The sequence below is a fragment of the Dipodomys merriami genome, unplaced genomic scaffold (assembly GCF_024711535.1).
Source record: "Dipodomys merriami isolate MVZ:Mamm:240054 unplaced genomic scaffold, mDipMer1.0.p SCAF_20, whole genome shotgun sequence".
In the NCBI taxonomy this organism is placed as follows: domain Eukaryota; kingdom Metazoa; phylum Chordata; class Mammalia; order Rodentia; family Heteromyidae; genus Dipodomys; species Dipodomys merriami.
The window spans coordinates 15,858,714-16,002,892 of NW_027203382.1; the positions used below are offsets into that span (position 1 = coordinate 15,858,714).

Below are 144,179 nucleotides of genomic sequence, written 5' to 3' on the forward strand. Positions count from 1 at the left end.
AAGCCTACTTAATGTCACAGAAATACTTGTTAATTGATTCAGAAGCATGCTTGAATTTACATTAGAAAAGCAAAATCACTTGTTTAGTGTTGTACATAAATATCATCTGTATTCTAATCATGGATTTTAACACCAAAATGTTCATCTAAAATGTGGCTCTTTGCAATGATTAACACTTTCAAAAACATGCATTTTCATTAATCGAAAAACTTGCCAAACTGTTTTATTGGAGGGCATTTTAGAAGCTTGATTTTGAAGACTGTGTATGTGTGTATACATGATGAGACAGAATTAATTTTACGACTGTACTCATCACTAATACACGCATTTGTTTATTAGAGCAACATCAAGATGGTGCTGCTAAAAAGTGTCTTTTTCATGCCAGATGACTCACTTAAATATAAGAAAGTTACATGTTGATGAAAAACCAATTTGGAGGAATCATTTTACAGGGTTTTATATATGGACTTTCTTAATTAATACTACTTTTTCTGGAAACAGGAAAAGGAAAGCTTAAAAAAAAAAGCTATTATGGGGTTTGAACTCACACTCTACCACTTTGAGCCATAGCACCACTTCTGGTTTTCTGGTGGTTAATTGGAGAAAAGAGTCTCACAGATTTTCCTACCCCCAGCTGGCTTCAAACTGTGATCCTCAAATCTCAGCCTCCTGATTAGTTAGGATTATAGGCATGAGCTACAGGTGCCTGGCTAACAGGAAATCTTTATTGGGAAAATACAGACCAAGATACTCTAGTGAGCTAATAACAACAAGATGTCTCCTGGTTTGCATGTATCAGGAGCTTTCAAGGCTGCAAGGATCCTACCTGGTTTCTCTGAAATGACAGTCACATGTATTTTCTGGATCTAGGCATTTCATGGGTCTGTTATTATTAAATAAAAATCATTACTTACTGAATTTTATCACTGCATTGGCATAGGTATGGATATCTATCCATGCTATTTTTAAAAATCTTATTTAACCTAAATATTTATTTGTTTCTTTGGCTTTATAAGGCATAAACATGTTTATAGGGCAGAGCACCTGCCTATTTTGTATGGTATTGGGTTTAAACCTCAGACCCCTTCTAAATATATATTCATCCTTGAAAGTGAAGTTCAAGGCTGGAGGTACAGTTCAAGCGACAGAGCACTTGTCTAGCCTGTCCTAAGCCTTGAGTTCAATAGTCAATATTAGAAGAAGAAAACAATAAGACAAATTTAAAAAAATCTAGTTCAATTAGGTCATGACACTTCCAGGATGAGAATGATTGTTTTATAAAAGCAAAGATTGTGCACAACTATCCAGTAAGTACAAGAACCATCACCCACATGCAAGCAGTCCATTCTGTTGCCATCCCCACCCCCCCAAAACATATATAGTAAAAGCTAAGAAATATAGATTCGAAAGAAGTACAAAGCAGAAGGAAATGTTCCTAGGGAAATATCAAATGTTACCTTTGCATTGAGTAAATTGGTAGAACATGGTGTCTTGTTGAAAACTATACTGAACATTTGTTGCGTGATCAGATGCTGTATGCGGCACACGAAGCCACTGAAAGTTATTTGAATATGAGATGCTTTACAGAAATAAATATTCCTGTCCTAAAATAACAGCCACTTTGTTCATTTATCTGTTCAGTAAATATTCATTTATACCTACTACTTTCACTGATAAAGATGGGAGCCGGAACACATATAAAAGCCTAGGAATTGTGGACATCTACAGGCAGTTCTGGAAGGTTCTGTAAGATCTGAACATACTGGGAATGGCTATGGTGGGTGTGTTACTGAGAAAGCATTATCAGGTTTTGTGAGAAGTTGTTTAACTTACTAAAGAGTTTGATTTCTATTTTATCCTAAAGCTGATGAGGAGCCAATTAACGTATTTTCTGCCAGAATGGTGTGGTTAGATTTACAGTAGTAGTGTGGCACATTGGCCAGAAACCTTACGTCCAGCTTAGAAGTACTTGTAGAGCCTTTAATCAGTTCCTCACTAGAAAGACTGCAGGTAGGAGCCCTGGAAGAGGGTTTTAAAAGTTGCCAACTGACTCTGGTGTACTGGCAAGGACAAGATTAGAATGAAAGAAGACAACACTATTGTAAGTAGTTACACTCAAAGTACCAGAGAAAACTGAATAGAGGAGCAAGAAATTTTGGCCGACTGGGTTTAACATAAATTATCAAAACCATGAGCATAATAAAATCAGTGTCTCCAGGATCTAGCCACATGGCTCCCCCATGTGGATAAACTGTGATGTACCAAGGTAGTTGATTCTTTTTTGTTTGTTTTTATTTTTGTTTTCGCTTTTCCTTCTGGTCCTACTTACTGTTAGCATGAGGATACTAGTGGAAACAAGTTAAAAAGCCAAAGAAAAATATGTTGATAAGAGGGAAATGTGTTGATGCTTGAAAATAGAACTCAGATACTTTATGAAAACCTAATGCAGTATTTTACATGTAAAATTGCCTTGTAATTCTTCCTTGGTCACAGCATTTATGAAAGGTATTTCTTTGCGTTTATTAAGGCCAAAGTGTGTTAACTAGTTGAAATGTTTACACATAATTTTGGGTAGTGATACAACTTTCTTTGAAAGTTCTGAAATGCTCAAACACTTTTAACTGCTTCCTATGTCTATAAGATTCCTTGAAAGTAACTTCATAATCATATTATTCTTATGCTTGGAATATACTGAAATAATTCAGGTAGAAATTTAAGTTGATTAGAAGAAGAGAAAAAATAAATTGACTAATTTTTATGACTACTGAAGTTTCTCATCTTATTTAGCTACTCACATAATTCTCCAAAAGCTGAATATATGATTCTTAATGGCAAAATAAAGCATTTTCATAGTCTGTAAACTTTCATACATGATTGGCTATTGCAATTTATCAATATCTCTTCAAGCAAATTCTGAAAATGAGATTATTAAGCTAGGGAATTAACATTGCATCTCTAATTCTCTAGGCTCCAGACAATTTGCACAGCAAGCAGTTTTTCAGTTCATAATTAAGGTGTACTTTTCATTGAAAAGGCTTGTACCAAGTTTAAAATTCCCATCTCACAGCCTAGTTTTAAAACAAATCTTTGGATATTTTTACCTTAACACTGTTCTGGAAAGAACATGATCCTTACCACCACTGAAATCAAAATATATTCAAGAGAAAATCAGAGCTGAGAAAGTGTCACTGGATAATCGTATTAGCTCACTAAGTGTAATGATATCCTAGTGATTCAAACTGTCTCTTCTAGAGCTGGTGCTGGTGGTACCTATCTGTAAACCCAGCTATGCAGGACACTAAACCCTAGAAAATCAGTTTGAAGACAGCCTATGCAAAAACATCCAGGACACTTTGTTTCCAAATAACCAGGAAGAAGGCATGGCTCAAGTGATAAAATGCCAACTATGGGCAAGCAAGCTGAGCAAGTGAAAGGCCCTGAGTTCAAGCCCCCATACAAGCAAAAAGAATGTTAATGGCTTTTCTAGATGTGAGTTAGCAATTAACTTAATAAATACCTTGCCATATATAAGACACAATATGAACATAACAGATGACCAAAGCCAGGGTCCCTACTTGAAAGAAATTTAAATCTTAGGAAAGAGGTAAGACATAACACATGGCAACATAGAATATGTTGAAAGACCAAAATAAGTGATACAAAATAAAATAGCAGTAATCTGGAATGCTATTGAGTATACCTAAAAACAAAAGGATTTGTTAGAGCTAAAATAAATGAGTATAGGCAAAATCTCAAGCAATTTGGACCCAGGGTCTGTGAGAGAAATAAATGCTGAGAAACAGAGTGGTTGACATTCTTGCAGCACTGGCTTTATCCAGGAACATGTCTGAAGTGGGTCTCAACCTCTTGAATCAGAATCAACATTTTGTGAGATCTGCAAGCAACTTGACTGCAAATAAAAAACTGGAAAGCACCCTCTTAAAACAATTCTGACCTAAGAATTTTCTATAAAGTTTCAGATAGTAAATATCTAAAGTTTTTTTCAGGTCACCTTATCTATCTCAGCTACTTGGCTCTGCTGTGGTAGCATGAGAAGCTATAGATGAAACCATATGAACAAAACAAGCATGTTCCAATTAGACTTTACTTATTCGACTTTACTTTTTATTTCAGGTGTCAGTTTGCCTGGGTTAAAAGTGGTGTCTGGATAGATAATTTTTTTCTGGGTGTGTTGATATGAGTGTTTCTGGAAGAAGTTCACATGTAAGTCAGGCCTCTGAGTGAAGCAGGTTGCTCTCTCTGCTTTGAGTGACACACAGCCAACCTGTTGGAGACCTAAATTGAAAAATAAGACAATTCTTGTTATTTCTTACTCACTGCATTCTTTTCTTGTTCTCAGACTAGGACTACATTCATGGTTCACCTGGTTCACAAGCCTTCAGACTCACATTGGAATTCCATCACTGGTTTCCCGGGCCTCAGCTTGCTGATGGTAGGTCAGTTCATAGGACTTCTCAGCCTTTATAATATGTGACTCCTTCCTTACAGTAAATATACGCAAAAGAACAATGATAGCTTGTGGCAAGGAGTGGTAATAGTGATAAATATAAATATTTGCATTGGTCTCTGAATTCTGATCGGTTTTTGCCAGTGGAAAAGCGTCTTCATCCCCAGTAGTATCACTGTCCCTATCACAGTATGAAAGATGAAGTCTACACTGCCCAAGAACCTGCAGTGCTGACTCTGAGGCAGCCACTCTGCAAGGCAATGTTGATTCCTTTCAGGATCCATCCCCTTTCCCTCTCTCCTCTTTGCTTCTAGCCTATAATGAGACCTGTAATTACAAGTCAAGTTATAGCAGAGTTATGAGGAGGTGTACTACCCCTGTATTTTCTTCTTTGCACAGATAAAAATCTGGTGTTGGAGTGTAAGAATGAATGATCATGGTAGAATGATGATCCATTAGAATGCCTCATCTGGCAGAATGGTCCCTACAACATTGCTTCAGGTCCAGCAGCTCACTTCACAACAAAGAAATATGGCAATGAATTCCAAGGTCAGTTTGTTTGTAAGTCTCACTGTGTTCCTCACTATCTAGGAGTTGCTGAGGAGAATGAAAAGGCATTATCAGAACACAGTTATAGAATCAGTTAGTTACTTCAAGGGGCTCTGGAAGAGTTCTTTAGAAGGTTTCACACACTCTGAATCAGCATTTTTCTCAGGGATCTGTTTTGTTTTTTCCATAGCAAATATTTACTAGTCTTAAGATGAAAGGGAGAAAATGGGAATAATCCCATGTACTATTGCTCCTGATGATATCCTAGAAAAATCTATGCTTCCTTTTCCCATAAATTCATGCTCTATTGGCCTACAGGCCTCATTCCAAAGATAAGAGCACTACAACAATGATTCCAATAGAAGTTAAGAGTGTTGTCTAGCTCCTTGCCATTCTTCAGACCTCTGATTCAGCAGGCAAGGGAGTTACTGTGCCCACTATTCAATGATAATGACTACAAATGGGAAGCTGGAGTATTTGTTGCTCCACAATGAGGTAAGGAAGAGTATATCTGGAGTATAGGAGATTCTTTAGGGTCTTTTTTTGTTAGTACTACATTCCCCAAAATTAAGATTAATGAAAAAAAATACAAGCTAATCAAGGCAGAGCAGTGTCCCTGACCCTTTCAAATAAATGTTTAGGTCACTCCACTGGGTAAATAACAAGTCAAAGTGCTTGCTAAATGCAAAGTAAATACAGACTGGATCATGGAGAGAGGTAGTTAAAAACAGAAATTATAACCACACTACCAGTTTACAGTAACGAAAATTGTAATTGTTTTGAGTATTCCCTCTATATTGTTATATATATAGATAGATAGATATAGATAGATATAGATATAGATATTTAGATATTTATGTTTGTGGGAACATACATGTGCATCTATGTACTTATTATTAGACTATCTAATTTTATCATATTATTTAAGGTGTGCACGTAGTAGAAAAAGTGAGGATGCTTTATCATAAAGTACTATCATTTTCCCTATTACCAATCAATAAAAATCAGCTGGGATAGTGATGCTGCAAGCGTGGACCATGCTCCCAGCCTTGCCTGCGAAGTAATTACATATGCACATTCTTGAGCTTGTTCAAGAATTAGAAGCTTAGCAATCTAGGACTTTGTATCAAGTTCTCAAAGCTGATGAACATGACAATTGGAGAATCTTTGTTAGGTATTCCCTATCCTTAAAATAATATTCCTGGAGGTATTTCTCTACATCTACTGAAGTGGAATATCCGACTTTGAAATGCAGGCAGGTTTACCTGTGGTGAAGGCAAAGCCAGTAAGGACAACCAGGAGATAAGAGGGAAGAAAGGCTAATTAGGTGCATAAAGCAGAATATGGAAGCTTTTGGGGGGAAATTTCTGCACATTCACATAGAGAAGGGTGATCATCACAAGTAGAGGTGGGAATATTTCTGACCAAGCTGAGTTCAAGACCATATATCAAAACTCCAAAACAATGATAGCAAGAATGCTGCTGAGTAGAGAATTTAGCCTTCTAATGAGCAACATTTTCTGAGTCACCTGAACAGTGAGGCAGTGTGACTTGAGATTTTGACATTTGAGTTATTTCCCTTTGATATTCTCCAGATGGCCTTCAGGATTTAGCTGAAGCAAAACTCAACATCCTTGAAAGAGCCTTAAGAATTATTTACCAGAGTAGAAAGACCATCCCTACCTTCAGTACTGATAATTGCCTATACCAGGCATGGTGGCACAAGCCTGTAATTCCAGCACTGAGGCTAAGGTAGGAGGATCGTGAGATTGAGGATAGCCTGGGCTACTCAGCTTGGAGATCATGTCTTAAAACAAACAAACAAACAAACAAAAACAAATAAAACACACAAACAAAATATGTACCTGCTTAGTGGAATAATGTATAGGTCTTTGCCAATTTCTATAAGTTGCACATTTGCATAAACTTCTAAACCTAATGCAAATTTGTCAGAAAAAAATCTTAAAAAAATAAACAATAAATTCTGGTCCAGTTTTAGATTTTTACACACAAAATTAACAAGTATATATTTTATCTCATATTTCATATGTTAGATAATATGAATGGTATGGTATAGTATTATCTATTTCTAAGGGCCTGGAGATAAATTCACCTTATAAACTTGAATCTAATAGAGTTAAAGTACAGATGTTTGGGTTTCAATATAGATTGCATTTATTCTAAATTAACTTATTTTAGTGACAACTTACAAGTTATTTATTTACTAAACTTACTACTTATGTATTTATTGGCAGTAATAGGTGTTGTTAAAGATGACATTTGTTAAAGATGGTAAGACAAACTTCATTCTCCCATCTAGAGACTCTGTATATCGTTAATCCAGTAAACAAATACTGATGTAGACATGGACTTACAACAATGTACTATTTAAGATATTGTCAATCCTTCTTTGCATGGTAATTTAAAATAGTCCTAAAACAAAAGGACTGAAAGTTTTGGAGGTCACATTTAAAAGATGTTTTCTTTTTTAAATTTAATTTTATTGTCAAGGTGACATACAGAGGGGTTACAGTTACATATGCAAAATAATAAGTACATTTCTTGTTGAACTTGTTACCCCTTACCTCATTTTTCTCCCTCTTTCCCTCCCTCCCCAAGTTGTACAGATCATTTCAAACATATTGTCTTGTGTTATCACTGTTGAATTGGTTCCCCCTTTGTCCTTTGTCTCACAATTGTGTTGTTCCCCTTCCCTTCCCTAATTCAGATAAATTTATATACAATACTCAGGGTATCAAAAATCAAAAACAGTGACAACAGAGGATAAACTACGGTGGGGGGAACACAAAAGAAAAAAAGAAATAAAAAACAACAACAAAGAAAAATCTCTTGTGTCCATGTCTTGGAGTTCATTTCCCTTAGCATCATCTTATATGGTCCTATGTACAGCTTATCTGATAGGATTATCCTAGACTTACACTAATTATTACATGGGACCTATGTTTCTTTAGGTCTGGTTTCGTTTTCTAAATGCCACTTTTCCTTTATATCTTTTTTCCTTTTTATTAGTCTGTTTTGGAAAAATGAATGTTTGATGCAGGTAATTCCTTGTTTATCAGGTTGTACCTGCATAGCTGAGAATTCAAGTGAGAAAGAATTCCTGATTCTTTGTTAATTGAGTGTTAGCCAAAAGAAAGTGCAAAGATCGCAGTGGTTTTCAGTACTCATTGAAAGCTATATGTTAGATGTCATAAACCTATGTTGGTAGCTAAAGTGATACATTCTAAAGTAAGAAAGATATTATGTTTCTGTGAACATCAATGCAATTTATTTTCTCAACAATCTCTCTCTTTTTTTTTTGCTTTGTGACCCTGAAAACAGAAACCATTTGAATATGAGTTCATTTGATGGTTTGAATATGAGTTCATTTGATGGTTTTTTAACAGCAAAATGGTCCCAAGTTGCATATAAACATATATATATATTCATATATATGTATATATACATACGTATATATATTTATACACGTATGTATATATACATATATATGCATATATATATTAGTAATCATTCCCTTACCCCTTTATTATCTCATTTCTCCAGTTTGAACTAAGATTCATCTGAGTTTATTATCTTTATTTTCCCCAAAACATTAAGATAACTAGGGTAGAGCCAGGAAAAAAAAGAGTGTTTTCCTGAAGTCAGAGAGAGGGATTTCTAATTCTGTGTCTCATTGGAAACTAGAGTCTCATGTAGGCAACTCCAGAGCATTTAAAGGAAGCCAGCAGATGACCTGCTCGGTAAACTCTGATGTCTCTTTCAACTTTTGATGTGCAAGGAAGACTTGTATTCAAAATATTAAGAATTTGTCTATTAGTAACCCTAACAAAGTTTAACAGTTGAATCAGGAAGACATTGTATTTATTGTAAAAAATCACTGGGAATTTATCTTATGAAGATGCTACTTCTGGATGTTATGTAATGAAATAGTATTATCTCCATTGTTGAGTCATTAATTTTCCTATTCCTACTGCAGTCTCTGTTTTGTTTGTTTGAATCATCCCCATATGATAGCAATGAATGTTATTTAAAAGCAATGGTGAGCCAGGAATGGTACCACACACCTGAATCTCAGCACTTATAAAACTGAGACAGGAGAGTCATGAGGTCCAAGTTAACTAGGGCTACATAATAAGACTACCACCACTACCACCACAAATACACACACAGACATACATACGTGCACACACACAGACATACACACATGAAAAGAAAGAGAGGGGGAGAAGAAGGATAGAGTAAAAGTAATGGTTGTGGAGGGAAACTGATCACAAAACATGTTTCTACTCTTTGTAATTCAAAATTTCCATAGCAGAAGTCAAAGATGATGAAGAGAATCACTTGCTATTTGGTATTTGGAATTAGACATAGAAATAGGTAAAGACATCAAGTTCTAAGTCCTCAGTCTATCTTCGGATGCAAACATAGCAAAGAAACCAACTGTTGTTCATCCAGCTGAACAGGAAAATAACATTTAGTCCAAATGATCAATGTATACCCTACTAAGAAAGAATCACATGTGAACATTAATTTTGAGTCTTCAACAGCTTTATTTACAGTTAATTTAGATAAATCCAATCCCTAATGTATGTGTATATGTGTGTGTGTGTGTGTGTGTGTGTGTGTGTGTGTGTGTGTGTGTGTGTGTGTGTAATCTCAACATTACACTAGAGAAAAGTGGTGCCAGTTTTTTCCATCTTGTCTTCTAAAATAAATAATGGCACTCGGCAAGATTATTCATTGCTTTGTGGAAAGAAAAATCTTCCAGTTCTCTCAAATGGCCATTTTTATTTTCTTCTTCATGAAACTAATGATTTGTCATATTTCTTTAAGAAAAATAAAATAAAAAGAAGCAACATGAATGCATAACTCCTACAAGTCTGAGATTATGTGTACATATATGTACATGTTTGTTTATATATATATATATATATATATATATACATATATATGTATCTTCTCTTGCCCGCTTTAGTGTCTTTCATTTTTTTCTTTTCTATTATTCTTTTCACTCATCCAACTTCCTTTTTTAATAGTTGTACAGAGGAGTTATCATTCATCAAATAAGTTTTTGAATGCAAATGTATCTTGATCACCATCACTCCTTTCATAAAAGGATCTTTTATGTTCACATCCATTAGTCTCATAACCTTTGTGTTCTTCTTTAGCATCATTGGATTTTCTGTTTGCCTCTTTTTTCCCTCTTTTTCCTAGCCAGTTTCCTAGTCTAGATTACCAACACGGGTTCAACATGCACTGTACACTGTAAATAGTGTAAGTGTGAAGAATAAATAATCTGCACCCTCTATCCTTTGTGGTTGTATCAAACAAAATGAAAAGGATTTCCTGTTCTTAAGCTTCAAATGATATTTTTATAGAAAGCAAAGTTGAGTCATTCTTCCACTTATTTTAATCTGTGTATCTTTTCAAGATAAAACTCTGCTGATCTCCAGATCTTTTCCTTATTTTTTATTAATTCATTCCAGGGTGTTTTTTTTTTTGTGGTATTGGAGTGTTCTCTCAGGGCCACTAGTTTGGACTACACCACTTGAGCCATAATCAGCACTTTGGGAAATATTTTTGAGATAGGGTCTCCAGTTGTGGGTAATGGCTAATCTCAGACTATGATCCTCCTTATCTCCTTAGAATAGCTGGGATTACAGATGTGAACTACTACAACAGTTCTCATCATCTTTCTCTTGTTTTTATTAGCTATTAGAAAAAAAAAACTTGCAAAAGTAAGTAATGCCTAAATGCAACAAATATCAAAACCAGTAAAGGCTTTTGAAACCAATATACTTAAAAAAATTTATTGTGAATATACTGTACAGAGGGGTTACAATTACATGAGCAAGGTAATGGGTAAATTTCTTATAGTTGCCTCCTCCTTTGTTTCCCCTTCCCATTTCACCCTCTTCCCCCCCACCACCCCCCTCCACCTGCGCCAAAATTGTAAAATTCGTTTTTTCGACATTAGGTCTTGTACCTTTCATTGTTGCAATGGGTCCTCCTGTATCCCTATTTAAACAATTTGCTTTTTCCCTTCCCCTCCACAAATTATACCAACATCAAATACAGTGAAAACAGTGGTTATACTGTGGGGGAGGGACATACAAAGCAACAAAGAAATCATCTTATAAATATGTTAGAAACAATCTCAAGAAAGAAAAAAAAAACATTTGAGTCCTTATCTTGGGAGAACCAATATACTTTTTGCATCTTAATTTCAATTCTGAAAATCCAAGTTATAAAAAAAGAAATTGTGAGTCTCTTAGGCATTATGATAGTTCATCCAAACACTGTCTGGAGGCAATCATTAAGATGGGAATCTCAGTTTATGGTCCTGACTAAACATAATGCCCATTAACTGGCTTATGAAATCTGACCTCTTCTAAACTTCCGATTAAATTCCCTATTCAATATATTCTTAAAATCTCTGGAAACTGCTGTATACTTTTGATTCAGAGATAGACATTGGAAAAGAGGACTGGCAAACAGGTCAGGTTAGTCACACAACATTCAGGACCAATGAATACCAACTGCATCTTGTTTTCTTGGCCTCAATATTTCTCCTTAGACTAAGTAACTCACACTACTCTCAAGTATTTCAAATGTTTTTTCAAGTATCAGCTTCTCAGTAACATTCCTTGTTAAACACAGATGATTTTCCAAGCTCTTTCTCCAGTTCTGATTACCCCATATGAATTTATACAGGCCCATTCGCACCCTCCACTTAGTCCCTTCGGTGCATCCTTGTTTGGTCCTGCTCTTTCAATTTTGCCATGAAGGGGCAACTTGATAAACAAGGAATTATCTGTATCAAACATCTATTTCTCCAAAACAGACTAATAGAAAGGAAAAGAGATATAAAAGAAAAGTGGCATTTAGAAAACAAAGCCAGACCCAAAGGTCCTATGGTTTCCCTTATTTGTAATCATTAGTATAGGCCTATGATAATCTTATCACATGTGCAGAAAAACTCAAAAGCTATGTACATATGATCATATAAGATGATGCTAAGCGAAATGAACCCAAGATATGGTCAAAGAGGTCTTTTTTTTGTTGTTTGTAATGTACTATGTGATTTTTTTTTGTTTCCTTTGTATGCTCTCCCTCTATCCCGTTGTCACTGTACTTGATTTTGGTATATACGTGTATATACATTTATCTAATTTGTGGAGGAGAAGGGGAATAACAAAATGCTGAAACAAGGACACAGGATGACCCATTGCAACAAGGATACTCACAAGGCAAGTGGGGGGGGGGGGGAAGAAGGAGAGAAGGGATAGTGGGAGAATAGGAAGGGAAGGGGTAACAATGCTAGATAGAAAACGTACTCATTGCCTTCCTCATGTCACTATAACCACTCTGTACAGCATGTTTACAGTAAAATACAATTTTCAAAAAAGAATTTTGCTAAGAAGGAGAGGAACCAGATAGTGTGCCACTGCGGGTTGGCAAACCCTGCCCACACGAGACCACGCCCACTCGCCACAGACTCCGCCCATGCGTCTCTAGCCAGGGAACGCCCTCCGCGTAGACTCCGGAAATGCCTCTGCGGGGCTCCCACGTGATCGTGACGTCAGTGCGCCTGCGCCCGCCGTCCTGGGGTCTGTGGCGTTCGCTGGGTTCTGAGCTGATGCTGTGCTGCTGATGTTTGCCTGTACTTTCCGAGCCTGGCCTTGTCGTCCACGATGTACCACAACAGCAGCCAGAAGCGGCACTGGACCTTCGCCAGTGAGGAGCAGCTGGCACGACTGCGGGCGGACGCCAACCGCAAGTTCAAATGCAAAGCGGTAGCAAATGGGAAGGTGAGGTCCGCGGTGGCCAGCCCCGGCCCCACTGCCCCCGGCCCCTCTGCCCCCGGCCCCACCACCCTCGCCGCCCGGCTCCCAAATCCGAGCCTGTTCGTGGACACTCGGCCTCCCCAGGGCGGCCTCGCCTCAGCCTCGTCTCCTCCTCCTCGTCGTCCTCCACTGGCCTCCCAACCCAGCCTAGCCTCGCCTTCCTCCTCCTCCAACCTTCCTAGCGCAACCTCACCTTGGCCTCCTCTGGCCTCCTCAGCTTCATCCTCACTGCCACCCTCGCCAGCGCAGCCTCTCCTCCTACTTCCCTCTCTCTCCTCCTCCCTCCTTTTCTTCTTCTCTTTCTCCTGATTCCCCCTAATTCTCCTCCTCCTCTTGTTCCTCTTCCTCCTCTGTCTGTGGGTACCCAGGAGAACAGCACCATCCCCAGAGTAGGATGGCACACCGACGAAATGTTTCTGTAAAATGGCCAGGGATATTCAGGGCAGGGCAGGGCAGGGCAGGGCAGGGCAGGTGCTCTGGACTTTGCAAGCCAAGGTTGGGTTGGGCAAGTTTTACACCGTAGCTGATAGAGATGAGGGGAAAGACCAGAACTGAGTGGCTACGAGAGGGTGCGTAGACGCTCCTGGTCATTTGTGGCTCAAGCAGTACTGAGGCAGCAGTGGTTGGAGAAAGTAGCCCTGGATCTTGTAAGCAGAAGGGGTTGAAATTTATACTGATCCGTAGGGAATTTTGGAAGGAGTTAGAATAGGATGTTAGCCTTACTAGATGTCCATCCTAGAAAGAGCCCTCTGGCCTGTAATTTCCAAAGAGAAAATGATGAGTGGTGTATTTCTCTCTGTTGCAGATATAAACCAAATTTAAACTGGACAGTTTTACCATAAATTCATTGAATTTAATGTTCACATTTTCACACAAAAGGTTCTTCCAAATGATCCGGTGTTTCTTGAGCCCCATGAAGAAATGACACTCTGCAAATACTATGAAAAAAGGTTATTGGAATTTTGTTCAGTTTTTAAGCCAGCAATGCCACGGTCTGTTGTGGTAAGTTATGATTGTGATTAAGTATAAAGTCTATTATCTGGCTTGTGAAATCTGATCTCTTCTAAAATTCTGATTACATTTCCTATCCAGTTTACTCAAAAACCTTTAATTCATATGTTTTTAAAGTATGAATTATGATAGCTGACAAAGTACTTCAGGTACTTCATTTTATAGTCAAAGGAGCATGGAAGTTTCTTGTTCAGGTTGTGGCATCATGATACAGAAAAAGAAAAGTAGTTTTTCCCTCCATATTATCAACTAGTGAGCAGTAAAACTACTGCTTTTCAACTCTGGCACACTCCATACTGTTTGAAATGATGCATTGATTCATGCCCTGGCAGAAACTCATGTCATAAGATTGTTTTTTTTTTTTAAACCTTGAGTAGTGGATGCTGAATACTTTTATAATATAACACTGAATATAATTTTTATATTTTATATTTCATAATATAATTTTACAACACTGAATAATTTTCTTATGGTTTAAAAAATTGTTTTATGAGCTTGGCACTGGTGGCTCACCCCTGTTATCCTAGCTACTCAGGAGGCTGAGATCTGAGGATTGCAATTCAAAGCCAACCAGGTAGGAAAGTCCTTGAGACTCTTATCTCCAATTAACCATCAGAAAACTGGAAGTGGTGCTGTGGCTTAAGTGGTAGAACACTAGCCTTGAGCTGAAGAGCTGAGAGTTCAAGCCCAGAGTTCAAGTCCCATGACTGACTCAAAACAAAACAAAACAAAAAAACAACTAAAAGATAAAGAGAACAGCAGAAATGGAGAGTATAGAATATCTTTACCCTGCTGTTATCCTACAGTGATTTATTGTGGAGAGCAAATATAAAAGTCTGAAGTTTTAAAGTTAAAAAGAGTGAATAATTTATGCCCAATGGAGAATAACTTTTTAATTATACTTGAAAAAAATTGAAGTACATTGAAAGTATTGTCTAAATGTATTTTGGGTGGTTTTCTTCTTTCAATTTACTAGCCTATATCTGAGATAGCAAAGATTGACAAAAAATGTTAGATATACCTGATTAGTTTTTATGTTGAAATCTGGCTTTTGTACTTTGTGAAAGGAAATATAGAATGAAGTCAGTCATAGGTTTATGTGATCTTTTAATGAAGATACAATCTTCAATTGAACTTTGTGGAATTGATTTTTTATACAATGTATATATGGTGGAATAATGCTATTCTACATAAAATAACAAATTTTTGATATTTAAGGTAAAATGAAGTGTTCTCTCCTTTAAAAAAATATAAGAACATATTAGGTCTGAGTGGTGGAAGCTTCATTGTGACATTTCCATGCAGAAGTATATTTTTTCTGTCAGGAAATATATAGTATGATTATTTTCATCAAAGTCATAATATTTTTTGATACTACCCAAATGATGTAGTATCTGAAAATTCAGGCAGATATCTTGGTCAGGAAATAGCAAACAAAATCCAGCCATGTATCAGTTGACTCCAGCTATGACTTTTATTAGATAACTGATTTTGAATAAAGTCAGCCTCCTTGACACTCAGTTTCCTGTACTGTAAAGTACAGATAGCAATAGTGATACTTCACGGAGCTGTTGTAAGGATTAAAATATAATGATAGCTTTGTACTTGATGCAGAATTGGATGTGTTTACTTAATGGATGCATTTAGGAAATGACAGGTGTTGCTTCCAAAGTTCCTTTTTCTAACACTGATCTGGAGTGTATTGAGAAGGCATAGTATCCCAGCCATTATTCTATCAGTGTTTTTTCAAGATTGGTGTGGTAATCTGTGACTATTTGTATTTTTTCTGAGTTTTTTGTTTCTCAACATTTTTGTTACTTGGAACTGTAAATAAACAAACACATGTTTGTAAATTCAATTACCACAGAAAGAATTAGTTACAGTGGGCCTGGAACAGACAGGAGTCTTTTTATTGTGTTGTTTTTGCAGTACTTCATCATGGTTTATTTGATTAAAAGAAAATTAACAAGTGTTGGTATTTGTATAGATAACTACTCAAGGAAACCTTAGCATATATACATTCTTTTTCATTAAATTTGACATGTAATCTGCTTGAATAGATTTTTATATATGTTTGTTTTAACCTTAGGGTACAGCATGTATGTATTTCAAAAGATTTTATCTTAATAACTCAGTAATGGAATATCACCCTCGGATAATAATGTGAGTATAAATTTGTCTAGTTTATTGTATTCATTAAAGAAAATCTTTGTTAGCATTTGTCTGGGATATGTGTGCATGAAAAAGTGGATTGGTTTTCTAACTAAAGGCAAACATTCTGGTAAACATTCTGTTTACCTATGTAAAGTTAAGATTATCTCTTAGCTTTATAATATTACTAATGACATCTGAATTTCAGCTTGACTAAATTCAAAACCTTTTTCTCAAACCTGGCTATTTCCATAAAACTGCTTTTGGTAGTAACTTCTTTATTCTTCCAATTCTTCAAACTGAAAATTATTTGTGGTAATATTCTCCCTTGGATGAAATTTATATGTTCTATAGCTTCACATTGGTTTCACTAAAACAAAAGTTTTATTTTGTGTCTGTCCTCTGGTAAGTATCATGGTTTATCAGAGATCTTGCTGCCAATCACATTGTTTCTGTTTTTTGTTGTTGTTGTTATTTTTGTTGTTGTTGTTGTTTTAAATTCCCTTTCCTATCAAATGCGGGCTCTAGTCCTTACCTCAGCTTGCAAAAGCTGACTACTGTGTCTTTCTCACTAATTTCTCTCTCTGAACTTCATATCATGGCTAAGTCTCTTTTGTAAATATGTCCATAAATTCATAATTTCTATTCACACAACTTCAGAGATTTCCACTATGGCCTTCTGCAATATCTCCTTATCCTTCCTTCCCTGGTTTATGGTACATATATATGCACTGTTCTGTTTTTAATTCTTCCAGCTATCTTTCATGATATATTTTTTCCAGACTTTAGATTTAACTGTATGAAATTGACATTTGAGTCTGGTGGTTGAATGCTGTGGTAATATTAGATGGTTTAAATTAATTTTATATTTTGTTTTGTATCTGCTAGTGGGTAAAGGTTTGCAGATATTTTTATTTTTTATTTAATTTCCTGCACTATCATAGTCATTTGTGATGATTTTAGAATGTACTTCCAGCAACATTTAGATATTTATCAAAATACATGTATATCGCTCCACACTCCCTTTTTTTTTTTTCCTCTAGGCTTACTTGTGCATTTTTGGCTTGCAAAGTAGATGAATTCAATGTGTCTAGTCCTCAGTTTGTTGGAAACCTGCGGGAAAGTCCTTTGGGACAAGAGAAGGCACTGGAACAGATTTTGGAATATGAACTACTCCTTATACAGCAACTTAATTTTCATCTTATTGTCCACAATCCTTACAGACCCTTTGAAGGCTTCCTCATTGACATAAAGGTAAACTTATTGGTATGAAATGAGCTGTTGACTATTATACTCCTTTAGAATTGTTCTTTGAAGAATTATTTTCAACTCCACTTTATACTATGCAACTATTACCATATGTGCAGGCGATTATTGATAGAAATATCATGATGGCACATAAACATATGTATTTATAACTTGGATTAAACCAGGTTTTGGTTTGATATGGAAAAGGATAGGATAAGAAAGCGAAGACTGGAAATAGAAGAAAGTGAGAGTGTTGTTTTTTTCCAAAGAAACTGATACGTATTTTAATGCTGATTTAGGGAGTTAGTGGTAAGAGAAAGATTAAAGGAAGAATGAAAAATGTTTCTTTTTGCAATAAAGTAGAGGGGGTTTGCATGGGGAATTAGCTTTAGTGACAATAATAGTTCTTTTAACAGAAAAAAAAAAGTATGGATGAAGATACTGTTATACCCAATATTTGGTGGTGACAAGAAATAGTTCTTCTCTTGGTTAAGAGCAGAAATTGTATTCTGAGAATGACAGTTTCTGAGAATTATGGAAGACATTGAGTCAGGTAGATATTGTTACCATAGTTGCTGAAAAATGGGACAATTTTTTTGTGTGTGGGAAAATCATCATTAAATCTATGAACATAAATGTGTGATAACATTATCTGACATATAACTATATGATTTTCTCTGTCAGCACCCAGAGATCTGAGTAGAGTTGTAAAGGAAAATGTAGGATAGATTGAAATACTGTTGAAATTTAGGTAGAAATGTGTTGGCAGTGGATTGGAGTAGGAAATTCAGGTAATAAATAAGGGCTAGAAGATAGTGGTGAATGGATTTGTGACCAAGTAGATTTGTGACCAAGGTATCTGAGGAAGGAGAACAGCTAAGATTAGTGAGTATACTTGGTAAAAGGGACATTAGTGATAGTTTGGCCAATTTCCTTAGAGGTCAGACATTTGAACATATGACAAGGCCTGCCTTTTGTGACTGTATTATGGATAATTTGTTTCAGACAAGATTCTTACTGTTTCATGGCACTTGTTGGGTGGCTCAAATCTATAATGCTAACAGCACAGGAGGCTGACATCTGAGGATCTTGAAGTCAGCCTGGGTAGAAAAGTACAGGAAGTAAGACTCATACCTCCAATTAACCAACACAGAGCTGGAAATGGAAGTGTGACTCAAGTGGTAGAGCACTGGCCTTGAGTGGAAAAGCCAAGTGAGACTACAAGGCCCTGAGTTCAAGCACCAGTATTGGCAAACACATATAAAAATTACTGCTTCAGGTCTTGAGATAAACTCTGAAGAATTAAGATTTTGGATTCATCTTAAAGGATATGAGGAATTGTCAAGAAGTGAGGTCTTCTGTATTTCTTAGGCATAGTCTAAAAATAATTCTGTAAGTATCTTGGGAATTCTGTTAGGTCCAAGACTCATTTCCATTCAGTTCTATCCAAGACTATACCTTAAAAACAAATTTCATATGAAAATAAGATGATGCTGTGATTCCTGAATGTGGCCTTCAATTTGAATCACCTGTATTACCTGAAGTCATTTCCTAGGAGTACTTATTTCTTGAGCCTGCTTAAAACCTAGTAGAATCTCTAGGAGTGTCTCCTTCCCTTCTTGCTCTTCCTCTTCAGGTAGAAAAATATAAAGACAGGGATTAACATAACCAAAAATATCAGGTATTATCATGCTGGGAAATTTAGCTATGTTATCTCAAAGCATGTTTATTATTTTGGCTGTTTGTGTTCAAAAAGTTTGAAAGCTACTGAGTTAAATGATAGTATCACAGAAGACAGATTGTTGCATTTACAATTTAAGGACTGATTTTGGTACATTCTAATGGTATATCCCAAACACTTTTCTATAGAAAGAATACTTTTAGGGGTAAAGGAAAGGAATTACTTTTACGAAAGCATTTTGTATTAAGTGTTTTGATTAATGAAGTTGTTTTTTAACAGAATATTATTGAAATCTCAAAAATGGTTAATATTTGAAAATTTTCTTTCTAGACTCGCTATCCGATGTTGGAGAATCCAGAGATTTTGAGGAAAACAGCTGATGACTTTCTTAACAGAATTGCATTGACAGATGCTTACCTTTTATATACACCTTCCCAAATAGCCCTGACTGCCATTTTATCTAGTGCCTCCAGAGCAGGAATTACAATGGAAAGGTATTAATTTGAATTTTACCTGGGTTAAATTATGGCTGGGACAGTTGATGAGAGAAGAAAATAAAATCATCTTCTAAGGAAATCTTTAAAAATTAAGCAAACATGTTGAAGAGAATAAATTTATGACTCAAGTAGAAGTGAAACATGGTGTAAGTGGAAAGTATTCTGGAAAGACTGACATAGCTGTCAGTAGGAAGAAAGTCTGAAAGTTTATGAATTGAAAAGAAATGCGTATAGAATATGTCCGCTTTGTATTATCATTAATTCATTTGCTATACAGTAGGGAATTTAGTAAAGATTTGTGGAAAAATTAATGCTTTAGGGATGTCCAAATGAGTTGTAATTGGACTATAATCCTTAATATGTAAAATGCACACTGAGAAACAGGCTTTATTATAGCTTTACATAATTTAAATTCAGTTGGTTCTTTCTATTATTCACATTTTAAATGTTATTTAAATAACACTGTGTGCAATATTATTTAATTGGGGAGGTAAAATAATAGTAACATCCACATATTTGCGTTACTCAGTGGATTTGTTAGACTTTTTTACTGCCCATATATAATTTCTTTATAACCTTGAAATTTTTCTATGCTTGATTCCTAAAAATAGGTAAAGAAAAAGATACTTTCTAAACAACCTGTTTTATATGTTTATAATGTCCTACCTAAAATTTTTATTTCAAATTAATAAGATGGTAGCAAATAGGAAGAGATATTTCATTTTTATCCAAGTTAAAAGTGTTAATGTTTCCTTATAGGCATACATTAGTATTTCCGATTACAGGATGCTGCATCAGACATCAGTGGGCTAGTTCATATATCCCACATACCAGGCTAGTTTGCTAAAATACAAGCAATTATAAATTTCAGAGCACATTTTCATCTCAGATAATGGATTATAGACTTACATTTTATTTTATTTATGTTACAGTTCTGTTCTACAGATAAAACGTATCAGCTATGTAAATGCATACATATTCCTTTTTCTGAGGAAACACTTACTGAGTACCTTCCGTGTAATGCACTGTTTATGTATTGTGTATGCACTGTTCGTTACATTTATGAATATAAGAACAAGCAAAATCTAAATCTCTGCCCTGGATAGAAAGGATAGTTAGTCTTGTAAATTATAAGTGTGTGTGGAATTTACATAGAGGTCTTCTGTTCTGAAAGTAGAAAAAAGCCCCTTTACCCACAATTTAGATAACCCAAAGTTTCATGAGTGCTTGTAAGCATCTTATGACATGTAAGTATCCAGTGATAAGATTTAAGTTAGTGTGGAATGAAGTACCCTAAGGTCCACATGAAAGGTTATTTTACTGTAGAAGTTTAATTAATTATGACTCTAAATATACAAAATAAAAGCTATGGTACCTAGCCTCATTATAAATGAAGCATTTTAGCATGTCCACGGACTGTAGATATTTTGGATTCCCCCCAACCTCTTTTGGAAGTGCTTCCCAATTATGTAGAACTGATTTACACACAAATTTGGGAGATACCTGTAATTGTATTTACATTTATTGATGATCAGAAAGGAGCGACCTTCAACTGCAGATGTTATAGTCTAGACCATGCCCCAGATTATTATGCATAGGATGCTTTGTTACTTCTAGGTTCTCTTCTCTTTCTGGTTAAGGTAGAACCTTTTTGTTTTTTTTCCTGGTCCTGGGGCTTGAAGTCAGGGCCCATGCACTTCCTTGAGCTTTTTTCACTAAAGTTTAGTGCTATACGACTTTGAGCCATAGACACACACACTCCCTCTCTCTCTCCCACCCCCCCTCCTCACTCTCTCTCCCTTCTTTCCCCCTTCTCCTTCTCTCCTCCCCCCTCTCTTCCTCTCCCTCTTCTTCCTCTTCCTCTTCTTCTCCCCCTCTTCTTCTCCCTCTCATGCTCTGCCACTTTGAGACCCATGGTGTCTCTCTGTTTCTAGTGCTCTATCACTTTGAGCCATAGTGTCTTTCTCTTCCTCTTCTCCTTTCCCCTCCCCTCCCCCTCTCATTTTGTATTGGTCCTGCATCTTGAACTCAAGCCCTATGCTTTACACCTGTGCTCTTTTGCTCCTGGCCAGAGCTCTACCACTTGAGCCACCGCTCCAACTCCAGCTTTTTGTGGTTAATTGGAAATAGGCTCATGGATTTTCCTGCCTGGGTTGGCTTTGAGCCTCCATCCTCAGATTTCAGCCTCTTAAGTGCCAGGATTACAGGTGTGAGCCACTAGCACACAACTTTTGTATTTGTTTTTGAAAGACTTTTGCTTTGAGAATCTGTTCACTTGGGCCTTTTTTTATAACTATAGATTAAATTTGGTTATTTAAAACTTCAAATTATAGGAATTATATTTTCATACCAATGCTTCTTAGAAAATGGTAACTGGGCTTATATCACATGGAAAAATATAAACAATTTAGATACGATACAAATAAAATATAATTTATAAAGCATAGTTGGTATTCTTATTGGTTTTAGTGGTAGTCACTCCAACAAATTACAAGTGAACATGGATGTAAATAATTCATGATGTCACGTTTTCTCAGTGTACTCTGAGATGTCTGTATGCTAAGATGCTTTCCTTTCTTTAACCAGTTATTTATCAGAGAGCCTAATGCTGAGAGAAAACAGAATTTGCTTGTCACAGTTACTTGACACAATGAAAAGTAAGTAAATAGAAAATGTTGTAAAGTACTCTTACAGACCTGCTTTCTGAATAGGTATGTAGCTTGAGGTAACAGATTTTTCCTTAATTTACTTTTACTGAATTACTGTATTATGGAAGCATTGAAGATACGCTGATAGAGAACAGATCAAAGTATTCTTTACATGTATCAGGAGAGTGAAAGTAAGATTCAGAAAGGTTATAGTAGGTCAAAACAATTCTTTTAAAATGTACACACATTTGTGATAATCACTAAAGTATATCTACAGAACTGATTGAACATTTATGTCTGGAACTTATAATTTTTTTAAGTAAATCAGCTTAAATGATTAATGTACATCATTTGCTGGTACTGTTGTTAGTTGCTTCTCAACCAGGAATGATTTTTGGCTGACACAGCATGGATGATGATGGTGGCTTAAGCCATCAGGTTAGCTGGCATGTACAAGCCCTGAATTCAGTGCCTATCATCATTTAGGAAAAAAAAGTTGTATATGATTTCAGCATGGTCAATAAGGCATGCCCAAGTTTAAAAAAGTGCTGCTAAACAAACAGCCTACAGTGCACAGGATAGCCCTTATTAATAGACTGAAAAGTTGTTCGGCAAGAGTCATGTCCTAATTTCTGGAACCTAAAATGACAAAAAAATGGAACCTTAAATGTCAAAAAAGAAAAAGAGGAAGTAGCAGGTTTTTCAAGTAAAGAAGGGTCTTAAGATGATAGCCTGCAATAAAAAAAAAAGATGATAGCCTAGATTATTGAAATGAGAAATGAAACATCGCAAGGCCTGAGAAAAGTAGAAGGAAATTTGATATATTCAGAAAAAGCAGTGTTAGACAAGTGAGAAAGATGTTAATGTGCTGGCTATAAATTGGAGTGATGGTAGCCATAAGCCAAAGGATGCAGATGGCCACCAGAATTGGAATGAGTAAAGGGTGCATTCTTCACTCATACCTTCAGAAAAAATACAGCCCTCGCACTACCTTGATTTGGCCCAGTAAAATGAATTTCTTCTTCCTGGGTTCCAAAACTGACAAGTTACATTTTGATTGTCTTAAAGACTGAATAGATTGTTTAATTAATTGTCTGATTTCACCATCTTCATTTTTGTCCATGTAACACTGAATGGTTATGCCTACTGGGCTCCTATTTAGTCCCCTCCCCGCTCCCCCACTCTTTCACTCCTTCCTTCCTTCCTTCCTTCCTTCCTTCCTTCCTTCCTTCCTTCCTTCCTTCCTTCCTTCCTTCTTTCTTTCCCTTCCTTCCTTCTTTCCCTTCCTCCCTCCTCCTCCTCTCTTTTTTTTTTCTTTCTTCTTTGCAGTAATAGAGTTTGAACTCAGATACTCAACCCCTGAGCCACCCATCCAGTCCTTTCTCACACTGGTTATTTTAAGATAGTTTTACTTTTTGCCTGAGCATGTGCCTGGTCCATGATTATTCTGTTTTATACTTCTTACCATACCTGAGATTACAGGCATGAGCCACCACACCTTGCTTCTTCCATTGAGACATTTTGGCCAGATACCTTGGAACCCCAAATCTCCTAATCTCACATAGCATGGTAGATGCATGACTGCCCCACAGTTGTTAGTTGAAAATGTGTTTTAGTAACTTTTTTGTCTATGTGCTTCAACCATGGTACTTTGAGTGATCACACTGGGCTTTGACTACTCTTTCAAAGTCAGTTGTGCTTCCATTTTGTATGTTCTAAATTAAACTTGTAATTAAATAGTTAACAAACCTACAAGATAGATTTCAAATCTTTATGTGAGATAGTATGCGTTGGGGCACATACTTTTTATTTTTTAAATTATCTAAGTAGTTTTACAAATGAGTTGCTGTTTAACAAAGCAGTTTATGAATCAGTGCATGTTGATCAATGTTATTCCTTCCAATGTTCTCACCCTCCCTCCCAACTCACCCCTTCCCTCACTTAATTTTGACACATTGACTCTCCATTCTAGTTTTTCTTTCTGCATGGTCTTTTCTGAGAATGATGGATTTGATGTTTAAATAAATGTTGATTTACTTACAAATTTATAGGTACTTTCTTGTTACAACAAATGAGGGAAACCATGCAAACTGTTTCTTTGGGTCTGGCAATATCATTGCCAGTTGGTGCACTATCATTTTTTCTGATGGATGGGTAGAAGTTCACTGTGTATATATACCATAGTTTCATAATCCATTGGTCTGCTGAGGGGCATCTGTGTTAATTCCATATCTTGTCTCTGGTAAACAATGCTGCAGTGAAAATGGTTGTGCTGGTAGCTGGCTAGCTTTGTTTGTGGTCAATGGGATAATGTCCAGGAGTGGAATTACTGGGTCATAGGGATACATTGGGATACATTGGGACATGATAAAGTATACAGAACTCTAGATAGACACAGACCAAAGGGGAGTATATTCTTAGGAAAGGATCACAAAGATTCAATAGCTGTAGGCATATAATGATGATAGTTATTGAAATGAACTCCAAGAAATGATTCTATGTTATTTTGCTTCTTGTTTTCCTCCTTTGTTGTTTTTGATTTCTGTACCTTTTATATGTAAGTTTATCTGTTTTGGGGGAGGGTAAAGGAGAGCACAGAAATGGTAGATCAAAGGGCAAACAAATGCAGCAGTGATACTAACAGGTCACTCTTTTGAAAATGAACTTTTTCAGGGAGAGGAGTTGGGATGGAAAAACCTGGGAGAAAAAAGTGACACTGTTCAAAAAGAAATGTACTCATTACCTGACTTATGTAACTGTAACCTTTGTGTATAATACCTTTACAATAACAAAAAAGAAATTTTACTAAAAATACATGATGCCCTTATGTTGGATTGGAACCTCGTAGTATAACTATCTAAAGATAGTTTTAAAATGAATTTAAAGCAAAAAAAAAATAAATCACATATCGGTTTTCTAAATAAATAAACAACTGTAGATACTTACTTTTACCACTAGAGGGTTCACTTTCAAAGCTAATTGCGACTCAGACGATAGAATCTAGTAGGTAGAAAGATCCTTTAAGATAATCTATTTACTTAAAGTTTTAAGCATTGAAACTGTGCACATGACTGTCTAATAAGTCCTAAGATCTCTCATTATTATAATCTTGACATATTTGATTTGTTACCATTGAGTAACAAGATCAACTAGAGGATGTTCTACAATTTTACATTAGTAATAGGTTGTTTATTTTAACCTTAGTAAAAGAATATTTTTGTATGGGACATATATTTTGTGAGGCAGAGGATTACCCATTTGTCACGTTACATAGTTTCTTTTGTAAACAAGAACTGTATTCTTGACCCACCATCTGTAGTATAGAATATTTCAAATATGGTTGACAGTAAGAAAAAATGTCTACTAAATCATGCAGGGAATTTTTGAAAAGCAAAAGGTGTTTTAAAATTGAACAAAAAGTGAACATGATATTATTTGCAAATAAAAATGCTGATTACACAGAATGTCTTTATACATGTATATATGATACAGGATATATAGCTATACAGATTATATGGATATACCAACGTATAATTACTTTAAAAAGCATGGTGCTTCTTGGATTTTAGAATGTTGTGTATCTTGGTGAGAACAGATAATCTTGAGTGTTTCTGTTTCCTGTAGAGTTGGGAAATAATTTGGCTCTCTTCATATAAAAACAAGTCTTGTGGTACTCAAGGTAGAACTGTTTTTTCCTCTACATAGACATGAGAAATTTAGTAAAAAAGTATGAACCACCTAGATCTGAAGAAGTTGCTGTTCTGAAGCAGAAATTGGAACGATGTCATTCTTCTGAACTTGGGCTTAATGTAATTACGTAAGTCGATGTGAACATTTCAGAAGTTACCTCTCCCAGTCAACTAGTTCTTAAACTGTTTAACTGGTAAAAGTTTATTTTTCTGGCGAAAACACATACCATCAAAAGTTTAAAAATTAGGGTTTTAAAAATTAAATTTTTAGAAATTTCATTAAAAACAAAATGAAGTTTTGTTTTTCATCCTGCAGTTTTATACCTGCTGTCACTAGTTTATTCAATTTTCAGGTTTGCAAGTTGTCTTGTTGTTGTTGAGACGGGATCTAGGAAACTTTTCTGCCTAGGCTGACCTTGACCCTTGACCTGGATCTCAACCACCTGAATGCCTTAAAGGTGTGAGCCACCAGTGCCTGCTGTCCTATTTTTTCTCATCTACATTTTTTTTAACTTTTTTTTTTGGTCAGTCCTGGGGCTTGAACTCTGTCCTGAGTGCTGTACCTCAGCTCTTCAGCTCAAGGGGAGCAAGCTACTGCTTAAGCCACAGCGCCGCTTCCAGTTTTCTAGTGGTTTATTGGAGATAAGATTCTCATGAACTTTTCCTGCTCTGGCTGGCTTTGAACCGAAATCCTCAGATCTCAGCCTCCTGAGTAGCTAGGATTACATGTGTGAGCCACTGGCGCCACACTCGCCTACATTTTTATATATGTAAATTTTCTTTTGCTTTATACTTTTTCCTTAACTTCATTTAGTATTTATTCTTTTTGTTGTTGTTGTTGGTTGGGGGGCTTGAACTCAGGGCCTGGTCACTGTCCTTGAGCTATTTTGCTCAAGGCTAGCACTCTACCACAGTGATACTTCCAGTTTTCTGGAATTCAACTGGAGATAAGAGTCTCAGGGACTTTCCTAACTAGGCTGGCTTTGAACTGCAATCCTCAAATCTCAGCCTCCTGAGTAGGTAGGTTTACAGGCTTGAGTCACCAGTGTCTGGCTTATTTTATTATTTCTTGAGCTGTTAAAATCATTTATTTATGAATGGCAGGATATTTTTTCCTACTTTTTCTTCCAGTTGCTTTTCAATTTCACATCTTCAATTTGACATACTCCTGGCCACATATATTAAATCCATATGTATATATAATTTTGAATATCTATTTTGATTATTGGTGTATAATTATTACTATGTTTACATATGGGTTCTTTTTGAGAAAGGGACTTGTTATGTAGCCTAAGTGAGTCTCAAACTACATCTCCTGATTCAGCCTCTTTTGATCATTGAGCTTACAATTATGTGTCACTGTGCCTATCTGTAGTTTGCCTTTTTATTTGCTATAGTTTGAACTCAGGGCCTTATTCTTGCCAGATAGGTGTTCTACTGCTGAGCCACACTTTCAGCATTTTTGTGCTGCTTTTCATCATACATCCTACTTCGTTGTGTGCCTGGATTACAAACTGTTTAGACTTATCATCAGAGCTGCCTTGTCCAGATCTATCCACTGACCATGTCCCAGGGTGTTTCTTTTTTTACTAGCTTATATCCGCAATGCTCCCAGGCTGAGCCTTCCACATAGTTGCACAGGTACACACAAATGTATAAAGCTATCAGTTGAAAAGGGGCATTGCAAATTTTTCTGCCTAAGCTATCCTTGAATGGTAATTCTCTTACCAGCCTCCCAAAAAGATAGGGTTACCACTTACAAGGCACTGGTGCCCTTCTGTTTCTTTGCATTAGTATATCACTAGCATTGCACTGAAATCAAATTCATACTCATTTCCCTACAGCATTCTGAAGGCTGGGATTATAGTGAGCACTCACCTATCATGGAAGTTATCTTTCAGAGACCCCTGCAACAGTGAAAATTTTCAATGTAGCAGCATTTATTGTTGTCTGTCACTATATTGTGGCTCACTGCTACTTCATGGATTTTCACCTATTGCAGTGTGTCTGGAATGTAGCTCCCACAACAGGTAGGGGGTTACTATTTACATATTTTTTAAAACCCACTATACAATGAAGCCACAATATGCGAAAGTGGGATGTCTAGTCATGAAACAGTGATTGGCTTCCTATCATTTTTTCATAATTTTTAAATATAACCTCAGGTTTATATTAGACTTAACAGGTTCCAAGAAAAATTCTCTTGGGATTCTAATTAGTATTATACTGAATTTAAACTTAGATTTGGAGAGCATTGTTTTCATATCCATAATTCTTCAAATGTTTTCACTTATGTAAAGGCACTGTTCTTCAGTAGTTATGTATCTATTTATAGTTTACTAGTTTATCCCTACATATTTTATAGTATTTTGCTATTTCTAATGCCAAATTGCTTATTGATAGTTTTGTAAATTATAGGAAGAAGAGGAAAGGCTATGAAGAAGATGGTTATGTATCAAAGAAATCCAAACAGGAGGAGGTATGTTTACTCCAATGGTAATTTTTAAATCACTATTGCACTTTCTTACATAACAGAATTTTTTGTTTTAAAATGTAAGTATTTTAGGCAAGGTTAAGAGAGGAAAGTTGTTAGGATCTTTTTGGGCTTTTGACACAGGATTTCAGTATGTGTAGTCTAGGCTAACCCCAGTCTTTTGAATGCTGGAAATACAGGCATGCACCACCACACCCAAATGAAGTTTTTTTTAATCTTCATTTTTTACATACTTCATTGTTGTGTACATTATGCATTGATAAGGGAATTTTGCTTCCATCTACCCTGTATATACAAGTACTGTACTAGTAACTTGATGAAGACTTCTTCATGTTTATAAGAAGCAGCAGGATCCAACATACATGCTAAATTTTGCTGTTCTCCCAGCTATTCAGCCATTGCCCCTTTCCTTTAAATTGTACCTGGCATGTCAGAGATAAATCAGAGGCAGGTCACAATTGTAATCTTTATTATTCATGTTGGTAAGACTATGCTAGTATTGCAGTAAGACCAGTACAATAAACTTTGTGGGGTTATTTTTCTGCTATCAATGCCATTTTCCTAAAGGGAGGTAAAGCAATAATATGGCAATAGTTATGCTTCTCCTTATGATGTTTATGTTTCCTCCTTAGGAAGAATGGACTGATGACGATCTGGTAGATTCTCTCTAATGATCTGAGGTTGATGTCAGTGCAAACTAATCATCAGATGTAGGAAGCAAATCTGGGAGTGAACTTTATTGGTGTGAAGATATCAAATATTTATGTTTTTTTACTTGTTACTCAATGTGTTTCCTTTCATAGTGCCTTTATGTAAAATAAAATGCCTTCCAAATGACATCTAGTTTTGATAATTATGTCCAAGCATAACTAATTCCAAATTAGTCTTTCCTGAAATGCAGAATACAACTGTTACTTGGTAGTCATCAGGCTAACAAACTTTTTTTCCCTAAGTTATTAGAAAACATTTGAATTTAAAATAAAGTCTTGAGCAGTTGCCTAAATAAAAACCTAAATTGCTATAAATAGTCAGTTGTATATTCACCTTCATAATTAACCCATTAAATCACCTGTAAAAATAGGTGTTACTAGGAATTTTGCATCTTAAATGTGTACAAGGTACTTATTTCAAATTGAAAAATGCTGATACAAAATATAAAAACAAGGCTGGGAAGGTGGCTCAGTGGTAGAATGCTTGCCTCACATGCATGAGGCCCTGGGTTCAATTCCTCAGCACCACATAAGCAGAAAATGCCAGAAGTGGTGCTGTGTCTCAAGTGTAGAACGCTAACCTTGAGTTGAAGAGCTGAGGAGCTGTGCCCAGGCCCAGAGTTCAGGCCCCATGACTGACCAAAAACAACAATAATAATTATATATATATATATATATATATATATATATATATATATATATATATATATACAGAGAGAGAGAGAGAGAGAGAGAGAGAGAGAAATACACTGGCATCAAATTACTTAGGTATAAATTGGGACAGCTGTAGACTGGTAAGTTTTTAAATTATTTACCAATTCACCATGTAGAAAATAATACTGTACACTAATGCACAATAAATAACATTTAAGTTGTTTATAATAAACCCTTTATTCATTGTAAAAAAACAGTTGTGAATGTGTGTCTATCAGATGAATTGCTTTTCTGAAAAGTCAGCTCAAGGAAATGCTGAAAAATTCATTTGCTTTGGATCTAATTAAATCTTATGAATACACATGACTTAAAACTCCCTGTACCCAGGCTGTACTTTCCATGAGGGTAGGTAACATTCTTAATGTGTGATCATATTTCCTAAATCCATATTTATCTCTAATATTTTATATTTTAAATTAGTTTTTTGTTTTCATATTTTTTGGTTTCTTGCTCATACTGGGATTAAAAAATTACAAAATGGGGCTCTATGAAATCAAAGGAGAAGAAATCAGAGTTTATAATTACCCAGAAAAACCCATGCTAAATAGCATTATAGTAATTTACAGACAGAACTGCAAAAGACTCCATTTATTGTTTCCTTTTCAGATCGCTAAATTTGGCATCACCAAGGTTAATGTCTGAGAGACTTTATTTCAATATAGTTACTGCACGGGCCTACAAAGTAACAAGTTCCCCATTCCAATTGAAGAGACAACAGTCATTAACATTTAAAAAATGGGGTAAGATTCTCAGATTTGTGCTTTTAAATAAATGGCAGAAAAAGAAGTATTTAGGATGAGGAATAAGTATGGCTGTAATTTTAAGTGGTGGGAGCAACCTAAATTGCCTCACCTAGTTTGGACCTTTTTGTCCAATATTTTGGGTTCTGTGTCCACATCAACTAGTCCATTATCACTTCTTGTCAACCTTCATCCTATAAACCAACAAACAGTAGAGGATGCTACTGCTGTACATTAGAAAACAAGAGGAATGGCAGAAAGCACAGGAAAAGTCATAAGGCATCAATATAAAAGGGAAGGAAGGAACTGTAGTGACTGTTGGAACTGTACTTGTAGCTAAGACTAGCTGCCTCCACAGAAATATTTTGCAATTGGGGGCTGGGAAAGTTGGCTCAGTGGTAGAGCGCTTGCCTTGCATGAGGCCCTGGGTTCAATTCCTCAGCACCACATAAGCAAAAAGAAAAAAGCCGGAAGTGGCACGGTGGCTCAAGTGGTAGAACGCTAGCCTTGAGCTGAAGAGCTGAGGGACAACACCCAGGCCCAGAGTTCAGGCCCCACGACCGGACCCCCTCCCCCCAAAAAAGAAAAATATTTTGCAGTTGAAAACTATAATAAGTAGACATACTTTAAGCAGTTAAGGGTTGTGATTATTGCTTATTTGTAGAACACTTGCCTCACATGAAGGAGACCTGAGATTTCATCCTAACTAAATCCTGAACTACTTAATTTCCCCCATATTTTACATATCAGACAAATAGAATCAGATATTGTCTTGGAATCTTGGCCTTTGGAATATTTTTTTTTTTTTATTGATGGAACTGATTGTCCTCAGCTTCTTGGTTCCTATCTTACCTACTTTGGTTACTAGTGATAATTTACCTTAATTTTTTGTGTGTCCTACTTCCTATACCAAATTATGAAAGGAAATATTACAGAACATAAAAATGTTTATGCATATTTGTATATATGCATGTGTATATATACATATATAAAATGAATATATATACATATATAAAATGAATAAAAAATAAATAGACCATTAGCCAAAATACTGGTCTGAAATTTCATATTCTCCCTGGGCTTGCTCTGGGGCTAAAGTCTGAACTGTTCCTAAAGGAAGAACATAATGAAATTAAAATGGTTAGTGTATTTAGATGGAATTAATCAATTGTGCAAGATATCCCTTGGTTTTATTTTAACTTAACCCTGTGAATATTTCACAAAAATACACATACACACACAGAAGCAAATAAAACTATACAGTCAAACTAAATATCCAGCAGATAATATCAAGTAGTCAAATTCAAAGATGGGTAAGTTGTTGATGAAGTTGTATAATGAAAGGGATAGCACAAACACAAACTGATGGAGAATTAATTAACAAAAGCATTTTAGTTTGTGTTTTACATAAAAGAAATTGGCAATGTAGAAAGTGGCTGAAAAGGTAACATACAGTGATCAATACGAAGACCAATAATATTTATTGAATTCAAACTTATTTACTGTTGTAAACATTTAACAAAAAGCATTATGAGATCTAAATACAGTCTTTGACAATTCAACAAAATAACTGGTATGTTTAAAAATAAAGCTGATGAACAATAGATCCATTCTGAATATTTTAACAGTTCCAGAAAAAGTAGCACAGTATTTTTAAAAAAGTATACAGCAAAGATTGTTCCGATTAGAATGGCAAACTCTGGAAACTGTAAATACAAATAAAGTCATTGAACAGTCAAATGGTCATATTCTTAATCAAGAAGTTGTAGTAATAACAGTCCGCAATCCAGTTATACTCAGTTGTTAATAGAGAATGCTTTTCCTTGTCAGTTGATTTCATAGTTCTTTTTCCAAGAGACAGCAAAACTTTGGCAATTGGATGTACTGAAAATATATTCTCATAGTTCAAGACACAGTTGTAGCTTCTTTTTTTTTTCTTTTTTTTTTTTTGTGAAAGGTGGTCTGTACACCAAGGCTCAGAGTTTGGTAAAGATTCCAAGTGGAAAAAGTGCAAATATCCTGCACAGATAGCTTACAAAGTTGCTGGTCCATTATTCACCAGCAGAATCTTGGGTTTTGTTTGCATAGCTCACACATCACTGGAATGTGGAAAGGTGTGCTATTTTTTGGCAAGAGCAAAGGAAATATACTGATGTGAATTACCATGAAGGGCATGCTGAATCCATGCAGGACACCAGGATGAAAGCTGCTACCTGACATCATTTGTCTTTGTGTACTGGTTTTGTTTTTGTTGAAGCAGTTCTGTTATAGCCAGGAGCTTTTTCAGTACATGCTAAACAGAATAATAAATAAATGATAACTTAGTCAAAATGTCAGGATGGAAACCTGAATTTGAAAAAGCTGTGTCAAAGTAAAGGTATCTATTAAGATATCAACATTTTACTCAAAGCATAAAACTGTTTCTAGTAATCAGACCTATACTGAACATGTTTACCTACAGCCAAGGTGGAAAAACTTTGCACAGATATTCACTTATCATTATTTGTTGTCAGACTGAAGTATTCTGAAGACAAACAATAACCATTAAAAATAAAATGTAAACTAGGCACTAGCGGCTCATGCTATAATTCTACCTACTCAGGAGGCTGAGGTCTGAGTATCTCAGTTCAAACCCAGCCTGGGTACAGTGCCAGAAGTGGCACTGTGACTCTAGTGGTACAGCAATAAGCCTTGAGCACAAAGCAGCTTAGGCCCTGAGTAAAAAGCCCAGGCCCTGAGTAAAAAGCCCAGAAACAGCAAAAAATAAATTTAATATAGAATTCAACAAAACTGCTATCCACACTTGGCAGAAGGTGAGGAAGGACTTGATGATTCTAGAATCTTAGATTAGGAAAAATTCAGAATTGCTAAACTTAGTGCTTTAAGATCTTTTGCAAAGTCCCTGTCAGTCAAGTGATTAGCCAGTGCAGTAAGAACATTCACTGTATACCCAGAAACCTTGTATTAAGCTAGCCAAAAATGTGTCTTGATTAACAAAACTTCACCTGTGTGACTTTATGTCAGTTGTCTTTATCCACGCAAAGACAATTAAAATGCAAATAAGTTATCTCTATGTCTTAATACAAGATTAATTAGGCTCTTTTAATTTCTAGTCCCTCTAGAAATATATCCCAGTCTACTTTTAACTAAAGTCTTAATATTGATTAGAGTTTCTTGAACACTATGTTCTTTGAATTCCTATTTGATCCCAGTATTCTAAGGTCTAGCCTTGAAAACTAGTGTGGCACTTTTTTGTCATACTTTCTAAATCTCACATGTTTCACAATTTGAGAATCATTTTTGTCATCCATTGCCTGAGACAGCAACTGTCAGGGAAAAAAAATTACCTCACTATAGACTTATTTAGCTCATCTGCTTTTTTACTTACACTGTTAAAGAGTGTGTGTATACCACCATTTTCAAAAACCTACCTGCTGTACACCACGTTCATTACTAAGTGTTCGAAGTTCATCTGAATGAGCCACACAAATCTCATGCAGTGCTGCTAAATCACGTGACAAATCAGTTCTAGAATGTTCTGTAGTGTCCGGAAGTTCGGGTACATTCTTTAAAGGAATTATAAAACTCCATTTAGAAATCAATATACTGGTATTTTCTTCTGAATGATGCTAACTGGGTATAGTAGATATAAGTTTTAACATAACATTTCTGTTAAGAATGATATTAATTTCAAAATTTCCCCTTAAGATTAAAAAACTTCTTATTAGTGTAGAATATATACCTGTATTTACATGAAAGCTAAGTTCCATTTTCTTCCACAGGGTATCTGAATATTCTTTTCATCCTAAAACAATAGGTTACCTAACAGCTACATATCTGTAAGTAGTTTTTATGGAACTAAGAGTATACACTAAGTTATTAACTGCTAATCTAGATTAATATAATTTAAATTTAAAATTCAGACAGAATCTCACTTTACTACAGTCTAGAAAAACATCAGCATATAAGAAGTTGCACTATTGAAGTGTTAAAATATTTTCACTATATAAACTAAATTATATATTTAAAACCGACAGTATCTAAAAAGAATACAATTCATAGAATTTAACTTTACTGAGAAATATAGGGTCTTAGAAATTATAACTTTTAATTTTATATCATAGTTTTATTACTTACAAAAGCCAAATGAGGCACTGACAATCACACACTGAATGTAGTGGAACACCAAATCCATGCATCTTATTTATTTTGTATTTTTATTTTTTGTTGGTTGTAGGGCTTGAACTCTGGGCCTGGGCGCTATTCCTGAGCTCTTCAGCTCAAGGCAAGCACTCTACCACTTGAGCTACAGCGCCACCTCTGGTTTTCTGATAGTTAATTGGAGATAAGAATCTCAAAGGCTTTCCTGCCCTGCCCTGCCTCCCGAGTAGCTTGGATTACAGGTGTGAGCTACTGGCACCCGGCTCTATAACTGAAACTTCAGTTTTACTGAAAAACATTAATTTTACACATCCAAATATCTCAAAGTACTTCATGAATAACATGAATAATTTAAAACATCAAGACACATTATATTAAAAATGTTATGAAAAGCCACAAGAAAACTCATTCTCCAGTCTATTTATAGTAGCAGACTGTTAGTATCTGTGGGCATATTGGTCCAGGGACACTCCATTAAAGAAAAATAGTTTATGTTCAGGCAGCATATAATTAAGGGCTTCTCTGCTTCAACTAAAGGAGGTAAAATGTGCATTACAATATTTTTACTGCACTTCCTTAAAACTGTATAAAGACAAATAAGGCAGATTACTGTACTTAGTGAGTTTGGTTAGAACTACATTTTTCACCCTGTTCAAATCCTATTGTAACTATTCTAAAAGTAACAAAAATAGTGGAAAAGATTATTAATGACAATACAAACTACAAAAGGTACAATGGATACTATTTAGTGTATAAATAAATGCTTACACACAAGTAACAGTGAAATATTTTTGAAAAAGCAGAAATGTTTTTGTAACTTCTATATAGAAAAATCTAAAGGTTGTTGCTTAAATGGGTTCTGCTATAAAGTATGGTTCTTAAAAGAGTTAAAAATTACATACATACCCCAAGTTCATCTAAAAACATGATCATACGATGTTTATTACTTTTGATGAATGGATTGACACCTTCCATGTAAGGCTCCTTTAAAAAAAAAAAGCTTGCCATTTGTCTTAGAAACAATTGGCTGATCTATTAACAAAACTACATCCAGTTTTTATAAGTTTGCTATCTATCAGTAACATCACATTATGAGAGTTTAATCATAAGACAGTTTATTTTCCATCTGTAGAAGAAAAATCTGTGCCCAAATACAACTCATAGGATATAGTCTGAAGACACAAATTGCTTATTTATGCATTGAAAAGGATTATTGAAACAGAACTTATAAACCCAGCACTTTTTATAGGAAACTACAAAGAAGGCAAGAAGAACTACAATGAGAAAAAAACCGTAATTAGCTTCAGGATTCAGGTAAATTCAAATGTTAACCAGTATATGTAAACTGCTTAAAATCCTAAGCCACTTAAAAATACACTTATATAAAACATAAAAGGGTAATTTTTTAACACAAATTCTTAAAATCAGTTTTATAAAAATAACCTGAAGACCTCAGTAGGTAATCCAAAAGATGCAGACATGTAAGTCTAATAAAGTCTAATAAACAAGTAACATGGCTATCATACGGACAAAAAATTAAAAAAGATCTAATTTCTCACAAGCCTGTCAGGAGAAAAAAATACCTTATATTGCTAAATCCTAATAGTATTTAATTCAATTATGAATCCTCCAAAGGTTAGGAAATGGACAAGTATAAAAGGGAGTGTATATGGATACTCGTTATGGCAATAACAGTAATAAATTGAAATTCCTTTAAGTATCTAAGGACTGTATGATATTTACATAGTAGCATATTTATTATAAAGTTAAATGTTTCCAGGTTTACAAGAAACTAGTCAGATTTTAAGCAAGAAAAGTTTGTGAAAATATGATTCCAACCAGAATATTCGTTTATTTTACTTGTTTCACATTTCGGTAATGACTGCCTGCTTTAAAAACTCATTCGAATATGTATTTTTAGGTTTATAGTGAATTTTTATTGTGAAATAAATGATTACAATTTAAACCTGCTCAATGACCTTTATATTTAAAATACAAGAATCTGAACCAATCGCCCTTGAAGAATTACGTTGTATAATGAATAAAATGCTGTATTTTAGTTACACTGTTGAAAGTGTAAGTTTATGACATACCTTTGCTGAAAAATTAAAGTATATTTGATAGTTTTATAATGTGAATACTTCATTCACAAATTACACTTAAAGTATTAAAATAGGTTTTTACCTTAGCTCCAAATTCAACAAGATTTGCTAAATTCTGCACAGATTTAGCCACTAGTATCAGTGTTCTTGCAGCAATTGGAGATGGAGAATCTGTAAGAAAATTTAGGCACAACTAAAGATAACTCCAAAGATACTTCCAGGTGAAAAATATTATAAACTTAGATATTAATGTTTTTCTTTTTTTTTTTTGCCAGTCATGGGGCCTGAACTCTGGGCCTGGGCGCTGCCCCTCAGCTCAGCTTAAGACTAGTGCTTTACCACTTGAGCCACAGTTCCACTTCTGGCTTTTTCTGCTTATGTGGGGCTGAAGAATCGAACCCAGGGCCTCATGCATGCAAGGCAAGCACTCTACCTCTGAGCCACCTTCCCAGCCTCCTATTAATATTTTTCTATTCAGGCCTATTTGAATTGTAATGTTGTACGACCTGTCTAGTTCAAATGAACTTCAGTTTTTGGGTCCTGATGTATTTAAATTAGGACCCCTTTGGCTCCCCATTATTGCTAGGCAGGTACTCTATACTTTGTACATGCCCCAGCCCTATTTTGCCTTAACCTTTCTGATAGTGCTTTCTATTTGATGTAGCTGGGATTTTATGTACCACTGCACTCAGCCCAAAAGAACTTAAGGGAAAAGCTAGGGAGATGAAAGGGGTACTATAAAACTCAACAATTCCCAAATGGATGATAATATTTCAAAATGCCTCACAAAGTCTGATTTATATAGTACCACACAGACTTACTCCAAAAATCTTTCAGGGCAACTCACAAAGCTAATTTCAATCCATCTAGGTTAACAACTGTAATCTAAGGAATATCCTGCCTACATCATTATTTGCAGTCCACTAACTCACTTTAAAGATGTAGAAAACAAAAAGTCTGTGAGGTTCTACTATATTTTAAGGAGAAATTATAAAATATATTAAACTTTAAAAATATTTCAAAGCTCAGGAAAGATTTCCCTATTAAAACACAATGGAGCCAGGCTTTGGTGGCTCATGCCTGTAATCCTAGCTACTCAGGAGGTTGAGATCTGAGAATCGCGATTCAAAGCCAGCCCCAGTAGGAAAGTCTGTGAGACTCCTATCTCCAATAAACCACCAGAAAACCCGAAGTGGCGCTGCAGCTCAAGCTGTAGAGCACTTGCCTTGAGCTGAAGAGCACAGGGACAGCACCCAAGCCCAGAGTTCAAGCCCCACAACCAACCAAACAAAAACCATAGTGGAATGTAAATAAAGTATTCATGGCTATAAAAATGAACCCTAACATATTTACTTAACAGTAAATGCTGTACGGTTGACTTCAAACTTGGATCCTCCAAGTCTCAGCCTCTAAACGAAGCTGTACCTCCTCTGGGTACAGACAGTGGTGCTCAACTTAACTTATAATTGTTAATGTGATGGCTACAAAAGTAGTAATTTAAATTTTTTGAGGTGAAAGGGTCTTTCCTCCTCACTTTCCCGATTGCTTGGACTACATGTGTGCCTCCATGCTGTTTTAAAAAAAAAAAAAAAATTGGGGTGGGGGGGGTAGGGCCCACATTCTAACTATGTAGCCCAGTGTGCTAGCCTCATATTCTGGGATCCTCTTAACCTCCCAAATGCTGTGATTGGAGGCCAAAACTATGATGTCCAAATCAAGGTATTTTAACTCAACTTTTAGGTTTACTGGGTTAAAATAAAAATGATTTATGTTAGCACAACATTTAAAAATACTAGCTATCTTTTTTCTGCTCATAAATCTGAAAGTCATTTCACAATGAATTTATGGGCAATAAGCAAAACTGAATTAGGATTGCTGGAGTTTAAAATGGCCAATTAACATGATATAAATTGATGACAAAAGTCTTCAACCAGGGCTACTTTTTTTTTGTTTGTTTAAAGCCAACTTAATTATTTCTTGCATTTGAAGTGCTTTCCGATGACATTGTTGGCTTGAGAGACTGCCATAGTTCTTAAGGACTACATGGATACAACCAACCCCATCTCAGGGTTTTCTCTCTTGGTCAGTTTTGCCTACTTATTCCCTAATTTCTTGTCATGATCAACCTTAGTGAGGGTAGTCAGCAATAAGGGCCTCCATCAACTTGACATACACTGGCTTGTTACAGCTGGATCCAAGTGTTTGGAACAGGTCTAAGGTTTTGACCGCTTTGGGAATTCCCATGTGCTAGGGCCACTGTGAATGAGGGCAGCTTTGGCACCGCTTGTAAAACAGTATTCACATACATTACACCTTTAGCACTGATGCCTTCCTTTGCCATGGTAGTGGGTTCTAGATAAAACTGGCTATTGGTTGCACCACTTCCATACCTCAGTGGTGCCAGGGAGCTACTGTACAAGTATTCAGTTCTAACTTCTAGTAGTCTAGCTGAGACTAAGCACACTAAAACTCTTCTCAAATTGTAAAAGCCCAAGCTGCACATTAAGTCTTCAGAAAAGGTAGAAACTATGTAGAGATGTTAAGTACGGAGAATATATTGCTGCCTTGTTAAGTAGAAAAAAAAAGGGAGTCTTCTTGGAATTTGGTAATTGTTTAAAAATCAAATTTTAATAAGAAAACAGTATTCTTACCAAATAGTATGACACTGTTCTGATTTCTTTCATTTCAAAATGTATGAAAAGCTAATTACCTGAGATGATATTAAACATCCGTGGATTCAGGATGGCAGGGCAAATAAGCCGAAGAAAAACAAAACCACTGAATGGGAGGGAAAATTTTGAGAAAATTATTTTATATTTTACACTAAAATAATAAACAGATTGTTTTTGGGGGGGTCTGATTGTGGGGCCTGAACTCGGCCTGGGCGCTGTCCCTCAGCTCTTCAGCTCAAGGCTAGCGCTCTACCACTTGAGCCATAGCGCCACTTCCGGCTTTTTGCTTATGTGGTGCTGAGGAATCGAACCCAGGGCCTCATGCATGCAAGGCAAGCACTCTACCACTGGGCCACCTTCCCAGCCCCAATAAACAGATTTTTTAAACCTTGCAGAACCATTGCCTTTACTTTGAATTAACATAGGAAAAAAAATCTTTAAGATAACATTACACTTATATTTTAGTGTAATGCTTCACTATTTTAACAAAACAAGAAGATATTAAGCCAGACTTATGTTTTAACAACTATATCTTCTTGAATGTACTTTTCCAAATCTGGAATTTTAGATTAGCTTTGGAACGATGTTAAGTTTACTGTGTCACTGATGTTTATTCTAGGCTTCTAGAGGAAGCAGCATACTTAAGAACCCTTTGAATTTCTGAAATACTATAGGAATTAAACCTTTACTAGACACAGTTCTCTAAGGTTCCAAAACTCACATTCTCTCCCTTTTCTTTCTTCTAAAACTTATTTAAACAGTAAAGTCTGTTGTACAACCTGTTGGCTATACCTGTTTCAGTTTTGTTGCTAAGATTGAATGGGAACCTATGGCTACTATCACCAAATCCTTGATAAAAGAAAATGTATAATATGACAATGAAACTCTGGAAGCTTTCTGAATAAGAAAGTAACAGGAGTCTAATGTAAAAACTTGTTAAACCACAAAAAAATTACACCAAAACTGAGTATAAATCTAAGCCTATTAGAAATTCCCACTCTGCTCCTGTTCTTTTCTAAGAGTGGCAATACAGCTTCACAGCATTTGCCTTCAAACATATGTCAGCTTACTAATTTTGGCCTCAAGTTTTTACAGTTGTATCTTTTATCTAAACCATGACAATTCTTTAATAAATTTTAACTTGAAAATTTGAAAAAAAAATTGTATTCAAGTGAGGGGTGTATGAAACTGAAATCTGACTTGGTCACTACATTGTACTATGTAAGAATTCCAGGGTAGAAATCTACTTTGAACTTAGAGTAATTTAAAACTCAAGAAGGACACATAGCTGCTTAAGACATATTTAAAACCTTATTAAGACACACCATTATGTGGGAGATGATTTCCACCAAAAACATCCTGTAACATTAAACAGTCAGCACTGCAGGTTTTCCTGCTATATTTGCTAAGCAATTTTAGTTGTTTAAAACTTAAGTTTATTGAGCACTTTAATTTCCACAATACATATACATAAATGTGCTTGTAATTCTTTGTTTCCTCAAAATTACCTCTAAAGAAAAAAAAAATACACAAAAAAATGAGAGAGAACCCTTAGCTTTTATTTTTCCTACAGCTAACAGATATTTTGTTAATGCTAAGAATCAAACCAGTGCCCCATTCATGTTAGGAGAGTGCTCTATTATTGACTATGCTTCTGGGCTCTCAAGAAGTTTTTATCTGCAAAAAGCAGTCAATAAACAAAATTCAGATTGTTGTATATTTACTGTTCTTTTTCTGAGATGTCATGAAACTGGCGGTTACATAATGAATTGTATTAGGTAAAATGTTGTATTTTCTGAGTTGTTTGTACTTGTCACATTGTCTTTGTTCGGATGCACTAAGGAAAATTTTCCAACAATGATATAAAAGATACTAGGTTGATTTTAGGTTTGTTTCAGTTCTGCCTTAGATATATTCACTGTAACTTTAGACAATTTAGCATCGTCAAATCTGCTTCCACATAGGAAAAATAAGCTAGAACAAGGTATCAAATTCCATGACCTGCCAAAGCACCAGTTCTTTTTTCCTTTTTTAGATAGTATCTTATAGTGTAGCCCATGCTGTCCTTGAATTAGTGAACCCCTCTTGCTCAGCCTCCCAACTACTGGCTCAGCCTCCCAACTACTGAGATTACAGGTATGCATTACCACACCCAACTACACTTCTGATGACTCTTTAATGAGCAGAATGAAAATGGCACTGGTTGAAAATTAGCTGGAGATACTGATTTTGTTACAGACAAACTAAAATCTAAATGGTTCCATTATTTCTCTTTGTTCTCATCACTAAATCTCTTTTTTCTCACATATAACTTTATATAATACATACACAAATCAGTATGTGCTATATATAATTATGTAACAATTGAAGTACTGAACATTACCTAACAACTCTTGTTCTCATGGTGGTATTTGTAGGCCACTTGTGCTGAACAGATTTCTGTAAACACCCATAAATATATCTCAGTGTCCTGCCAAAAATAACATAACCATCTCAATACAGAAAGCAACTAAATACTAATCTCATGGCAGACAAAACTCAATTTATACTTAAGTATTACATTTTAATGTGATTAGCCTTCCACTCCCTACCAAAGTAACTGTACTATGTAAGAATTCCAAGGTAGAAATCTACTTTGAACTTTTAAAGTAATTTAAAACTCGAGGATACATAGCTACTTATTTAAAAGCTTACTAAGAACAAACCAGTTTCTAACACAACTGTTTGTAATCATTAATTTTAAATTATGCATTAACTAAAAGTATGAAGCAACTATATTCTTTTTTTTTTTAGGGGTGGAGATTGAACCTTGAACCTAGGGTCTCATATCTAGTAGTTGGATCCTGTATCACTGAGCCATACTTAAGACTCTAGTGTACATTTTAAAAAGAAAGTATAGATAGACTAAATGTAGAGAAATCTTTCACACTTTATTTGTTCCCTAAGCTTCTATTCATCATTCATCTTATATATAATTATTTTACATTTATAAATTTCTCTATAGAACTGTATGACTCCTCTATATCTTATGTAAACATTTCTATATATATGAGCCATCAGCCTGTAAAAACCTGGTTTATTTTAATGAATGTGGCTATTTCATTATTTTTGTTTGTTCTTTTTAATAAGAATCTTCTCCAAATTCAGAAATCTCACAATTCTGCATCAGCCACTCAAGTGCTGAGATTATAAGTATATACCACAATATCTAGAATTCACTCTACTTTTAGTATTTCCTTATATTTTTCACTTTTATTAAACATTCATAGTTTAAAAACAACTTTTTCAGGACAAAAGAAAGCTATCATATATTTTAGAAAAAATATTTCTTTTTAAAAATAAAGATTAGACAATTTCTTGCCAAATGAAAAGTTCACCACTTACGGTGGAAGTATTTCTGAAGCCATGAATATTTTCTCCACAAGCTCTGAAAGGATGTTCAATAAGTGTGCTAAGTTAGTGTTCACATCTTCATTTTTTTCTAACTTTGATGGACTTAACTAAGAGAAGGAACAAATCAATATAAATGCATCATGGTAATAATAATTTCAAATTATCATAAGCAAACATTGCCCTCTTCAAAGTTATTCTTCCTGTTATATATTGTCATGCTTCATAATAACTATGCCGTTTCCTATATTTCCAAACTAGATCACTCATTTCTTCCCTTTAAGTTACTAGTAAGAATTCACAACTTGGTGCAGGAATATTTGTCAGCTCTTGGCATTAAAACTAATCCCCTATCTTAATTGTGTACCAATCTAAAAATTTAAACTGAGTACCTTCCTTTGTAATTTTTTCTATCATTAATATGAGACTAGCCACCTGATATTTTGAATCAGATTCAAAATTTTAAGTTTATTATGAATTCATACTGAAGCCTTAATCATCTCAGAAAATGATTTTGACTTTCATTTATCTCCATCTTTCCACAAAACCTTCAACCTACATATTAGGATTTATAATTAAGCATTTCTAATACAACAATCCAAACTGTCTAAGTGCTGACATGTTGCCATATGAGAAAGTTGTTTTTTTTTTTTTTTTTTTTTTTTTTTTTTTTTTGTCGGTCGTGGGGCTTGAACTCTGGGCCTGGGCGCTGTCCCTCAGCTCTTCAGCTCAAGGCGAGCGCTCTACCACTTGAGCTACAGCGCCACTTCCGGTTTTCTGGTGGTTTATTGGAGATAGGAGTCTCACGGTCTCTCCTGCCCGGGCTGGCTTTGAACCGCGATCCTCAGATCTCAGCCTCCTGAGTAGCTAGGATTACAGGCGTGAGCCACCAGCGCCCGGCTCATATGAGAAAGTTTTACACCTGATCTCATATGAAGGGGCAGTCATAAGGCTACGTGTATTAAGACATTCATGAAAGAAGTGAGTTTCATGTTTGGATTTGGGTCCTGTGCCCAAAACACCTAATTATAGTAGGAAAGACCCGCAAATCTGAAGCACTTCCCTACCATTTTGGACAAGGACTATTCAATCTTTACAATAGTCTCCATAAAGTTTTTGGGACTATTTATTTTGCACAGTTTCCAAAAGTAGGCAGGCTATACTTGATAGTCCAGTAGGAAAAATGACAAAATACCACAAAGTTAGTGGTTTCTAATACCAAAGTCAAATACTTCGTATGTTTGCTGCTGGGAGTTCAACTCAGGGCTTCTTAAGTACTAGGTAATTGCTCTGTCACTGAGCTGTATCCCAGCCCTCAAGTATGTCCTTTTTTAAAAGGCTATTTTGTGTAACATTTTAATAACTATATTGCAGCTGGAATAACTGCTTTCAGAATTGATTTTAGAAATGTAATAATTTTTCTTAAAATATAATTTGCTGTATAACTTTCTCATTAAATATGCTATTTACTCAAACACTAAAAGGTAATATTCTTACCTCACAAGACTGTTTACTCTCCATTATCTTTAAGATGGAGTCTTTCAAAGCATGATGAACAAATTGTGTAGCAGTGGCTTTCATATACTGTTCCATCAAGGTGCTTGCGAGTGTTGTGGCTCGAAATAGGGTAGTGGCTTCATCTACACCAAGATTTACATCAAGATTATTTGTAGAGAACTGTATTGATATGATCAAATTAGTAATTTAACATTTTTATTTTTCCTCAATAGTTAGTTTATGTAGCAATCAAATAATGCCTATAACAACATACTGTGTTTCTATCAACTTATGTTACCAGTGTATGTATTAGATCAAACACCACTGTTCATGTAACAAAATATGAAGTCTTACAGTGGTTATGTTATGTGTCTAACATCAGTTAGCCAGTTAGTAAAAACGGAAGGAAAGACTACTTTTCAGACTACCTTTTTCATGCTTTTAAAAGTATGAGTTCATTTGCACATAAAAGAAAGCATTGTCTCATAATGAATTATTAGACAAAACGTATTAAACATTATGTTACGTAAACATTATATTAAGTTTTAGTAAAATTTTAATGAACTAAATATAATACAAGACAATACCACCATTTTACCTATTATTTAACAAATTTGGTATTTTTAGAGTTTTTATAATTTTAGACTTCGTCAGTTATTCAGGGAATTCACAAGCAAGAACTCTTACTGAACCAAAGTATGAGGATAAATTGGATTATTCTGACACAGTAAATTGTTAAAAATCTTGTATGTCCAATGACCTCAGAACTACTACAAAAGAAATGAAACACATCTAACCTCCAATTTTAATGTAATAAATTAGCAAAAATAAACGAGACTATGGAAAATAATCAAAACTATTTTTGTTAATCAAGCTATGGAGTATTGATCAGACACAGAAATCATTTTCTTATATCTTCTAATACTTCTCTGACAGGACTTATATTAGAAATATTAGTCTCTTTAACCCATTAAAGTTGACATCCCAATTGCAGTTTTTGTTGTTATCACAGGCTGGGGTTTTAAACTTAGGACTTTGTACTTGTTAGATAGGCATGCTACCAGTTGAGTCTCAGTTTCTGCTCCTTTTGCTTTCAGAAGTTTTTCAAATAGAATTTCTCTTTTTGCATGGGCCAGCCTCAGAACGCAATCCTTCTACCTATGCCTGTTACCTAGCTGGATTAACACCAACTGCAGCTGTTAATGAAGGAAAAATAAAACAAACTTACTTGCAATATGATTTAATTCTGTAATATAAAGGCAAAACCTATATGTTTGATACATAAAATCTTGTTAGCTCAGTTTTTAACATTACACATCCAAACTTTTACCTTCCATGCTTATTTCTCTGTCATTTAGTGTACATAACAACAATGATTCAAGCTTTTCATGAAGAAAAATCCTCAGTAAGATGCTAGCCAGTAGTGTTCGGTCTTGTCCACATACATGTGATAAGGCATATACTACATGAAGTTCCTTTTGCAGTATAAGCTAAAAATGACAATAGAAAAGACTGCTGAAAGCACATAGAACAACAGGAAAGGTCTTCTTTCATATGTTCTTATGTTAAAAGAGATCCATTGAATAAATTCATCAAAAATAGAATGAGTTTGTAGTCTACATATATCTGGTCTCTTAAGATCTTAAAACTAATAAAACAAAGTTTTTAATCTTGACCAGTGTGTCACTAGAATTATAAAATTAGTATGTTCAACTTAATGGATCTTTTGTTGAATGTTTCTGCTAATCATGTCATTAAAATCAGACTGGTAAATAACTTAATACCTCCTTAAATTCACTGTACTCTTCTTCTGGCATAATTTTTTCCATAGAATACCGTGCTCGAACACGCAGGGATCCTGGTTCAATACCTTTTAACGGTATGTGAGAGCTGAGCAGAAACCATTCATCTGTGGCATGCCCTTTCTGTAACCGGCTCAACTGGCATCGCATAAATACTTGGAAAGAAAAGCAGATGATTACTCTATAAAATCAAACATGCAGTTTTCTCCAGTGTTAAATTATCACTGACAACACCAACTCAATACTAAATTGCCTCCTTCATTTGCTAAAGGCTAGTATGTCTACGTGCTAAACCATGGTAGGCAGGGATATAAGGTATGATAATCAAGACATGTCTCTGAATTTTGTGAAATAAGTCTAGCCAAGAAATCAATTATAGTATAGTGTGCTGAGTACTGTGACAGCGAATAATGCTTTTGTGATAAAAAGGAAGATCTAATGCAACCTAGAAATGTTAAAACTCCCTCCCAAGGATATAAGCCTGAAGGTGATTTATAACAGGATAAGTAAAAAGGTAGAGAAAAAAAGAGTTGAAATAAAAGGTATGGTTTTCCTTATATGTCATTATTAATATTTTTATAATAAAAGTAATGCAGAACCTCTAAAAATGTTCAGCAATTATAAACATTTTATACAGACAAATTCAGACTTTGATCTATCTGCTAATTCTTATCTATTCCTTCCCTAAGTCTGCGTTTTAAGAAGGTATTAACCTAATTCATCCTGGTATGAATTGCTAAATCCTACTGTCATCTGTTCTCCCAACAGGCTGTGAAGAAATGCGCTGCTCAGAACAAGAAATGGGAACATTAACTATTAGAATGAATAATAAAATACAGTAAAGATTTTTTTTTTAGTAGTATTAGGGACTGATCTCAAGATTTCATGCATGTTAGTATATGAACTGCGCCCCAGCATTCAAGTGCTATACCAGTGAGCTACATCTCTAGCTCTAAAGTAATTTTTAAAATAGAATACCTATTTGCATATAATCTAATTACATATAATAAAGTAGACAAAAGCTAAAGTAAAAAGTAGGGAAGAGAAGGAGTACCACAAAAAACTACAACCATTTTTCTGGTTCTTAATTCATTAAGGAAGAAAATAGAGGTATGTATTTTAGTCTTAGGAACTCAGCCTTACAGTATGTACAATTTATCCAATTTGTTCTTTTCCTTTAATAAATAAGAAACACAATAAGAAGCTATCTTAATTTGTACTGTGCTTGAATTTGCCTTTAATTTTTCATTTTAAGATATTTCATTATGAATTCTAAGATATGTAAAACATGCTTTTTTTGTGTGTGGTTGTTGTTGTTTTACTGCACTAAAGGAACTGAACCCAGGGCCTTGCACTTGCTATGCTATAGTGTAGCCCAATCCTAGCTCTAAAATATGCTTTTTAACTTAAAAAAATTTCTGTATCAACTTACAGATATCTGGGTCTTTGCTTTTCTTTGTTTTATTACTAAGAGTGATTTCAAATCTGTTGATGTCAGGAGGAAGATCACTAAAGAGCAAAGAGAAAAAGAATTAACAAAATGTTCTGGCATCAAATTACATTATGTCCTACTGTCAATAAGCCCCGTATTTGTACTAAAAATGTAAGCTTGGTATATCCAAAACTATTCACAAAAAATTTTATTATTTGGCAGGCAAGAATGGCAATAACCAAATTACACACTTGTCACCAAAGTTAATATAAAGACATATATTACTTTCTTAATAAAGATAAATCAAGCTAGGTGCTGGTGGCTCACACCTGTAATCCTAGCTACTCAGGAGGCTGAGATCTAAGGATAGTGGTTCAAAGCCACCCTGGGCAGAAAAATCTGTGAGACTTTTTTTTCTTTCTTGCTTGCTATTGTTTTTAATGTATTTATAATGTACTATGTGATTTTTTTGTTTCTTTTTTTTATTGTGAAAATACCTTACAGAGGGGTTACAATTACATGGGCAAGGTAATGAGTACATTTCTTATCAAGCACTGTTGCCTCCTCCTTTGTTTCCCCTTCCCTTCCCTTCCCATCTCCCACCCCCACCATGAGAATCTTATCTCCAACAAACCACAAGAAAATCCAAAGTGGTACTGTGGTTCAAGTGGTACAGTGCTTGCCTTGAGCTGAAGAGCTCAGGGAAAGTTCCCAGGCCCAGAGTTCAAGCCCCACAACCAAAAAAAAACAACAACAACAAAAAAAAAAAAACAAAGATAAACGCAACAGAAAAAAAAGTGTTAATAGCGACCACACAGGATTCCTTATTCTGATAATTTAGACACACAAAAAAGTAAATATGACTACAAAAATGATTTAATATCATAAAATAAGACTTACTCAAATACAAACTCTTCTGACCATACTGGGTTTTGCCCTTCTCGTGCATGAGTTTTTGCTACTTGGACACTATTCAGGTAGATGTTACAATATGGATTAGTAAAATGTTTTACTGGGAGTTTGTGGGCTTCTTCAATATGCAAAACAAGGCTGCTGACCTAAAGAAAACACAAAAATTATTGCCCCAGTTTTACAGAATAACTGTTACTACCTGAATTAACAATATAGTATATTTATCTTAAACATTTTATTCCAGTGAAAGAATTCCACTGCCAAAAGGTGTTTCTTAAAATACTGATTTTATATTCTGACGTTAACCAAAAGTACACAAAATCCAAAGATGCTATACTACTTGACAGTTTTGGTACCAAAACTTATAACTTCAGGTCTTCTTTCTCTCCTTATGACCTACTATTTGTGTGACATTGGAAAAATTTGTCTCTTTGACCCTCATCTTTCTAATATATAATACTGCAGGTTGTTTTAAGAAATGTACTTCAGATATTAGCTGTAATTATATTATTAACAAATGTATCATTTTTAAGTTCCGTAAGACTTAACTGTCCCTTATTTGCAAAAATTAAGGCTGCCTTTCCATAGCATATAAGATTCCCAGTTAAGTGAAGATATATGACAGTTATGTATATAAACAATTCTTGGGAGAAGCACTAGATTTCAGGTTACAAGAAATATTTAATTGGTTATATAGTAATCATTTATCCAACTTCTATTAGAACAATACATAAAATTTGACAAACTTATTGGAAATACCTATAAATCATTTAAGAGTCACTTTGGTCAATAAATACATATTAAACTTGCCTCAAAAATTATAAGAATGTCACAATCTGCCTGATTCCTTCTAATAATCTTGAGATTACTTTAAATGGAAGGAGAAAAAAGTAGAAAATATAAAATTGCCCTAATATTCCAAGGAAATAAAGAGAAAGCCTAACTTACCTTTTTGAACACACAAAAGGATAGGTAGTTTTTAGCGTTTTAAATGAAGCTAAAGATCATGCAGTGGGTTTAAAAACAACTAGTAGAGAATTAAAAACTCAAAGCTTTATTGGGATGATTAGCATTAAATCAGAGAACCTTTTCAATAAATACTTTTAGTTTTATCTTTCAAGATAACTTTTTAAAGGGAAAATGATTTGGTATTGTTATTTTAAGTGAGAGAAGAATACTTTATTCAATATTTATTCAAAAGTTAACAGACTATAAATTGGCATAGATATATAAAGAACATTCTCTTTCATAAAGAAATTATTATTTTTCCTTGACTGACAGTAAGACTTTAAAATGACAAAAAAGATTTATTTCCCTTAAAAAGGGTCGTCGTCCAAGGTAGTTTATATAGAAATCAAAAGATAAAGAACAAAGTGAAAAATAAAGATTGTGACAATTACAAATCCAACAAAATTTCGTTTTACCTGACGAAGGCGTTTATTAGATGTTCCTGGACTGCTTTTCCGTAAATTGCAAAATGCCTGCAGACCTTTCATCCAATCCTACAAACAAAGCAGAAAGAAAAGAAAGAAAAAACAGTATTTTAAAGAAATGTACATAGTTTATTTACTTTTTGTCTTCCAATCATCAACTCATTTTTTTTCAAATTAAACAATTTATTCTCTAGGCTGGTAATCCTAGAATATATTGTACTACAATTTCTTTTGGCCTAAATAAAGTAGAATAACCAAAATTACTATAGCTCGTCCAAAACTGCATGAATTTATGTAGAAACTGTAAATTAGTCTTAAATATACAGCAAAGGGTAGATAATTAACTGCCCCAAACAGCAAAATATATATTAAAGAAATTGTTTCTCCCAAACAAATGTCTAACATCAAACACCTAAAATATATATTAAAGAAACTGCTTCTCCCAAACAAACATGTTTGATACCTAACACAAATATTATGGTCTAACACCTAAATGCTCTTAATACCTAAGGCAAGCTATGACAAAAGTCAAATTGATACATTTTGTAAGGAGGAGGACCAAATGCAAAGCCAACTAATAATTTATGTGTTAACATTTAAACCTCACACAATTTGAGTTATTTCTAACTTTATTAAATACAGTGCTAGGTTCTTAAAAATCCCTTTGGCCTAATCAAAATGATACTAACAATCACATTTAATTAACATTTAAATTTTTTGTGCTGGAAAAAGAACAATTCACATGTATTTAAAAGGTAAATATTTGTTTAGCTTATACATGTAGCTGGAAGGCTTGTACACTCTAGTTTGTTGACTATTTCAATGAGTCTGAACAATAATATATATATATATATATATATACATATATATATATATACACATACGTATATATTATTGTTACCGTAAAGGTGATGTTCACAGAGGTTACTGTTATATGTCAAGTGATGAGTACATTTCATTTTGAATAGTGTCCACCCCTTCCCCACCTTTCGTTTTTCCTTCCCATTCCTCTCTCAAGTTGTGTAGTTCATTTTCAACGTAGTGTCTAGCAAGTATACTACAGCATTTGTTCACCCTTTGTCCCACCTTTTCTGCAACCCTCCCTCCTCTCCATCTCCCCCAAATAAACTTACAAACAAGACAAAAGGTACAGGTTAGTGGTTTTGTTGTTTTTTTGTACCTAGTGGTTCTGTTGTTTTTTTGTACCCAAACCTCGAACATTCTACACAAATGCTCTATACTCGGGTCATGCTCTAGGCTCTTTATTTTGTCCTTTTCTTTTTGAGACAGAGTCTAGCTAAGTTTGAAAGAACTAGTCGAAACTCCTGATCCTTCTCCCTGTACCTCCACAGAGACTAGAACTACAACCTGTAACATATACCTCAGCCTGAACTCTATCAATCTTCACAGAATTTCTTTAAACCCAAATCAGTTACAACAGCATTTAGAAATACAGAAGAGACCCCACAGCCCATCAACCAACAAAAACTGGAAACTCAAGAAGAGTTTTACTTTAAGAAGAATGTGCAAATATGGAAAAATCTATGAATAAATATTGCGAGAAAACATCTTTAAGTGAGGCTTTCAAAACTGAAATATAATCAAAGCATGTAGCACACTTTTCATTTAGAAAGAGGGTAAATGGTAAAAAGTAATTAGAAAGTATGATAGTGAAGCTTAAATTTCTATTCCTAACCCAATTTCATATAGTTTAAAAAGGAAGGTAAATAATACATTCCTAATACTGAATGCATATCATATGAAACTAGGAAATTTGAGGGGAGAGGTTGGGTTGTGGGGATGGGGGAGGATACAAGGGGTGACATCAATTGAGATCTCTTGTGATTTGTTGAATGGTAACCCCTTTGAACAGCTACTTAAAGATAATAAAATTCTAAGAATGAAAAATAAGAAAATAATTCCTGAAAAAACACCACTAAAAATAATCAAATTAGCAAATTATTTTGAATCTTATTTTTCTAATCTAAAGCTTAGGGAAACATAATACTAGACTTTTATCGTAAGTGAGGAAAATGAGTATATAGTTGAACTATTTTACAAAGACTTAATTTACAACCCATAAAACAATTTCTCATTTGTCAAGTTTATCCTCCAAGTAAAATATTTTTATAATTTTTGAGTCAAGGATTCATCCTAAAATCCCAGTTTTAAGAAAATCTGCTTATATCCAGGGTTGGGATTGTTATATTTCCAAAAGAACCATTTTTTTAACCTCTTACAGCTCCTTTAAGTTCTTTCCATAGAGTATAGCAGAAATGTAGCTATAATCATACACGAACTTGAACAACCAGAAACATTAAAGCTTCAAGAAAAAGTGTAACTGAACACCCAGAAATACTATAGCCTATATGTAGAGAGGATTTTGTAAGAACATTCTCAAGTGAATTCAACATAGCATATTTAAAGGTCAATTTTAAATGGAGTATAATATCCACTTATCCCTTCACTTGTATATCTATTTCAAAACATTTTTAAATATCAAAATTCTCATGTCTTAAGACAAATCGATTTCAGGCATTATTTTATCCCTTTTCTGGAATGAATTAATTTTCTGTTCTACTTAATAAGAAAACATGGGTTAACAGCTTACAAAATAAAGATCTTACCTCTGCTTGTTCTGGAGTTTCTCCTGCAAAGTAAAAGATGTAATGTTCTTCACTAAAGTGCTGAACTACTATCTGAAAACAGTTTGGCCTTTAAAAAACAAACCAGAAAACATTATTCAGAATCAATAAAAAGCATTGAATTTTTTCATAAAACCGTACAATATAATTCTATAATTTATATGAATATAATCTGGAGAAATGTTTCATTATACCAGATCTTTCCTATAAAGAAAAAATATCATCTGCATATATTTTAAAACTTAGTACTATCAAATTGGATATGTTGGAAGTAGCAGTGTGGCTTATGTGGTAGAGCATTAGCCTTGAAGAGCTCAGGGACAGTGCCTAGACCGAGAGTTCGAGCCTCATGACTGACAAAAAAATAAAATAAAATAAAATAATTACATACATCTTTCAAAGTGTAAACTAAAGAACTTTGTAACTTTTAAAAGTATTTGAAACAAGAAAGTTACTAAAAATCAAAACAGAATTTAATTGTCCATAGCAAATCTAAACCTTTTCATATACATTTAGAAGACACTAAAAATGTTCTTATACCAAAAATATTTGTAGTGATTATCTATAGGCAGATGGAGGGTAATTTCAATTTTATAATTTTCTACACTATTAAATTCATCTATTGAAACCATCTGAATGAGAATGAAAATAATGAAAGACTGAAACATCTGCCAATCTAAAATTTAAAACCCAATAAAACATCATAAATGGAAGAAAAATACTAACTCAATGAAAGATCCTGTCTATGGAAAGAAGAAAGTATAAAAACTTCAACCTAAATGTTCACTAGAATATCACTGAAATGTCTTCAATTTATGCTTCTGAAATAGTTACGGTTTAATGCATACCAGTAATCAAAGTCTAAAACTTAAAGAAATGGTTCTCAGAGATCTCTAGTATTTTGAAACATAGGCAGCTGCATTTCAGGGAAACAGCAATGTTAGTTGTGTCCATAACCGCCAATATTTCAACATCAGTATCTACATGGAATCACCTACTGGAGAAGATTTCTACATTCTTGGACATAAAACTTCAGTTAAATGATAAAAGTCTTGGGGGGGCTGGGAAGGTGGCTCAGTGGTAGAGTGCTTGCCTCGCATGCATGAGGCCCTGAGTTTGATTCCTCAGCAACACATAAAAAGAAAAAGCCGGAAGTGGCGCTGTAGCTCAAGTGGTAGAGAGCTAACCTTAAGCTGAAGAGCTGAGGGACAGTACCCAAGCCCAAAGTTCAGGCCCCATGACTGGCAAAAAAAAAAAAAAAGTATTGGGGACTGGGAGGGTGCGTCAATGATAAAGTGCCTGTCTTGCATGCCTGAGATCCTGGGTTTGATTCCTCAGCACCACATAAGCAAAAAAGGCCAAAAAGTGGTGCTGTGGCTCAAGTGGCAGAGCACTAGCCTTAAGCTGAATTGCTGAGGGACAGCGCCCAGCCCAGAGTTTAGTCCCACGAATGACCAAAAAAAAAGATGAAACTCTATGCTTACACAATACACGTTTCAAATATATCTGAAAACACAATAAAGCTCATAGAAATTCATCCAAACTGTCCACTTTTATATTTGTGTATTTGCATTTTATAACAAAACAATCTGGTATCAAGCCATTTTTATTTGTCCTATTATATGCTCAGTATGTTTTCTCACTTCTTTGAAATATACCTTACAGATGCTGCTTTCTTTGGCGTTTCATGCTTCTCAACTACTCTACAGAAAAGCACAAAAAAACAGTTGATGCTAAATTAGCATGTTTCCCAAAAAAGTGGTTTTAATGAGAGACCTGAGCTTAAGTCTCATGAACATAGCATTTCCTATCTGATTTTAAGTAGTATCACTAAACATCATTCCTAAGAAATTCTTAAAAAGTAACCTTCAACAGAAACTGCATAGAAAGTAAATGATGACCTTAAATCATTCTTCCCTTTTTTAAAAAACTCAACTGTATAATTTAACTAATCTTAGAGTTTCACTGCCTTTTTGTTTGATTCTGCTACTGTTGCCTTCCGTTGTACATTCCATTGTATTTATATTACGTTTATTTACTGTAGATACCTATTTGTTTTGTTTTTCAACTAGGTTACATTAGGCATATGGAAGAGACAGGAGAGGAATCTCTTTGCTGCATTTTCCCATGTTTCCATTTGATTTTAAAAAATTATTTCAATCTGCCTATTAACTTTTCTGTTAGAAGTTAGGCATAAAGCTCAAAAAAGGGAGGATACAAGGTCCTAGGTTCAAACTCAGACCAAAAAAGTAAATAATTATTGGATAAATCACTAAATTGTTCCTGAATATTTTCTTGAAGTTCAGAATTTCCTTGAAAGAGCTATTTTGAATTCTGTACCACAGTTTACACAAATTACTTACCACATGATCAATTTCTGACACCATGGGTTTGTATATGTGTATGTTCACCCAATCTCTTTTGAGACAGGGTCTTGATATGTAGCCAAAGGTTGCCTAAAACTCACTATGTAATGCAGATTGATCTTTAATACTTGATCCTCCTGCTTCAGCTTCCCAAAAACTAGAATTACAAGCATATGCCACCATGCCTACCCCCGTTCAAGTTCTTGATGCTGGTTGATCTATCTATGAATAATATCTATATACTTTAACGTACTATGTATTGACTTGTTTCCATAATCTGGCTTTGTTTGTACTGCTCCCAGAAATATTGGACAGTGTTTATTACTATCTCTGATCCTGTGCAGATTTCAGCACTAGTGTCCCATGTCCAAGTTTATTCCAAATTTACATATGGTATGTCATTCAAAATGACCCTGGGGTAGTACTGGAAAGCATAGTTTATCTTGATGTAGATAAGGATCCAGCCAAGCACTGGGTCTCACTGTCTATCCATAAACTCCGAAGTAACAACTTGGACCTATCTTCCATTACCCCCTCTTCCTTCCTGCATGCCATTATTCTGTTCATGTTTGCTAACTGAGGCTGGGGGAAGGAAAGGTGGTTGTACACTCCAAGGTTACAATGAGGGCCGACAGGATTATTCAAACCTAGTGCCCATAGCCCACCAAGAACAGTATAGCAAAAAGGCAGTACAAAATCCACACTACTATAGTTAACATTTAAGGTCTTCAATCACTGCCATCTGGAATTGATGTGGACCAGATGCCAAGTTTATCCCACAACGCCAAGAGATTACTGACTGAAGTATGGGCAGATCCAAAGGCTCCCCATGGTTTCTGGTCTGGGAACATGGTCATTGTATTCTGCCTTCGTGTTAGGTTTTGCTGTGGCAGTCCCATCCAAGTCAAAATCTTGTGCTTAACTTCTCTGTTCAAGCTTTCTATGTTTTGGTCTTCAGGGATGATGAAAGTAATCACATGCCTGTCAAGTGTTATATTAAGCTAGGTAGTACCTGGCATTAATAGTCTCAAGAATCAATGTAGACCCAAGGACAGAGTACAAGATCACAGGGGTTGCTAGTAGTGTACATTGAAACATGAACCAATCCATCTGAGGTCCCAGGTTTAAACCTGGTGAAGAAGGTGGAGTCAATGTTTGGGGTCAATGCATGGGAGCAGTGGGAAATAGGGATCTACCTAATAATGAGTTTCACTGTGCCAGGCTTCATACTGGATTCTATGTATAAGGCTTATACTTAATTCCCTCTCCCAAACAGGAAGCATCTGTCTGTCTAAGACAAATTGCTTGTGGATAGCATAGGAGTGATACTGATAACTCTTTTCTTTTTTCTTTTTGCTTATGTGGTGCTGAGGAATCGAACCCAGGGCCTCATCCATGCAAGGCAAGCGCTCTACCACTGAGCCACCTTCCCAGCCCCACTGATAACTCTTTTCTTCTAGCCTCATTCAATCTTTTCTTATGCTGTAACCAGGTACAGTGATCTCACCAGGTTTCCTAAGCTCTCCTAAAATTAGCTCTCCTAATTAGAAATAGTTGTTCAAATCGATGTTTCTGTAAGAAGATGATCAGTGGAGAGTTTTACTCTCATTTGTTCTACTCTGTAAATTACCATATTGTTAGGGGTGGGGGGGAGTCTACCTTAACCAAACTTGTGTTTTGAGTTGTTTTTTGTTGTTGATGTTGTTGTTGTTTGGTTCTTGTAAATAATTCTTTTTGTGAAATATTAGGTTTCAGGAAAATAAAAGGATATCAAGATCAGATGAAGCTATGAAATACTTCAGTTGGTATTAAAAGTAGCAAGTACTTATAAAAAGGACTATTGATAACACATTAAGAATAAAGGCAAAGCTAGATTTGTAATGTTCAGAATTTAGCTTGTGCATTTACATTTATTTGTTTTTTTAAAATACTTGAAATAAAATAAGGAAAAAATTCTATTTCCAATCTGAAATATCTTTTTTTCCAACTGAACTAAATTTTTAGGTAATTTTTTCTAATGTTGATTAACTTGGGAACTAGCAAAATTAAGTATATTAGCACTTCAAATATACTTAGAAGTTAACAAGGAATATAATAAAAGCAGGGAAAAGATTAATGAATCAAATTAAGTCACCCAAAGTGGCAGAGAAATTAAAACACACTATACACAAATCAGATTCAAATGCTACTACAAGAAATACCACTCCAAAGATTTCTCTAGAGTAGATATTTTATATATAGGTTAGAAATAAGAAAATCAAAAATTATCCTTAGAGGTAAATATGACAAATTTAAATAGTATAACACTATTAAAACAGATTTATGTTTCAACAATAGCTGTACATATCATTTTTAAGACAATTCCAAAAGAGTACAAAATAATAGAAAAACAATTTCTTACCTGCCAAAGAGACTATCATGAACAACATAGACAGAACATACACTGAGATCTATTAGTCCTTTTGGTTTTGTAGCTCGTTTTTCACTTTCAAAATAAATAAGCTGGGCATCGCTACCCTCTAAAATAAAATATAAATTTTTCCAACGTTTTCCTTTGCCTGTTAAAAAATAATTGCTTCTTTTAGCAAATAATTGTTTTTAAATTGGAAAACAGTAATTTTAAAATAAAAACTGTTGTTCCTGAAAATAAAAATTAACATTATTTTAACTTGTCTTCTAAAACTCCAAAAACATACCATTGCTTATACAATGACAAAACGTTCCATTAAAAATGTCTTATGTTATCATTGCTTGTTTCAATAAATCACAGAGTAAATGACAATGGCCTTACTAGATCTTCAAAGACTGTATTATGATGAAATCTTTAAATTGTTATTTTAGAATAACAGTTTACTACTCTAAGGAAAAATTCTTGGTAAATACAAGAATGAATTATATCAACTAATCTTAATATAAAGACTAAATATAAAAATCAACCCAAGCACCAGTGGTTCATGCCTATAAACTTAGCCAATCAGGAGGCTGAGATCTAAGAATTATGGGTCAAAGCCAGTCCAAGCAGGAAATTCCATGACACTCTTATCTCCAATTAGCCACCAAAAAAAAAAAAACCTGAAGTAGAGTGTAGCTCAAGTGATAGAGCCAGTCTTGAGCAAAAAGGGTAAGAGACAGTACCCAGGATCTTAGTTCAAGCCACTGTACAAACACTAAAAATATTTAACCAATTAAAAAAATAAATAAGAACATCAACCCCATAAATGTGCTAAGGGCCACAAGGAGTTATCTCTAAGAGAGCATGAGAAAGGGTGAAACGATTAAACACCTTTACTGGATACTACGTCAGGATTTATGAACAATTTAAGTGTGCTTTCTAAAGACTCTCCTTGAAGTGTGAACTTAACAATACAGCTAAATAAGTATCTATTACTAATAATTCACATCAAAGAAATTTATTAAATATAAAAGTAAGTTTTGTGATATTTACAATGTCTCTATCAAACACTTTAACAGTAAAATATTAAACTGAATCCTTAGCTTTAAAATTTCACTTACCCTTCTTCAAAAGATAACCTTTCTTCACAATATTTTTATAAAAAGCATCTTTTGTTTTACGACGAATTGTATTATAGATTTCCTTTCCATCTACAGCATCATTGAGCACTTGTTCCTGATCCTGAATTTTAACATAAATTAAAATTACTACTTAATTTTAATATTACCTATTAATAAACAAAACAAAAGACCTTTAATTCTAAAATGCAGATATACATAGATTAAAAAGATTCTTCAGTTTCCAAAAATATTCTCAGAAAAATGTCCTTATTATTTCCCAAGAACGTATCTCATGGGCAATCAATAAGCTATTTTAAAAACCACAGGTTAGTTTTTTGTATTTTCCAACAAATAAGTAATAAATTTGATCATCAAGGAAATTCATATTTGTTTAAGAGGTATGTGACGTGAACACAGAAAACTGCACCCAAATGAACTAAAGACACACAGGAACAACCAAAATATAATTCTCAAATACCTCACAATTTCCTCAGTCCACCAAGGCAGTTACATTATCATACCCATTCATGCCTATTGTTATGGTTGGTCTAATTTCAGATAATTTTCTTTTTACAACTTCACAACTTTCAACACTTTCTGATATCCACACTATGTTTTATTCATGCTAAAGTGCTGTAGTTAATACATTTCTATGTATCTTCAAATACTAGTGTATTTTAATTTATGCTACATTTTATTAAGTCCCTGATTTATGTCACAATCATACACCTAATTCCACCTTACCCTTCCAATCCTGTAGTTTGCCTAACATTATAATTTTTAGAAATGCATATATATAATACCTTATACCACAACTGACATTAATTGCTTAATGCTGCAAGTAAGAAAAATAATTATGTCACAAATCTTCAATTCTAATATCAGGGTCCACTGAACCTGTTTATTTTTCTGTAATCACTTCCTCTTTTTATTTTCCTTTTTTCACTTCTTACCATCAGAGATCAAGACTGTGGGTTAAGAAACAGAGAAGAAAGTTGCTAGTCATAGAACCAGGGGGAGTTATTGAGGACATGACAGGTAAGACTTTCTTTCTCCTTTTCACCTTCAAAGGCTTCACTTAAAACAAATGGAGAAGCCAGGTGCAGGTAGCTCAAGTTGTAATCCTAGCCTCCTACTCAGGAGGCTGAGATCTGAGGATCGCAGTTCAAAGGCAGTCTGGGCAGGAAAGCTCATGAGGCTTTTATCTCCAATAAACTACTCAGAAAAAGCCATAAGGTGGTCCTGTGGCTCAAGTGTTGGAGCACTATCCTGAACACAAAGAGGCTCAAGGACAGTGCACAGGCTCTGAGTCCAAGCTCCAGGACCGGAAAAAAATGGGGATGGCTACTTTTTATTAAAACAAATGATAAACATAGTAAAACACACTCTTCATAAAATACACTCTTCACTGACCAGTAATCTACCCTGCAAATTGAGGATACAGGATGGACTAGAAGATCCTACCTCTAGTCCAGTGTGCTTGACAAGTTATAGGTCCATTCAATCATCTTACAAATCTAAGATTGAATATTAAAATTTTACCATCATCTTTCTCTTGTATTTTGAGACATTCTACTCTTTCATCATCCTAAGAGCTATTTCATTATTACTTGACAACATTCCTTAGAATGGAAAAACTGGTATGACTTAAAGAAAATAGAAGCATGAATTACCAGTGTAGCTGATGCAAACCGGCCTGTATGCTAAATTTACCCTATTAACCTGTTTTTGTACATAAACTTTATATTGTCCACAATCTTTTTGAAGTCTATCAGAAATTTAGTGGTTGATTATTCTAATGAATGACCACAAAATTTAAAATATTTAGTATTTGGCCTTTTACAGAAAAGCTTTATTCATTCTAGCTTAGAGAATGATGTAACAGTGAAATAATTTTTATTGCATCACCTTTTGGTTCTTTTAATGTGTTGCCAAGTAATGCAGTATCTTTCAAAAAAAAAGTCTGAGGTTTTTTGTTATCTTTTTATTAGCTTTCATTGAACAGAGTTAAAAAAATTTTTTAAAAAACCTCTTAATTGCATATGCGCTTATAATTGTAAAGAAAAAAATGACAGGAAGAGTTTTAATATTTTCATTAGTATGAGAAACAAATGTAAAGAATTAACTGCCCTCAGAACTCTAAGAGAGGAAAAAAGGCTGTTTTTGCTTTAGCTGTTTTTCAGCACAATGGTACACGCTTATTATTCAAGCAAAGGCAGGATGACTGTGAGCTCTAGGACAAAGATAGGCCTCCTAACAAGATCTAAGAACTCTATGTATAAGACCCTGCCTCAAAAAAATTTTTGAAAGAAAAAAAGTAAAAAGAGAAAGAGAAATGTGAACATAACATATGATATTCTCATCCATGAAAACACTGAATCACCATTTAATATATTGTGACAAAAATGTGTCCTATCCTACTCTTCCAAACAAAAATATTCCTTAAATTTTATGACCCAAATGGTAATTGAATGTTGAAAACTACATTGTATAAACAAATCATTAAGGAAATCACTGTAGTAAAGACATGTTAAAATTTACTGGCATAGTCTAACTAGAATCTTTAATTCTAAACTTAAAATTATTTCCTTTTTGGTATTTTTATGCCGTAGTTGGGTTTGAACACAGGGTCTCACACTTGCTATGGAAGTGCTCTACCATTCAGCCACACAGTCTATTGTCTACTCTAGGAACCTACTGCCCCACCCTACCACCACTCTATCATTTTTACTACAATTTTTACATAATATAGGGGCATGCTCTCTTGTCCTAAAACTACAGACAAATGAGCAAAAAATAAAAATTTAAATCCTTCTTGGTCCTAAATCCTATTGTATTACGTTTTTTTTTTAGTTTTTAATTATCTTTAAGTAGCTGTAAAAAGCGGTTTCATTTCAACTGATCAGTTCATGAGTACAACTAATCTTGATCAATGTCAAACCCTTCCATCATCCTCCCCCATCTCTCCCAGCTCCATCTGTCCCCTCAAATCACCTAGTTCTATTTTCACATATGTATATTGAATATTATGAACTATATTTGCCCATCCTTTCTCTGTCCATTCAAAACCTCAACGTATTCTGTTAGTCAATACTTCAGCTCCCTAACTTAGCTTTCCCTGAGATCTGTTTATACTTCAAAATGGTTAAAAGTCTGGACTTTGGACACATGTTCTGTGAGTCTGAATCATAGTCTCCCTGCATACTATTCCATGTGGCTTCAACCAAGTTACTTGATATCCATCTGCCTTAAATTACCTACCACGCTTATCTAAATAAGCTTGACTGTGCTTTATCCATACTTGCTTACTACTGCCCTAGTTTAACTTTGCACCCAAACCACTACTATTGTCATAATAAAGCCAGGGATTTCCTAATTATCTCTTTAAAATTTATTTTAAAGAACATGAATAACTGAGTTTGACCTACTTTAACTGCAAAAATATTTGTGAAATATAGTTTTACGACAATACCAAACATATATCACAAAAAGACATTTAAAAATAAAATATTAATTACCAAAAACAGAAAAACAATACTGACCTGCATTGGTACGGGTTCCTTAAGATAATACCCTTCAACAATCTGCTCTTTTCGATAATGATCTATGATGTCTCCAATGCTGTCAAAATCAAAATACCATTGTGACATAATGTGCCTCACCAAAAAAAAAAAAAATGTAAATCTCTCAAAATACAAGTAAACCCTGTTATCAAGATTATCTGTTCACAAGCCTTTTCAATGCACATATCCAGAGTATACAGACTATATGGTCATAACTATTATTTTAGAAAAACAATGTTTTAATATATTTACAGACCACAATACTTAAGTCAGAGATTCTAATTTCCTACACAAATCAAGTGGGTAGTAAACAGTCATCCATCAGTGAGGAAATGATAATAAAGCCATGACTTTTGGGGGAAAAAAAAAAGGTATAACAAATTGAAAATAAAGAACTGACAAATGCCATTTATTTTGGAAATAGAGCTAAAACATGATGTATACAGATTACATTTACATGAGATTTACTTAGAGTATAAAATAAATAAATAGAAGGCAAAAGTGGAAGCCAAAAGAAAATCAGGAGCTATTTTTATCTGTTTGTATATCAAAATGAAAGCATACTGATAACTGATTTAAATAGTGTTATCAATGTTTTACATATCTGATATTATTAAATAAAACAAAACTGAAAATAAAAATAACAATGTCTTTTAACATAAATGTATTTAACTATAAATTTAATATGCCATAATGAGGGTTTTAACTATATAAAAGTATTACTGTATAACAGTAGGCATTTCAATATAATGAATATTTAAGCAATGAAATTTTAAGTTTTCCCTTAACATATTACAGGGATAGTTATCTAGAGAATTTTCCTACAAACAGATCTTATTTAATCTACCCTTTGACATTTTCTCATAGTTTTTCCTACTGAGAGAATATCTAGATTACTTATGCATGTGTGTATAAGATATAATAGTAATAAATATAATAATGATACAATAAAATATAATAAACACAATAATAATAAAATGAAAGACTTGCAAGACATACTAGTTAATTTCAAAAAGAGTATGGAGAAATATTAAATAGCAGGAGTTATATTTAACACAAACCAGAAGATCAAGGGAAAATACAAGTACAAATATTATGATAAAAAGAACATGAAACTTTATAAATTTTTAAAGGAAAAATATACCTATCACACAAATCCAAGACTGTCAGAAGAAAACCACAAACTGAAAATAATATGATCACACCAACATAATGAGTGTTTTTTAACATAAAAAGTATCATATCTATGAAGATCACAGGTTGCTCGCTGCATAGGGTGGTGGATAAAAGGCGTAAATATGACTAATGCATGATATGCATAGCTACAGAAATGTTTAATGAGACTCCATGAATTTGTACACATAGTATGTGTTCAAAATAAAACAAAACAGATTTCTGCAGTACCTCAATGTTGCAATGTAACTGAGATAGAAGAACATAGTTCATGGAGTCTGTTGTGAAATATAATCCTGAATGTTTGAGAACAGATTTTAAAAAGTATGTGGCAACTAACAGGTTTTTATCCATCAGACTTACAAATTTAAAAAAATACTCTAGTTCAGATCCATAGATGTCTAAGAAACTAATCAAGAAACCAACCTAGATTTCTTAGATACTCCAAGTAAGTTTTGGCCATGAACTCAACAAACTTACATATGAGAAAACCATAACACATGTTAAACATAGATACATTTGTGAAACAAATATAAATTTCTAAAGACAACTGTGTCCTGTAACTTCAGGTAAGTGCATGAAAAGGTGCACCCCTCTTTGGGAACCTTAGATAAGTGTTAATGTCCTCGAAGTCTCACCAGAATCTTCCTTTTCTCTGATCATTATCTGGCCTATGCTCTTTCTGCTGACTTCAGTTTGTTTTTGTATATCCCCTCAATTTATTAGTTTTCAAACCAGCCTGAATGCAAATCATTCACAAATCGTATCTTTTCCTTTAATATACGTAATTCAGGAGATCTATGAAGTATATCTCACAAATGAATTAAATTTAATGCCAAATTAGTGTCTCTCTTTTTATCTAAAATTTTGAAGAGGAATGTCAAAAATGTTTCTAAGTGAGAGAAAAATAACTATTCTCTTAACCAAAAGTCTAATGTACAATTAATAAGACAACTGAATAATCTTACTATGCATATTCATACCTACGTAGTCAGTGGTATAGTTAAAGAGTTACCTTCTTAAAATATATTCCTAGGAGTAACTGCTGATATTAGTGCTTATATTTTTTCCCTACTTATATGGAAACTGCCATTTTCTATGTATCAGAAACATAATTTTAGCCTTGCTTTAAAAAATGTATTTTTTTTAATTAAGCGTATATTCCTAGGGAATCGAAGGCTAAAAGATTTGGGGAATGATCAAGCCTACCAAATTACTGTCCATATCATTTTTTAAAAAAATCTTCATTTACCAGGAGACTAATAATTCTCAATAATTTAAAAAGAAATGTACTCCTAATACTTCTTTCTCCTTGCTCCATAGTGATCTTCATCAACGAAGATTACTACTTTTACAAATTTTACTAAAAGTCTCTGGTGTGTAGTCTTAACTTTGCAGGGTTCCCTAAGGAAATTTAGGTCAATAAAAACTAAATTTATGTCAGTTATTTTATCTTTAAAAAGTCAACTTAGACATATATTCAGTTAATAATATATGTCCATATGTTTTCAAATTATAAGTATTCCAACTGAAAACTGGACAATGGAAATAATTAATTTATGTAGAACTCAGCTAGCTGGGTTTGATAGTGACATTGTTTAAAACGCAGATCATAATATAGAAGGTACTCAAGCTGCTTTACATGAGGTCTTCAGAAGGGAACAATAAACTAAACATCATCCAGTTGGTATTTTCTAACTGCCCACTGAACTTCTGGCAAGCAACTAGAAGAATCTGTCTATGGATCCTGTTTTGCTTGGTTTTTCAAACAACAGTTTTTGGATCTTTCATGTATTTAAGTTAAGCTAGACCTGAGGGGAATTCTCATTGGGCTACATACTGCTGTACGGGGTATCCAAGCATTAGGATGGCAAGTATCAGGATCATGCACAGTCTCTAAGACAGGAAAACAACTGCACTCTGACAACTAAGTTGTGGGCAAACCTAGGAACCATAAGATATGTATTCAAATGTTTTTTTTCTTTCATGCCATTGTTTCTAACACATTTATAAGATTATTTCTTTGTTGCTTTGTATGTCCCTCCCCCACAGTATAACCCCTGCTTTCACTGTATTTGATATTGGTATAATTTATGGAGGGGAAGGGGAAAAACAAATCATTTAAATAGGGATACAAGTGGACCCATTGCAACAATGAGATGTACAAGTCGTTATGTCGAAAAACGAACTTTACAACTTTTGTGGGGGGGGAGGTGGGAGGATTGGGTGGGGGCGGGAGGGGGTGGGAAGGATGGGAAGGGATGGGAAGGGGAAACAAAGGAGGAGGCTACAATGCTTGATAAGAAATGTACTCATTATCTTGCCCATGTAATTGTAACTCTTCTGTACAGTATTTTCACAATAAAAAAAAAATAAATTAAATGTTTTCTATTTCAAAGCAAAAAAAAAAAAATACTGACATTCTATCACACAAAGTTTCCATTATTGGTTTACCTTATCAAGCAACTAAAGTTAATTCTGAGTTTTGAGACATTTATTTTCATTGCTGAAATAGGAACCAATCATAACACAGAAATATCAAATCAGCAACCCAATTAAAGATGACATTTGGACAAATCCAACAAAACACTTAGAAAACCTTTTTTTCCTATTGAAATGACTCAGACTGTTTTATATATAATCTTTTTCCTAGATTAGATGTTTTATTCTTCCCTCAGACAACAGAATTAGCAAATATGTTACAAATAATATGAATTTTTTAACTCAAAATGTTTTAGAAGAAAAAAGTTATTAATTTATATTTGTTTGATACTGTGGAAACAATTCTTGGACATATCTACTATTAAACTAAACGCTAATGAAGAAACTAGAAGTGTGGCTCAATTGGCAGAGCACCAGCTTGCACGAAGAAGTTAGCCCAAAGCTTGACACCCTAACTACAAACTACAGTTTAAAGAAAAAAAAAAAGCAATATTAAAACAATTTTGAAGTTAATACCTTATCAAGACCAAATAATAAATCTTTCTTGTGATTTACCTGTTATAATACCGGCCTCCCATCATAAATTGGTTATTTGGTGTTGGACATATTTTAAATCGCTGAATATTTTCATTGGTCCGAAAATAAAGTGAATAATCACCAGGAGTATTATCTGAGGGCCTCACAAGAAAACTGCAGACTTGACCAACTGTAAAAATTAAGCTGTTAGTTTTATTCTCTAATTATCCAATATAATTTAAGTAGTTTAATAACAAAGTACATTCAAACTTGTAACTATGTTACTTTTCATCAGAAACGACATTTTTAAGATAATAGTTTTCAATTTTCTGGTTTGTGATTCATTACCATGTTTCTTTTCAACTATATCTTGTCAGCTTCATCTCATAAATACAAAACAAAAATTTAGTAGCAATAACATTTGTCATAGTTGGGATAGTAGCTATAGGTGCTACTCTGTAAGTTTCCTTATTAAGAGATTGGCAGTGCTTTACTAAGTAAGCAAGCAAGAAAGCAAACAGACAAGTTTTAGAAAAGCAGAGGCACATTCTGGCAGAGTGTGGGTGCTTAAAGGGAAACAATAAGAAAAATTTTTAAAGTTAAAAAGTTCTGCCTAAGAATAGCCTATACTTTTTCCAATTAGCAACTAAAACATAAAAACCAGAATTGTACTCTAAACTTATAAAGGTAACTGTGCATTGTATTTGATTCAATACTTATTATCCTTAAAGATACACAGAAACCAATTACATATTAAATTCTTCTCATTAATTATAAAAACAATGGAATTTTCTTAATTAGCAATGATTTTCTTAACATGCAGATATTTTTCCTTTTCTAATTCCCAATGACATAGAAAAGATATGAGCTTGATGTTTTTAGGAAAGCAGAATGCACTACTTACAAAACCAGATGTAGTTTTGTATAAATTATTAACATCTAGCCAAGATACTTGCCATCATCAAGTAACCTCATGTTGAATACAATGAAGTAAAAAGTAAACAAATTTAAACTGAAAATTCCAGGCTTAATATCAAAAATAGCTTACTTAATATAGGCAAAGTGTTTCTAAGTTTATCCAACAAACCTTGGTGTCAAGAATCTAGGATACCGGGCTGGGAAGGTGGCTCAGTGGTAGAGCACTTGCCTTGCATGCCTGAGGCCCTGGGTTCAATTCCTCAGCACCACATGAGCAAAAAGAAAAAAGCCAGAAGTGGTGCTATGGCTCAAGTGGTAGAGAGCTAGCCTTGAGCTGAAGAGCTGAGGGACAGCGCCCAGGCCCAGAGTTCAAGCCCATGACCAGACCCCCCCCAAAAAAAAATCTAGTATACCCTCTTAAGTTTCTTTTTTTTGTGCTGGTCTTGGTACTTGAACTCAGAGCTCAAGTGCTGTCTTAACTTTAGTACTCAAGGCTAGTGCCCTACCACTGGGGCCACAGCTTGACTTCCAGATTCTTGCTGTTTCCTGCCCCGGCTTTGAGCTGAGATCCTTAGATCTTGGCCTCCTGAGTAGTTAGGATGACAGGAGTAAGACACTGGCACCTGGTTCTCTTATATTTCTTAAGAATAGACAAGAGTGAGGGAAGGGGCAACATTATCCAAAAGGAAAAGTACTCTTTGCCTGACTTATGTAACTGTAACCCCTCTGTTTTAAGCATTTTCAAATAAAAATAATAATTTTTTTAAAAAAGGGAAGGAAGCAATTTCATGCAAAATTAAACATTCAAATGCTACAGGAACTAAAATTCCACCAAATCTTCTCACAAACATATGACCCAAAGAAAATACAAAGTAATAAAAATAAGCTGAGCAACTTTTCATTTTTACATGTCTAAGACTGGCTGCTTCAAATATTCGGTGGTAAGTTCCAGATATTAATTTATATCCTAAGTTCATTAAAACAAATTTCTGGTCTTACCTTGAAAGTTAATGGCATGTGACTCTGGTATAAACTCTATTACTGTCATATAGTAATATCATATTCTTCATGTTTTGAGCCCACTTAATGTAAGTTTATACACTGAATACTTCAAAACCTGCCTCAAGACAGCATGAGGCTCAAGGCTCTAAGTTAAAAGTTATTTAGGATATAAAGGTTGAAAAAAATTGCAGTTCAGGGTAAGCCAAAGTAAAAAGTTCTCAAGACACAATTTCAACCAATAGTTGGGCTCATGGTACACAAATGCCATTCCAGTACACAAATGCCATTGCAAATATGTAGGAAACATAAATAGCAGTATCACAGTCAAGGCATAAATGAAAGACTCCACTGTAAAATAGCTAAAAGAACTGGGAAAAAGTTAGAGGGAATTATTCAAGGAAGCATAAAGCCCTGGGTTCAAGTCCTAATACTAAAAAGAAAGTGCCCAAAATCCCTCAAAAGAGGAAAGTATGGGGGGGGGGGGTGTAGTCATGGAGATGGGAAGGCAGGGATGATAGGGGAAAAACAAAGGAAGAGGCAACAATGCTTGATAAGAAATGTACTCATTATCTTGGTCATGTAAATGTAAACCCTCTGTATGGTATTTTCACAATAAAAAACTTATTTTAAAAAAAGAGGAAAGTATAAATTTAAAATGCAATGCCTTATGGCTTTAAAAAAGTAATTCAGATCTTATGTTTAATAATCAGTTGATTTGCTATAATAATCATTTTAACCAAATATATAAACTAACAATTTTTAAAGGACTATCCCTTCTAAATTATGCATCATTGATTGAATTTGTCTCAGATTTGTATAAGATATGATTTACTAAATAAATATTTGGCAGTTACATTTTGACCTTAAAATATTTTAATAACAAGAAAGTTTGTATTTTTAAATAATAAGCCTCTAGCAACAAATTTCCTTATAACTACAATCGTTTGAGGAAAAGTTCAAATGAACATTTTATAGGGCTCAATTATAATTCCACAAGTATCTAGAAATACAAGACTATTTGCTCTAAATGAATGAGAAAGGAATGATAGCAACACCCATGTTTTTATAGGGCCCTGGAAAATTATACTATTTATAAAAACAGAGTTTAATCACTTAAAAGAACAATAAAAATGTTTTCCTATAAATATGGAGTAATTTCCCAATATATAGCTTAACATTAAAAATATGTTGCATGTTCCTGTAAGTGGATGTATATTTATACATAGATACCTCCATACATATAGCCACAGAAAACTTCTAGAAACAAATGAAAAAAATTATCATCAGCTGTTCATGTAAGAAAGGAGACAGGGTCAAAAGCTAGAGCTAGAAGTGAAATATACTTCAAATGATTTTACATAAGCCAGGCTCTGGTGGCTCACACAAATAATCCTAGCTACTCAGACTAATCTCCAATTAACTACCAGAAAACTGAAAGTAGCAGTGTGGCTCAAGTGGTAGAATGCTTGCCTTGAGCTGAAGAGTTCAGGGTTCAAGCCCCATGACCAACCCCCCCAAAAAAATTTTAAACTATGTGTATAATTCCACTAAAAACAAACAAGAAAATATAATCCTTTCAGCACTGGGCAAGAAAATATACTTTGTATATATTAAGTGATCAGTATACTATAGAGGGTGGTTTGATTTTATATTTTTTTTAATAAAATGTTTAAAAAGGCAAGTGATTATAAAAGTACCTGTCATTAATAAATTATAAGCTTCTTGTTTGGAAATCTTCCCATGGAACCATCTTAAAAAGAGAAAAATTAGACAGGTAAATCAACAGTACTTTTGCTGCTACCATATGACAAAATTAAACCAATCTAATAGTAATTCAAACTAACATGAAATAAATGCAACTGATTGAATTATTTCATTCCATTTACATGTTATATTTTATAAACTTATTATGCTTAATTTTAACAAAATATAGAAAATATCAAATGAAAACTGAACTTTCTATGTTAATTACTAATATAAAAACAAATAATTTTACCCCTGATAACACCTGTTATATGTTTATATCATAACAGGTTTTTGAAGGGTTGAATGATATAAAACAATGTAGCAGTAGTAGGCAGAACCCACTTTAGAAATGCTACACAAATTTGATTAAATCAAATCAAATTTATTTTTCTCATATTTATAAGCATATTTTAATATGTGATAAGCTGACTTGGCTAATAAATCAAGATGCTGATGCATACTTTATTGAAAGCCAGAAAATAAGAAGAAGAAAAAGAAGCAGGTATCAGTATTAACAATTTAAAAAAAGAATTTCATATTCTAGTTCTATTTGAGCTAACAGCCTATCAAAACTCATGAGTAAACAACAGTACTCTGTCCTGAAATGGAACTTCTATGGAATCACCATCACAAGCAAAGCATTATAAAAACAAGTATTTAACTTTTACTATCAAATAAACCATCCTACTTAAAATTACTTAGCCACCAAAGTACTTAAAATCTTTTACATTATAGCCCATTATTGTCTTGCTTGGCACATGTTAGTGACAAGTTGGTAATTCCAGATAACTTTTCTACCACTTTGCTGTATCTTCTTGGGGTCTACAAGTATTCATAATAATTAATTAGCATCTATGTTGGAAACTATAAGACTAAAACATAAGTGCTCTAAAATCTAGTGCTACAAATTTAGTCTGTTTATACTACTTAAGTTATTCATGTTATTACTAGAAAAGGTACAAAAATACAGTTATATATGTGTGTGTGTATATATATATATATATATATATATATATATATATATAAATAAACCATTTCAGCAATATATCTACCATTAGCTCACTAACTCAGATTTTCTAGTGCTCCTCCTACAAACTGTGAATAATAAAAGGCAAGTATACAACATCTAAAGCAGGGTAGACTCACTCAAAAGGTTGTGAAGTTCCCTATTATATTCAAGTATAGTCTAGCTCACCAGTTAGTTACAAATGCTGTAACAGGATTTCTATATTCAGTAGACAATGAACTAAATAACTTCCAACACCAATCCTATATTCTTCTAGTTAGAAAAAAAAAAAGCTTTCATGGTATTTAGAGATGAATGAGAATTTTTAGCGTAAGAAAGCCTGACGGCAAAAACAGCACTATCATTTTCTCAAGTTACTCCCATGTAAAATTTGTATTATTGAGTATGTGGTCTGCACTAGCATTAAAAAGATGAGTCCCTGGTCTTAGAAAACCCGTACTCTAGTTAGAAAAAGAAGGTATTGCTGGTATATGGTTAAGAACAGTTTGGGAATGAGAGAAAGAAGGGGCCAATTTTTAGTGAGTAGAGGAAATGATGACAGATGATTTAGTTCATTTAAACTCATTGATTTAAATAAATAACAGTATAAGTAAATTAAAGGGAATCCTGGCTTGGGAAGCAGCCTGAGAAAAGGCATCAAGGAAAAAATAACTATCATGTATTAGAATACTGATAAACACTATACAAAATTTTAAATGACAAATAATAGACTAGTACAAGATGGCAAGAGTCAGAACAAATAGTCTTGATAAGATCTGCTAAGATAAAGATGGTATAGAATTAATTACAGATTTAGATGAGAAAACAATACTATCAAATAATGTACTTAGATATAATTCATTATGGCTATCAGAAGACACTTTTGGGGAGATCTACTTGAAGGTCTTTGTTATATGAAAGGCTAGTATATAAAAACGACCTAAAACAGAATTGAGAAGAATGCACACATTCAAGAAAGATTTTAGAAGATAAAATCTTTACTTTGGCATTGCCATCAGGGAAATGGGAACTTGAAGAAGCTGAACCAGTTATACAGTCTGTTTAATCTCAAAGAACTTGCTGATGTTACCAATTATACTTTAAAGAATTTAAAATGTTTCACTGTCATAATCTTTGCCTTAAGAAACTAAAGAGAGGACGCATACAAAAATACCACCAAAAATATAAATTTAGCATATGATACACCACATAAGAAAGTATAAATTTGTGGGGCTGGGAAGGTGGCTCAGTGGTAGAGTGCTTCCCTTGCATGCATGAGGCCCTGGGTTCAATTCCTTAGCACCACATAAGCAGAAAAAAGCCAGAAGTGGTGCTGTGGCTCAAGTGGTAGAGTGCTTGCCTTGAGCTGAAGAGCTGAGGGACAGTGCCCAGGTCAAGAGTTCAGGCCCCAGACTGACAAAAAAACAAAAACAAAAAAATAAAAAAAATTAAAAAAAGAAAGTATAAATTCAAAACAATATGTATTAAGAAAAAACTTCTCAATGGAAGCAGCGTTTATACATGACACTGAGAAAACTGGATATAGCTTTAAATAAGGGAATGTTTTGTTCTTTTTAATAAAGCTACACTAATATTTAAAATAGAAACAACTAAAAAGAGCTTGTGTAGTTTTTCTTGAAAAGGAAGATTTCTTAATACTAGTCAAATGCTGTATACCAACTTAGTCACCTTACAAGAGCAGAAAACTTCCTAGTTTTCTACTTCCAACCATCATCCCCAATACCAAGAGCAAATATAAGTTGCCAACGGTGTAGGACCACTCTTAAAACTTGTTTTTTGGCAGAGGTAAATAGGTCTACGTATCTTGATCTTTATCAGAAAAGGAAAATAATAAAGAACAAGGTTATTATGTATGGCCAGGAACAATAGCTCACACCTATAATGCCAACTGTGAGGGAGGCTTAGGTAGAAGGATCAGGGGCTCAGGTACAACCCTGGCAAAAGCACTTGAATCTATCTGGAAAATAACTAAAAAAAAAAAAAAAAAAAAAAAGGACTGGAGGGAAGTATGACTCAAGTTGTAGAGCCTAGTAAGCCTGAGGCCCAGGTTCAAAACACCAAACCACCAAAAATAAAACAAAACAAAATTATTATATTTGGAAAAATCAGAAATATGTCAACATAATCTATTTCATTTGCTTGCATTATCTGACTCCTCCATATTAAATAGAATTTGCAACTGCAAATATGGAGAAGAGACTTCAAAGTAACACAAATATGTTTAGTCTTATTAAATGGGTCTCTTAGAAGCCATCTATAGGACAACAAGAAAAATAAACTAGAAAATTACCACATACATTCTACTTAAGGAATTATAAAGAACTGAGTTAATTATAAATAGAATATTCATCTTAAAGTTCTAATGGTTATAAAATAAGCAAGTATGAGGCAAGCCTTGAATCCTATCCATAAATAGATAGGATGGTTAAGAAAAAAAATACACTGAAAGATTACCAGAAGATAATCTATTAAAATAGACTGAACAAGATAGAATTAGAATTAATGATTAAGATATTTTTTAAAAATTCATATACATAAACCCAATCTAAAATGATCATGAATGCCTTGAGCTGAAGAGCTGAGGGATAGTGCCCAAAGCCAGAGTTCAAGCCCCACGACCCACAAAAAACAAAACAAAACAAATAAAATGATCATGAAAAGTTTACCACTGTAGAGGTGCATACCTATAATCCCAGCACCTGAGAAGTAGAAATAGTAGGACCAAAAGCTTGAAGCTAACCTGGACTACACAGTGAAACTTTGTTATAAAAATGAAACAAAACAAAAAAACAAAGGACAAAAAAGATTATGAAAAAAAATCCCTTGCTAAAAATATTAAAGCTCTCAAAGGAAAATGAAAAAAAAACCAAAACCTGAATTTGCGGCTCAATCCTAGCTACTCAAGAGGTTGAGATCTGAGGATCTTGCATCAAAGCTAGTCCGGAGCAGGAAAGTTCATGAGAGTTTTATCTCCATTAACTACTAAAAAAGCCAGAAGTGCAGATGTGGCTCAAGTATAGACAACTAGCCTCTAGAAAAACATTAAAACTTGGAGACAGTGCCCAGACTCTGAATTCAAACCCCAGGAACAGCGCCCCCCACTCCCGCAAATATCAAACATGTGGCCACAAAAAAAAAAAAGGACTATTACAAATAATCAATAAAAGACTAAAAGAAAATGTAAAGAATTAAGAATTATGATGTATTTATTGTTACTAATACTGCATTTAACAGAAAATCTTTAATTTGGTAATAGGAGAAGTGCATACAAGTATAGGCCACAATTCACTTAAGACTTCATTATTAGGTCCTTAAAAACTTCATCAATTTTCTAAGTCAATGTTTTGTTTTTTTTTTAATTAACTGTATGTCAGTCCAAAAAAACTTTTAAGATCTTATTGGCTAGTTTTTAAATTAGTAGTTTTACAGTATTTTACTTTCCTTTTAATAATTAACATAAACTCACATTTTGCCTTCATGTGGATCTTCTTCCCGGCCCTAAAGGGAGGACATTAAGACAATATTTTATATAATTAACTATTAATCTACTTAAAATTCACAAGTCATATCCCTACAATGTTCTTCATATCTATGTATACAGTAATTTTTAAAACTATTAAGAAAGCTACAGTACAATTAACTTCAATGTCTATTATTTTCACCTGAATTCATTAGTTTGAACTATAGCTTTGCACTAAGAAAAATGAAACCAAATAAAATTTTGACATCAAGCCTTTACTACTTATGTTGCCTACAGAAACTCATTTTGCAACCAAAATCCTTTATCATAGTTCTTAAAAATACATTTCCTATCTTGGGCTGGGAAGGTGGCTCAGTGGTAGAGCGCTTGCCTTGCATGCATGAGGCCCTGGGTTCGATTCCCCAGCACCACATAAGCAAAAAGAAAAAAAGCCGGAAGTGGCGCTGTGGCTCAAGTGGTAGAGCGCTAGCCTTGAGCTGAAGAGCTGAGGGACAGCGCCCACGCCCAGAGTTCAGGCCCTATGACTGGACCAAAAAAAAAAAAAAATACATTTCCTATCTTATAATAGCAATTCCCTAGATATCAATATCATAATACAACTATCTACTGTGTCCCCTATTCTACATCATCTTACCACTGTAGCTTGATTTTTATCTGTTATTGTAACACTCACTACTATTTATCATCTAGACAGAATCCACCTCAAATGCTACTTTGCATTAAAACATCTTGAGACCCTAAAACATGAATATCGACTTTGCACTGAGTATGAGGATACTTTCTTTTTATCATCTTTTGAGCTTTAGCTTATTATACTTTGTACCCCATTTTTTAGGATGCACTGATGTTATTTGACAATAAAGTCTATCTTAGGGTCTAAGCCATTTTTTATTAAACACCTACCACTAATACCACCATAAGCACCAGAACAAGGCTAAGTACATAATTTTTACCAAGTATCTGTTCAACTATATTCCTAGTACCTAGCACTACATTTAAATGAATAAATAAAAAAGAATAGAATAAAATAAGAATACATAGCTATGTACTATGACCATATAAAATGATGCTAAGTGAAATGAACTCCAAGACATAGACACAGGAGGTTTTTCTTTGTTGTTGTTGTTCTCAATGTACTATGTGATTTCTTGTTTCTTTTGTATTTTTTTCACCTATGATTTATCCCCTGTTGACACTGCATTTGATTTTGGTAACCTGGGTATTGTATATACATTTATCTGAATTAGAGAAGGGAAGGAGAGCAACAGAATGGTGAAACAAAGGATAAGGGGGGAACCAATGCAACTGCACTACTTGCAAGAGTATTGTGAGAAATGATCTGTCTAGCTAGGGGGGTGAGGTGAAGCAAAGTGGGAGAAAAATGAGGAAAGGGTTAACAAGTTGGACAAGAAACATACTTAGTACGTTATTTATGAAACCATATATCACCTTGACAATATTTTTTTTAAAAACAAGAATACAAAAATAACCCACCTATATGTGGATTTACTTCTTGAAATTTAGTCCTTAGTCATTAAATACCCAGTCAGACTAAGATCAAAATTCCCCAAAAGCCTGCTGCTAACAGAAATAACTACAAATGAAAAGCATTATCATTGCTCTCTGGTAGAAGACATTTATATAACAAATTAATTTTCTAAAGTATAATGAAATGTAGAAAAAACAAAGTATGAGAATTTAAAAGGGCATAAAAATCTCTGTGAAAGGAGGGGTGACATCTGAAATGAGCTAACAATTTAATTTTACAAGGCAGGAGTATGTGAAGGAAGAGGAAACAGTATAGGTATTAAGGCATTAATCTATACAACACTCCTAAAAATGTGTATATTCAAAAAGAAGGTTCTGATTAAGAATTACCTCTCCGTAACTGATTTACTCTTATAACTTTTTGCCACTCATCTAATCTTGCCCCTGTTGTTCAACTATTTAAATATTCCAACTAAAGTTGAACAATGACATTTACTCAATGCTTACTAATGCACAGCACTAGTCTAGGCAATGAGGATACATCAGTTAATCAAAACAAAAAACCTTCCTGGTCAGAGTACACTGAACAGGTAAAGACACAAAAGCAATGTGCTTAGAGAATAGTAATTATTTTAGAGAAAGAAATTCCTTAAATCCCCCTATTACACAAATGACTGAAATATTTTCACTCCCTTTCTAGATAATGTCCAAGTGGCTTTTCACTATATGCAGAATCATTAATTTCCAATGAAGACATTTTGAAAACTCATTCAAAACATTAGATTGATGAAGTGGTATTACAGCTCAAGTGGTAGAGGGCTGGCCTTGAGCTGAAAAGCTGAGGGACAGTGCCCAGGCCCAGAGCTCAAGCCCCAATAACGACAAAAAAAAAAATAGTTATAATTTTAAATAGAAATGATTCCAGTATTAAGTCACAAAGTTATTCACACTAGGTTTAACTCTTCTTTTTTCTTCCCTGTATATAGGTAATGTCCCCTTATCTTACCCTAGGCAATTATTTATCACTTTTACTTACCCTTATGTTTTTTTTTTAATTTGACCCATAATTCCAAGAATTTAAAAAAAGTTAATTGCTTAAAATAATCTGGACAGGGAAGAGGGCAGACAGTATAGATAGTATGAGAAGAAAATTTAATAATGGAATAGATATCTCCAACTGCAGAATATAGAATGCTATTATAAGAATTCAACGTTCTGCGAGCGTGACTGGCTCACACCTGTAATCCTAGCTACTTAGAAGGATGAGAAGCTAAGGATTCAAATTCAAAGCCACTCCAGGCAGGAAAGTCAGTGATACTCTTCACTCTCATCTGCAATTAAGCAGCAAAAAAGACAAAAGTAGAGCTATGGTTTAAGTGGTAGAGTGCTAATCCTAAGCAAAAAAAGCTTAGGGACAGCACCCAGGTCCTAAGCACAGTCATAGGAACCAACATACAAACACAGACACAGACACACAGACACACAGACACAGACACAGACACAGACACAGACACACACACACACACACACACACACACACACACACACACACACACACACACACACACACACACACACACACACAAATTAAGAGTTCTAATCCCAGCTCTTTAAGTATGTAGAATGTATGTTTACCGCTGTGAATCAAGATCTGGCTGTCAGAATAGGGCGAACAGACTTAGTAGAAAAATATTCTCTACTGAAGTCTTTAGTCAAAATACAGGTTTCATCATATTACCAGGTTCGTGGCACAATTTTAAAAAAGGAACTTTGAATATTACAAAGAACACAGCCATTCTATCCTAAAAGACCAATATAAACCAGAAGAATTAACTCTAAACCTATATTTGGACTTAAGTTCAAATTATTTTAGTGATATTGAGTATTGACACTGAGATACAAATATTCCTTAGATGTTGACCTAATATCAAATGATAAACCTGTGTGGCTACTAACACTACATATTCAACAATAATATAACATGTATGACAAAGAAAAATGGAATGTTAAAAATACAGAACCATACGAAATGCATTGTATAGATCTTTTCCAAGGCTGTTAGAAAATAATACATATATTAGGAAAATAAAGAATCTGAAGACAAACATATTTAACCACTTGATATTATAGGATTAGTCTGAATTTCTCCTATAAGAAAGATTAAGAGGGCACACATAGGACTAAAACAAACTCAAATATTAAGACATTCCTAATTCACTCTAAAAAGTCATAAAAACTTTTGAAAATGCAAAGCTACCTATTAAAACTTGATAACTTATTTATTTCCTTTATAAATAAGTATTCACATTTTAATGAAAAATTCCTTGTATTTATGAATTAGTCTTTCACAAAATAAATATATTCAGTGCTAATTACCCAAAGCCTAATTACCCAAATTTTCATAAAATGTTTAGATTCTGGAATTTATATTAAAAAAATAATGAAACTTACCACCTCTTCTACTAGGTCTTCAACAATAAGGCCTTGTTCATCAGTTCTGAGATTCGTAACCCACATCCATCCATCTTCCAATTCATTGTGAACAATGAACATATCTCCTTTTAAAAAACTAAAATAGCAAATATGACATCATTAGAAATTTCAATTATGTACATTTTAGTACTCATACATTGCAACATAGGATAGTATGATACTGAGAAAATCAAAGTATTAGAATTACAAAAACCTATCCTGTTTCTAGTACTATCTATGACACATAATCTAAAAGATTATCTATATTCTATTATATATCTCAAATTTCTTATGTAAAATAGATTTAATAAGTGTAGCTTACTTACCTACATTGCTGGAATCTTTTTAGATTTAAAGAACTTTTATAAGCAGTAGTTATATATTACAAGTATTGGGTACAAAGCTGAGAAAACTGGATGGAAAATTTTTGTTTCAGTGTTATTGCATGTTCATATGTAGGTCAGATATAAAATAAAAAATATATTTAATGAACACACTATAGGTACACAAAGAGTTAATTCAGAAAAATGTGCAATTAGTTTTATTAAGTAGGTACTTATATCAATTAACATTTCTCTTATAAACAAATGTTAAGGCTTATTGGTACTAATGTGTATTACTAGAAAGGCAACATGCTTTCATCTTCATCTATTTCAGAGTCAGAAGTATAATATATAACCTAGGTTCTTTTTATATGAATGTTTTTGCTTAAAATACAGAAAAATACCTCATTTCATACAAATAGATATGAAAGCAATAAGTTTATTTATTGCCTTTTCAGATAATTACTTGTATTATACCAAAATCTCCAAAAGTGACCCTTTCTTGAAGGCTGTAATATAGTGTCAAGGAACTTTCTGTATATATTCTACTAGTCTACTTTGTACTTTCCTGCATCTTTTTTCCAAGCATAATTTGTAATATCATGCTTTGATCATTCAGAATACAGTGATACACAAATTTTATACTATCAAGCACTCATATCACCACATATTTTACTAGAAAAGTCATTATTTATGAAGCTGTTGAACTCAGATGGGCAAAAGAAGCTTTCCAAAAGTTCTTTAACTGGTAAAAAAAAAAAATCTTTCAGTTGATTTTCTTTGAAGAAGTGGTTTTACTTTGTTAACTTTTTGAATACAGGTACAAAATTCAAGTCCAAATAACTATAGTTGGCTTACCATTCTCTGAAGAAAAAATGGTATACATATAAATAACAGCTAGTTTAGCTTTAATTTTTTTTAGTTTAGCTTTTAACTTTTTCTAAAACTTTGATATACAAGGTAAGTTGAGTTTGTGTTGTTAGTCTTGCTGTTGTTGAGATAATCTCACAATGTAGCCTAAGGCTGGCTTTGAACTCAAAACCATCCTGCCTCAGCCTTGTGGGTGCTAAAATTACAGATGTGTACAACTATATACAAAATGTTTTATCTTCCCAGTTATTAGAGAAAATGCTGAAAAGATGTACAAAGGCTGAAATTTAATAAAATACTTTCGTTGCCTCATCAAAAACATTAAGTGAAGATCTTTTTGATAACTGTGTATCACTGAAAACTACTATATACTTTAGTATTACTGCCTTAATTTCTAAGGCACCAACAGTTTTACTGTGGCTTTTACACTATCATTAGGAAATCAAAATGAACAAAAAACAGAGCAAATCATGTCTATGAAAATTTTGACCTTATGGATTGTGATAACTTATTTTATGTATCATATTGACTGGGCTTCAGGGTGCCCATGTTAGATGCTACTTCTTATTTTTCTGCAAAGATGTTTCTGGATGAAATTAAAATCTGAATCAATAAACTACCATAAAGTATATTGTGGTCCTCAAGGTGGGTGCCATTATCCAATCCATTGAGTGTCATAACAGAAAAAAAAAAAAAAAGGGAAAAGGAACACCTCTTCTCCCTTTCCTTCCCCTCTAGCATTGGTTGATATGGAGCATTTCCTCTCATCTTCTCCTGCCCTGAGACTGTGAGTTCCAATGATTCCCATGGTTTTCTGGCATTTAAACCTGGACTAAATTATACAAGCTTTCCTGGGTCTGCACAGACTGTCTCATTCTCCATAATTGTGGGAAGCAATGTCTCATAATAAATCCTCTTCTCTGAAGAGCCTGGCTAATATATAGAACATCTGAATGGATGCCAAGGATCACTGACGTTATGCTGAACATATTTCGAGAACTACTGTCCTAAATGATGCCCGAGAATTACAAATTACCTAAAACTAATAAATTTGTAGTTAACACTATTCTCATTTATTAAACATAACTCTTCCTCATTTTTCTACTCCCTTCCTAAGTTAAATGGCAAACGTTTGCCAAAGAGAGTAAAACAATAAATAGGGATTTTTAGTACCCATCTACAATCCCAGCTATTTGGAAGGCAGGGATCAGGAGGATCACACTTGGAGACCGGGCCAGATAAAAAGTTAGCAAGACCTCATTTCAATCAGTAAGTGGAGCAAGGTGACACAAAAAGTCATCCTCCTCTGTGGTAAACATAGGTAGGGTTATGATCTGAGTCTAGCCCTAGATAAAAATGATAAAACTACAGCTTAACATAACTAAAGCAAAGAAGGCTAGGGATATGTGACCGGAGGCCCTGTGAGTTCAAACCCAAGCCTACCAAAAAACTTAAAATAAAATCCTGAAATATAGATTACTGAATTTCTGTTTTCTTAACAGTATTATTTAAATGTTTTTTTTTTACCACATTTTTAAGTGCTACTACTGATTTCAAAGAGAAATTAATCACAAATCTTCCTGAAGTACATTTAAATTAAAAAAAGTTTCTATTGAAAAATCAGGTACGTTCAGGTGGTAAGGCTGTACACAAAGATAATCTGATAATCAATTTGCATAATGGTATATATGAAAATAAAGTACCACATAATATATTCTGTAATATTTTTTAAATTTAAACTTATCCATCTATTACTTAACACAAACATTTAACTATCATTTAAATATCATTTATAGCCGAGGAATAAATGGCATGAAGTAATAATTTTTTTTCTGTCGATGAGCGGGCTTGAACTCTGAGCTTGGGCGCTGTCCCTGAGCTCTTTAGCTCAAGGAGAGCACTACCAGTTGAACCACAGTGCTACTTCCAGTTTTCTGGTGGTTAATTGAAGATAAGAGTCTCATGGACTTTCCTGCCCAGGCTACTTCGAACTGTGATCCTCAGATCTCAGCCTCCTGAATAGCTTGGATTACAGGCGTGAGATACTGGCACCCAGCTAATTTTTTTTTAGTACAATAATTGTAAGAGGTCTGCCTTTCCATTGCCAAAGCTATTATAATAAAAGGTATTATTTCTCCTGACACTTTCAATGCAGTCACCCTAATCCAAAGCATTAGCATAAAAGATAAGCCATCCTAGGAACATGGTACAACAGATCAAATAGTAGAGGCACTGTTAAAAAGATTGTTATAGACTATTTCTGCAAATCCCCAACCTTTACTAATACAAGAGCAGTCAGCTGTATCTACAAAGTCTAACTTTATCAAATGCCTATGCAGAGAAAATACTATGAAATACCTTATTTCATCAGTGTCTGGTACTTTTGTGTAAGGTAGAATGGCTCGAACACGCCTTCTATCTTCTACTGGCTAGAAACCATTAAAAAATATTTTAAATGCACAGTCTTTCTTGCAAAGTCAAAATGAAGTATTTCTATACAAGGTTAAATCCAACCAAAAAGAAATCTGTATTACAGATCTACAGGATCATTCGAATTAACCTCTTTTAAACCTCTATCCAAAGGTTTGAAATGTTTGATATTTTTCTGATGTTTTTATATATATCCTTTTAAAAGTGTAATTTGCTTTTTTAAAAAGCTTTTCTGCCTACTGGGGCTTGAATTCAGGGCCTTGAGCTTGCTAGGCAGGTGCTCTACCACTTGAGCCATAAGTACAGGCCTGTTTTTGTTAATTTTTTCAGGATAGGGTCTCAGGAACTTTTCTGCCTTGACTGGCTTCAAACTGAGGTCCTTCCATTCTCAGCCTTGTGAGTTGCCAGAATTAGAGGTGAAAGACACCGTAACATACTATCATTTTTCAGATAGTATGAATGATTACATAATTATACATAAATTATATAGAACATACTAGTGAACATTCTGATGATATAGAAACATTTGTATTTCTGTAATAATTTCATAATTAGCCCTATGAACTCAGTATTTCTTATTCATTCAAAAATTATTTTATAATAAATAATTGTTCAGAAATGATTTTTAAGTCTAGTTAATTGCAAAATTAGATAGAAAAATACATTTTATAAGTCAGTTTGTTTACATAGCAATTAATATTCAATTAAATACTTGTTGAATTAAAATATAAGAAATTAAGTAGGAAACAAACAAATACCATGGTGAAATAACAGAATTTGGAAGATAAAATTTTACTTGCCTCTGGAGGTGCAACGGGATAAAGTAATTTTTCTCCTTTAAGCAAACAAGAAACATGACTGTAATAACCTATTAGGTCTGACAGTGAAGAAAACCGTCTTCCTCCAATGTAGTAATCTCCACACATGGCAATAATCCTATAAGGAAAAGAAAAAAATAACAGCATAACAAAAATCTTCATAATCATTTTTATCTTGGGGGGGTGCAGGTACTAGAGTTTCAACACAGGGCCTCATGCCTTTGCTTAGCTTTTTTGTTCAAGACTGGCAATCTATCACTTGAAACAAACTTCTACTTCAGGTTTTTTAAGTTAGCTGGATATATAAGAGTCTCACAGATTTGTCTGTCTGGGCTGGCTTCAAATAGCAATCCTCAGATATTAGCCTTCTATTTGGCAAGGATTAGAGGCATGAGCTACCAATGGCCAACATATAACCATTTTTAAGTACACCATTAAACCTAGATCTTTGTTCAGTGTCAGTAAGTAGTCTACCAATAAAGCTTGATCCTTAAGCCCTACAGTTAATTCCAAAACAAAATTTCATAAAGAAACTATAAATCTACAAATTTCATACAATTTTTATTTTAAATTTATCCTTGTTTTTTTCTTTTAAAAATCACTTATTAGTGTTTTCTTCATAGGCAAACTACTTGCTGTTATTTCAAGTTATGTGCATTTGATTTGAAATATAATAGACTTATAAACCCATTTTCAGAAACCTATATTTATTATGTATTTTTCTAGTATATGCAATTATTCTCATTTACTCTAAAAATAGTTTAGAGCTTTCTTGAAATTTGCATGAAATATAATAATTTAACACAATACTGTTAAAGTATCTTATCAATTATTAAATTATATCATTAAATTGTATTACATAAAAGTATATTTCATATAAATGTTATATTGTATAAAGTGTTACAGCATTTTTAAAGCTTATTGTTACTACCTAAAATCAAAGGTTCAAGAACATTTTATCAATTAACATTAAAGGATCTAGATGGTGTTTCTTTCCAATTCCTCCCACTAAAGAATTCAATAATATGTGTAAGTACATCTGTATATACAAATTTTGACATCACTTCAAAATCTACCCATCTGTTTCAGAATAGTGAAGTAAAAGTGAATTAAAGGGCACAAATCTCTGGAGTTAAACAATGTTTGCTGTATTTTCTGTTACTGAGTAGTTGAAGTCTGTATTTCTTACATTTTAGTTTTAAACTTTTGAAAGTTTCTTTACAATTCTCTTTTTGCCAGTACTGGGGCTCAAACTCAGGGCCTGGGCATTGTCCCTGAGCTTCTTTTGCTCAAGGCTAGCACTCTACCACTTGAGCCACAGCATTACTTCTGGCTTTTTCTGTTTATATGGTACTGAGGAATTGAACTCAGGGCTTCATGCATGCTAGGAAAATTCTTTATACTTTAAAAGTGATAAATATGTTTGAGAACTAGCATAGTAAAGACCAACAGTAAAGTTTTCATGCAAAAAACTGAAACATTCAATATGTAACACTAACTCATTTAAATGATTAAGTGAAATCCAGTTTCTTTCTCTAGTATTTAAATGTCACTGTCATTAACTTTTGTGAAAGCAGAATCCAAACAGCTATACTAAATAATCTCAGAACAAAAATACTTACCTGAAATGGCTGACAACATTTGTCTGGCTAAGAAACGAAAGTACAAAGGACCCCGGCCTCCGATCACTCTCTCTTATAAGGTAGCTACCAGACTTCCCTGCCTGCCTGAGGCGTTCTTCTGCTATAGTTCTATCAAGTTTTCCATGATACCACCTAGGGACAGAGAGATAAAAGATTAAAATGTAAGCAGCAACCATAAAATTACTAGGTTGACTGAAACATACAAGAAGCTTTCAATACCTACATGTAATTTACACATTGCTATTTGATTCTGAATCAAAATTATAGCACACTTGGGTTTTTTTTACCCTCTTCTTAGTCTCTCTTAAAAATGTTCCTCTACTGTTTTTAATTATTAAAGAAGATATGAGTAAGATGGATATACAGAAACAATTCATGTACAGCACTAGCCAACATGTGACCAAAGGAGCACACAAAACCCATGAGAAAATAAAATCTGGTCTCATTTTATTCTTTGTACCCTGAACTAGTAAAATAAAATAAAGCTGTCTAAAATACTAATATTTAGTTCTTTTCAACAAGATCTCCAGAAGAGAACAAAAATTCTTCAGGAATCGTCCCAATTTGTAGAAAATTGGTGAAATGTTTTTTTAAAAATCATTTAAAATAATGTTCCTAAGGGTTCAGGGAATGATTCAAGTGTAGAACACTGGTTTAGCAAGCAAAAGGTCCTCAGTTCAAACCACAGTCCTGCTTAAAAAATAAGCAAACAGCTAGGAGCTGGTGGTGGCTCACACTTGTAATCCTAGCCAATCAAGAGGCTGAGATATGACCAAGGAAAAGATCCTTAAAGCTGTCAAGGAGAAAAGATTAATCACCTATAAAGGGAAACCAATTAGAATCACCTCAGATTTCTCAGCAGAGACAATCAAAGCAAGAAGAGCCTGGAATGATGTATGCCATGCCCTAAGAACAAACAACTATCAACCAAGAATACTATACCCAGCTAAACTCTCCTTCATAACTGAAGGCCAAATAAAAACCTTCCAAAGCAAAGAAAAATTGAAACCATACATCTCCACCAAACGAGCCCTACAAAAGATTCTTAAAGATGTCCTACACATAGAAAACCAACAAGACCACAATAAAGGCCAAGAAACTGCACCCAAACTGAGAATCCAAGAACCATAGGAAGAACCCAGTTTTTGCAGCCCCCAAGAAGGTGGATAACATGGCAGGAACTCCCAAATACCTCTCAGTCCTATATATCAACATTAACTGGATTAACTCTCCAATTAAGCAACATAGACTGTCTAGTTGGATTAAAAAACAAGATCCTTCTATCTGCTGCCTTCAGGAGTCACATCTTGCCTGAAAAAACAAACACATTTTCAATGTTAAAGGCTGGAGCAAAATCTACCAAGCAAATGGCCCCCATAAACAGGCGTGAGTTGCAATCCTAATATCAGATAAAATAGACTTCGAATTAAAATTCGTGAGATAAAGAAGGTCGCTACATACTAATTAAGGGATCTCTTCTTCAGGAGGATATTACAATTCTAAATATCTATTCACCAAACAATGGAGCACCCAAATTTATCCAAGAAACACTACTTTCCCTCAAATCCCACATAGATCCAAAGACATTAATTGTTGGGGATTTTAACACACCACTCTCCCCGCTAGATAGATCAACTCGGCAAAAACTCAACAGAGAAACCACAGATCTAAACAGCTGCATAGATCAACTAGATTTAACAGACATCTACCGAACATTTCACCCAGCAGCATGAGAATACGTTTTTCTCAGCAGCACAAGGAACATTTTCTAAAATAGACCACATTTTAGGCCACAAAGCAAACTTGTCTAAAATCAGAAACATTGAAGTTATACCTTGCATTCTCTCTGACCACAAGGGAATAAAATTAGAACTCAACACCAAAAGCCACCAAAGAAAGTCCGGTAACACATGGAGGCTGAACAACACACTGCTGAATCACGAATGTGTCATAGAAGAGATTAGAAAGGAAATTCAAATGTGCATGCTATTCAACAAAAATGAACACACAAATTACCAGCTCCTCTGGGACACAGCAAAGGCAGTATTCAGAGGCAAGTTTATAGCTCTGAGCTCCTACATCAACAAATTGGAGAGATCTGAAACCAACAATTTAATGACACATCTAAACCTCCTTGAAAAAGAGCAGCAAGATGAACCCCAATCCAGCAGACAGAAAGAAATAATTAAAATTAAATCAGAATTAAATGAATTAGAATCCAAAAAAACCATAGAAAGAATCAACAAAACGAAGAGTTGGTTCTCCGAAAAAATTAACAAAATTGACAGACCCTTAGCAAATCTTATCAGAAAAAGAAGAGAACACACCCAAATAAATAAACTCAGAGATGAGAATGGAAACATCACCACGGAAACAACCAAGATTCAGAACATTATAAGGGAATACTTCTCAAAACTTTATGCTAATAAGTTTGAGAACATGACAGAAATGGACCTTTTCCTAGTTTTGACACGCCAAAACTAAATCAAGATGAGTTAAACCATCTTAACAGGCCCATATCAAGCATTGAAATAGAAACAGCAATAAGAGACCTCCCAGGTAAGAAAAGTGCAGGACCAGATGGTTTTACAGCGGAATTTTACAAGGCCTTCAAAGCAGAGCTCACACCAATACTCCTCCAACTCTTCAATGAAATTGAAAGAGAAAAGCTCACTACCGAACACATTCTATGAAGCCATCATAACCCTCATCCCAAAACCAGGCAGGGACTCATCAAAGAAAGAGAACTATAGACCCATTTCTTTGATGAACATTGATGCAAAACTTCTCAACAAAATTTTGGCAATCGACTTCAACAATTCATCCAAAAAATCATACACCACAATCAAACAGGATTCATTTCAGGGATGCAAAGCTGGTTCAATATATGCAAATCAATTAATATTATTCATCACATCAACAGGAGCAAGAATAAGAACCACATGGTTATCTCCATAGATGCAGAAAAAGCATTCGACAAGGTCCAACACCCCTTTCTGATGAAGGTTTTGGAAAAATTAGGAATCCATGGAACATTCCTCAATACAATAAAGGCTGTATATGACAAACCTACAGCCAGCATTATACTTAATGGTAAAAACTAAAGCAATTTCCTCTTAACTCAGGAACAGGAGAAGGATGTCCACTCTCTCCACTTCTCTTCAATCTAATATTAGAATGCCTACCTACAGCAATAAGACAAGATGCAAACATAAAGGGGATCCAAATAGGGAAAGAAGAAATAAAACTCTCCCTCTTTGCAGGTGACATGATCTTGTATTTAAAGAATCCCATAGACTCCACTCCCAAATTACTCAAGCTGATTCAAAACTTTGGCCAAGTAGCAGGGTATAAAATTAACCCCCCAAAATCAATGGCTTTTCTGTATGCCAACAATGAGAAAAGTGTGGCTGAAATTAGGAAAGCAACTCCATTTGAAATAGCCCCACAAAAAATAAAATACCTAGGAATTAACTTAACCAAAGAAGTGAAGGACCTCTATGATGAAAACTTCAAAATCTTGAAAAAGGAAATCAAAACAGAACTTAGAAAATGGCAAAACCTCCCATGCTCCTGGATTGGAAAGATTAACATCGAGAATATGACAATACTCCCAAGGCTATCTACAAATTCAACGCGATATCAAAATTCTAATCTCATTCTTCAAGGAAATAGAAGAGGCAATCCAAAAATTCATATGGAACAATAAAAAACCCCGAATAGCAAAAACGCTACTCAACGGAAAGAACACTGCTGGAGGAATATCAATACCAAATGTCAAACTGTACTATAAAGCCATAGTAATCAAAACAGCTTGGTACTGGCATAAGAATAGACCTCAGAACCAATGGAATAGAATTGAAAACCCAGAAATGAACCTACAGACCTATAGCCATCTAATCTTCGATAAGGGAGCTAAAAAAATAGATGGAAGAAAGACAGCCTCTTCAGTAAATGGTGCTGGTAAAATTGGTTAACCGCTTGTAGAAAACTAAAGCTAGATCCTTATATATCACCCTGCACCAGAATCAACTCCAAATGGATCAAAGACCTCGAAGTCAAAGCAGACACTCTGAAAACATTACAGGATGGAATAGGAGAAACCCTAGGTCTCCTTGGCTCAGGCCGAAATTTTCTGAATAGAGACCCGGAAACAAAACAAATCAAAAAAAGGTTGGACAAATGGGATTGCATGAAGTTGCAGAGCTTCTGCATGGCAAAGGACATAGCTAGCAAGATCAATAGAAAGCCCACGGAATGGGAGAAGATCTTCACTAGCCATACAACAGACATGGGTCTCATATCTAAAATATACTTGGAACTCAAAAAATTAAATCCCCCAACAAAAAATCCTCAAAGAAACAACTGCCCAATAAATAAGTGGGAGAAAGACTTGAAGAGAAACTTCCCTGAAGAAAGAAGGGTGGCCAATAGACACATGAAGAAATGCTCAACCTCCCTAGTCATAAAAGAAATGCAAATCAAAACAACATTGATATACCACCTCACTCCAGTTAGAATGGCAAAAATCAAGAACTCTAACAACAGATGCTGGAGGGGATGTGGACAGAAGGGAACCTTACTTCATTGTTGGTGGGAATGTAAACTTGTTCAACCACTTTGGAAAGCACTATGGAGGTTCCTCAAAAGACTTCACATAGAGCTCCCCTATGACCCAGCAATCCCAGTTTTGGGCATTTACCCAAATGATCACAAACAAGACCACCACAAAGCTACCAGCACAACTATGTTTACTGCAGCATTATTTGCCATAGCTAAGATCTGGAACCAACCCAGATGCCCCTCAGTAGATGAATGGATCAAGAAAATGTGGTATATATACACAATGGAATTCTATGCCTCCATCAGAAAAAATGATATTGCCCCATTTGTTAGGAAATGGAAAAACTTGGAAAAAATTATATTAAGTGAAGTAAGCCAAGCCCAAAGAAACATAGGTCCCATGATTTCCCTTATTTGCAATGTCTAGTATATGTATGAGTCAAGCAGAAAAGGTCAGATAATGTGATGTTAGGAAAATGAACCCTTAGATATGTATTTTAATGTTTTTTCTTTCATGCATTTGTTTCTAAGGCAATTATAAGATTATTTCTTTGTTGCTTTGTATGTCCCTCCCCCACAGTATAACGCCTGCTTTCACTATATTTGATGCCGGTATAATAAGTGGAGGAGATGGGGAAAAACAAGTCGTTTAAATAAGGATACAGGTGGACCTGTTGCAACAATGAGAAGTACAAGTTGTCATGTCGAAAATGAACTTTACAACTTTGGTGCTGGGGGTGGGGGGTGGAGGCCGGGAAGGGATGTGAAGGGGACAAAGGAGGAGGCTGCAATGCTTGATAAGAAGTGTACTCATTATCTTGCCCATGTAATTGTAACCCCGCTGTACAGTATGTTCACAAAAAATTAAAATTAAAATTAAAAAAATAAAATAAAAAGAGGCTGAGATGTGAGGATCAGGATTCCAAGTAAGCTTGGGTAGAAAAGTCCTGTGAGAATCTTACCTCCAATTAAGTACCAAAAAACTAACAGTGGAGCTGCAGCTCAAAGTGGTTGAACACTAGCCTTAAGCACAAAAATTCAGGACAGTGCCCAGGCCTGAGTTCAAGCTCCACAACCACAACAATCAAAAAAAAAAAAAAAAAAAAGGAAACTAACTTTTAAAATCCTAAAGAAAAAAGCAAGACATAAGAGTATATGGATAAACAATATAAAGTAATGAGAAAAGCAATTCAAGGTTCAGTAAGAAATTGAGCAAAGAGATAGAAATCATAAAAATAAATCAATTAAAATTTGGGGAGGTAAAACCTTCAAACATTGAGATAAAAAAGTAAAACATTATATCAAGCAGAAGAAAAAACTTCAGTACCTGAAAATCAGTGCAAAGAATCTGCACAATCAAACAAAAAAAATTATTTTAAGGATGAAAAAAGCATATTAAGCCTAAAGGAATTCCAAAAAATGAAGAATAAGGCAATAAATATTTATTTCTTAAAATAAAAGATGAAAGCTTCCCAAACCTTCAAAAAGATATGGACGGGACTGGGAAGGTGGCTCAGTGGTAGAGCATTTGCCTTGCATGCTAGTGGCCCTGGGTTCGATTCCTCAGCACCACATAAGAAAAAAGCCAGAAGTGGCGCTGTGGCTCAAGTGGTAGAGTGCTAGCCTTGAGCTGAAGAGCTGAGGGACAGCACCCAGGCCCAGAGTTCAGGCCCCACGACAGAACCCCCCTCCCCCCCAAAAAAAGATATGGACAACTAGACCTAAGAACTTTAAATAACCCCAAACTAAATTTGACCCAAACAGACCTACTACAGAAGCCAAAATGTCAAAAATAATTAAGACAGAGAAAATCCTAAAAACAGCAAGAGAAAAATCAAGTCACATGAAAACAATTATAGTAAATTTCTCACAAGTCTCTAGAAGAAAATGATTCTATAATAAAAACTTGCAGAAAAAAAAAACCTTCCAACTAAATCCTTCAATACTGAAGAACAAATACACTCTCCCCAGTTAGCACAAACTGCTTATCACCAGCAGACTATTCTTGTAAAGAGCTGACAGTCCTATGGAAGAAATAAAAGGTTAACTACTATTATCAAGTCACACGAATATACAAGAGTCATTAAACAGATAAACAAAGGCAAAGGAAAGAGAATTGGAGCATGGCATGTCAGAAAGCTGCCAAATCACAAAAGTAAAAATTAAAATGTGGGAAGGAACAAAAAATATACAAAGCAAGAAGAAAATCACTAACATAATTACAGAAGAAGCTCATTGTTGTTAATACGCTTAGATATATACAGATATATATATAGAGAGAGAGATATGACATAGGCTGGCTGAATAAAAAAAAAACTAGACAACTATATAATGCCTACCAATAATCAACTTCACTGGTAAAGATACTCAATAATTCAATATAAAAGATGTACAATAAAAACAGAATAAAAATGAGAAGTAGCAACTCATAAACTTAAAAAAATACCATAAAAGGAAAAGAGGTCAGTTTATATTGATAAAAAGATCATTTCAACAAGATGATATAACAATTTTAAAGTACATACAAAATCCAACACAGGATGTCTTCCCCTTGCACAAATACATAAAGCAAATATTACTAAATCTTTTTGAGTTACTAAGGGAAGCCACATGAATGCTTTAGTATTACATAATGGACCCCCAATAATAACTTTAAACATTGAGGCTCAGATGAGTTTTCCCAGCTTCAGATATTTCAATTATTGTTTATATGACTTAAGAGAAAAACCAAATGTTTGTATCTGAACTCTTCCTTATACACAGTTTTGTATTTACTGATTTTGGTCTTTATCATTTTACTAGAATAAACTATTACTATTAGTAAGTCTTGTTTTCTGTTAGTCCTATTAGAAAATGAATGAACTCGAAGACTATCTTAGGGACATCAAACAAAAGTTTATAACATACCATTAAGAAAAAAGTCCTCAAACTCGGAGATAAAAGTTTCCAAAATTCTAATTTTTGCATGAAAACTTAAATTTTGCTTGAGAGCACCAAATATTTCTTTAGTGATAGCTTCACTTAGTTTTCAAGAAAATGTCATCAAACTTTCAAGTCTGAATAACCAGTCTGTCATTCTCCCCAGGAAAATGATTTAGCCATAGAATAAGTGACAGAATCAGTATAACGTGAACTTCCCATTTCAACACACAGACTACTTCACAAACATACACTAATGATTGCCAATGAATAAATAAAACTGTGCGGGCCGTTTCTAGGTGTTCTACTGATTCAAGTTTTTTGTATCAGGACCATCTTATGCTCATTATGATGGCTCTGTAGCATAGTATAAAGTCAGAATTTTTTGGTAGGAATCTAGTATTATACTGAATGAAAGTAGGGAGAATGGACACTCCTGTCTAATTCCTAATGTTAGATGGAATGGTTTTAGGTTTCCTCATTTAATATGATGTTGGCTAAAGGTTTGCCATAAATAGCCTTTATAAAGCTGAGGTATATTCCTTTTATTCCTAGTTTCTTCAACACTTTTATGATGAAAGGATGTTGAATTTTGCTAGACTTTTTTCTACATCTATTGAGACAACAGTGTGCTTTTTAGACCTGTATTGTACTTATTGATATGCATATGCCAAGTCATTCTTGTATCCCTGGAAGGAAATCTACTTATTCATGAAATATGACCTTTTTAGTGTGATGTTGGATTCAATTTGCAAGAACTACATTGAAAATTTTGTGTCTATGTTCATCAAGAAAGTGGCCTATGGTTTTTCTTATTTTGATGCATCTTTATCTAGTTCATGTATTAAAGTAATATTGTCTTGATAAAATAAAAGTTTAAAACAAGAAATATTATTAGGGCCAGGCGTGGTGGCTCATCCCTGTTATCCTAGCTACTCAGCAGACTGAGATCTGAGGATCGAGATTCAAAGCAAGCCCAGGCAGGAAAGGCCATGAGACTCTTATCTCCACCATTCAGAAAACCGGAAGTGGTGCTATGGCTCAAGTGGTAGAGTGCTAGCCTGGAACTGAAGAGCTGAAGGACAGTGCCCAGGCCCAGAGTTCAAGCCCCATGACGGACAAAAATAAAATTTTTTTTTTTTAAATTTAGAGATGGGGACATTTCATGAAGTCATCATGAATTAAGTTCATTTTAAATGTGCATATTTATACTCAGTAATTCAAAATAAAAACATGTAAAATATAAACAGAACTATATAGATAATTGCCCTAAAACAACTAGATGCACAACAATAATGAAATAGAAAACATCAATTATCAATAGGTGATAAAGGAAACAGACCAAAAAAATAATAAGCATAACAAGCAGTGAACATACCAGACATGACCAAGACTTACAAATATAACTGTCCTTTTATAGAAAATTGTACCGAACAGCAAAAAAATAAAATATTACTCGGAAATTACCATGAAACTTTCATCCCAAATGAAGCATATGATGAATTTACCAAGCCTCATTCCAAAGGACCAAACTCATTTTCTAGTCTCAATGGATTCTACTGAGTGAATTTTCCCATTCCCAGTGTGGCCCCAAAAGAAAACTTTCAATGTACCCAACTAATATAGAAAATAAATCAATATACTTCTTAATAACTCTAAAAGTAAAAAATAGGAATCAAATGGGAGATAGGTCAGATAGCAATTTGTGACCTGTAGCTGAAGCTATTACGTAGAAGAAAATCCATAGCATTAAATGCTTACACAAAAATAAATAACTAAATAAGAACAATTATTCATCTACCTCCTCTTTTTTCTTGGTCCATCAGGGGGCTTGAAGAAGAAAATCCATAGCATTAAATGCTTACACAAAAATAAATAACTAAATAAGAACAATTATTCATCTACCTCCTCTTTTTTCTTGGTCCATCAGGGGGCTTGAAGTCAGGACCTGGGCGCTGTCACTGAGCATTTTTACTCAAGGCTGGATGGAGCTCTATCACTTGGAGCCACAACACCATTTCTGAAAAAAATTTTTTTTTTTGGGTCCGGTCGTGGGGCCTGAACTCTGGGCCTGGGTGCTGTCCCTCAGCTCTTCAGCTCAAGGCTAGCACTCTACTACTTGAGCCACAGCGCCACTTCCAGTGTGGAGCCACCTTCCCATCCCTGAAATTATTATTTTTATCTACCTCAAAAGTTACTAAAAGCATGAAGTGCTAAATCTGGAAAGTCAGAGACAAAATAGTAATTAAGAAATTGGGGCTGGGAATATGGCTTAGTGGTAGAATGCTTGGCTAGCATGCATGAAGCCCCTGGGTTCTATTCTTCAGCACCACATAAACAGAAAATGCCAGAAGTGGCGCTGTGGCTCCAGTGGTAGAGTGCTAGCCTTGCGCAAAAAGAAACTCAGGGACAGTGCCAGCCCCAGGACTGGCAAAAAAAAAAAAGAAAAAAAAGAAAAGAAAAGAAATCAGAATTAGTACAAACAAAATCAAAAGTGTAACATAAAACTTCAGGGGAAAAAAATCTGATGTTGTTTCTTAGAAAGACATAAAAATGACAGATTCTGGCAAAGGCAAATGAAAATACGACAGTAATGAGAAAGAAGTACCCTACCAGCCTCTACAGAAGAACAAATAATTATGCTATTGTGATATATAAGCTATATATCCCATTGCAAGTAAGCCAATAGCAAATATAGGTACGTAACACATGCAACACAAGGCAACAGAAAATGTCTATAAATCACGCAAGTAAATGTGACATATGCACACACGCACGTGCACACACGTTTCAGTTTATGATAATCATAAACTGAAAATGATGGGCATTTTAGTTATGGAAATAGGTAATCTGGATATACCTATCTTTTGTTCAGACTTTTTCTCATACTGATTTCTCCTTTTTTTTTTTTAATTGTATTTTATTTTATTTGAGAACATACTGTACAGAAGGGCTACAATTACATGGGCAGGATAATGCATACATTTCTTACCAAGCATTGCAGCCTCCTCCTTTGTTTACCCTTCACTTGCCTTCCCCGCCTCCCCCCTCCCCCCACCCAATTTTACCCCCCTCCCCCCACCCAATTATACCCCCCCCCACACCGACATTGTAAAGCTGGTTTTGACATGACATTTTGTACTTCTCATTGTTGCAACAGGTCCACCTGAATCCTTAAACAACTTGTTTGTCCCCATCTCCTCCACATGTTATACTGACATCAAATATAGTGAAAGCGGGGGTTACGATGCCCCTCAGTAGATGAATGGATCAAGAAAATGTGGTATATATACACAATGGAATTCTATGCCTCCATCAGAAAGAATGACATTGCCCCATTTGTTAGGAAATGGAAAGGTTTGGAAAAAATTATATTAAGTGAAGTAAGCCAGGCCCAAAGAAGCATAGGTCCCATGGTTTCCCTTATTTGCAATATCTAGTATAGGTATGAGTCAAGCGGAAAAGGTCAGATAATGTGATGTTAGGAAAATGAACCCTTAAATATGTATTTTAATGTTTTCGTTTCTTTCATGCATGTGTTTCTAACGCATTTATAAGATTATTTCTTTGTTGCTTTGTATGTCTCCTTTTTTTCTATACAATGAGTTTTGTGATACATGTATATCTTAAATCCTTTCAATTTTGTACCTTCTTCCATTCTACTTAATTGTGATTATGAAGAACAGATGCTCTTCATTTTAATAGATTTCTGAATATGTTCAATGTATACAGAAGTAAAAAATAAACTATGGTATAAGTTGGAATTTTTTGCCTAGTGTGAGATAGGACAGCAGGCACAAAAGGACATCTGTTTCTTTAGAACACTGGTATATTCACTCATTAAAATTGACTGAACTGAACTGAATAGTTATAATACTATGTGTTATATATTACATAATGAAAAACGATCTAAAATGTGATTCCAAATAAAAAGTCTGTATGCAAAAACCTTCATTTCAACATTCAGGCTTAAAAATATTGGAGCTAAGCCATGCAGTGGTAACTCATATTTGTATTCCTATAGACTGTGGAAAACAGATGATCTTGGTTCAAAGCCAGCCCAAGCAGGAAAGTCCAGGAAATTCTTATCTCCTATCAACTACCCAATAGCCAGAAGTGGAGCTGTGACTCAAGTGGTAGAGCACTAAAGCTCAAGGACAGTGCCCATGCCTTGAGTTCAAGCCCCAGGACTGGAACTAAAAACAAAAAACAAAACAAAACAAAACAAAAAAGATATATATATACATATTATATATCTAATATATATACACACATTATATGTGTATGCATATAAATAAAACAAGGCTATATACACATTAAACAATTCTTAACAGTTCAGTGTCCAGTTGTTCCCCTATCCTTCAACTATTACATTATTTTACAATTCAGTTCCACTAACTCCCCGTACTGTCAAACGTTTATACAGGTCAATGCTACCTATGTTTTACAAATTCACCTATGTTCAGCCCACTAACCTAAGACTCCAATCATTTATACCAGCTGAGTCAATGAATGACATTGAGCCAACCCTGTTTCACCTCTTCTGTTTGGTGTTTGTGTGCTATCTACTCAGGGCTTTGTAGCATTGTGCTCCTGCTCAGCATTTTTGCTCAATGCTGATACTCTACCACTTAAGCCATACCTCCTCTTCTGACTTTTTTCCTGATTAGTTGAAGGTTAAGACTTTCTCAGATTTGTCTGTTCTGTCTTGTTTCAAAATACAATCCTCAGATCTCAGACTCCTGAGTAGCTAGATTACAAGCATGAACCACTAGTAGCAGATTCATCTGTTCTGCTTTTATAAAACTAATGTCTCGCCAAGTGCCAGAGGCTCATTCATGTAATCCTAGCTACTGAGATCTGAGAATCACAGTTCAAAGCCAGCCCGGGCACCAAAGTCCATGAGACTCTAATTTCCAATAAACCACCAGAAATCCAGAAGTGGCGCTGTGACTCAAGCACTAGCCTTGAGCAGAAGAGCTGAGGGACAGTGACCAGGCCCAGAGTTCAAGCTCCACAACCGACAAAAACAAAACAAAACAAAACAAAAAACTAATGCCTCATGCCTACTGAAGTCAGAGATGTGACTGATGGGAATCCATACTTCTGTTTTTCTACTTCTCTGTACTTCTCAATATTTTGTCATTTTCCACTTTCTATGTTCATGAAATAACAAATTTTAATCATATCTATCACTTCTTTTCAAAAATATCTGAATAGTAGACTGTCTTCATAATTTTTTCTTTCTTTGCTTCCAGGCTAAGGATATATAGGTATTATTCATGAACAAATTCTAGCATCAGCATGTTTAAACACAATAGTTACAACTTAACAGCTTACTTCAAAAGTAACTACTTGATTCATGGTTTTATCCAAAAAAAATATGTCATTAAAATGTAGAAATGTTTATCTTCTAAGAAAGATTTAAATGATCTGTTTTTGCTCTATTGGACCTTCTCTTCCTAGAAATATATAGTGTATCCAAAGAAAAAAATTACAATATAACAGCAAAACTTGACATTGCTGCTCCTGTATGTTAACATATCATTCACTGATTCATACACCTAATTTATGTAATTTATATACTTCTGATTCTGTGATAATTCATATCAAAAGAACCTATCATCAGAACCTTCATGTCAAATGGCTGTAGGAACCATACATGTATTCACTTAGGCAATACATAAACTAAGAACTGTAATGATACTAACAGGATTAGCAAGGTCTTTGCTCAAGGACAGCATGGAAATTGGCAAAGTGCCTATTTTCTCAGTACTATTAGCTCATCCTCTTACACACATAGAGCTAACTGTGAAAAGATAAATAAGTTAATTTACTTGACTATAATAATTGTTTCACTATATGTATATTAAAAATATATTGCATTTAAGACATACAAAATGAAAAAGGAAAACTAAACATAACTAGTATTTTGAAAATTATAAAATATAGAAGCAAACTAAAAAAAGGAAAACATTACCATGTTTCACAAAAAGAAACACTGAATCATGAAGAACTTGCACAATTCTTTCAATATAATAATTGATTAGAAGTATTAAAACCAAAAACAGGTTTTCAAGAGACTAAGCCATAGGTTTTTTCTCTATAAGCAGCAGGAAGACAGAACCTTAGCTATCTGCTATTACTATACTGACCATAGTTAACAACTAACTTCAGGAAAAGTACAGGTTAAACCAAAAGGTAATTTAGTGTATTTAAAACTCTAGAACTCTTATGCATTCTAGATTTGCAAAAACATCGAATTTCCAAAATGAAGATGTTCCCAAATTATGTCAAAAGGTTAAAAGAATTACCAATTGCTTTAACACACAATTTATAAAATGTTAATGTTTTTGTTAAACTTACTAGAAATTCCTTTTGTTTGTAACTGTTTTCCTCTTATAAAACATCTACTGTTTCTAGATTTTAAGTATATCAACAAAGAGTGAAAATGAAGCAACACTTACTTTGAAATGCACTGCAATAAAAACAAGAGATCTAACTAGCTATTTTATAAGATAGTTAAATGTTCATTATTTGGAATAAAAAATGATTAATTTTAATCTTCTTTGCTATTTTGAAAATAACCAGTGCCATTACTTCATCGCGTCCAGCTATGGTTCTTTTAAGGACTTCCAAATTTCCACAAATCGATGACTTTTCAACTACTTATAGATTACAACTTCTTAAAGCCACTTTAAGTTTCTTGTCTGGCATGCAGGAAGGTTGAAACTCACCAATGCATCCTTGCTAGCACTCTACCATTTGAATCAGGCCTCCAGGCAAGCTCACTGTTACATTTTGCCCCATTTGTTAGGAAATGGAAAGACTTGGAAAAAATTATATTAAGTGAAGTAAGCCAGGCCCAAAAAAACATAGGTCCCATGGTTTCCCTTATTTGCAATATCTAGTAAATGTCTGAGTCAAGCAGAAAAGGTCAGATAAGTTGAGGTTAGGGAAATGAACCCTAAGATATGTATTCAAATGTTTTTTTTCTTTCATGCGATTGTTTCTAACACATTTATAAGATTATTTCTTTGTTATTTTTTATGTCCCTCCCCCACGATATAACCCCTGCTTTCACTGTATTTGATGTTGTTATAATTTGTGGAGGGGAAGGGAAAAAACAAATTGTTTAAATAGGGATACAGGTGGACCCATTGCAACAATGAGATGTGCAAGTACAAGTCGTATGATGAAAACGAACTTTACAACTTTGGTGGGATGGGGGAGGAGAGTTGGGTGGGAGGACGAGGGGAGGATGAGATGGGAAGGGGAAACAAAGGAGGAGGCTACAATGCTTGATAAGAAATGTACTCATGTGGGCTGGGAAGGTGGCTCAGTGGTAGAGAGCTTGCCTGAGGCCCTGGGTTTGATTCCTCAGCACCACATAAGCAAAAAAAAAAAGCCGGAAGTGGCGCTATGGCTCAAGTGGTAGAGCACTAGCCTTGAGCTGAAGAGCTGAGGGACAGCGCCCAGGCCCAGAGTTCAGACCCCACGACCGGACCCCCCCCAAAAATGTACTCATTATCTTGCCCATGAAATTCTAACCACTCTATACAGTATTTTCACAATGAAAAAAAAAAAAAAAAAGGTAAAGAGCCAAACACACTCAAAATAGCTAACTTTTCTTGAGTAGATCCTTCCAAGAAGTAAGGTAGTAAGGTCGTAAGCAAACCACTGCCTTCAAAATTCAGAGACAGATAAAAACAGGTGGGGGAAAAAAAAAAAAAAACCACACAATTTACCAGAGCAGAAATGCACAAGCAAAAACTTCCTAGGGAACCACTGCCAGAGTAGAGAAGTTCTAGCCGTAACTAAAGAACTTATGGAGACTTAGTACAGACAGACTGAATTTAAAACGCTACAGGAACCCAGACTACATTTTTTTGCTTGTTTTTCTTATTTTTACTGTAAAGGATGTACAGAGGAGTTACAGTTACACAGGTCCGGTAATGAGCACATTTCTTTTAAACAGTGCCACTCCTTATTTTCACCCAGTTTTTTCCCTCCTAGCCTCCCAACCCCACAAGTTATATAGTTCATTTTCAACATAGTATCTCCAGAGTATCAACTGCTGAATTAGGTCACCCTTTGTTCCACTATAGGGTTTTATCTCCAGGAGCTCTACTATGTTCCTAGAGCAAATACCAGATAAAATCCTCGTATCTGTGGTAAGAAGATTTAAAAAAAAAAAAAAAAAAAAGAACAATCTTGAAATATGCCAGAAGATTATGTTCTCTTTTTTTTTTTTTTAGGGGGGGGTCCGGTAGTGGGGCCTGAACTCTGGGCCTGGGCGCTGTCCCTCAGCTCTTCAGCTCAAGGCTAGCACTCTACCATTTAAGCCACAGCACCACTTCTGGCTTTTTTCTTTTTGCTTATGTGGTGCTGAGGAATCGAACCCAGGGCCTCATGCATGCAAGGCAAGCTTTCTACCACTGAGCCACCTTCCCAGCCCCAAGATTATGTTCTCTTAACCAGGCCTGCCTTTCCAATTTACCAAAGCCTAACCTACAGTCGTTAGGAAAACACTGAATGTCTCATCTAAGGTGAACTGATGTATGAACAGAAGGCAAGACAAAAACTGGTGAAATTCACAAGCTCACTAAGACTTAGACCTACAGAATACTCACCCTGCCACTGCATTACCACTAGCCTATTTACAACAGTTTTGTTTACCTAGGACACCGCATGTATCTGTCAACAAAAAAATTACATGGCATACTAAAAGGCAAAAAGTATAGTTTGAAAAGACAGAACAAGGGTCTGGGAATGTGGCTTAGTTTAGAGTGCCTGCCTTGCATGCATGAGGCCCTGGGTTCAATTCCTCAGCACCACATAAGCAGAAAAAGTGCAAGTGGCCCTGTGGCTCAAGTGGTAGAGTGCTAATCTTGAGCTGAAGAGCTCAGGGACAGTGCCCAGGCCCCAGAGTTCAGGCCCCAAGACGGAAAAGGAGAAGGAGAGGAGGAGAAGGAGGAGAAAGAGGAGAAGGAGGAGGAGGAGGGAAGAAGAAAAAGAAGAGAAGGAGGAGGAGGAGGAAGAAGAGGAGGAGGAGGCAGCAACAGAACAAAACAAATATTAGACATAAAAGACTCTAACAAAAACAATGTCTTGAGAGAGCGAAATAGACACAGCTGAGATGATCTCTGAGCTTAAAGGTGTGACAACAGCAACGATAGTACTTCCAATCTTAAAAGAATAGACTGAACAGTTTTTTAGGAAAAACAAAACAAACCAGAACTGTACAGTAGGTATAACATGCATAAAGTGAAAGGAAAAAGAACTATGGAAAACAATGAAAAATTTCCCAAATGAATGCCAGATACCAAACTACAGAGCCCTAAAACTCAACAAGCAATATGTTCTCTATCTTCCAAATAAATACATCTAAGCATATCATATTTAAATTTTATAAAAATCAAAAGATAAATATTTTGAAAGTCACAGAGAAACCTACAGAGAACCAACTATAATAATTCCACCCAGCTGGGAATCTGGCTTAGTTGTAGAGTGCTTGCCTACCACGCATGAAGCCCTGGGTTTGATTCTTCAGTTCCACATACACAGAAAAAGCCAAAGTGGCAAAAGAAGCTCAGGGACAGCGCCCTGGCCCTCAGTTCAAGCCGCCAGGACTGGCAAAAAAAGAAAGAAAGAAAAAAGAATTTCACTCAATATCTCAAAACACTATGCAAGGAAAGTGGAGTAAAATATTCAAAATGTAAAGAGGAAAAAATGTCAACCTGAAACTTATCCTTCAAACATGAAGGCCAAATAAAGACATTCTCTTACAAATGGAAATGGAAGAGAGGATCTGTTGCCAGTAGTCCTGTGTTTGAAGATATGTTTATTATCAGAGAAAAGGAAAATTATGTAAGTTCTGATCTACATAAAGAACACAAAAAATAAGCAAAAGAAAATTAAAACTTTTATTTTTCTTATCAACAATATAATATAATAGCAACAATTTACTCATTTATGCAAGCATTCATAAGCAAAATGAATTACAGAAATAAGGAATCACAAATATTTGGTAATCAGAAAAAACTATATATGATACAGAATCTGATTTGAAATACACTTGGATAACTAATAAATGTGTATTGCCAACTCTAGGGGAAAAACTAAGGAAAACAGTTATGCTAGAAAAAAGTGGAAGAAAATAATAACGTAACAAAATGCTCAGTAAAATCACAAAAAAAAAAAGAGAGGAGGGGATCGGAAGGCAAAAATTTTTTAACAAAGAAAGGGTATCAAACATAAAACCTTAACAAACAATAATTATTAATCTAACCAGACCAGATATCAATAGACTAAACACATCAATAAATTATTATTGAAATAAATTATGAGAATAGGGGTACTCTATGTTCAGCTATGTTCATCAAGCCTCTACACCTGAGTCTGCATCTGTATCTGGGCCATAAGAAGGTTCCCTCTTGGCAAAAATGTCTAATATCTTGAGTGTAATAACATCAATGCTACAACAATCCTATTAAGATTGTGGTATGAAATTCCACTATTACTTTCATTTACTTTTATTCTTTTTAACTTTTTAGCAAGTACAGTCTGAGTTTGAAAAACCTATCATACTTGACTGTAAACTAATTCTTATCAGCTTATTTCTGAATAATCACCCAACTTTCAACTATACTGTATATTTTATATTTTTGTCCCCTAAAGTCCATTATTTTATCCATTCAATTATATAATCACTAACATGCCTACAATAACACCCAAATCCTGCTGACATGCGGTAAGACACACGGTGATGTTGTCATTAAACTAACAACTATTTTTAAATTAACCCAAAACCTAAATATATCATAGGTGACTTAAGATAACATAATTATCATATACTTATATATTCAAATAATGAACCACAGCCAATATGCATATGAATTATGTTTTTATTTAAAACTAATAGTTACTGAAAGTAACATATACTGTAAGGGTTCTTGAGACAATTTATCATTTTTGGCCTAAATAAGGAACTTACAAGTAATTTCCTTTTCTCCCCCAACCCACTATTCACCACCAGTATTCTAACAGCATCTGATATTTTGTGCAAATGAGTAATACACGTGGTATGTTGCTGATATCAAGATTCTCCCGCTATTCAATCTCTTAGGTTTTCCTCCCATTCTAAGTTTTTACTCGGTAATGTAACTAACATTGGTTATTAAAACATAGGAACAAAGGCTTCGTATTGTCACTCTGAGGCTTGTTCTTTTAGAGTCTCCCTTTACCCTCTCCAAATGCTTTTTACAAGCAGAGATTCTACAACGAAGGAAGGAGAAAGGAACATGTTCAGCTATCTTCCACCAGCTCTTCCAACCATCCCAACTGAGGCATCAGCTTTAATGAGGTTAAGAAGCCTTCTTAAACACTATGGACAAATGATAACATGTACAATAATATCCACCAAGTTTGACCGTAATTTCAAAATCAAAAGTAAATGATTAGCCAGGCACTGGTTGTTCTTGCCTGTAACACTAGCTACTCAAGAAGCTGAGCTCTGAGGCCATTCAAAGCCAGCCTGGGCAGGAAAGTCCATGAGGCTCTTATCCCCAATCAACCACCCAAACAATGGAAGTGGTGCTGTGGCTCAAAGTGGAAGAGCACTAGCCTTGAACAAAAGAACTCCTTCTAGTCTACAGCTTCACTTTACCTATTCATCTGTCAGTCATGTCTGCACGGCTCCTCCAAAGTAGCTCACCAATGACCCATTCTAGCCTTTGGTTGGGCTCTGTAGCTCAGAAACTACTACTACTGTACTGCCTTTAACCTCTCTCCACTCCTGATAAAGCATAAGAAAACAGACTCTTAGGAACAAAAGGTATGGCATAAAACTTACACTTCTTTTTCAACCTGTTATAAGTAAGGCAAATAAACTAATAAACTCTTAGTCAAAAACTTAAGCAGCAGAAAAAAAATATATCTACTAATTTTCTTCTGTAAATTTGCTTAATCATACAAATTTTCTTCTTTTAGCACCCCAATAATCTCCTGATCACACTTTACTCCATAATCACCTTAATATTTACCTAAATCAGAGTTACTGGTTCACTAACTTCCTTCTACTAAACCTAAAATTTCCCTAGAAGAAACACTTCTTGAAATAGGCATTTTACTTATAGCTGTCACCCCTGAACCACTTCTTATATAAATTACTTATATAAATGTAGTATTAAAAAATACCTAACTATGGGGGAGGGACATACAAGGCAACAAAGAAATAATCTTATAAATGTGTTAGAAACAATCGCATGAAAGAAAAAAAAAACATTTGAATACATATCTTAGGGTTCATTTCCCTAACATCACCTTATCTGACCTTTTCTGCTTCACTCAGACATATACTAGATATTGCAAATAAGGGAAACCATGGGACCTATGTTTCTTTGTATGTCCCTCCCCCACAGTATAATCCCTGCTTTCACTGTATTTGATGTCAGTATAATTTGTGGAGGGGAAGGGGAAAAACAAATCATTTAAATAGGGATACAGGTGGACCCATTGCAACAATGAGCTGTACAAGTCATTATGTCAAAAACCAACTTTACAACTTTGGTGGGGGGAGAGGAGGATTGGGTGGGGGGTGGGGGGAGGATGGGAAGGGGAAACAAAGGAGGAGGGTATAATGCTTGATAAGAAATGTACTCATTATCTTGCCCATGTAATTGTAACACTTCTGTACAGTATTTTCCCAATTAAAAAATAATAATCAAAAATACCTAACTAATCTTTGAAATTCCTATTTTTACTTAGAAAATGGTTTGCTTTCTTGTTTCAAATGCAATCAATGACATAATGAATGCTACAGCTACATAGCTTAAAATTAACCTTCAGCAATATTTGTTAAAAGTTATTTTAGGAAAGGAATGATACTATTAAACAGTCTTTTACTTTTCCTTCAAGTTGTAGGATCAGACATCAACAGATATTAGGGCCACAGGAAGATTTAGCTCAAATGCCAAGTAAATAATATTGACATAAAAGCCTGGTGTATATTATGCCAACTAGAGAGTTTAGTACCTTATCCTAAAGTGGCAGCCATTGCTCAGCTCTAATAATCTACTCTCAAGCAGGAAGAGCCACCAGATATACCAAGTTCTATGATTTTCCAGGAGACAGCAGAATTCAAGACTTCTTAAATATGCCATTTTCCTATTTCTAAAACATAGCAACTAAATTACCAGATGTTCCAAATACACACACACACAAACACACACACACACACACACACACACACACACACACACACACACACACACAATTTTCTCCAAAAGACTCTTGCGATTGCAGAAAAAGTTCAAAATCTCTGTATACAATCTAAGATATATCAAAGAAATGAAATAACTGTCCCCTACTACCACTTTTAAGGTATACAAAAAAGAGAAAACCAAAATAGAACTAAGAACACCATAAAAAGTATAGACTACCAGTGGCAAACTACTTTAACCTTTGCTCTTTCAGGGAAAAGAATTTAGATTAAAAAGTCCTTCATAGCAGAAAAAAATACAGGGAGAAGTTTTTTTCATTTTTCAATTTTGTTCTAGAAAGTTTCAAAAAGCAAAATATTCAAAAAATTTAATAAAGTTATATATACTATTCCAGCCTTAATGAAAAGTATTAGCTACAAACAGAAGACTAATGATTTACCTTGCACAGTGAAAAATAAGGTACATAACTCTGATGGTGTCAATACATTGCATTGATCATTCTACATGTTGTCACTTGACACTTTTCTGGCCAACAAATTATCCATAAACTCCCTGACCAGGGAATTCTAATCTAACAAAAGGGCACTCAATCTTTTGACCTACATCTTTTTATTATCATGCTATTCATTGTTGTAACTATCAGTTATTAGTAATCAAATACTAATTTAGTCAAAGAATATTTTTGCGATTGTTTTTAAAAACGATTGCCATTATTTAACCAAGTTGGTAAGGCTTTTCCTATTTGAAAGTAAAATTTGTTTGAGCTTACTATTAGAAACAAACAAATTTAAAATAAAAACATAAACATAAGCACTCACAGTAATCTTGGCTTAGAATTCAAAACATTTTCTAAAATAGCAATTAAAATCCATGTGTTACACTTAAAATCACAGTTACTCAGGATGGAGACTAAGGCAGGAGAATCACTTGAGCCCATGAATTTGGGTCCAGCCTGGGTAATATATTGATGCCTAATCACAAAAAAATAAAATACAGTAACATATATGACTTAAGGAAGTCTCTATACCAAAATTAACTACAAAGCAATTTAATGACTAATTGTATTGCTGTTATTGAGGGAAAGAGAAGAGAGAGAGAGAGAGAGAGAGACAGAGAGCCTAGATATTTTGTTGCATTTATTACATGTCAGGTACTGCATTAAAAAATTCAAAACACTCATTAAATCTTAAAAATAAAGTAGCATCATTGTTGTACCCATTTTAAAAGATGGAAAACTGACCTTTCTAAGATCACTTTACACTTAGCATACTTAGACAATGCATTGCATTGTTTCCAGTGGCTTAGCTGACCTCAGATTATTAAGGGGTAGGAGGCACCGGTTTGCATACCTGTGATAACTGTATTAGAAACTTAGCTGGGGATGTGACTTGATTTTACAGGCTTGCCTAGCATGTATAAGGCCCTGAGTTCAATCCACAGCAGTATAAAAAAAATACGTGTGTGTACATTTACATATACAACAAGATATATGAAATAAAGGGCTATTTAGAATATGACCCACTCTTATCTAGTCATAGTTTTTTTAATTCTCATATAATAATGATGAAAAGTCACCTATGACCTCTCATAAATACAATTTGTCCAAAGTAATTATGTTCATTATTAAAATTTTCGTGGGAATAGTCCACTTTCCACTCCACTTTACTATGAACCTAATATACTCTTTAAAGTTTAGAAACAAGTTAAAAACCACAACACACCAAATAAGCCTACCCTAAATATAAGTTAGTTCAGTTATGAAGATTATACTTTTAGTATTAAAAGTTGCAATTTTATTATAGTCACAGTACTGAGCATATATTGGGATGTGATAAACATGAAATTGACTGATTTTCTCAAAACTACCTCAAGGCAAGCAAGAACTTTACCAGGAAAGTTTGCAATGCATAGACATGACATAAATTGGAATAAAATCAAACAAAAAGTTAAAAGCTGTGTCAAATGACATAAAAACAGAAAGACATCTGTGCCCAATGGCTGGCATAAGACTTTTTTCCACCTTAAATATCAAAACAAGTAGCCTTAAGTCAAAAGTGGATTAGTCTTAGTATGTCCCTTTTAGTCCTTTCTAAGTCCTCTAGAGATGTTTATCCCACTAAAAAACTTTTAGATTGTCATGAGTGACTGTTAATGGCTGAACCAATATTTGTTGCAAATATTCACCAATGCTGTTGGAATAAAGACTGATGTGAAGGACTATTTATCAAATGTTTTGTATACTAACCACTTCCCATTTCAACATTTTCCTCTCACCGAGGTACACATACCAAATCACACACCTGAGGTTCACTTATGAAAACAAGGACAGGGGAGGTTGTAACGTTTGGAGGGATGGGGTGGAGTCACTCGTCCTTGTATGTACTGCAGTAAATTGTCAAAATTAATTTTCAAATAGAATACCGGATTGGCCATCATATGGTGAAAGGGCACGTTACTGGTGTTTGTTTTGCTTCCATGCTGTATGGACAGAATCTCAAGATGAAAGGCACTACCTGAGTACCAATACACAGGAATCCCGCGAAGGAGTCTCAGACACAGTGGTTCACAGTAACTCACAAAACAGTTGACACCTGTAACTCCGCACTTTCTCCTTCCTCTCCCACTTCTCACCCAGACTTTTCCTGAAGCACTGTGCTTTCCAGGAGACACGAGCTGGGACTGACAGTGCCACGGAAGCGAAGCACTGCGGGGGCCAAGGAGTGTTCCAGATCAGATTCACACAAAAATGCCTCTGACTGCCGATCGTCGCGGCCTTGTCCGGGGACCGCACAGTCCCGGCGGGGTGCGCACGCAGGTTACACCCTGGGACTACCCCCCACCCGGCGGGAGGGGACAGAACCATATCCGGTGCTCACTAGAATACACATTTCCCCACGCTTCCTAGCCTAAAAAGTAATCATCATAAAGGTAAACAACCACCACTCCCAACAACTGTCCATCCTCCCGGAGGGGCAAAGGCGTGCAGGCAGCCGCCAGGGAGTCCGCCCGTCGGGAAGATGCCCGATCCAATCAACTCCCTACCGCAGGAAAACCTGAAGCTCCGAAACTTCTTCCAACAAATCACAGCTTCGCAGAACGCGGTAGTTCTTCACTTCTTCATCCCCCCCCACACCCCCCCCCACCGCTTTCCCAACTTCCCCCCCTCCCCCCGTCCCGGCCCCACGGTCCGGACTTACTGATTCGTCGGAGGCGCGGTCAGCGGGATGGCCACCTCTTCCTCCTCGTATTCCGGGCCATCCAGAGAGTCACCTTCATCCACGGTCCCCAGGCCCGCGCCCAGCGGGGGCATCTGGGGAGGCGGCGGCAGAGGCGGGAACCCGGCGCCCGGCCCCAGCGTCTCGGCGGGCAGCGCCAGCGTCCCCCGGGCGAGCGCCATCTCTCCACTGGGTCCCGCGGCGGCCCCGGCCGGGCCGGCGGCAGCGCCGCCCCCTGTCAGCCCCGCGCCCCCCGGAGTCCCCGCCGCACACCCGGCTCCCAGGAACCCGGACCCCAGCTCGGCTCCGACGCCCAGAGTCCCGCCGGCTCCGGCCTCCACCAGCCCGGGATAGGCGGCGGCGGCCACGGGGAGGGCCGTGGGTACCTTGGCCCGACACGCGGCCGGACAAGCGCCGGAGCCCGCGGCCGCGCCGCCTCCGGCCCCGGCCGTCACCGGGCCGCCTTCCTCTCCGCCGGCCTCGGCCGCCATCATGTTGAAGCCCGCTGGGCTGTGCCGCCCCAGCCCGCCCGGGAGCCCCGGGGGCCACCAGGCCCGGGCTCCGAGCCGCCCCACCCAGGCGCGTCCCCCAGCGGCTCCTCGGGCGGGGGAAACAACAACAAAAGGCGAGAGCCCGCCGCCGCGCCCCCTCGCCGGGCCGCGGCCCAGCCTCCCGAGCGCCCGGGCTTACGGGAAGCCGAGTGGGCAAAAAAGCCCCGTGCCTTCACCAACGCCACCCGGCCTCACCTCGCACACGCACACGCACACTCGCACACGCACATGCACGGACGCGGAAAACTTCCTGGCTGCACCGGAGAGGAAGGGAAAGGGGCCCCGGGCGGCCGCCGCCGCTCCAGCCGCCGCCGCCACCGCTCCTTCACCACCCCAGTTCCGGCCACCCCCACCGCAGCCACCGCCGGTGCCGCTGCCCGGGCTGGGGCCGCGGCCGCCGCTGCATCCTCCTCCCGGCCCGAGACAGGAGGGGTGGGGAGCGGAGCAGGCAGGGGGGCGGGGTGGCGGGGAAACTGAACGGCTTGCTACCTGGAGCTCGCCAGTGACTGAAACCCGACAGAGAAAGGAGGGCGGGGCCCTCCGGGGAGAGGGCGGAGGGAAGGAAGGGCGGAGGAGGAGGAGGAGGAGGTGGGAGAGGAGGAGGAGGAGGAGGAGGGCGGGGCCAGCCTCGGCGCGTGCGCGTGCCCGTCCGGGGCGGGGCCGGGAAGGGAGCCGGAGAAGGAAGGAAGCGACGGGGGCGCGCGTTGCGCGTTCGCGTTCGTAGTTCCATTGGGCTGAGTGCCTGGAGGCGGGTGCCCGGTGGTCTGGACAGTGCGGTGGCGTGCGCGCCGCCCTTCCAGAGCTTTGTTTGACTGACGGCAGGGAAGGGAATGGTAGAGGGATGGCAGTTGGTGGACGGGAAAGGAGCAAGGGAGAGAGGAAAGAAAGAAGAGGAGGAGGAAGGGAGACGATGATATCCCAAGCTATTTCCTGCTTCCATGACTTGTAGGAAAAAGGGCCTTAACCTAAAGCTCTAAAACTAGGGAGTGGGGACCCTGCAGCAAACGCCCTGTGCTACTATCTCATTTTCCTTGCCTGATGCAAATCATCCTACGACTACAATAGACTATCTAAAAAAAAAAAAAAATGAAAAACCAGATCCTGAGAGCCCTGAGGGAAGGATAGAGAAGTATGGTACAACTCATGTTCTTGCTATTCTGTGACCTCCGCTTTCTACCACTATAGTATGATTGATTTATCATACATGTATTTACCTACCATCCAGAGTCTGTTAGATAGTGCTTAGTGTGAGGAGAGGTGTCATAGAAATTACAAATATTTTTATCCTAATTTGTGTGCAAAAGACTCAGGGCAAGATCCATGATACTGAATGCCATCAATGAGCAGAGCACCTGCAAAATGTACAAACCTCAAGAATGTCCCAAATGGTTTATCTTAAGTTTATATATGTATATGTATATGTGTAACATATCTTATGCCCATATATATGTTGCTTACATACACATATACATATTTGTGTGTATCTATATTATAGTACCTAATAAAATGTGAATGTACAGTTATATTATTGTGCTATTGTTTAGGGAATGACATCCTGCACATGGTTCAGTAAACATGCAATGTTTCCAAGTATTTTCTAGGCAAAATTGATTTAATAAACAAATATAGAATTCAGTGTCACAAGCCAACACTGTATATGTAACCATGTAAGTGGACAAATCATTACACTTTGAAATTAAAATATTGGTAATTTGCCCTTTGAAATTCATATATTGTTCTCATAAATTCTTCTAAGGATTCCCCCACTGTTAATTAATTTTAATATTTTCTCTGCTAGAATGAACAAACTAACATAGAAACACACTGAAGATGGCAAAAAACTAAAGTAACCTCTGAAAAGGGGAACAGGTCACTAAAAGAGACAGCAAAGAGCAAGCAAGGAATTTCCTTTATAAGTTCACAAGTCACTATTTACCTTGTCAGTGACAATAAACATGATTAAACAGTACCAAACTGAGAGACTTGAAGACCGGTTGAGAATTCTTAACAGTATAGTCAAACCAGGAATTTCAGCAAAACTGAAATATGTCAAGGTACATCTCTGGAAATCAATTTCAACCTACTCAAAGGAATTACTATATCTATTTATAAACAAATAGTACCAATATCTTACCTCGATTATGCTTACCCTTAGAAAAGGGTATTACTCTTCTCATCAACAAAGATTGCCATGTATTTTATGAAGTATTTTCAAATATTTTATATTTGAAATATTTTATATATTTAGAATATTGTGCAGATTTGAAACTTTTACAATAGTTTGTATACTTCCATAATCTCAAATATCTTCTGGCTTGACTGACCCATTATTTTTTCCCATAGAGTTTAGTGTTTCAACTGCTCTTATTTTTGTTTTTACCTTTATTCTGTTCTACTGTCTTTGACTTCCTCCTATCTGACTTTAAGTCTCATGTTCTCCTTTTTTTTTTCCTGCTAATTTCTCCTTCAGGTTTTGCTTCAGTATCTTTTTTCCCCTGAATTTCCTAGCATAAATATACTTCCTGAAGTGTCACAGTCAAGTTTTAAAATAAATATGAAATATCTATTTAGGGAGAGGCATTACAGTGATTCCACAGCAATTGGTGTTAGGTACTATCTTATGTAACATCAGTTAGCAAAGGGAAGTAAACAGTCTTAATTAAATTCACAGATATTGTTAAACAGGGAAGTACTGAAAAGCAGAAAAATATACATAAAAAGAGAGGAGAAAATTCAAAATAGTTTTAGTAAGATAATCCATTACATCTGCACTTTTAGAAAAGTTACTTGAGATATTGAAATATAATATTTAATGAAGAATAAGCAATAAGAATTTGGGGCAAAGACTTCTACATGAAAAGAAACTAAAAACTTAAGAAAATAAAATTTGATTGTTAATACTTTTACTAGCAGCCCAAATATGAATGTAACTTAGTTATTACAAACGTTTTGCCATTTAGATACCTCCAATATGTGGAAAAGTAATTCTGACTCAATAATAATGCTGTAATTTTAGACAACCTCTAAGGATTTAGAAAAAACATAAAAACAGTTTCCTTTGGAAGAAGTGAGGAGAAATGATCAAGAGCTTCTGCTATGTTTGAGAATCTAAACCATGTTTTTCTGGCTTTTTACATGTATGGGTTCATGTTTATACATATAGTGTCGGAAGATTTGTTAGCCAAACCATTATGAAAAGAGGCCTTTTTTCTGACCCTAATAGCCACTGTATTCAATTAACCTCATAACAAAATCCTCCAGATGAGGATTTTGTGTTTTGCTCTTCCTAATGAGGAAAATCTTTTCTGAAAATAACATTGAAGGGATGGAGGCTAAATATTATGATGAAAAAGTAAATAACTCTACAGAGTTACAGTGTGTGGCATAATAACTAAATAAGTCATAAAAAATTATAAACATCATGGAAAGTTAAAAGAATAGTCTGATATTAAAGTATATGAAAACTTTGTTAAAAGGAAAATAGTTAAGTTTATACTAACAAGCTCAAAAATACTCCTTTTGAAGAATGAAGAGTAGAAAAGTATGTCTTCACTCTTTAAAAGTTTATCTTTATAACTTGCTTATCTGTATTTTGCAAATGTAATTAATTTTGCATTGTTAAAAAATTCCCCCATTCATTATTTCTAGACTGTTATTTTCCTCTAACCAACACCATTTATAAATTTTCCTTTCTGGGCCTTGGCTCCTTTATATATAGTATTTCAAAACAGAATAAAAGAAGAAGGAAGTAGAATGATCTCAAGATGAGGGAAATGGTAGAGTCAGGGCAGGCAGGACTCTTATCTATATTCCTTTTCTTCTTTTATTCCCCTTCTGTGTCAATACATTTTAAAAATCACCTGCATCACTTTCAAAATCTAACTATTCCACTGGACATTTCATCTCAGGAATTCATCAGAGTGCTCATTCAAGTTATGTTGTTTGGTCTACTCAAGAAGCCCTTGAATTCCACTTCTATCAGATGTGCAGTATTCTTTTATAGTCCAGAGCAACTATACAGGAAACAAATTGAGTGGGTCTTGACTTGAGATATAGATAAATAGGGGAAGCCTCTAAGTATTTCCAAATCTTTTTACTGAACTAAAAAAAACTAAGATGTTTCTAACAATATTTCTCCATTCACATGTTCTTACAGAGACTTTTCCACTGCTCACGTTGTCTTTAACACAGCTTTTTTATTTTCCATTCTTTACCTAATGTTTTAAGGTGAAATATAATGTCATATTATAGCGTATAGTTATGATTTTTAGATTTAATCTTACAAATACTAAATAGAAATGGAGGGGCAAATTGTTTAGAATTTAGCAATACAGAGAAATGAGTGATATGTTGATGTTAGTACCATATCTTGCCACTCTTTTTACAAAAGGAAAAAGACAATTCCAGCAGGCAGGAGAGGAAGAAAAGAAAAGGGATATGAAACTATTTCATAAACTCAGTCCTTTAAATTTTGTGAATTTAGCTTTATGAAATGTGTATAATGTATTATGTCCCTTTTCCCCCTATGGACTTACCATTAGTTTGCAAGCTAGGTATTTCAGTTAAGAATTCACCAGAATGAACACCAAGACTAATAGTGAGTGATAAGACATTTATTTAGAATTGAATTCTCAGGAAATTTCAGTATCTAATATAGAATATGTTAGAATAGGATACCATATAATAAACTGGGGTTCAAACCTACTTGAGGGACAGAACTCACTTTGAGAGTTGTCACACTTAAAGGACAAATATATATATATATATATATATATATATATATATATATATATATATATATATATATATATATATATATATCAGTGTTAGTCACCAGCTCTCATTTGTCATAGGTTGAGGGCTGGTCCTTTAAAACTCTCTCTTACAAAACTGCTATAGGGTCCTGTGTATGCAGTTTGAGCAGATTCTTCACTGGAGAAACCTTCAGGTAAAGAGCCACTGGTGCTTGCATGGAGGCAAGTGGCATGCACAGAACAGTTAACTGCCAAGTGCTACGGGTTTGACTGTGACACTCCCTACAACATTCAGATCTGAAGATCTCTCGGATGAAAATCTTCTTCCTGTTCAATATTTGTACTACAATTCAAGGGTTATTACCCTTGAACTATATCTATTCCTATAGGATATTTAGCACAAAAACTTAAGGAGGTTATGCAGTGCTAATCATGGTGTGGTCTCTTCCTTTTCCTTCTTTCTCTGTAAGGTGTTTTGTCTTAGAGCAGTGCTGACCAGAAGGTGTGGAAGATTAATTATTTCTTGATTCCAACACATTTTCTGTCTTTTTGGGGGGGAGAAGGGATAGGGGTGTCAGTTCTAGGGCTTGAATTCAGAACCTGGGCACTGTCCAAGAACTTTTTTGCTCATGTCTAGTTCTCTACCACTTGAGCCACAGCTTCACTTCTGGTTTTTTGGTGATTAATTGGAGACAAAAGTCTCACAGACTCTGCCCAATTTGATTTTGAACCCCATTCCTCAGATCTCAGTCTCCTAGTAGCTAGGATTATAGGCCTGAGCTACCAGTGTCCAGCTTCTGTTATTTTAGTAATATGTACTTTGTGCTAGAAAACATAATAGAAACAAAAGTAATTATGTTCTGGATATAAAATAGCTCATTGACCAAAAATGTGAAGGATCTATAAGTAACTATTAAAATATTTTTGAGAAATAATTTGATAAAAAGTATTTTCATTAATATTCCCCCAAAGGATTTCCATGTTTTTATAAAAGCTTTCAGGTTTGTTTTTTTTTTTTTTTTGGTCCGATTGTGGGGCCTGAACTCTGTGCCTGGGCGCTGTCCCTCAGCTCTTCAGCTCAAGGCTAGCGCTCTACCACTTGAGCCACAGCGCCACTTCCGGCTTTTTTCTTTTTGCTTATGTGGTGCTGAGGAATCGAACCCAGGGTCTCAGGCATGCAAGGCAAACGCTCTACCACTGAGCCACCTTCCCAGCCCCAACACTTTCAGGTTTTCAAAGTGTATTCTCACTCATTGTCTCATTCACAACTTTGAAAAAAACTGATATTATTGTTATTTTCGGTTTTTGGATCTGTTATTCTTTCAAGTTCCAGAGCTTTGATTATTTACCTCAAATGATAAAGGCCTATTTCAAGGACTTCTGATGATTTCAGCAGGACAAGAAAACTGAATCACTATAAAGTATTGTCTTGTGTCATAGGGGACTGTAAAAAGTCTTATTGTTTAGGATCCAGAAGCAACTCTTGGGAAATAGAAGGCACACCTGTGATCATGTCTGAAGAATGGGGACTATGTTATTATCTCCTTCAGTCAGTATATCATTCTCATGACTCAAGTGCTCCATCACTGCTTTATTCTATTTCTCCCAACATAGTCACTTCCTTTTCTAACTCTAACCCCATCCCACCACCATCCCACTTTCCAACTCTCCCTATTTAATGAGTCCTGCTTGTTCATGCCTTCCACTATTTCTCTGCTTTCATATTTATGAAGTTCTGTGGGAAAATGGTGACTCAAAATAGATTATATTTTTTTGCTGTCATGGAGTGCATACTTTAGAGAGAGAAGGGTAAACATTTAAGCACATAGCCACACAAACATGGATGAAATTTATTGCTTTATTTGCATGCACGATATCCTGAGTTCAATAGCCAGCACTCCCCAAAATTGAAGATAAAACATTCAACACTAATGTACTAATATAAATTATAATAACTTGAATCTTTATAGTTTCTCTAGTCACTTGACAAGAATCTTTGTCAAGTGTTCATAGAACATTTCAGCGTAATAATATAGACGCTGTAAATCTGCACCAAACTTGGGATACTGCAACAAATTGTCTTTTAGTCTCACTCCTGCCACAACTAGTTCTATAACTCTGGACACTCTTCTTAACTTCTCCGAGTCTCCATTTTTGTATCTGTTATGTGCATAGATAGCAACACACAATGTTTAGATGGAGTTCGCTAGAAGTGGACTGAGACTAGAATTGCATTGTAAGTTCTTCATTGGAAGGTGAATAGAACAAGCTTTATTGCAGAAATGGGAAGTGACACAGGAAATGGAAGGAAGCCAACAAAGATTTTGTCATCCAACCCCTATGGAAAATAATTGGGTCATTCTTACAGGATATCTATACAAGAATGTATTAAACATAGCTTAATTAATGAGGTAGCTAGGAGGAATTATTTGGATCTTTACTATCTTTTTTGAAGGCTTCTTTTGTATTCATTAATCCTCTGTACTTTCAAGATATGTATGTTGTGTCAAGAGAATATTTTTTGATAGATAGTCAACAAAAGATAGATTTTTACAGTCAAGCGTTACAAAGATGAATGACAAGAGAATATGGGTAGGATACTGACAGATGCTACAACTATCTTTAGGAGGTTTTGATTACTTGAAATAGAACAAGAAAGGATCTCAATAAATTGTATCTATTTCCATTGGTAAATGTCTTTTTCAGAGGATAAGCTATACTTGTAATATAATAACATAATAATAGAATGTAAAACTGGGTATTTAATTGTTAACATGAATAGTATAAATGACTGTAATGTTAATTTAGAAAAGTCAGCTGGTTGGTTCCCGGGAGTAAATGTATTTCTTTGACTTTATATTAAATTTCACTGTTAGCTCTGTAACTGTAAAAGAAGAAAGAGTAAATCTTCTAATCAGGGAGATAAAGTTAAAGAGTCAAGATGAAGGTTCTCTTCAACAGTCAAAAAAAAGTGTCCATCTTTACTAGAGCAGAGAATTTGTCATCAAAAAGGAATATATGGACACAGTTACAGAAATGTTTTAAAGCTAGCTAGAGGCAAATAGGCAGATGTTAAAGATGGATGAATAAAGATGACCATTACCTAAACAAAAATCTAAGGATGAGAGCATGGAATGGAGTACAGTAGTGGAGTACTTACCTAGTTTGTAAGGAGGCTTTACGTCTTATCTCCAACTCTGAACAAAAAAAAAATCAATTGGAAAAAAAGTATAAGCATAAACATTGAGATTTTTATCTTATAAAAGACATAGGCGGTCACCTACTTAAAACAAGACTTTTCCTGAAAGTTTTTGACTTGAAAGAGAAATTGAATATTTTATGTAAGTTAAGTTATATACATAATATTCAGCACTTGCTATAAATGTTAGAAAGTGATTTCCTTGGTTAATTAGAAATACATTTCTGACCATTTCTACACATTGGTCCTAGTTAATGCTACTAAATTTATGGTAAATATAGAACGTTAAAAATACTTGAGGGCTGGGAATGTGGCTCAGTGGTAGAGCGCTTGCCTTGCATGCATGAGGCCCTGGGTTCGATTCCTCAGCACTACATAAGCAAAAAGAAAAAAGCCGGAAGTGGCGCTGTAGCTCAAGTGATAGAGCGCTAGCCTTGAGCTGAAAAGCTGAGGGACAGCGCCCAGGCCCAGAGTTCAGGCCCTATGACCGCCCCCCCCCCAAAAAAAAATTACTTGAAGCAGGCTGGGAATGTAGCTTAGTGGTAGAGTGCTTGTCTCAAAGCATGAAGCTTTGGGTTTGATTCCTTAGCACCACATACACAGAAGAAGCCAGAAGTGGCACTGTGGCTCAAGTGGTAGGGTGCTAGCCTTGAGCAAAATAAGCTCAGGGACAGGGTCCGGGCCCTGAGTTCAAACACCAGGACTGGAAAAAAATTTTTTAAAAGTACTTAAAGCTAACATATAGGTCATGCAAGAAGAATTTCTCACAAGAAAATTTCTGGTTCCCTCTATCGTCTTTCAAATGGCTGGTGATATATCCTTGGACACCTTGTTCCTGATTCCCTAGACATGCTGTCATTCTCACTGTTATTTGGTATTAACACACTAAACAGCAGTAGAGATATGTTGGGACCAACCTACTATTAAACATAAATTTATGATCCTTATTGTGAGCTTCTATTAATAAAATCTAAACCTGCCTATATTCTCAACATTACCTTCTTTTAAAAAAAAATTATTGTAAAGGCGATTTACAGAGGGGTTAAAGTTACATGAGTCAGGTAATGAGTACATTTCCTTTTGAACAGTGCCATCCCCTCCCTAATTCTCTCCCAGTTCCCCCACACACATTTCCTTTCCCCGGAAGTTATAGTTCTTTTACAACATAGTGTCTAGTAGATTTCACTGCTGAATTGGCTCACTCTGTCCCACTGTTTCTGAGCTTCCGTTTCCCCTCCCCAAATCAGATCAACTTACATGCCCTTCCGTAGATGAATGGATCAAGAAAATGTAGTATACATATACAATGGGATTCTATGCTTCCATCAGAAAGAATGATACTGCCCCTTTCGTAAGGAAATGGCAAGACTTGGAAAAAGTTATATTAGCGAAGTAAGCCAGATCCAAAGAAACATAGGCTGCAAGGTCTCCCTCATTTGTAATAACTACAATATGTCTAGGATATTCTTCACAGAGTATCTCAATAGCTCAATAGCTATGTGCATATGACCAAATAAAATGATGCTTTTCAAAATGAACTCCAAGAAATGGAAATGAGTTTTTTTAGGCTACAGTTTGAGTTATTTCTTTTTTCTTTTGTTCTTTTGGTTTATTCCCTGTTGTCACTGTTTTCAATTTCTGTACCCTTTTTGTTTGTATGTAAGTTTATCTGACTAGGGAAGGGAAGGGGAATCCATTGATGAAGTTGGCACCCTCATGATCTAACAAACTCTTAATAGCTCCCCCAGCTTGAGTTCAAAGCTTCAAACACATGGGCCTTAAGATGGAGGGGATGCTTTATGTCCAAACCATAATTACATTTACGTATTTACCATATATTTGTATTCTGTTCTCATAGCTTAAACTAAACCTTGGCATCTCCATTTAAGCATTTCATATCCAAAGCAAAGCCCTCAGAGTTACCACATGTACTATCACTATAGTTTCATTCTCATTGTATAGCCCAAACAGTCATAACATCATTTGATTCTTGTTTTCATTACATCTTATATTTAATCAGTATATATCATCATCTCTACCTTAAAATTTATTCTATATCACTTTTCTAATTTGGGGAGGGGAAAGGAAAAAACAAAATGCTGAAACAGGGATACAGGTTGACCCATTGTAACAATGAAATGTACAAAACACTATGTTGGAAACGAACTTTATAACCTTGAGAGGTTTGAATTATGGTAATTGCACAGGTCACTAGTCTGAGAATTCTTTGTGCTTTATTTTTCTGTTTTTTGCTCTTTGTTCTTTACTTCCTTATTTTCAGTTTTTCCTTGTCTATTTCTGCTTTAGTTACTAAAAAATTTAAAAGTTGATAAGGATTTCTGAACTTGTTATTTAGTATAAACAATTTTATATCTTGTGCTGAAGATATTTATCAAGTTTCTATACTTTTAGACTCAGCTAGAGAAGCATTTTGATTTTTTATTTGAAAAATCAAAGCAACTACAGTACATTGAAAATATGATAAGATTATTTTCCTGGTCAGCTACAAATTGATGACTTATGGACATACTCTGTTTTGTTTAAAATGTTTTCCTGAAATAAAATAATAGTCTTTTAAGATGTGTCCTTAGCTGGGTGCTGGTGGCTCATGCCTGTAATCCTAGCTACTCAGGAGGCTGAACTCTGAGGATCATGGTTCAAAGCCAGCCTGGGCAGGATCATCCATGAGACTCTTTTCTCCAATAAACCACTAGAAAACCGGAAGTGGTGCTGTGGCTCGAACGGTAGAGCGCTCACCTTGAGCTGAAGAGCGCAGGGACAGTGCCCAGGCCCAGAGTTCAAGCCCCACGACCGGCAAAAAAAAAAAAAAGATGTGCCCTTAAACATGAGAGGGAGGGGGTAGCACTGTTCAAAAAGAAATGCACTCATTACCTTAAAATGTAACTCTAACCCCTCTGTACATCACCTTTGCAATTAAAAACAAGAAAAACCTAATTTAAAATGGTTTTGACCCTGAAGTATTTTATTTATTTTTTTTAATTTAATTTAATTTTATTTGTGAACATACTGTACAGAGGGGTTACAATTGCATGGGCAGCATAATGCGTACATTTCTTACCAAGCATTGCAGCCTCCTCCTTTGTTTACCCTTCACATCACTTCCCAGCCTCCCTCCTCCCCCCCCCCAATCCCCATCCTTCTCCTTCCTCCCATTCCCCCCCCCCCACCACCGACGTTGTAAAGCTCCTTTTGGACATGACAACTTGTACTTCTCATTGTTGCAACAGGTCCACCTGTATCCTTAAACAACTGGTTTTTCCTCATCTCCTCCACAAGTTATACTGACATCAAATATAGTGAAAGCAGGGGTTATACTGTGGGGGAGGGACATACAAAGCAACAAAGAGATAATCTTATAGATGCATTAGAAACACATGCATGAAAGAAAAAAAACATTAAAATACATATCTAAGGGTTCATTTTCCTGACATCACATTATCTGACCTTTTCTGCTCGACTCATACATATACTAGATATTGCAAATAAGGGAAACCATGGGACCTATGTTTCTTTGGGCCTGGCTTACTTCACTTAATATAATTTTTTCCAAGTTTTTCCATTTCCTAACAAATGGGGCAATGTCCTTCTTTCTGATGGAGGCATACAATTCCATTGTGTATATATACCACATTTTCTTGATCCATTCATCTACTGAGGGGCATCTGGGTTGGTTCCATATCTTAGCTATGGTAAATAATGCTGCAATAAACATAGTTGTGCTGGTAGCTTTAGTGTGGTCTTGTTTGTAAACATTTGGGTAAATGCCCAAAAGTGGGATTGCTGGGTCATAGGGGAGTTCTATGTGAAGTCTTTTGAGGAACCTCCATAGTGCTTTCCAAAGTGGTTGAACAAGTTTACATTCCCACCAACAATGAAGTAAGGTTCCTTTCTGTCCACATTCCCTCCAGCATCTGTTGTTGTTAGAGTTCTTGATTTTTGCTGTTCTAACTGGAGTGAGGTGATATCTCAATGTTGTTTTGATTTGCATTTCTTTTATGGGTAGGGATGTTGAACATTTCTTCATGTGTCTATTGGCCATCCTTCTTTCTTCTTCAGAGAAGTTTCTCTTTAAGTCTTTCGCCCACTTATTTATTGGGCAGTTGTTTCTTTGCGGATTTGTGACCCTGAATATTTTAAAGCTTTCATTTCCTGAGACTTCTGACTAGGCCATGTCTAATATTGTGCTTATAAAAAAATCTTTGTTCTTAGATTATATATGTCTGATTAGGTTTTTTATTCTAATAAACCAATCATGATAAGACCACAAGGATACATTCACCTAAAAATCTTTGAAGGAGGAGGGGTTACATACTTTGTTGAATAAATTCCCTTACGCTTTTTTTTACCTATAAAATTTCATTTATATTGCTTAGCTTGCATGAATAAAAGTTCTCAGATTTATTATAGGAATAAGGCTCTGATTCATTTTCATTTCATCTAAAAATAATCTCTTATTCTCTATTGCATGTTTTAATGAATGGGTCTTCCTACATTGCCATCAAACTCTTCCTGGACTCAAATTATCCTTGTGCCTCTAGAATAGGACTATGCATAAGGGTCACCATGCTCAGCTTCCAGAAATAATTTTTACGTTTAATTTGATTTTTTTCCTTTTGAGGACAAGTTGATATAATGCTAACATTTTTTTTGTTCATTTTATACATTAGGCAGTTATGTTCCCCAGAATCATTTAAAATTAATCCATTGTTTCATTCTTTATTGCTTTTGTTTCTCTCTCTCTCTCTCTCTCTCTCTCTCTCTCTCTCTGTGTGTGTGTGTGTGTGTGTGTGTGTGTGTGTGTGTGTGTGTGTACTGCTCATGTCTATTAAGCAAGTATTCTACCATGAAACTACACCTCTAGCTCTGTTACAAGCTTTAAAAAAGAGTACTGGTAAGTTTTAAGGTTTTTAAAGTTTTAAACTTTGACTTTGGTAATAGCAAATATTTTATATTGCTGATTAATTATTTTGATATATTTGAATTCATCTTTACTTATGTAATTAAATTTTTAGAATAAAATTAGTTAATGAAATCACAAGTATTAAAATCTCTGCAGGGAGAGGAAAACATGATTAAAGCAGATACATGATTTGTTTATCCACAGTACTCTTTCCACCTTCTTTCTGGCTAACAATGTTTCCGAGTCATACTTGCACATAATATGGCCATGAGGGATCTAGTTGGGTTTCTATAGGGCTCCAAGATTTGTGCCATAGTTAAAAATACATTCTCAATTATAAGACTATGCTTGGAAAATCTCCTAAGCTATTATCTGATGTTCCTTATGGATGCAATTTTAAGTATCTTTAAATTTGTAGCTCTCCTCAAATTTATTTTGGTTTAAGAGGTGAGGAAGCTGTCATCCTTTTATTTTTATTCTAAATATTAATTCCTCTTTTGGTGCACGGTATTTTTTTACTTTTCTTTTTTCTCTCTACACAGTTATCCAACTTACAAAAAAACCCAAATCTTTGACTCTCAGTAGTGAGATATTATTGAAGAGAGGAAATAACACTAAAAGTTTCATATTTTAATTATTGTTAGCATTCCAAGAATGTTTCTATTATATTTAAAAGTTTGGATATTAGGAGATCGAGAGCAACCTGCTTGAAATTTCTCTCCCCGCATACCACACAAACATCTACTTTAGAGGGAAAATTCCAAGGAAGAAAGGAAGAATTTGTGGGACCCATATGTGAAATGCAATGATCTATCCAAATTTTAATTTTTCTTTTTCATATCAGAGATTTTTGGCACAACACATTTCCACATGTTAAAGGGAGATTTTCTGTATTTAAATAGATTGTTAAAGGAAGGAATTACTTCCTGCTCTCTGCCGAAATGTGCTTCATATATCTCCTTTTCTTCTGGATGGATTATGATTCTCTTTATTTACATACAGAAATAAAAATAAGACACCTCATATGAGACAGTTTTATGTAGGTTATAGATCTAACTATGAGGTTATAGGAAGATCCCCTTCAAAGAATTTATCTTTATCATCTTTATTTTGCTTCAAATTTTCATGAAAAGTATTCCCTTCTGCTTTTATATATACATTTTTTGCTAATATTGTGGACAATATTTCTGAACAACTTTAGGTCATAAGATTTAAAGTTTTTCTGTGATGATACCATGCTAGGGTTACAGTGGACCTGGGAGCTTCTTATACTATTTTTGTTTACATTTTTGTAGGTTTGAGAAATCCCATATGATAAAAAAGTAGTATTTTGAGCTTCTGTAAATATTTGCACCTTGCTTTGTGTAAAGATCCTTAGATGATGATCTTTGTACCAAGGGGGTTGAGGAGGGCTCACCTCAGAAAGATGCATTCAAATTAGGCAACAATGGGAATAAGAAGGTTATCTCTCAAACTTGTATAACCTTTGTCTAGCTGAAAGGAAGACAGTAGAAAATGGATCTGAAAACATCTACAAAATATTTCTGAACACACAATGCCTTTTCACTAGAAGGAAGTTATATTTCGTCTTTCTATCCATGAAGCTGACTCGTTATGAGTCAATATCACACCCCAGATTCTAGGACATTATGTCATAGTTTTGTAGCTATTATTTCTTCTGCCAACAACAAGTCTATCTCTGCACTATAGTTTTAAACTATTAAGGTAATTTTAGATTTTTAAAAATAAAAACATATGACATTTAGTAAGGACCAAAATAAACAAGCAAACTTCTGACTGTCATTTCAATTCTAATGTTTAAACAGAATTTGATATGCTCTGAGATAACACTAGAAAAGCTATGCCTTCATAGAAGCTATATTTTTATTGCATTGTCACTCTAAGTTTTCCAATCATAATCCAGTATGGAGGCTTACACTTGTAATCTCAACCTCTGGGAGGCTAAGGCAGGGAGCTCACCAGGTTTAGGACATCCCAGGCTATACAGTTAGACTCTGTCTCAAAACAAAAACAATAAATTAAAGGAAAGAAGGGAAGAAAGAAAGGAAAAAGAGAGGGAGGGAGGGAATGGAGGAAGAAGAAGGTGATGAAGGCAAAGAAGGAAGAACAAGAACAAGAAAGAGGAGGAGAAGAGTGAGGACGAAAGAAAAAGAAAGAAGGAAGGAAGCAGAAACAAGGTAGAAAGAAAGATAAGATTTTTTTCTCATCCTATAGCTTTAATTCACTTCTGAAAGTATGTGAATTAAAATAATAAGAGAAAATATTTTGATGAGTACCTTGGGCTTTGCTTCCAGTTAGATCCCTCTTGTGGGTGATTCATTCCCAAAGTTCACCATGTTCATTCTTGTTACTATCTCCCACCTACAATCAAAAAAAAAAAAACCCAGGAGACAAAGGAAAATTAAAAAAATCAGTTTTCAAGTACGTTAGAAAGATGTAAGTCAGAGGAACTGAAAGAAGATGGCTTGCTTTATATAATAAAATGTTGACAAAGAAAGAAGAAATAAGAGAAAAATGGAGGTAGAATAGGAAAGTTGTTTTCTTACCATTTGTTTTATTTTGACAGAAAGAGAACAGAGCCACAGGGAAAGCAACATTGCTTTTTATTTTTCTGTTTGTTTCATTTGTTTTTGTTTTGAGATAAAGTACCACTATAGCCTCAAAATCCTATTTCTCCTACCTCAGCCTTCTAAGTGCTGAGATTACAAGTATGTACCACTATGCTGGGCTTTTTATGGTTTGCTTTTAGACCCATACTGGTATTTATAGTAGTTTTTTCTAAGTTCACATCAGTTTGAAATTGAAATAAAGTAGGCTATTTTGTTAAAAATTTAGTAGTATGAAATGAGTTTTATTATCATTTACTCAAGTGTTACATTATTACTGTTTAAGTTCATCATTATAAAAATATTTCATTGTCAAGATTCAAGTATTAGTTAAGATTAATAGAGGATTGACAAGCAATATATATAAAATGTCCCTCCCACTCATTCTTTTCACTCTAAATTTAGGGCAGAAAGTAAAGAAAAAAAATCTTTGGTGCTGAATTTGCCTAGAGAAGCTTGTGACTTCAGGCAAATGAATTTAATAAATATTATTTCTCCATAGGTAACTTCAATGAACTCGTTTTTTAATTAAAGAAATTCTATTTTTTTTCAAAATCATGGTCTCTTTTTTGCCTATCATTTTCTCTGTAACTTGAATCATTTGAAATGTTCTTACTTTGTAGTTAGAAATGAATAATTCTATTTCCTAAAGTTTTTGAGGGGCCTAAGCACCCAAGATGGCTCTGTTTGATTCACAATTGACTATTTCTTTCTGTGTGTTGTAATGTTAGGTTGTGAATGTACTAGCGAAGATAAAGAGGCAATTTCTGAGACTGTGACTTGGTGTTTGTTTCTGCAAGGTGCCCTCTAAGTAGTATTAGCTTTAGTATTAATGAATATACAGTGCATGGGAGACAGTTTGAACTTGTACAGGTAAAAGCTGTCATTGAGGCTTCAATCTTTCCAGGCCTTAAAGAGAGTATACATTCTAAGCTCATATCTAAATGCTGCTCTGATGCAATTTCTAATAGGAGACTTTGTTTTCTCCTGAAACAACTTATAAGATAAACAAGCTTTCCTGTCAACTGGTGTCAGGGGCTTCATTTTTTTTTTCTAATTCAGCTTTTCAGTGGCTCCAGAAGCTCCTACTCTACCTGTTGTAGGCCTTTTTCTCTCCCCTCTCTCTATATCTATGCTTGCAATGAGTAAGAATATTTCCTATGTGTTACCCAAAATAATCTCAGCGTAAGTTCACATATCATCTTTTTGTTTTCTGTGTGCTAAGGACCAACACAGAACCAGTGCATGCTAGGCAGGTTCTAGGCTACTTAAGTGTGTCCATGGATCCCTGGTTCATATTTTTTGCTCTGATTTATAGCTTTCTCTTATGGATTGACCTTGGGAAGTTCCTTTACTGTCTTCCAAGCTTAGCTATTCATTTATGGGAAATTTGTTATGTTTTATCCAGCTTGTTTGTGTGTAGTTTTTGAGGTTTTCCAAATAGAGATTACCACTTTGCAAATAATGTAATTCTGTGTTCTGCTGAGTGAAATGGGGATAATAGTGTCTATTCCAGAATGAGAGTGAGGTGTGTAGGTAATATTTCTCAAATGCTAAGCACAGACCAGAGCTTTAGTTACTGCCCAATACAGGTAGGTATTAGGGAACTGGATGACTACAAGGGTAAGTACTTTTCAGAATATAAAACTGAGAAGAATGCATCATGGAAAGTATAAAAATAGGAGTGCAGAGAGTTTCTTATTTTCATGGACTTTCTGTATAATATCTTCTATGGACACACCTTTTCCAGAATTAAAAAAAATTGATAAGGAGTGATTTGAAATTATTTTTATTTTCTCTACATAGGGTACTCTTCACTTTTGTGATAAAATATTACATATAAAATGGTTTGATTATCTGACAATGAGTATTGTGTAAAAGGGCCATATATATGTATTAAATATAGGATACATGTATTTCTAAAAGATGATGAGTTCACTCATCTCTTTTCTAAAAATCACTGTTGAGAGCTGGGTGTATGGCTTAAGTGATAGAGCTCCTGCCTAGCAAGTTTAAGGCCCTAAGTTCAAATCTCAGACCATGACCAATAACAACAAATAAAAATACTGTTGAGAATACTGAAAAAGTTTTTGTCCCAAAGGAAGTTGTGATCTGGTGAAACTATTAGACACAAACTAATACATACTTTCATTTAAACAGGAATGACTTCATGGTCCATATGAGATTATGTTTATCCTTGATAGTTGCATAGACCTAGATAAAGAAGAGAGTGGCTAGAGAAGGAACAAAACAGACATAACTATGGACATGGTAACAAGAGGCACTAGAAGGGCTAGCTTAAGTAAAGGGGATAGTTTATAATTGAAGCATTGGAGAAGAAGAAAAAAACAAGTGAGGGAGGCCCCTGTGTTTCAGGAATTGTGTTTCAAGAACTGAACAGCAAATGGCAAAGACATTTAGAACAGTGTATACTGCTCAGTCTGTTCTTCTATGATCTGTTCTGTTCCTTCTTGCACTAGGACAGATGTTCCCTGAGATCAGGGACTTAGGTTGTCTTATTCACTCTGTACTTTCCCATTTATATAAGTTCCTGAAATGAACAAATGAATGATTTATTTGGTAACTTTGCAGAATCAATTAGATGTAAGGGGAATCTACAGGCAAGATAGCTTATTAGAAGGTGTTTGACACCAAGCAGTTCTGTTAAGAATGGAAATAAATGGGAACACTGTAAATCCACTGTGCTCAGACATTATATACAGGTTGTGGCAGCCTCATGACATGTCCTTAAGACAACAGATCATTGTTAAGTATTTATTTAATAAATGAGAAGAAAGGTGTAACTTAATGACTCCATTTGTTATGGGGCTAAGAAAGGGAAGGGCAAGGATAATGACTTTGACTTTTCTATAATTAGGAACTAGGAAGGTAGTGATATTGTAAGTAGAAATATATGAATTGAGAAGTGGTCACTGAAAAGACAATGCTCCTTTTCATTTTAGAAATGTTGAATATACTATAATATATGTAAGTGCTTATTGTTACTAACCAACTTTAATGATCATTTATCTGGTAGTTCACAGGCATTACAAATATATCTTCTGCTCTTCTTGCAAATGAATTCTAAAGCTGGTGTTTTGTAAAATTTTAGGAAAATTTGGTAATATTCTTGTGCGGTTTGTTTCTCTCATAATGAATATTTTAGGGTAAATGTTATGAATGTTGTTCTAAATGATGCTCTCTCTACTTTGTTCTATATATTTTACTTCAATAAAATGAATAAGCTCTGTAGAACCTATTATCAGTACCACACTGTACTCACAGTAGTATATTAGGTACATAAAAATGTGTTAAGATGAAAAAATGGAACCTAAAGTTACTAGACGGAGTCAGATAACCAAACTAATAATGGAGATTAATGAAATAGAGAATAGGAGAGTCATAGCCAAAATTAACAAAACAAAAAACTGGTTCCTTGAAAAAATAAATGAAATTGATGGACCATTTGCAAGATTAATAAAAAAAGAAGTGAGGAAACCATATTAACAAGATTAGGGATGCCACGGGAAAAATCACAACACATACCCAAGATATACAAACAGTTTTAATGGGCTACTTTCAAAAGTTATGCTCTCTAAAGAAAGAAAACCTGGCAGAAATGGATGCATTTTTAGAGAAATACAAGTTGCCCAAACTGAGCACAGAAGAAGTAAATCAATTAAATAAGCCAGTATCCTACAATGAGACACAGGAAGCAATCAGAAGTCTTCCAACAAAGAAAAGCCCAGGAACAGATGGATTCACAACACAATCCTATAAGACCTTTAAAGAAGAATTAATACCCATACTCCTCAAGCTCTTCAGAGAAACAAAGAAGGAGGGAGCTATCCCAAACTCATTCTACAATGCCAATATCACACTCATCCCCAAACCAGGCAAAGACCCAACCAAAAAAGAGAATTACAGGCCAATTTCCTTGATGAACACAGATGCAAAGATCCTTAACAAAATTCTAGCTAACAGAATCCAGAAACACATTAAAAAAATCATACACTACGACCAGGTAGGCTTCATCCCAGACATGGAGGGATGGTTTAACATACATAAGTCAATAAATGTAATCCAACATATCAACAGAGCCAAGGTCAAGAATCACATGATTATCTCCACAGATGCAGAAAAGGCCTTTGATAAAATTCAACATTCATTCATGCTAAAAGCTCTGGAGAAAATAGGAATAGAAGGAACATTTCTTAAAACAATAAAAGCCATTTAAGACAGACCAATAGCCAATATTATACTTAATGGGGAAAAGCTACAACCAATTCTCCTAAAATCAGGAACAAGGCAAGGATGCCCGCTGTCTCCACTCCTCTTCAATATAGTCCTGGAACCCTTATCCAGGGCAGTAAGGCAAAAAAAGACATTAAAGGGATCCGCATAGGGAAAGAAGAAGTTAAACTATCCCTTTTTACAGATGACATGATACCATACCTTCACAATCCCAAAAAGTCCATTCCCAAACTCTTAGAAATCATAAATCACTTTGGTAAAGTAGCAGGATACAAAATCAACCCACAAAAATCAGTCACTTTCCTATACACTGACAATGTACAAGCAGAGAGGGAAATAAAGGAAGCAACCCCATTCACAATAACCTCCCCCAAAATAAAATATTTAGGAATTAACCTAACCAAAGATGTTAAAGAACTATTTAATGAAAACTATAAAAAGTTAAAGAAAGATATTACAGAAGACACTAGGAAATGAAAGACTTCCCATGTTCTTGGATAGGCAGACTTAATATAGTAAAGATGATAATACTGCCAAAATTAATATACAAATTCAATGCAATTCCTACAAAAATCTCAATGATGTACATCTCTGAAATACAGAAAACAGTCCAAAATTTCATATGGAACAACAAAAGACCTATAATAGCCAAAACAATTCTAGGGAATAAAGACAACATGGGAGGGGTATCCATGCCAAACTTCAAACTCTACTATAGAGCCATAATAACAAAGACAGCATGGTACTGGCACAAAAACAGACCCGAAGACCAATGGAATAGAATAGAATATCCAGAAATAAATCCACAGGCCTGCAGCTTATCACCATGCACCAACATCAACTCAAAATGGATTAAAGACCTTAACATTAAACCTGAATCTCTGAAACTACTGCAGGACAGAGTAGGAGAGACACTTGAATTTATAGGCACAAGAAGGAACTTCCTTAACAGAGTCCCAGGGTCACAACAAATTGGAGAGAGACTCGACAAATGGGACTACCTTAAAATAAAAAGCTTCTGCACAGCTAAAGCTATAGCAACCAAGCTAGAAAGACAACCAACTAATTGGGAAAAAATATTTACCAGCAATATATCAGACAAGGGGTTAATATCCAGTAAATACAGAGAACTCAAGAAACTAATCCCTCCCAAACCTAACAAACTAATTACTAAATGGGCAAGGGAACTAAAGAGAGACTTCTCAGAAGAAGAGATAAAAATGGCAAAGAGACACATAAGGAAATGTTCACCATCCCTGGTTGTGAAGGAAATGCAAATAAAGACAACCCTGAGATACCACCTTACCCCAGTCAGCATGTCCCACTTCCTCAGGTCAGCCAACGACAAATGCTGGAAGGGATGTGGAGAAAGAGGAACCCTATTATATTGCTGGTGGGAATGTACACTTATACAACTACTTTGGAAAGCAGTCTGGAGGGTCCTCAGAAAGCTAAATATTGACCTCCCTTAAAACCCAGTCATACCACTTCTAGGCATCTATCCTAAACAACAGGAACCAGTATAAAAGGACACATGCACCTCCATGTTTATTGCAGCACTCTTCACAATAGCCAGGATATGGAAACAACCCAGATGTCCCACCACAGATGAATGGATCCAAAAATTGTGGTATCTATACACAATGGAATACTATGCAGCCATTAGAAATGACAAAATACTGGCATTTGCAGGGAAATGGATGGAGCTAGAAGAAATCATGTTGAGCGAGGGAAGCCAAGAGCAAAGAGACAAATGGTATATGGTCTCCCTGATAAATGGATGTTAAATGCAAAATGTTAGGTGATATGACAAAATTAACAGGACTTAAGAAACAAAGAACTTCCACTCATCTGGTCAAACCACTACTAAATAACCCCATGCTGCTGATCACATGTATGGTATATATTTGTACACTGGAGGGGAACCAGGAAAACTACAGAACTAGAGGGAATTAGGGAAAAACTCATCAGCTGCACTGGACATTGACCAAAATGAACTAAGCAACTCAATGGCAACAATGGGAGGGAGGAACAAGTGGGAAAGAAGGAACAGCTGATGCTATGCAAAACAAAAGAAATGTACATATCACACAATGTGGAAGAAATAACAGTATCACAAAGCTCATAGAACTCATAAATGTTATAGACCATGATAGACAATTTTCTCCAGGAAAGTTAGAATGTGTTTGTGACTTTAACTGAACATCACTATTCCACAATACTGTGAAATTTGGGAAATTATGTAACCACTTAATCATAATAAAAATTTTGAAAAAATGTTTTAAGAGAGTCAACCTTATGTTAAATGTTCTAACCACAGTAAAAATGTATATCTCTTTGGAATGACAAATATTAGATTTATATACTTTTTGGCTATGTTTTTATCTCTAATTTTCAACATTATGCTATTATAATTTTCTCTTCCTTTTTCTTTAATGCATGTGTTATCCATGACATTAACTAAATATATTCCTTGTGATGGGAATTTATGTAGGACAAATATACAAGATAAGCAAGATTCTAAAACATCCACAAGATCCCCTATCCCTGAAGTATGCACCTCGTAGAACCCTCACTATGGGAAGGGCAGCATCATGAGTACAATGTGATGAGATGGAGACTTCCTTTATTAGATTCTGTTATAAGACTTGTTAGGGTTGTGTGGTGAATCTCAGTTGTAATATCAGTTTGGAGGGGAAGACAAGAATCACAGTTGGAGGCCAAACTGGACTTTAACACACAACCCTCTACTCTCAGCTATGGGAGAAGCACAGGTAGATGGTTGTCCAAGGTCAATCCCTTGTAAAAACATGGAGGCCCTACTCAAAAAGATAAAACAAAAAGGGTCAGAGGCTTGGTTCAAGTGTCAGAGCACATGCCTACCAAGAGTAAGTCCAAACACCATTACTGACTAAAGAAAATAAGAAAGAAAAGCAAGCAAGAAAGAAACAAAGAGGAGAGGAAAGGAAAGGAAGCTATAAAGGAAAGAGCAAAAGGAGAGGAAGTGAAAGGGAAAAAAAGACTCATTAGGCTCAATGGAAGCCTACATCTGGAAGCAGTTCTCTTGCTGGACTTCTAATACTCTTATGTTGTGGAGAAGGCCACATAGCAGGGAATGGTGGGTAGACTCTGGAAGCTGTAAACTGTCTCCAGTTAATAACCAATAAGGAAGTAATTTTGGCCAACAGCCAGTGAGCTTGGTAGAGGACTCCAGAGGCTCAAATGTGATGCTAAGTCTAGCTGACACTTCTATTTTCACCTAAGACCCTACAGAAAAGCCTCAGCTACATTGAATCAGGACTTCTCTGCTCTATGGAAACAGTGGCAATAAATCCATTCTAGTTTCAAAGCACTCTATTTTTATTCCACGATAGAAAAATTAATGTAACACCTATAATGTTGTTATAATCCATAATCCTTCTTTTGAGGACTATGAACTATGAATCAAATTTTTGAAAGTCTAAATCTCAAGCTTAATGGCTCATGTAAACTATTAGTAGCTAAATTGTTTTGGACTTATTATTGCTTTAATTTTTTAAAATACCTTATTAGAAAATTATCACTGATAAAATCCATAACCTTTATATCAAACCTTGCAAATCATATAACAGCAAGTGACATCATAGTTAGTTACATTTTAAAGCACAAATTAACATCTAGTTTATTAATTGTAAAGTAATAAAGGAATGAAACATTTGCTTCTGGGTGCATGTGGCAGGGAGAGGTAGAGAGACACAGACACATAGAGAAGGTACTGTTATCACATTTTTAAAATATATAAAATGAGCATTTGCTGCTTATATAGTTTTTCTTGAAGTGTTAGGAATAGATTTACCAATTTTTAATACTAACTTTTTTTGTCAGTCATGGGACTTGAACTCACCCTGGATGCTGTCCCTGAGGTTTTTCACTCTAGGCAAGTGATCTACGACTTTGAGCCACAGCTCCACTTCCAGTTTCCTGGTGGTTAATTGGAGACAAGAGTCTCATGAACTTTTTCCTGCCCAGGCTTGCTTTGAACCACATTCCTCAGATCTCACCCTCCTGAATAGCTGGAATTATAGGAGTGAGCCACCAGCACCCAGCTTTTAATGCTAATTCTTATCAACACCTCAGATACATAAGGAAGCCTAAAAAGTGCTCTTTAGGCTTTTCAGGTATACGATATGTTAGTTCAGACTTTAATAAAACTTTGTTGCTATAATATATGCACAGTATATACAAATCATATTTCCCAATTTATTTTCCCAATTTAATAGTTGAACAATAGCAGAATCTTAGAAACCCTGTGTTAGCTCCTACTTTCCTTACACTAATGAACATCACCAAGCTTCCAACACCAGATTCATTTTTCCAGATTTTAAGCTTCAGATAAATACTCATACTCAATAGTCATGCATTTTCCTCATCATTGTTTGTAAGATTGACAGGTGTCTATATACTTCATTTATTTTACATGCCATATAGTATTTTATTGTCTATTCATACAATAAAATTTTATAGATGGACTTTTGGCTTATGTCCAGTTTCTGGCTATTGTAAGTAGTGCTTCTATAATTATTTTAACTCATGCCCTTTAAAAATACATGTGTATATTACTGTTAGGTGTATAGCTAGGGGCAAAGTTCCATCAACTTATGGTATATACATATAATCTATATATAGACATATATGTATATATATGTGTGTGTGTTTATAGATATATGTACATTGTGCTGTAGAAAAAGCTGACCAATTTTTTTCCACAGTGATAGCTCCAATTTCTATTCTCAACATCAAAGATGAGTTCAAGTTCCTCCAGAGCTCCTTCTTCCTTCTTAGAGTTTTAATGATGCCGATAATATAAATGGTATCTTTTTGAGGCTTTAGTTTCCAATAGTCTGAAAACCAGATGTCAGTACCCTATCTTTTCAAAAGTTTGCTGGCTATTTGGACAAGTTCTTGCTCAAGGTGAGTGCTCTACCACTTGAGCCACAAAGCCACTTGCAGTTAATTGGAGATAAGAATCTCATGGACTTTCCTGCCTGGTCTGGCTTCCAACCACGATCCTCAGATCTCAGCCTCCAGAGTACATAGTATTAGAAATGTGAGCCACCAGCTCCCAGCCACATTCTTTTATAAAGAAAATTTTCAATTTGTTTCTTAGGCTATCAGTCATTTTTCTGATGTGTTTGTTTGTTGCTGTTATTTTTGGATTCTGCACATGAATTATTTGACAGTAAGTAAATAGGAACAATATTTCCCACCCTAAATAGCTTGCATTTTTATTTTTTTTTTGGGGGGGGGTTTTCAGTTGTGGGGCCTAAACTCTGGGCCTAGGTGCTGTACCTCAGCTCTTCAGCTCAAGGCTAGAGCTCTACCACCTGAGCCACAGCGCCACTTCTGGCTTTTTTTTTCTTTTTGCTTATGTGGTCCTGGGGAATCGAACCCAGGGCCTTATGCATGCAAGGCAAGCACTCTACCACTGAGCCACCTTCCCAGCCCCGCATTTTTACTTTTTAAATAATAACTTTATCTATTATTTAAGCTTAAACTTGAGCTCAGGCCAAATTATCTCCCCTCTCCCCCTTCATTTGAGTATTTTATGTTTCCTTTTAGAAACCTTTGCCTACTCCAGAGACATGAAGATATGAGTTTCTCTGGAAGCTTTTTAATTTGCTTTTCACATTTAGTTCTATAATTCATCTGAGTTCTATTCTGATATGTAGTCCTTTGACTAGTCTACATAATCAAATGTCATTTGCATGGTGTTTAAAGTTACTTCTAAACCTTATGGATTTTATTTACTTATGGTGAAAGTAATTGAAATAACTTGTACTGTTCTTGGATGAATTGTTCAAGTTTGTCGAGGTTGTTCAAGTTTGTCATGTGACTTAAAATTTCTCTTCTAACAATATTTTGTCTATTTTTAGTGCCTCTTCAGAAGAATATTAAAGTGCCTATTATTTTGTGCTTTTTTATATTTAACCTTTGAGAGATACTTTTTAAATGGGATTTGAATTCTGGGTACTGTGCTTAGCCATACTCTCATTGCTTTTTGCTTTAGATGCTTTTTGGACAAAATCTTGGTTTTTGCCTTGTATGAGCATGGGACTGCACTCCTCATACCCACGCCCTGCACTGATGGGATAACAAATGTTTAACAGCATGCCAAGTTCATTTGATGTGGTCGCACTAACTATTGGTTCAGGCTGGCCCCCAAACTATTACCCTTCCAATCTCCATCTCTCAAGAATCTGTGATTACAGGTATGAACCACTGCACCCAGCCCGGTGCCACTTTTTAGTAATGGCACTGTCAGAGGAAATTTTGTTTTTCAAGAGTCAGATGATGAGTTTAAACCTATAAGATCTTCCATATAGTCAGTGATTCAAAACATTATAGACATCCATCTATAAAGTCCTCCCACAGCCGTATTTAATGGGAGAAGATATGTGCACATCTTGGGCTGGAAATCTTGAAGGAACATCTTAAAATTCGACCTAAACTAATCAGACTTTATAATATGTCCCTTTATATAGAACATGTTTTTATCAATACAACTGATAAAATTCCAGCCTATTCAGAACATAAACTCCAGAAAGTTCAAGGAGAAAGTGTTTATGTTGATTTTTTTCAGCACTTCAGGAGATGGAGCCATCAAAACAGGCTAAGACACTCATTTTACACTTGTTTTTTTCCCGACTAGTATTCAATTAACTATTTTTAACAGATGGCATTTTTTTCTGTGTGTGCTTTTAAATGTGAAAATCATGAAAATGCACGGTGTTGTTCATTTTTCTTATTTGAGTTTTTTCCCTTAGTTTATGGAATTTCAAAATTGGTGGTGGAGTGGTAACCTAAAGATTATATTATCCTTTGAAAGAATGTTGGGTAAGTAGTTGAAATGAGAATTTTCTGGTTTGATTATAGTTAATTAAACATCAAGGTGCTCTTTTATGTCATTTGAATCTTATTCTTCTTTTCAAATCATAACAGATGTGGCCATCCCTAATTGACTGCATTTCTTGAAATAGAGCAGAAACTTAAATAGCTAGATTGGGCAAGATACCAAGGAAGCAGACTAATGAGGCAGCTGGTGACTATTTCCTAGGGCAAATCTGAGTAAACCAGCAACTCTGCAGCAGTGAGCTGAAAATAAAGGAACAGTGGTGGGCATAGAAAACTTAATGTATTTTTTATGTATTTATATTGTTAGAATAATTCAGTAAATTTCCACATACATTTTCTCTATTTCTGTAGATTTTATGGTAAAATTTAGTTGTCCCTTTCATTATATTTACTTTTCATGTTAGCACAATTTTGGCCTCAAATAATTTTTATAATTAAGATGAAGCAATGAATTTCTTCCCTCCACTATGTTTTTGGGTATTTGTAATATTTTCTCAATCCTATTTGTCTTTTAAAATGGTCTAATATTTTTTATATGAACTGATTTCTTAATGTAATAAAATAGATTTATAAGTGATAGGGCTCTGGCTAGAGGAAAATTAAAAATCACAATCAAGTGAAATACAGTTGCTAAAGAATGGATTTTTTTTTCATAAAAACAGAAGTAAAAAAAAATTAACAGGAAAACAGAAACGGAATAAAAACACAAAAAGGTATCTCTGGCACAGTGCCCTGAAAGTCAACAGCTATGGTCAACAGCATGAGGTAATGTCAGAAATAAGAAAACACCCTGGGTTGGATCTTTGACACTCAGATCATCAGATCACTAATGTTTGTGTACAAATTGAGTCTGCATAGTAATTTATTGACTTGTTGGTTGAATATTGCATCTCATTTCGACTTCATACCCTAGTAGGACAAAACTATTCTTGTGATCTTCATGTTGCTGATGAATAAATATATACAATAGAGAAATCAGCTTGCATACTTTACAAAGTCACTAAATAGCAGAGTAGAAACTAGAAGTGAGTTTTAAAATTCTGAAGCAAATATAATTTGGATTAAAGGAAGGTATTTTAAAGACAATACTATTACTCAGAGAAATGAAGTTGTTTCCATTTAATATCTTTCATATACATAGCAACTTTTTTAACATACATTTTTATTGTAAAGATACTGTACAGAGGGGTTACAGTTACATGAGCAAGGTAATGAGTACATTTCTTGTCAGGCATTGTTGCCTCCTCCTTTGTTTTTCTCCTACCATTCCTTTCCTCCCCACCTCTCAACAACTCTTTTTAAGGGAGTGCTTCTTTTATGACAATCTGCCTCCTCCCCTGTCTATCACAAAATATAGGTTATATCTTAGGAAACATATAATCCAGAGTACACATGAATGCTTCTAGTAAACACAAAGACTCTGATGTATACCTTACATCTTTCCTTGAGTCTAGAAAATTGGAAATTTTAATGGTTTATATAAAATGTGTATATGGAAGTCTCTGTTCGACACAGGTTAAACTGCTCTTTGCTGGATCCAGTTTTTAAATTTCTGGACAAACTTCTAAACGTTACCCAACATTTCTTGCAGTTATTTCCACAAACCTAAGTCTAAACAAATGAATCTAAGTACTAAGGGCCATTTTATTTTTGTATAGATTCTGGGGCTTGAACTCAGAGCCTGAGCTGTGCCCTTGAACCTCCAGGCTAGCACAATACCCCTTGAGCGACAGCTCTACTTCTAGCTTTTTAAGGTAGTTAATTAGAGATAAGAGTCTCATAGGCTTTACTATTGCCTGGGCTGGCTTTGAACTGCAATCCTCAGCTTTCAATCTTCTGTGTAGATAGGATTACAAACATGAGTCACAGTCCCCTGGCATAAAACCCAGTCTATATGATCCTATGTGGTCCTTCTGCTTTCACTTGCTTGATGTTGATGCCCAGACAGCACCATAGGAGGCATGCACATCTTCAGTTACCTTGGCCTGCTAATGCATGAGAGAAATAAATTTTCATTATGCTTCCATGAATACATTTAAAGTCAACTTATTACACCGTTAGTAAGCCTAGCCTAACGAATTTAGTGTTCCAGACAAAGTACTAGAAAATAGTTACAATTTGCTTCTCAATTCATGACTGAAAACATATAGTCCATACTCTCAACTTTCTAGTCCTTACTAGTGTCTGAGATTCTTTGATCATTTCTGGGGAAAACCATGTGTTCCCATGTCATTTTAACTCAATATTTATTAACTGTTTCATGTACCTAAACTGAAAAGACCTTAGCCAGTTGAGCTGAAAATACTGTCTACAGAATATAATCCTGGATGAGGAACAGTAATATTCTCTGGAAACACCTTAGAACTAGAGGCATGAAAAAAAACCCAGGATATCACCCAACTTCTTTGGGCATTACTAACCAGGACGGCACATCTACTCTGCTGAAGTAAATGTATTCAAATTTTCTGTTTATTGTTTATTTATTTGTTTTTTTACATTTCTTTAAACTTTCAATACCAATGTGTATTCTACAAGAGAATGGATTCATAAGTTAACCAATCTAAAAGTAGATGAGGGTATTAATACATTTTTATATAAAAAATAAATTTTATGTAGTGAAATCTAAACAAAAAAAGATTTTTATTGTGAAAATACCATACAGAGGGGTTACAATTACATGAGCAAGGTAATGAGTACATCTCTTATCAAGCATTGTTGCCTCCTCCTTTGTTTCCCCTTACGATCCCTTCCCATCTTTGGGCCTGGATTACTTCACTTAATATAATTTTTTCAAAGTCTTTCAATTTCCTAATAAATGGGGCATTCTTTTTGATGGAGGCATAGAATTCCATTGTGTATATATACAACATTTTTTGATCCATTCATCTACTGAGGTGCATCTGGGTTGGTTCCATATCTTAGCTATGGTAAATAATGCTGCAATAAACATAGTTGTACAGATAGCTTTAGTATGGTCTTGTTTGTGATCATTTGGGCAAATGCCCAAAAGTGGGATTGCTGGGTCATAGTGATCAAACAAGATTCATTTCAGGGATGCAAAGCTGGTTCAATATACTCAAATCAATATAATATAATTCATCACATCAACAAGAGCAAGGATAAGAAGCACATGGGTATCTCAATAGATGCAGAAAATGCATTTGACACCCCTTTATGATGAAGGTTCTGGAAAAACTAGGAATCCAGGGAACATTCCTCAATACAATCAAGGCTGTATATGACAAACCTACAGCCAGCATTATACTTAATGGTGAAAAACTAAAGCCATTTCCTCTTAACTCAGGAACGAGACAAGAATGTCCACTCTCTCCACTTCTCTTCAATTTAGTATTAGAATGCCTAGCTACAGCAATAAGACAAGATGCAAACATAAAGGGGATCCAAATAGGGAAAGATGAAGTAAAACTCTCCCTCTTTGCAGATGACATGATCTTGTATTTAAAGAATCCCACAGACTCCACTCCCAAAATACTCAAGCTGATTCAGAACTTTGGCAAAATAGCAGGGTATAAAATTAACCTTCAAGTTGGGTGCCAGTGGCTCACACTTATAATTCTACCTACTCAGGAGGCTGAGGATCTTGGTTCAAAGCCAGCCCAGGCAGGAAAGTCTATGAGACTCTTATCTCCAACAAACCACTAGAAAACTGGAAGTGGCGCTGTGGCTCAAGCGGTAGAGCACTCACCTTGAGCTCAGGGACAGTACCCAAGCCCAGAGTTCAAGCCCCACGACCGACCAAAAAAAATGTAACCCTCAAAAATCAATGGCTTTTCTGTATGCCAACAATGAGAAAAGCGTGGCTGAAATCAGGAAAGCAATTCCATTTGTAATTGCCCCACAACAAATAAAATACCTAGGAATTAACCAAAGAAGTGAAGGACCTCTATGATGAAAACTTTAAAAACCTGAAAAGAGAAATAAAAACAGAATTTAGAAAGTGGAAAAACCTTCCATGCTCCTGGATTGGAAGGATCAACATCGTGAAAATGGCAATAGTTCCCAAGGCTATCTACAAATTCAATGCAATACCTGTCAATATTCGAACCTCATCCTTCAAGGAAATAGAAGAGGCAATCCAAAAATTCATATGGAACAATAAAAGACCCCAAATATCAAAAATGATCCTTAACAGAAAGAACAGTGCTGGAGGAATATCAATACCAAATTTTAAACTCTACTACAAAGCCATAGTAATCAAAACAGCTTGGTACTGGCACAAGAACAGACCTCAGGACCAATGGAATTCAATTGAAAACCAGAAATGAACCCACAGACCTATAGCCATCTAATCTTCGATAAGGGAGCTAAAAAAATAGATTGGAAGATAGACATCCTCTTCAGTAAATGGTGTGGCAAAACTGGTTAACCGCTTGTAGAAAACTAAAGCTAGATCCTTATATATCACCCTGCATTAGAATCAACTCCAAATGGATCAAAGACCTCGGAATCAAAGCAGACACTCTGAAAACATTACAGGATGGAATAGGAGAAACCCTAGGTCTCCTTGGCAAAGGCTGAAAATTTCTCAATAGAGACCCAGAAACACAACAAATCAAAGAAAGGTTGGACAAATGGGATTGCATGAAGTTGTAGAGCTTCTGCATGGCAAAGGACATAGCTAGCAAGATCAATAAAAAGTCGATGGATTGGGAGAAGATCTTCACTAGCCATACAACAGACAAGGGTCTCATGTCTAAAATATACCTGGAATTCAAAATTAAATCCCCCAACAAAAAATCCTCAAAGAAACAACTGCCCAATAAATAAGTGGGCTAAAGACTTGAAGAGAAACTTCTCTGAAGAAGAAAGAAGGATGGCCAATAGACACATGAAGAAATGCTCAACCTCCCTAGCCATAAAAGAAATACAAATCAAAACAACACTGAGATACCACCTCACCCCAGTTAGAATGGCTATAATCAAGAACTCTAATAACAACAGATGCTGGAGTGGATGTGGACAGAAGGGAACCCTACTGCATTATTGGTGGGAGTGTAAACTTGTTCAACCACTTTGGAAAGTAGTATGGAGATTCCTCAAAAGACTCAAATTTTCTGTTTTTTCCAGATACTACCTAGCTGGAGAGGATACTGGAAATACAAAGAAAGAAGTTAGATTTGATTTGCATTTTTTTATGGCCAGAGATATTGAACATTTCTTCATGTGTCTAAATGTCATTCTTATTTCCTCTAAGGAAAAGTCTCTTTTTAATATTTTGGCCCACCTATTAATGGGGAGGTTGTTTATTTGAACTTCCGTGTGACCCAGCAATCCCACTCCTGGGCATTTATCCAAATGTTGTAGTCACACTAAAGCTACCAACACAACTATGTTCATTGCAGTATTATTTACCATAGCTAAGATATGGAACCAACCCAGATTCCCCTCAATAAGTGAATGGATCAAGAAAATGTGGCATATATACACAATAGACTTCTACAGTTCCATCAGAAAGAATGATAATACCTCATTTGTAAGAAAATAGAAAGACCTGTAAAAAGTTATGTAAAGTAAGCCAGACCCAAAGAAATAAGAGACTCCATGGTTTCCATCATTTGTAATAATATTACTAGAATAGTCCTAGCAGAGGTTTACAATAGAACAATAGCTATGTACATATGACCATATAAAATGATTCTAATCAAAATGAACTCCATGATATGTAAACAAGAGGGTTTTTTTATTTTTCTTTTCTTTTTTCTTTAGTGTAATGTTTGCAGTCATGTCTTTTGTCCTTCATCTTTTTCTCCTCTGGTTTATTCACTGTGGTCACTGTTTCTGATTTCAGTATTCTTTGTCTTGTATATTAGTTTATCTGATTTGGAGAAGGAAAAAAATCATAGAAATTGTGGGACAAACGGTGAACCATTGCAATTGCAATACTCATAGTACGTTGGAAACAAACCTTACAACTGGGGTGGAGGAGATTCAGGGGAGAGGAAAGTGGGAGAAAAACAAGGGAGAGGGAGTAATACTGTTTGAAAAGAAATGTACTCATTACCTTACTTATGAAACTGTAACCCCTGTAACACCTTTACAATAAAATTAAAAAAATGAAAAAAGAAGTTAAACTTGAGATCTATATGCCTGAAGGCAAATCAAACATTTACATTTTGAGATGTATTAACTGAACTTTCAAAAGTTATAGACAAATCTACATACATCTGATGAGATTTTAGTAACTATTGAAATGAATTTCACAATCCCCTTTATCTTTGGTAATAGCTTTTCCATCTACATAGGAACATAATAGTATTTCATGTGTATGTCCATGTTTTTCAACATTTTAGTTTGAAAAAATTTTTCAGGATTAAAAAATAGACAACATTACAAAGTAATCATGTTCACATGTTGCAATCTTACCTGAGAATAATTATCAAGCAAGAAATTAATATTGAGAAAATACTATTAATTAATATGCAGATCTTATGAAATTGTCATCAACTATCCTTCTAATGTTTTTGGATACACTTACTTGTAATGTCTTCTTTGTTTCTTCCAATATGTGAGAGTTCTTAGTTGTTCTTTGACTTTCACCACCTTACTTTTCATGACCTTGATACTACTGAAGAGTACTGGTAGGTATTTTGGAGAATGTTCCCCTGTATGTTTGTCTGTTGTTTCTTCAATGACTGCATTCAGGTTTGACATTTTAGCAAGACTATCACAGTAGTGGTGTGTTTATCTCACCGTATCACAGCAGGGGACAGAAAATGTTGATATGTTCTTACATATCAATATTATATATCTCTTGCTAATATTCACTGGAAATGGCACAAACAAGCTAAGACATGTTCTTTATCCTTTTCTCAGACTGACAATGCCCCTTAGGGTGACCTGGGAAGTAATTTGTGAAAGACAAACAGATTGCCTTCATCCTGGCTCTCTGAATAATTGTTTGGAATAGAATTCCTCTCAACATTACCTACTAACTGGGAGCTGTCTTGTTCTGTTTATGCTTTTGAACTATTGTATGGTTTAGTTTAGTTCTAAAACAAGGTAACTTGTTATATTATCTAGGAGTAGTTAGAAGCTGTTCTCTACAAATGAAATCCTTTGCCTATGTGATTTAAATATGAAGCATCCTACAAGATCATTCTTTGAGTGCATTGTCCCCAACTGGCAATGCTGTTTTGGGAGGTAGTAGAAGCTTTAGGGGATGAGCCCTCATTGGAGGAAGTGGGTCACCAGTTTTATGTCTTGAAAGGTTATCCAGGCTCCAGTCCCTGCTTTTGTCTCAATCATGAGATACCACCATGACATTCTGCTTCATTCTGCAATAATTAACTTAAATGACATTGGATGTTGACAAGATTTGTGGATGTATATATATATTTATGGTTAATTGTAGATATTCTATACAATAATTTGTCAGTATTGAAAATGTATGATTCATATATCCTTGAAATAGTATCTTACTAAAAATGAGTCTGACAGAAATGCTTATATATAATAATAATAATAAACATTAATTGGACACTTTCTCTGGGTTAGAGATTTCCTCAATGTTCAACACAATTCTGACAACAAACCTAAAAGGTAAATAGTATTATTTATTTTATTAAAGAAGAAGCTACAGTCCAGGGAGGGTTTCTACTTGTTTAAGTAGAATAAAGAAGTGACAGACTTGGAATACAAACCCAAGTGATTTTTTCTCCATACCCACAATCTCCAATAACAAATACTTCATATGAAGAATTGCCTACAATAATGGAAAGAACTGAAAGCTATGCTTTGTGTGCTCATGATATGTAATACTTGAAAACTACTTAATGATAATAAAATCATAAATAATAATAAAACTATTGAAATCAATACCTCTCTCTCTCACACACTTTCTCTCTCTCTCTCTCTCTCTCTCTCTCTCTCTCTCTCTCTCTCTCTCTCTCTCTCTCTCTCTCTCTCTCTCTCTCTCTCTCTCTCTCTCTCTCTCTCTCTCTCTCTCTCTCTCTCTCTCTCTCTACTGGGGCTTGATCTCATGGCCTGGATGCTGGCACTCTACCACTTGAGCCACAGCTCCACTTTCAGTTTTTACTAGTTAATTGGAGCTAAGTATCCCATAGACTTTCCTGCCTGGGCTTGCCCTGAATAGATTCAGATCACAGCCTTCTGAGTAACTAGGCTTGTAGGCATGAGCCACCTGTATGAGTATTTCTATGCATTCTAAAGTGGAAATATATGCAAATATAATTGAGTGAATAATTCAAGATAATGAATAATATGTAGATACATAACCCTATATACATAAAATATATAATTTATATGCTGTATATGTACATATATGTATATGTAAGCACATATATGCATATCAGCTTGTGTCGCTACATGAAGAAAGTAATCTGGAAGGGTCATAAACCCAACAGTACTTTCTCACAAAGGTATGTCTTTAGAACTGAGTAGCTTAAGATTTAAGGATCGGTTTTTACTTGAAAATCTGTATTTCTGTACTTTTGAAATTTCAGTAAATAATTTTAGAAAAAATAATCAATCATTGTATGAGTAATAAAATAGAAACAAACCAAAATTTTGAAAGAGAATTCAACAGTGTAAAATAGCAAATTTTACATCTTTCTTAATATTCAGGTTTTCTGAATCTGTATTTATGGTATAATTATTACTTTTTAGTAGAGAAAAAATCATAAGTAGTGTTAGCTGAACCAGACAACTCTAGATACTTCCTTAGAATTCTTCTTCTGCCTTGTTGCAATTGCAATTTGCACAATACTGAAGATGCTC

At 35.1% G+C, this 144,179-nt stretch overlaps 2 protein-coding genes across 2 annotated transcripts; one reads left to right on the forward strand and one right to left on the reverse strand.

Annotated features, from left to right (window-relative positions):
* The first annotated feature begins 12,641 nt into the window (after window positions 1-12,641).
* Window positions 12,642-29,141, forward strand: Ccnh (cyclin H). Its single transcript, XM_070031139.1, has 9 exons — window positions 12,642-12,849; window positions 13,765-13,887; window positions 15,986-16,059; window positions 17,091-17,301; window positions 19,307-19,470; window positions 22,060-22,130; window positions 25,827-25,938; window positions 28,229-28,289; window positions 28,937-29,141. The coding sequence occupies exons 1-9, from the start codon at window positions 12,733-12,735 to the stop codon at window positions 28,973-28,975; spliced, it is 972 nt and encodes a 323-aa protein (XP_069887240.1). The 5' UTR covers window positions 12,642-12,732; the 3' UTR covers window positions 28,976-29,141.
* Window positions 29,142-31,639: 2,498 nt separating this feature from the next.
* Rasa1 (RAS p21 protein activator 1) lies at window positions 31,640-109,203 on the reverse strand. Its single transcript, XM_070031138.1, has 25 exons — window positions 108,208-109,203; window positions 84,285-84,437; window positions 82,645-82,780; window positions 81,773-81,843; window positions 78,201-78,318; window positions 74,247-74,278; window positions 69,705-69,757; window positions 66,127-66,277; window positions 61,936-62,014; window positions 58,394-58,514; window positions 57,282-57,438; window positions 52,497-52,584; window positions 49,861-49,938; window positions 48,425-48,582; window positions 47,525-47,601; window positions 46,075-46,247; window positions 45,621-45,780; window positions 44,291-44,433; window positions 42,788-42,903; window positions 41,787-41,873; window positions 39,442-39,509; window positions 36,814-36,902; window positions 35,536-35,613; window positions 33,900-34,034; window positions 31,640-32,761 (listed from the first exon to the last, which is right to left on the reverse strand). Exons 1-25 carry the CDS (start codon window positions 108,717-108,719, stop codon window positions 32,678-32,680), a joined length of 3,117 nt encoding a protein of 1,038 aa, XP_069887239.1. The 5' UTR covers window positions 108,720-109,203; the 3' UTR covers window positions 31,640-32,677.
* Between the last annotated feature and the right edge of the window lie 34,976 nt (window positions 109,204-144,179).

Excerpts from the sequence above, each read along its gene's own strand:
- Rasa1 (XM_070031138.1), bottom strand. The coding sequence starts at position 108,719 with ATGATGGCGGCCGAGGCCGGCGGAGAGGAAGGCGGCCCGGTGACGGCC. Across the intron at positions 78,319-81,772 it reads CCAGACACTGATGAAATAAG|TTTTTTAAAAGGAGATATGT; the intron begins GTATTTCATAGT and ends TTGCTATTTTAG. Across the intron at positions 45,781-46,074 it reads AGTACAGTGAATTTAAGGAG|CTTATACTGCAAAAGGAACT; the intron begins GTATTAAGTTAT and ends TGTCATTTTTAG.
- Ccnh (XM_070031139.1), top strand. The coding sequence starts at position 12,733 with ATGTACCACAACAGCAGCCAGAAGCGGCACTGGACCTTCGCCAGTGAG. Across the intron at positions 16,060-17,090 it reads TATCACCCTCGGATAATAAT|GCTTACTTGTGCATTTTTGG; the intron begins GTGAGTATAAAT and ends TTTTTCCTCTAG. Across the intron at positions 28,290-28,936 it reads AGAAATCCAAACAGGAGGAG|GAAGAATGGACTGATGACGA; the intron begins GTATGTTTACTC and ends TTTCCTCCTTAG.